This window comes from Anser cygnoides, chromosome 4 (genome assembly GCF_040182565.1).
Source record: "Anser cygnoides isolate HZ-2024a breed goose chromosome 4, Taihu_goose_T2T_genome, whole genome shotgun sequence".
NCBI lineage: Eukaryota > Metazoa > Chordata > Aves > Anseriformes > Anatidae > Anser > Anser cygnoides.
The window spans coordinates 13,632,112-13,742,147 of record NC_089876.1 but is presented as its reverse complement, the minus strand read 5'-3'; the positions used below and the strand labels follow the sequence as shown (position 1 = coordinate 13,742,147).

Genomic DNA, 110,036 nt, shown 5'->3' with positions numbered 1-110,036 from the left:
AAGCCTCTACATCCTAAGATCGTAACTCTTCCCCAAAAACAATGTATTAGAGATTTAGATTTACTGAAGCTTGTTATGACCTGATTTGATTACAAAAAAAAAAAAAAAAATATATATATATATATAAATGAGAATTAAAATTTATCCCTGTACAGTGAGGAGGGGGCAACCAGTCCCTGCTGCTGCTATTTCTAGAATGTTTTCATGATCTCCACGGCTGCACAGTAGATTGGCAGACTCAGCAGGTTAGCTCTTTAATGTCTGATATCCCTCTGTAGTAGAAGTGATAGATATTTCCTTGCCTTTGCAAACTATGTCCTTATGCAGCACTTGTTTTTGACTTTCTAGTGGTCGACATCTATATACAATGATTGGAGACAGAAAGAAACAAGAACAGACTACTGGGAAACTACAAAAAAAAGTCCATCTGCTCATCTTTTTGTCCAGTGAGCTTTATGGTCTTATGACTATCCACAAATTCTTTTTTTGCCTGGAGCCAACTGGCTTGAGTTCAGCTGAGCAAAATACATTTAGGCAATTGGGAAGGCATTAAAGTTGCCCTTTTGACTTCTTTGTAGAGATTATAACCTGAAGATTGTCACTAAACTTCTACCATTGATTAGCTTGGCCTTCCCAACACTCTTCAAAATAATTGTCCTTTTCTGTCCCTCAAACCTCAGGACTGATTTGCTTTTCTTTTGGAATGCAGCTTTATCTATAATGAGAAATGGAGCATGGAAATGTTAGTTCATCCCTGTCCAGTGCTTTGTAAATGTAAAGTATTTTTGGAAGCTGTGTGGTTCAATTGCTTATACTCTCCTCAGGCAAAGCAATCTAGCATTTGTTCTTCACAGCTTGCCCATAGTCTAGCATTCAAGAAACTCTTGCTCCCCTTCTGTTCCCACAGGGCAACTGGATGCCTTTACTGCCACTTCTGATCGAAGGTGCTCATTCAAGAACCCAATTTATGGAGAGTCCTGAATGCGGTTAGTGGAGTTGCTGTACTTTAATGCTCAGTGGGAACCCTGTCTTTACAGAATTGCTCCTTGCTTGTCATTTTCTTCTCCTATTGTTCACTGTTTTCATTTTGACTTACTCTTTTTTGAATGTGCATCACTTCTAGTGATTTGATTGATTTTAAATACCTAAGATTAGAATTCTTAGCATCTAGGATGCTTAATGCCTTAAGATGCAGTCTTCTAAAGTAACATAAAATAACTTAAGTAGAGTGGTATCATTGCAGCATATTGTACAAAATGCAGGTAGTTCTGTTTTTTGAAGTTCTTAGATCTCTTGCTGTGCAGCATCAGTAATCCTGTGCTAGTCAACATCCGTGTTGTCTGGGTGTAGCTAGTCTTGGTTTTCTTTTTGTTTTTCAGCTAGTAGAGCAGAAATTGTTCCTGTGGCAACCAGATCCTGCAGGGTTAATGCTATTTCTCAGAAGTTTCTACTGATACTGCTTTTTCTCATGGTTTTTCAAAGTATCTTCTCTGACATGGATTGTCAGTTTAAAAGAATGCAAAATGGGTTACCAGGATTGAAAAACTTGGCTGTTTTAAACCAGTGATAAAGCTCTAATCTTACAAATGTGTGATATATAGCATACATAAGATCTCAATGAGGTTTTCCTTTTATATTTCTTAATAGCAGGCAAGATTTACACATGTAAAACTCTTTCCACACAGAATGTAAAACGGGATTATGACGTGATAATAGAAGTACATTTTAAGTCAAGAATAACTTTCTGATATTAATTGGAAGAGTTACACAGTTTCACTTCATTCACAGAATTGCTCCATTTACTTCATTTCATTTGCTCCATCCCTAGAAAGCATTACTAGTAAGCATAGTACCTTGCTGTTTAGTAACATCTCTGTTTGTAGGACTGTTTTTCAGTACCGTGTTTAAAGCTTTATCATAAAAAATTTACTTACAGTGGAGAGCTGCTGTAGTCTAGGCACCTAATTCTAATAATTGATTACTTTCAAAAAGATGCAATTCATCCTTTCAGTAAAGGTAGCTGGCTCATTCATTACTTGTTTTGCAGGCTCTGCCTTATATTTCTTCATAATTTCACTTGTTATTTAGTCATTTGAAGTGAGTAGATGTTTTGTATCTCTCTTTGTCTTCAGACATTTAAATATCTTTGTCCATAAGAAACATATTTAGGAGATAAAAAACAACATGTGTGAAAACTGCCATAGGCAGTATTCAAAATTTAGGCTCATCTCTCATTTGGCTGTTTTTGAACACTTTGACCATTATTCTTTCCATTCATTTTAGAATTTCTTCTCATCGTATATTTAGATATTGCACAACTTTTTAAAAGTACTGACCTAAATCATCAAAAGCGACCACTGATTTCCCTTGCCTCAGACTTTGAGTGCTCAGATTCAGAGCTGATCTTGACTAGCTGGCTCCATTCCTCACGCTTTCTTGAAGCCTTTCAGTTTCCCTTCTAAAGAGAGAAATAGCCCAAAATCACTTGCTGCTTTTGGAAATTTCAGTCAGTGGAAATGAAATGAAAATGAAATCCTCTTAGAATGCTATCACAGCTACAAATTGAATGAAAGAGCCACAAAGACACAGACATTTGAATTTGCATGTACATTACAAAATGCCTGATTGCTTTTTTTTTTCTTTGTCCTGGACAAGTATTTGCAGACTGAAATACAGCAAGATCAATGCCACATGTAAAAACTTAAATGGCAGCTTTTGAAAAATTGCCCCATTAACCTGATGAGTTTCTAATTACAGTAAGATGTAAAAGCTTTTTTTCCTGTGCTATGTAGGATTTTGTCCTAACAGATTTTTTTAAAGATACCCTGCTGTTAAAATAATTTAGCTGCAGTGTTTGAGTATAATTTGTCCTATATTTCTTTTGCTTTCTCTGAGGAGTTATATAACTTTTCCATTTCTAATGACTTTTCCTAAATATAAATGTGATGTTATATTACGCACCTCCTTTGGCTCCAAACCAATTAATTTGAAGTGGTTCAAGGCCAAAGAGAAGTCTAGGATTGCATCCCAGCATTCCTGGTGAAAGTTTTGTTTATGCAGCTTTTGTTTTAAATAAATGGTTCAATGGTTAAGTCGATCTTCTGTTGAAATTAATCTTATATTTTAAGTTCATGTAATGCTCTAAATTAATAGAGGATCACTTGGGTATCTGTATGGCCTTGTGTAACTTAGATGCTTTTTAAAATCCATTTGTATAACAGCTAAAACATTTTCCTTTCCTAAATCAGATAACTTTAGCCATTTAAACCATAAGCAGGATTAACCTGGGAAGAGAGATCAGTAAAAGATCAACCTCATTTCACCCCTAAAGCAGTGCTTCCTTATAAGTGTTTCTCCTCACTGCTGTCTCCCCAAATTCTTCTGCCAGAGCTCTGCCTCCTCCTCATCGGACTGTCATCTTTCTGCCCAGCCTTGCAAGGCGGTGGGTCTGCTAGCTGCGAATAGCAAGGGGCCTGGAGAACAATTCATCTCTCGGCACTCATCTCTCCTGCTGTATTTTGGCACCTTATCTTCGCTAGGAGATGAATCTGCAGGTCTACAGGCAGGGTGACGAGGTACGCTACGCAACCTGCCTTGCAGCACTGTTTCTCCCTCCTGCTGCATTTGCAAGCTCAGAGTACGGATTCTTGGAGCAATGCTTGTGGCTTTTATTGCTTTCTACTTTATGGGGTATATCACTGATGTTTGCTTCACAGTGTGAGAAATGCTGCTCTTCAGAATATGTGTGCTTAGACCTTCCTCTGTCTCGGTGTTATTACAATGTGTGGACTATTTTCCCTCTGAGAAATCTCACTTAAATATCTTCATATGAATTTAGGATGATTAACATTAGGAAGCCAGGCTTGAAGAATTGTTTGACATTTAAAAATTTTCACAGCATTTAAGTGACTGCTTCTCAATTTTTCCTGGTCAAAGAAGAATTCAGTCTCCTCCTTTTCAGTGGTTTTTGGAAATAATAGATGCACTTTCTTCAACAACTTTATTTCCATTCAGCAATTCTGCATATCTGACAGTAACTCTGTAACTCTCAGAAACAGTTTTTTTTGTTGTTGTTGTTTTCTAGTGCTCTCTTCTGTTATCAAAAAAAGTATCACTTTCGTTCATGCATAGTTTCACAATCATAGAATGGCTTGGGTTGTTCTCATATCCATTTCAGCATGAATTTAGCAGGTCCAGAGTGGTTCATGCATAGGCCTGTCACATATAGAAATCAGAGAAAGAAATGCTAAAGAGGAAGGATGCATTTCATTATGTAAAAAGGTAAGATTTAGCTTCATTGCTCACCAGGTGTGGATTTACTGGGCAGGAAGAGGAACTGAAGGGGCTACGTAAACCTTAGCACAATCTGGTGAGGTCAACTCCTTGTTTGTATCGCACTAGTAGCCCTGCTGCTGGCTGTACCTGTTTGAATTTGCCATGCATTTCTTCAATCTTCTTTGTCACACCACTTAATCTGTTTCCCTATTGCTAGGAGTTTAATAAAATTTCTGAAGATGAATTGCTTTGTTAAAATGGACCTGCGGTGTATATGAATATGTTATTCTCCCTTTGGTATTTGCAAGTAACCTCAGATACCAAAGGGATGGACCACTTGAAGCTTTAGAGTAAGTAAACTGCTGGGACACCTGACAAACGATAGGTAGCACTTCTTTACTTCAGCAGTTTGTCCCTTTTCATGAATGCTTATGTTGCACAAGCAACTGCTGCATTGCACTGCATCAGCACTGTTCCTAATCCTGATTTGGAAACATTAACTGATAACTTGACAAAGCGTGACACATGGTATGTTCAAGTGTTTTCAGCTGCACTAACACAATAAATTGTAATGGCTCCAAAAGAGCCATTTCAGTTGATTGTGTCAATAAACTACAGCCCACAAAGAAAAAGACATGTGGCCAACCTGAATAAAGCACTGTCAAATCACAAATAATAGGTTAATGGTCCTCTTTTTTCCTCCTTTTTAGAAAAAATATTTTGCAGGGAAAAAAAAAAAAACACACTAATTTCTAGAGCTTTTGCCTCTGATGATTCAGAAGTCCAGCCCTATCTTAGAATCATAGAATAGTTTGGGTTGGAAGGGACCTTAAAGACCACCTAGTTCCAACCCCATGGTTCCTGCCCATGGCAGGGACACCTCCCACTAGATCAGGTTGCCCAAAGCCCCATCCAACCTGGCCTTGAACAGCTCCAGGGATCGGGCATCCACAGCTTCTCTGGGCAACCTGGGCCAGCGCCTCACCACCCTTTGAGTAAAGAATTTCCTCCTAGCCTCTAAACTAAATCTCCCACACTTTTATTTTAAAACTTGGCATGTGATCTGAGTTTAGGTCAAAATGCAGGGTGTCCTATGCACTTGGTCTTTCTCCTGCTTTTGTGTAACATAGGCCTACTGTTTTTTAAGGAAGATTTCTGTATTTATTTCCTGGACCAAGTGCCAGCAGACACAAGCTTAGCATTACTTCCTTTTTCCCCATTAAGTAGATCATTAGGAAGAACTACAGCTGCATGATGGTAGTACAAATTTTCTGCTTTCTTAGTAGGGCTGATGATACACACAGCGTATTCTTGCCTCACTGAGACTATTGGAGTAAGTTGAGTTTTGGAGTAAGTAAATCAGGGTCCAATCTGACTTAATGAGACTAGCCACCAGGTCATCAATTCTGTGCATTGGCTGCTTTTTCCATTGCCTATATACCAGTCAAAACCCATGAGGAGCAATCGTGTTTCCTCAGAGATCACTAACATTAGATAAAGATTGCAGTCCGTGACTCTTAAGTGCCTCAGCAAAGATGTGCGTTATTTGTTAAGCACCTGGAACTTGCTGCGTTACCCTTAGAAAACAGAGATAGGAGGACAGTCCTCTCCCAGAATTTACAGCCCACTGAATAACCATAGCAAAATGACCGACAGCATGAGTCCTGGCAGAAAGATGTGTGCTAATGTTGAAGATAATGTTACTTTCCAAATATTCTTTACATTAATACTTACTTTTCTGCATCCTTTAGACAGCAATTTCTGCCTAGGAAGCATGGTAGTTTTCTTAGAAGAAAAAAATGAGATAACTTACTAAAACCATTGGTAGCAAACTGTGGTTGGTTATTTAGGATCAGAAATGAAATCCTCTTAACTGCTTGTTTCAGATACCTAGCAAGTGGAGACACTTACTAACCACAGATATTGGTGTAATATACATACATCTTTTTTGTCTTATCATAGTATATGGGGTGAATTGCACCTAAAATGAAAGACAATAAGCTACTTGGAGTAGTATAATGTAGCAACAGTGCAGTATCTAGATGCTTAACAAAAATACTGTGTATGGATTTTTCTGTAAAACTGGAGAACAGGGTAAGACAATGCCTAGTTAGTTCACAAAGGGCAGATTACCATTACAGAAAAGCACAGTGCCAAAGAGAAGAATAACTTGCACCATGAATACGCTATCCAAAATGCGTTTCTCTACAAGACACTAAAGTGCCTTGTGAGTATGCTCAAATAACTAAAAAAAGCCTCACCAGTAAACTGGGGGATTCACCTCCATTCATCTTAATCTGGTAGTGATACTTTCTCAGGCACACACTAAATACCCAATGGCCCATTGCTTTTGACGCTCTTCAGCCAACAGAAGGGCTCGGCTATAAAATCACAGAAGCTGGAGTTGAAAGGACCTAGTCAGTCAACTTATTTAAATATTTGCCATGTTATTTTTGCTCCCTATAGTATACTGTCAAATGTAGTTCTGATATTCACTTGGACTTTGATGCCATTTGGATTCTGAATGACTTTGGCTTCACACACAAATGAATGGATTACGCTCATCCATCCGTGGGTTATTCATCTGTTCACTTCAAGAATATTTATTTGTAAGACAAGGGTATTGCCAAAATTAAATAAATAAAATGCTTCTTATTTTTAGGAAACCCCTTCATTTCCTCTTACAGGTGCAATTTTCTGTATAAATCGAGTAACTTTTTTTTTCCTACTTTTCATAAATCGTACTGGGATATTTTATGTTCCTCAAGTAAGACAAGCTTATTTTACACTTTACTTACTTAGAACAGAACACTGATGGGAGAAATAAATGAGATAGACAAGAAGATCCATAGTCAGAGATGTGATTTGCTTTATTCCACAGCTAAGAACAGAATCTGTGCCTCTTGCATCACAGACCATTGACCAAAAAGTAAATAAAAAAAAATCTGTAATGCATTTTGGATTGAATAACTGGAACAAACCACATAAGAAATCAGTAGGTATTAAGAGCTAATGACTGAATGCTGGCTATATCTGCCAGACACATGGGTCAAGATGCTCTGAACAACGCTACAAAAATTGGGCATCAAGAGGGACATAAATGCTGCTATCCTTATCATGCTCAGGGGCTAAATTCACTAGTTTGGAATCCTCTTCTTCTCTATTTGGTACACTCATCATCAGCAACAACAACAACAAAATCAGAACTGCTTGCTCAGTAATTGAGAGGCACAACAATCAATTTCTACCTCGAGAATGTTTTGTGTTGGTCTGGGAGTATTCTGTTCTATATTTGAAGTATGGTATTCCACTGAGAATGTTTTAAAAATAAGTAATAGCCTACGGTTCATTCTCATCTTCCAGTATGTTTGTTTCACTGCTGCAAAGGTAGTTAGCCAGACAGCAGGTTAACTAATTAGGCCGTACTTCCCAGAACTGCACTGACGACACTAGCATTGTCAATGACGTTTATGACAAAAACCAAATCCAGTGAAGGAAAATCCATTTTTTGTGCCCTCTGAGAAAGAAAGGCAAAACAAAAAAAATCAATCGTTTGCCAAACAGAAAAAAAAGAAGAAATTATAGTAACCACAGCATCTTTAAGGGAGAGGAAAAAAAGCATTGTTTTAAACTGTGAGATTGAGATTCATTTTGATAGCAATAGGATGTTGAACAGTCTTGAATACATTTCTTTCATTAACTCTACATCATAGTCACTGAAATTCTCCTATCCGGAGTGAAATCATGACTATTGTAAAGTCAGCAGACTTTCTCCAGTGACTGTAATTGAACTCAGATTTAATTTGTACTCTTAAAACCCAATGAAGAGCTTGTAAAAGAGATGAAAAAGGGTGTAGGTGTCTAATGTGATTTTCAGACAAATGGGCATACCATTCTCAGATTAAAAACAATACTCATCATAAAACAATAAAATTTGTAAGTTGAAAAAAAACCCAACAACCCACAACCAACACATCACAAGCACAGTTTTGCTATGCTCTGCATAGAAAAGCCTAAATTCCTATTAAAGACATGGCATTCTAACTTCACTCCTGAAATCTCTCTGGCATTGTCCATCTACCATCCCAGATCTCTGTGGACACCACATGAAGAAACAATCCCACAGATAGGGAGCCTCAAGATCCCGTGGTTCCACTGGGTGCACAGCTGCTCCTGCCAAACTGCAGGGAACGCCCCAGGCAGCAAGAGATGGCACACATCTTTGGAAATGTGCAAAATTAAAAAGCTGTTTGAAACTCACATGGTTTATATTCACAAGATCCTACCAACTGACATATGAAAACTTTTTTATGGGGGAGTTATGTTAAAGTGGACAGTGTAGAAAACGTATATAGACTCATTTGGAATTAGTGAGTCATGCAAGTAGCAGAATGGAGGAAATAAAGTTTTGAGGCAGCTGAGGCTCGTGTCTTTTATTGGTCTCAGCTCTGGACTGCTGACATTTGGTTCTGGCAGGAACTGCTGCTGAGGACTCGTAAATTTAAGTAAGGGAGCCTGCACCCCAGAAAATGGGCATATATACCGTAGCCACATTACAACCTTGCCCATTTTAGAATTAGATCCAGTCCAGCCACTGATGGCCAGTGTCTGGTGCTGTTAAATGTGAAAAAGAAAAGCCATGTCTCTAACACACCAGCTTGTAAGGTAAGAAAAGCTGTAAGCAGCAGGGCTTGACTTTCATCTGCAGTTCACATATGCCCCAGAACGGCTAAATATTTCTGGGGACGGACAGCTGAATCCCAAGCACAAACCTTTGGTCCCTGCCCCTTGTGGTACCAGGAAAAATCTTGTCCAAATGGTAGAATAAACCAACCCAGGGATGCAAGAAAATTTGAAATAAAAGCTTTCCTAGCTCTTGACTGCAATCTTGGAACATTTTGCTTCGAATCTGTGCTCGCTGGGAGCACAGAAGGGAAAAGAGAGGTTGCCCAAGCTACCACCTGTGAGAAGAGGTTGGTTTGTTCTGCAGCATGGAGCCAGCTCTCGGCTGAGCCCCCATCTCTGCCTCTCCTCCGGCAGGAGCTGCCCACCAGCCAAGCCACTTGTTGCATCGCCTACGGTGGCTTTCCCTCCGCACGCTGAAGTAAGGCACCTGCAGGGCTGCAAAATGAGCATGCTGGCTGCCTGGGGGTTAGAGGAGGCAGGCAGGCAGCGCAGTGAATATGAATCACTTTATTTATTTATTTTTAAACAGAAGAGATCATAAGATGTCCTCTTCACTGGGGCTGAAAAGCTCTGCAATATGCATTTACCTTGAAGTGACGCGAGCGTCCATTCCACTATCATTTATTTTAATTCCCCCCCCCCATTTGTAGGGAGGAAAATACATTTTTACCATCCTGTAAAGCACCTTTGTCCTCTCCCTGCGTGTACTAGGGGAGAAGAAGGCAAGGAAAAGAAAAAAGGAGACAGCTTAAGGACAAAGCCAACCGACCTGTGACAGAATAAATAAATAAATAAATAAATAAGGCAGCGCAGCCGGAGGGAAAGGGGCCGGACAGTCTCCGCCTCAGGGCCCGTGGCCGCCGTGAGGCGCAGGGCGGCGGCGCCCCTTGTCCCCTTCATCCCCATCTCCCCCCTTGTGCCCTTCATCCTCATCTCCTCCCTCGTCCCCTTCGTCCCCGTCTCCCCCACCGTCCCCGTCGCCCCCCTCGCCGCCCGCGGCCACCGCCCCGCACCGCGCGGCTCCGCCAGGGGAGGAGCGCTGAGGGCGGCGCGTTTCGGTCCCGTCCCGTCCCCCCGCCGCCTCCTTCTCCTCCTCCTCCTCCGCCTCGTCCTCCACCTGCTGCCGCTGCGCCAGTTGCCGGCTGGGGGGAGCCGCCTCACACCCCGCGGGGCCCCTTTGTGCTGCTCCGGAGCTGCCCCGGCTGCGCCAGGGCCCCGCAGCCTCTCTCTCTCGCTCTCTGCCCGCCGAGGGAGAGCCGCCGCCGAGCCGCCCGCTCCGCCATTGCAGCGCGGGGCCGCGGCGGAACGACGCCTCGCCGCCCGCCGAGGAAGGGCCGGCAGCCGCGGCGGTGAGCGGGGCGGACAGCCCGCCCGGCGGCTGTTGGGGGTCCCCTGTCCCCGTCCCTGTCCCTATCCGTCGTGAGGGGAGGCGGGAGGGCAGGGGCCGGGGCCGGGGCCAGCCCCGGAGCCCGGCCGAGCTGAGGGGCGATGCCGCACCGGGGCCGGGCGGGCAGCATCGCTGAGGGCAGGCTGACGTGCGGTGGCGTGTGGGTGCCTTTTTTATTAGTATTTCCTAACGTATCGAAAGCGTTGGTCGTCGTTTTTACTTCCCAGAACGCCTAATTTATTCAAGCCGCGGCTCAACCCGTAAATATATATACATATTTCTTTTAAATTTTACGTTTTGGGTTCTCCGGGGGCTGTGGAAGGGTCTGGTGCACCCTGACTTTCTGACAAATCGCTCTGGTTTGCGTTTCTGCGTGTGTGTGTGTGCGTGTCTGCTTGCAGAAAATCCTGCTTTCCTGGAAGAATGGTGAAACTGGGGAATAATTTCAGCGAGAAGAGCACAAAGCAGCCCCTTCTGGAGGATGGATTTGACACCATCCCCCTGATCACACCCCTGGATGTCAATCAGCTCCAGTTCCCACCTCCTGACAAGGTACAGTAGGCTTTAGTTTCCACCCTGGAGAATCACACCCAAATCTCGGGCAAACAACAAAAGAATAGGTTACGTGTAACGAGCGGCTTAGAAATGTCAAGAAATACGGGGTGTTTTAGGGAATGTCAGTTCCCTCTGGGGAAAAAAACCTGACAGCGAAGCTAATGAAAATCTAGTAGTGGTGATTTGCATTTATAAAGTAGTGGGAAATGTTAGCAATGAGCATATTTGGATTTCAGTGCTGCTGGATGAAATATACAAACAGGCAAATGCAAGCATCTGTCTGTTGTATTGCCATATCCCTTCTTACTCTGTGTCTTTCTTTTTAATATTTGGGAGGTACTATGCATGCTCTGTGAATGAGGTGAATTTTCTCATTTCAGAAGAAGCCCCCCTAATGGGGGGATAAAGCACTGCTTTGTCTCTCTGCAAGATGTACGTAGGCAGACTGGCCACAGAGAGAACTTCCATATTCCTTTTGTGCCTCAGCAGGAACTTCCTGCCTGCTAGCCTCAGACAACGTGAAGTAACGAAATGAGAACAGGCCACGGAGTTTCTCCTTAGCAACTTACTTGGTCCCAAACCTCCAAACAGAGGTGGTTTAGGTGCTCCATGGCTTCAAGAGGACAGTTTGAGGTGCAGCTTACAGGTTGGAAAGGAAGCATGTATCCTGCATTCCTTATCACATGGTTTGAATATTGGGGATTTAATTTTAAGGATTTAGGAAGATGATGTAGTAGCCCATAAATACATTTTATTAAATGTACTCACAATAAATGTTTCGGTAAGGGTTACTATGGGTGAGACATACAGATATTTTTTCAAATATTTCAGTATCCTGTTTTTCAGTATCATATTTCAGTAGGATATTTAGGTATTTTTCCACATATATCTGGTAAAGAAGCTTTGTGGCCTTTGAAAAATACAAAATTTAACTGGAAAATAGTAATATCTTCATGCCGATTTTTATTTTTTGGCAATTCTACTTCTAGGTAAACTGGTAGGTATACGTTCCTTATAGCTCAAAAAAACCCACATAATCTTATATTGCGGTAAAGCACTTCAGCTTTTTTAATATGTCTTGGTAGAGTATAGCTTGTAGGCAATACTAACAAATCTGTGACCTCAATTTTAATTCCTATCAACATCATTGTGTTGTGTGTGGTGATGACCAGTTGGCAGGCATAAACACAATAAGCCATAACAGCTGTTACAGAGCCTTAGGGCCCATTTTCTGTCCTTGGTTACATGGGTGTAAATCTTGTAACTGAGGACAAAATTGCACCCTAAGGCTTTAAAACAAGTTAAGTCTTACTGTGTCTGATACGCCTGCCAACTGGTGACTGGATATAACCGATTACTGAGACCAACATCCAGAGGAATTTGTTACGTTACTGCACCGTTAAGCAGAAATCTGAGTTAGGGACCTGTGTGATAATAGGTTTAACCTGAGCGGAGCCTCTGTGGCAAACCTGGGAGGTTCTGTGCCAGCCTGGATGCATCTACTAGAACCGTGCAGGACTCCTCTCACGGTTACAAGGTTTGCCTTGAACAAAAGCAAACATGCACCTGGGCTTGGAACTTACATAAAGGAATATTTGGTTGGCTCTTCTGCGCTTTCAACTGTCTATTGGTATGATAGCTTTCCTTTCCTTTTGCAAACACTGAGGAAAAATATACATGTTGATTCGTCCTACTGGCTTCCTTCTGTGGCTGTGGTTATTCATGTAAATGTGTCTTCACTGGTTGCTACAGACACAAAGGGAGTAGTAGAGCAACTGATGTGAAAAACAGCAAAAGTATTAAGTCAAGATTGACACATGGATCAAATTCTGAAGTATGAAGGTGCTCATATATAATGAACAGGAGTACATACTTCACGTATCTGTGCTTATTACTCACTTACAAGACTCCAGCATGGCAGCGAAGCATAACTTCTTGAATAATAGTGACTGTAGCGACGAGAATTTGATGGTTTTGACAGCTTCTAAATTAAATGGGTGAACTGATTTAAATTCATATTTAGGTATGTTAAACAAAAGAAGACATTATATAACCAAGCAGATAGAACTCTGTGTTCAGTGTCAGCTGGATGTGATTTGAATTGCCTGAGATTATGCAACATAAAGGGGGAAGAAAAGAAGTGTAATGTTAAAAGGACATTTCAGATGGTTTACTTCCATGATGCTGTTGGGCAGTTGCAAAGTTACATAGTTATAAGTATCTTATAGCTGAGAATAGTTTTAGAAACTATTTTTCCTATGTCCCACACATATCTACATATCACGTAAGTACTGCTGTAAAAGAATTCAGTAAGCTTTGTGGTACTGAGTCTAGCTACAGTTACTCATTCTAGATGCCATTTCAGGGAAGTGAGGAGAGGAGAACCCAAAGCTTTAATTTCGGTACCTGGCTACCTGTAAGTGTTACAATCTTAACAGCAGAACGTTGTAGTTTCCACTGATACCATGGGCTGCTCTAAAGATAGCGTCTGATTCTAAAAATCTGAAAGGGTCTCGATATTTATTCTTTGGAACAACAGAGATAATTGACCAAATCTTAATAGTACTGTCAGTATGATAAACTGCACCCTATTTCATGTGTGATACTTTGAAAAAAGATCCTGAGAAATTGTAGAAGACAAAAAGGAGGCAAATAGGTTAGGTTTGTGAAAATCCTGTACAATTAGAATGCCTAGGAGAGTACTAGAGACATGACTGACGTAATGAATATTTTAGGAATACAGGTAAGATGCTAAATTGTGTAGCTTGGGGCAATAGCTCGTAGCGAGGAATAAACTGAAATTAGAGAGCCTTGGGTGTATCAGGAAATCTCATTATCACATAAGGGTTTGTGTGCATCTTGCTGCTAATAACTCAAAAGTTACCTGAGATGTTAAAAATCACAGTGTGAAGAGCTTTTGTCTGGCACATACTGAGTTGCAGCTAGATGGGTCATCTCACCTTCAAACTGAAAATCCTGCCATCAGAGAACATGGCTAAAGAGCATGCCTCTCCAGAAGCAAATGGAGGTGGCTGTTTTCAGACTATACAAAGTGGGGAGTTTCACGATTTGGGTTTGAGCTAAGTAGATGCTTAAAAACTTAATCTTCCATAGAAGAATTAAAACTTAAATCTTCCATAGAAGAATTACACAAAATGGGGCAAGGGGAACAACAACAAAAATATTGTGCTAGATGTGCTTGTAAGCAGGTAAAAGAAGAATATTGAGTAAATAAGGTTCCTGTGATGAACCTTATTCTGGTGATGTGCTAGTAAGGTACTGTCTACATGGCTTTTTGATTTTTGATTTTATTTTTTATTTTCAAAGGTTGTGGTCAAAACGAAAACAGAATATGAACCTGATCGCAAGAAGGGAAAATTCCGTACTCCTAAAATAGCTGAGTTCACAATCAGCATCACTGAAGGGGTTTCAGAAAGATTTAAGGTAAGCAGTGCAATCTGAAGATGGTGGTGACTCAGTTTTGCTCCGAGATATGCTTAAAATCAATCGCTGATTGTAGCTGAGACTGGCTGGCTGTAACAGAGCAACCGTTAAGGGTAGAGCTGGAAATGAGAAAAGGAAATTCAGTGTTAAAATAGTTCAGTGTTTAGTGATTAGAAGCAAAAGCAAACCCTGCAGCACTATTGGTTCTAATCCCTCACTGGCAGACGCATTCAGAAGGCAATTCTCTCACAGGAAGCATTTCAGGACTTGGCTGGTGTGTGGCTGCACGCAGGTACCTCTCGTGGCATGGGCAGTCCCTGTTAGTGTCGAAGGGCAAGAACCACTAGAGTATATGTTTTCTTTTTGGCTTATTATTTTTCTCTGTAGCCAAACCATTCTCTTAAAAGCACTGTCATAGTTCATTATGTATTTTTTTATAGCTAAATGCATGACTTGGCACCTTAAGGACGTACACCAGAGCTCTTTTCTTGGTCCAATTGTATCATACAGCCTGGTGACGACTTACTGGAGGATGGCAGATCAGCAGGAATCTGACTCACATTTACTCGTTAGTGTCCACACCCTTATTACTCCCCTGAGTAGTCCCAGAGGAAAGCTGAGAGCTTAACTGATGTAAGGATTGAATTACCTATCCCCCTTCTCACTGGAGGGCAGGTTTTCTTGTGCTGTACAAGTAAAGCAAAGCAGGAAAGAGCACTTCAGCTCCTGCTTTCCTATCAGTTCCCTTAAAGAAGAAGACTAGTTTTCTAGTCCTGTTAACCTAGCATCTTACCTAAGGATGCCAAAGCATTTTTAAACAGCAGGCAACCACGCTGTTCGGTGCCCAGGTACAAATACGTTTGGAAAGCCTTAAGTTTAGTCTGAGGAACAATGCAGGGTTTCAGTAAAGGTGTCTATTTCCCTTGCTATTGCATTCATGTAACATCCCTTTGTGTCATGGGAGTTTTAGGGCATACCCAAAGATTCCAGTTCTGTAATTTGAAGCACAAAGCACAGAATTTGAAGAATAAAACACAGGAACTGTGCCTGACCAGTGGTTCTGAACCTGTCCAGGCCCAAGCCTTCCTTCAGAAGTATCTACAGCTCTCCCTGGAATCAAGTGCACTAAACAAACGGGCAAAGTGAAGGCTCAAGGAGGCATTAGGAGCTTTAGGCTACATTTGCAATGGAATTTTGCGGTGTTGCTGGAACAAACCTTTAAGCTCAGGTCACCTGGTAGGGTCTTCAGCTATACAGAGAAGCAGGAAGGTTCCCAGTGAGCTGTGTGAGGGGACAAGAAACCAGTTCTTCTGTTACCTGATTTGGAGCAAGGACATCCCATCCCTCAGGGAAAATGCTACATTTTGACTGATGTTCACTCTTTCTCCTCCTGACACCGTAGTGCTGCTCCTTGAAAGTAATCCCTGTCCTCTCAGGTGAGGGTGATGCATGCCGTGTTGTTGGCTAAGGTGCAGGTGGACAGCGCAGAACAATTAAGACACGTTTGGCTGTCTTGTGTGTTTCTTGTTCAGACTGAAGTGATCTGAAAATGCGTACTACTTTGTAGGAGTAAAGAGGGAAATGTGTTTAGCTTGAGCGTCCTGCTAGGACCTCGGTTCCAAGCAACTGAGCAGAACCACTACCTGGAGAGTTGCGCGCTTAGCCACTAGCTGTAGGGTCTAAGGGATTTCATTTCTGGAGCATTAAATTGTAGATAAGGAAGGGTTTTGAATACCTTAGTTGCATCTAAATGTTTTACACGTCTCTCTGTAGATCTGAGTTCTTTCTGTCTTTTTTGGGACTGTTGAACAAGAAAGACCTCAGTGAACATCAAATAAATAGCTTGTCATGCTGTTAGGTAGTCTTTTCTAATTTGTATAGCTGAGCAGTCAGAAGCCTGAGCTTTTTTATGTTGCATTTTTATATACCTTTGGATGGCGTGCTTAAAGTAAAATGTCTTTTAGATATTACTTTATGATGATCACTCTGGGATTAATCTCATACTACAGGGTTGCTAGGTTTTGCTGCTAGGTAACTACTGCATCAGAGAGAGGTTTCAGGAAGATTTGGTATCTCTTGGGAATTGCAGGATGATTCACACTGTGGCTGTAAGTCGGCTTTTAAAGGAGGGTGTGGGGGTTGATCAATTAGGAAAATTGTGGTTCAGGTAGTCGAAAACAAGAGTTTCATGCAGCACATTCAGAACCTAAAAATGTCCCTTAATCTCTGTATAAAAGTTGAAGGACTGAATTATGCTGCTTGCCTCATTTTAAAGAAGACTGACTGGTTCTCCAGCAGGGCTGAGTGTCATGTTCACCACTCCCAGTAGTAAATATTTCATGAATAATTGATGACGTGCCATAAATATGGAGATGAAAAGTACTGATTGCGTGAGGTTTTCTCCTGGGTCCTTATTAATTGTGAGCCATCATGTTAACTGCTGCTGTTGATTCTGAGAGAGCAAAAGGATATTTGTTTGAAAATTAAATATTTGCTATAATTATGAAATGCATTATTTAACTGGTGAGACGCTGACTTTGGCTTGTGTTCATGAAAAAAGCTTCAGATGCTGTTTTAATGACTTCAGTACTGTACATCACTCATGCATAAGTTTGCTACAAGACACAGCCCAAATCTTGTGCTAAAAATAAAAGCAGTCAGTCATATTTACTAATATTTCACATGTGTATTCCAAGATGTAGTCCTTAAGTAAGGACAAGGCAGATTGCATTTTTGGGATTCAGCAGTGCAGAACATCTAATGCTGTGCTTCTCGAGAAATTATATATTGTAACAAATGAAGCCACTCCAGCGTGTGCATATGTCATGTAGATCATTTGGTGTTTTAGCAGCCGGGTGAATATGCAATTACAAAATGTATTTTCTGCATTCAATCCACATTACCGCAGTTATTACAACAGAGCTGAGAATGTTTACAAAGAAAACTGCAAGTATAATTTTCCTGCTTGAAGTCACGTCCTGAATTCAAATCAGGATCTGTCATGAGATTGTGAATCTCCTGATTCTGAGAATCCTGTTGCTGTAATTTAGCTTTATGGCAGTAACCACTCGAAGGAAGATGGGACTTTCACCGGGGATTTTATTTTTCATCGAGAAATAAAAGTCTGTCTTTTGTTCCTTGAGCAGCGTAGAGTGATGTGGGGAGCTGGCCCTTCACATCTGGAAAGCCACTTTGAATGAGGCAGATTTTTCTCTCCTCAAGACTGTCTGCTATACAGCACAGAACAACATGGCTGGAAGTGTCATTTCAAAGGAGTCTTATGAATCAGCATGTAGGAGGAAGCAGGAGAAAATTGATGGTATCAGTTAGCCAAAGCCAAACCTTTGCCTCCAGTGATGGAGCCGTGTTTTTACAAACTCCACTTGTTTTTTTTAGTGAGATGTCTGTTCTGGCTCCCGTCGTTGAGAGTTGACAATTGACAGTTGTGCACAAGCACACCAATTTCAAAAATTGTCCAGTCTATCAAAGAATGAGATTTTTTTCTTTTCTGTCTTTGGGGAAACCTCAATAAAGAACATTCAGAAGTATTTTGAAAGCAAACCTTTCTGTTTCCCAATAAATTTCAAGCCCTTAAATAAACCCAGGCTGTGGTTTGCCTTAAGCCATTTGGTTCTGTACAAAGGCAAATCAATTCTTCAGACTCTATCCTTGACATCTGTACATACATCTAACTGCAGAGCCTGGAGCTTTTTTCTGTGGTAAGACCATATGGTGCAAGCCACGTACTATCAAGTAGCAAGCACAAGGTTATGGAAGAGGAATCGAGACTTCTCACAGTTTTACGTGCTTATTTTAAGATAGAAAAAATGTATTAGAAAAAGTATTCCATGATTGATCTGTCTTGAAGGGACATCTTTTCAAACATGTTTCTGCCTCAAGACTTTTTTACCTGCTGTTTTTCGTAATACAGATGATTCTTACTGCAAAACTGACTGGAGGCGTGGAAAATACTCCTTGTTGGTTTCTGTGGCTCTGCTTCCACTTAAAACTCTGCTAAATGCCTGAGATGTCAGCCGATTCCTGTGCAGGATAGCACTTCCCCAAGTAATTCTTGGTCTGTCACCTAGTGCTGGAAGGATGACAGGTGCTTGCTGCCATGTGTAGTTCTCTTTTCTTCAGCAGAACTACTCACACGATTAAAGAGTTGCTCACCGCTACAAGAGTTTGGCAGGCTCTGAATTTTTCCTTTTATTGCTTAAAGCAAGACAAATAAAGGAGGTTCTTCTTTCAGTGTAACTGCTGGTTTAAAACTATGGATGTAAATGCAGTGTATAGCAACTGTCTTTATTCCATTTCATTTTACTTCTGATAACTCCCTGATATAACATTGACAATCCTTCTGCTAAATTTTGGCTAAAAGGAATTTTTTGTATGGTCAGAGCTGGCAGATTTGAGTAAAGTGGATAATTCCTAGCAGCAGCTCCCCTGCTCTGAGTCAGGTGTCTTGTGCCATAATATCCCATTAGAAATCCTTTTCTTGGAGCAGAGCCTGGTGGCAGGGACACTGGTGACAGAAGATGCTTTGGGTCTCTCTGGATGCAACATTTACATCACAGAAAGGGCGTGTGATATTTTCTAGCCTTTCTCTTGGCCTCACTAATCCCTTCCAGGTTTGTATGGGAAGGTAACGGGATTCTCACGTCAGGGACACAGGATGTCTTGGACTGCTTCCTCAGCTCTTTTGGTAGCAAACAGATCCGTGGTGCCTGTGTGATGGAAGATGATGGGAACGCTGCCATGAGCAGTTGTGTTCAGCCACGATGCTGCTTAGGCTCAGGAGGCCACTGCCTTGTTAATCTGGTTTTGTCTAACAGTATCTCCCTCAGGTTTCATTAATCAACTCCCTTGCAGGCTGGCTCTGTTGCCTTGTGCTGTTGCTGTTAAGAAGCACTGGGTCTGTAGTTTCTTTTCAGTTTTCCCTTCATGAATCCGTCTGCCTTTCGTGCTGCTATTCTCAGTCACCTCCAGGTAAGCATCCGAGCCAGTTCTCTCTTCCTCTTCGCCTGTTTGAGAAGGAGTCTTTTGACTTCTCCTTTTTCTGTTCCAGTCTATCCCAAGGCTGTCATCCTCTTTGAGATAGATAGATCCCAGTCATACAGCTAACCATGACAGGTTATATTAGAAACACCCTTCTGCAGTGAGGCATCTGGCTGCCTTTCGTGTCACCAGTTGTGCTGTAGGTGAACGTATATCCCCATAACAAGTATGGGAAGCCATACCGTTTTCTTCAAACTGAATATTCTTTATTCCTTACACACATTGTTTCAAACACATCTTTTCAAATAAACTTCGAGGGACAGGCCCAGGTAACAGCAAAGAAAATCATTTTGGAAAAGCAAGAGTGTAAGGGGAAGCGGAGAGCTGGTGTTGGTGTTCTCTGACGTGCTGGTAGAGGGCATTGTGTGGCAGGAGATGCAGGGTTTTAGTGGAGAGAGGTGAAATGGAGGTCACGGCCATTTGCAGGGAAGTCAATGTGATGTTTTACGAATTTTAGTCTGTGGTATGTAGCCAGACGCAATCTATTGTAATTACAGTCTGCTTACCTAAAATTCTCTTGTAGTTTAAATTGGATAGCAATGATCTTAATTTCCTGTCCTAAATGGTTGCGCAGAGTTGCTGTATTTCATCTTAGGGGGCTCTGTTTCACTGGTGAGCAAAACACAGACTGTTTGTAAATCACTTGATATGAAGAGTGCTCTATAAATGTGTGTCTTTGCTCTTTTTGTTTGCTGCTAACATCAAGGATGTACCTAGCACTTTACAGACAAATGAGAAATGAAAGCTGTGTTCCCAAGCGGCTCCAAGTGAAATAGGTAAGGCGTAGATGTAGAATAGAGCTGAGATGTGACCAAGTGCTGGCGACTGAGCAGTGGAAGTCACTGCATGTGTTGTTAGTGCCACTTCCCATAATAACAGGAATGCTCCTAGGCTCCTTTCTGACAGGTGTGTGATGGAAGGAAAAGCGTGAAGGCAGGCAGTGCAGACAAGTGCGGAAAGAGTGGGTTCATGCAAGAATTTCTGCCAAGAAGGGGTTGCGTGAAGAGAAGTGTGGAGGTTAGGGCACGGGATAAAAAGATGGCACCAAGGCTTTAGTGGGATACAGGCAGAGCAAAAGGAGATGAGGCTAAGAGGGGCAACACAGGTAGAACTGTACATGCCTTGAAACATGTCTTGTAATGTGTTCAGGGAGGATGGGAGCCAGGAAGGGGTCTGAGGCAAAGCAGGCACAATTGGTGCAGTTGATGCATTTTGCTGTAACATTCTGGCTTGATTATAAAGGGAGCCCAATAAATGCTAGCAAAGGGAGGGAGGAGACTGCAGCAGCCAAGCAGAGATGAAAATACAGCTTGCAGTTTTACGCAGCTGCAGCAGAGCACGATGCACTGATTGGGAAGATTTAGCAGATCTTGATGGTAAGGCCTTATCACAGGCTGTTTGTGTGTTAGCGTAGTTGTCAGCTCTGGTGAGTTTCATTTGTTCAGCTAAATGCTCACAGAGTCTGAAGGTAGCGTGTAGTTTTTTGTGGTTTTGTTTGTTGTTTTTTTTTTTTTGCTGTGGGTACACTTAGTTCATTCATTAGTCATCGCTCATTTCGATTACTGTAATGGCTTCTGGCTAGACATTGTCCTTCTTCTGCTCTTCACTTGCAATCTATTCAAAAAGCTGCCACATACATAATATCTTGTCATCTTTTGTGTTCACTTAGTTCTGCTGCCAGTTCCCCTTAAAACTAACCTTAAAGGACACTCCTGGAATGAAAGCAAACCCACACTTCGGGTTCCTAGTTCAAAGAAGCAGTTGTTTGTGCTGGCTTCTAGCTGTTTCTTAAAAACTATTCTTAAAGCCTGTCATCCGTGTGGCGTGACAGACGCCTTGGTGTTCTGCTGGATCTACGTGGTAGTGAATGATCAGAGTAATTGAAAGCCTGCTGCTCCCACTGTACGAGGTCCTGCAGGCAGCCAGCTGCATGCCACAAGGAGAAGAGATTCAGGGATTCCCTGTAGGAAAAGGAGTGGTGCCTGCACACGGATTGCATCCTCTCCTACCTCGACTGGAAGGTGAGGGCAAGCTGCTGCTAGTGCCCCTGCAGGAAGAAGAAGGTAAGTTGGCCTTAGGTTGTAGCGAGTATGCAATTTTTCTGTGGAAGAAGGCAATAAGATGTTGGCTTTGGCCAAGCGTGTGGTTTACAGAGCAGCTTGTCGTCTTCTCTCTTTGCGTGCCTTGACTTTTGAAGGGCAGCTGGGAGGAGAGGGCTCAGAAGGTGAGGCAGGGAGGGAGGTACTGACAGGGCAAAGAGGCTGACTGGCTGAGGGTCAGGAGTGAAGCTGGGCATCTGACATCTAAGGACCGTCAGTGGTGGGTTATGAGAGGGAAGGAATATGGCTGTTAGAAGGACGAGAAGGATTTTCAGCTTATAAGAAAGAAGCAAAGTGGATAACCAGGTGATTGGGATCACCTTGGAATCCAGGGATGGATCTCTTTCCATCTGTCACTTGCACATGCAGCTGTCTTTTACCTAAATACAAGTGACTTGTATCCTGAAGGATGGTTGGAGAGGAGAGCTTCTCTTCTGCTAGGAAGGAGACAAGAGCTTACTTGATTAAGGATTTGCAAATGGAGTGTGATTGCAAATTATTGGAGATAATGAGAGTAAAAATTTACATGCTAATACCAAAATTAATAACGTTAGGAAGTACAGTATGTGAAAGGGAGAGGTTCTGGGAGAGTTATGAAGCAGGAGCCCTTAGAGCTCTTCCCAGGGGCTTGCTGTGTGGCCGTGGAAGATGCGTGGTGGACCTGACTCGCGCAGGCAGTGAGCACCCAGGCCCAGGTAGGTCCCTGGAGCAGGCAAAGGCTCGAGCCAGCCCTGAGGCTGCGGCTCTGGAACTGCCAGAATCCCCCAGCCTGCTCAGCGCTGGCCTTTTGGCCTCCTGCAGAAAACTTACTGACCTTCCCAAACACCTCCAGAGCCTTGGAGATTGTGCGATGATTGCGGGATTATAAATATGTTTAGATTGTCCAATATTTGATCTAAACTACAAAACAGCTTGTTAGCTTTGTGGTATGTTCCCAAGGCCTCATCTGTATGCCAGAATGGTTACCGCTGGGGAAAAATGTTAGGATTTTACTCTTTCCTGCTAATAGGATGGGCAGGGAATGTGATTGAAATGCTTTGAGATTTGAGAATACTTTTCAAATTGTTTTGAACTGTTTATTCCTGTCTGAGGAGGAGCTGAACGTGAGCTGAACCAACCCATAGCATAGCGGTTGTCCTGCTTGCTCTGTCCCATGTCCCAGACCTCTTCTCTTAGAGCAGACGTTCTTGAAGGCTTTGCAGAATATATCCTGAAGGGCATGGAAACCTCTGCAATAATCCTAGCTGGATTTTGTTTTCTCTCCCCACTTTCTAGAATCTCTTTTCCCTCTCTATCTTATTTTCTAAGGGAAAGAGCAGTGACCATCAGAGCAAATTGGACAGAGTTAGAGCCAGCGGATTGTAGGGGTGGAAGGTGAGCGACCCCAAACCTGGGGACTGGGCCATGAGGGTGCTGTAGAGCTGTTTGTCTGAGTAAGGATTGCTCCCTCCTTTGTGGTTCCTCATCTCCCCGTGCTGCCCAGCTGGGAAAAAGAAAGCCGTGGGCCCATGGCCCTTTGTGGAAACTGCCAGCTCAGGGGACAAAGGTCAGATTTTCTAGAGCTTGGAGTGCAAGGAGGATTCTTGGGGGAGAACAGAGGATAAGGCTTATTACAGCTGTGGGGAGGGAAAGACTGGAAGATGGGATGCAAAGTTTGGGCCAAGCCAGAGGGGTAAAGGACCGTGTATGTATCTGTGGGTGGGGTAGCTGGGGATACGCAGGAAGGAACTCAAGCAACTGGAGAAGAAAAAAGGGAAAGGCCTTAGCAGAAACACCCGAGACAGGCCAAGGTAGGACACGGCTTGGCTGGGCTGGGAGGTGTGAGGAGGAGAGGTGGTTGTTACTGACCTGGGCCACAGAAGATAACCAGAAGGGAAAATGCCCTTCCTTTGCATTCATCGGTGCCATCCTGAGACATGGGACACGTGAGCTGAAAATACGAGATTGGCAAGGCAGAGCTATCCATCCATGCTAACCTTTGTGTATGCAAACGAGTAACAAACCTGAGGAAGAGTAATTGGATTTGAAAATTGATGTCAATGTGAGGTTTTCAGAGGGTGATTAAGAATACGATTTCTTATTTTTTTTTTTTCCAACCCAGTGACTGTTCTGGGAAGCTGAAGGTGTTACTCTGAACCAGAAAGGTCCTTTGCTCTGATTTACATTTCTTCTGCTAATTTTCTTTTTGATCTGCAGTTCTCCCTGCTCCCTCCTCTGGTCATCTTTTTTTTTTTATTATTATTTTTTCTTATTTTTTCTCTATCAAGAATCCTTAGCTTCAGCAGCTCACTGCACTCCCCAGCCTTGTTCGAGCCAGGAAATTTAGCACTCGCTGTTGTGTGTCCATCGTGAAGTTAGCTTCCTAAGTCTCTAGAAGTTCATCTAAGTCCTTCAGCATCCCGGTCTTCTGCCACACACAGTTTGCAGTGTTGCAAATCCTATTAGTTCTGGGCTTTATCATAACGGGAGCGTGTGCTTGGTTGGTTTATTTCTCTGAGAGGCAAAGCTACATTTTTTTTTGGTTGCTTTCTGAAGTACCAGATTATTCTTGTTTGTGTGATCGACCCAAATGTCCCTACGTTTTCTTTTTAGGAGGTAGATGTAGCTGGTTTGCTTGTATTTCCTTAAAATTTAGATCATACTATATGGTGTTTTAATTGATTAATCATTAACTTTAAAAGTTTATTACTTTCTTATGCTGCAGGACATGCTGGCTTCTCTCTAACTTTCAAAAAAAAAAAAAAAAAAGCTCAACCACTCTCTTACTATTCTCCTCTTCCTGTAATCTCCAGGAGCTACTCATTTATGTGTCATTAGAAGGTTTAGAATAGTAAAAACCTGGGACATTCCCCCAGAGTTTAATCCTGGGAAAGATTAGCTTCATAGTGACACTGATTTCAGATTTAATTTAAGGCATTTCATATTTTTGCTCCAACACAGATTCGGGACCAGGGAGGCGCTTAGAGAGACAGTGAAAGTCAGTGCCATGCAACGCAGCCTGTGATGTGTAGATTCATAGGCTTCTCTGTGAGTGCTGTGAAACAGAAACATCTATAGCAGGTGCAACAGACTCTTCTCCTAACAAGAGGGGGCAGCCACTGCTTTCTCCTTGCCCTGCCGGAGTCACCTTTGGATCATTTGGATGACACCTGTGCTACCTTACTGTCATCTGACTCTATTCTTGGACAGGTACAGGGGAAACCAACACGCTCATCAGCTGACATAAACTAGGTTTACACTTACATCATCCAAATCCTGAAAAAGCATCAGACACAAGCCACCACCTCAATGTGTCCTTCTGGCCTCACGTGTACGCCGAAAAGAGAAGCAGCCCAAAAAGCCTTGCAGTATAGAGGCAATGGGGCACTGACCATACCATCGGCTTTTTTCAGGGAGAAGCAGGAGGTAGAAGCACACGTGTGTTATTTCTCAGTTTTCCCTCAATAATTAAGTAGCTGTTTTTATTCTCTGCTTGATTTTACTGCAAAGTGCACTCATCGCTAGCTTCTGCTGCCTGCGGTAACGAACAGCGATACGATGAGCAATGCATTACTAACGTGAGCATGTTTTGTTCTTCTTTGCAGGTAACTGTGCTGGTCCTTTTCGCCCTTGCGTTCTTAACATGTGTTGTATTTCTGGTAGTCTACAAGGTTTACAAGTATGATCATACCTGTCCAGAAGGATTCGTTTTCAAGGTAAGTGGTGTACGCACTACAGAAAAACAGGAGAGTGTGTGATGTTCCCTGTGCTGTTTTCTGCATAGCCTCCATTAAGTCATCCTGTGTTGTACAGAAATCTGTGGTTGTTTTCAGAGGTTAGTGTGCTTTTAGCTATGTTGCTTTCTGCTTAATTTATAATGGAGATTGTAACCATCACACAGTTTTCACATTCTTGGTATTTTTGCTAATGCTCTAAACCTTGAAAATGCATCAACAGTGCCAACACCGGTATCCTGCAGACCTCCTTTATCTGCAGCTGTTTGAGCAAAGCACTCATTTATCGGGTCATATGCCATTTATTGGTGTTGTGTGTTCCTCCAAATTCATTTGTCATAAGAAAGAAGAGAATGATAAATCTAAAAACCTGGAGAAAAAAAAACAGACACTGGAATATGTCAAAGACAGGCTGAAGTGATGGTCTCATTAAGAGTAGCAGAGTTACCTTAGGGTTATTTTTATAGAAAGAACTTCTTGTTCTAGAACAGTGACCTCCCAGCCCTACTGCCACAGGCCAAAAGTGGTGCCAAAAAAGGGAAAACACATTTATTGGAAAAAAATACCTGTACTAACTGAAAGGGAGGCAGAGGCTCACTTAATTCTTACAAGATGGCAGTGCTGGCTCTTCAGCTCTGACCTGGGCTGGAAGTCAGAAAGGTAGTATTGATTTCTCTCAGCTGTAAATTTAGCAGGGTTGAACGTGGCTGTAATTAGTTAAGAAAAGCAGCAGTGATGATGGCATTCTTCCCTCTAATTTTTTAAGGCTATTTAGTCTCCTAATGAATAAGAAGGGGACCTAATAGGATTTTCAAAATGACGTAAGAAAGAATGGCTGCTTCAGTGCTCCTGCCAGTCCTGTTCAGGACTTTTGATTCTGTCACTTCAGGCACATAAATACTTTAGAAGAATAGTCCAAAGGTATAATCAGTGGGTGCTGTTCTAGGTTAACTTAACTCCAACCATTCGTTTTCCTCTTGGTTCGAGGGCAAAAGATGCGGTGGTTAGAACAGCTGGCTGTAGCTCAGGAGATACAGCTCTTCGTTCTGCCGGTTTTCTTTCTGTGCTGTCTCAGACAAGTTCTGAAACCTCTCTATGCCCATGTCTCGAGGGGTGCTAGCCTTTTTTTCTAAGCTTTCTCTTGGCTTTTAGCAATTCGGAACACGGACTGTGTGTTCCTACAGAGCCTACTCTGATGTGATCCTTACTCGATGGGAATGGCCAGCTGTGTGCTCCTGTCATAATTCTAGTAACGGCCTGCTTCTTCTGCGTCCTTTCATACCATGCCATCCCTTCCTTCGAATTGCAGTGTTCTGGCTTCTTACCTGTTCTTTCCAGTGTCACAAGCACGTAAGAGGAGAACAGTTTCTGACCTGTATTTCAGTTGCACAGTGTGTGAAAAGAATCTGATTGGGTTTCTCTTCTTAGGACCCTGTGTTTGAAACACGTGTTAGGCAGAGCATCCCATGCCTGATGCTTTGGTTTTTGGGAGCAGCACATACACAGGGCTGCGTTGCTATTGCTCTTCCAGTGCTGGGATTTGTAGAGGTTGTTTCCTAGGTGCTTGATGGCATAATGCCAGAAGGCACAGCATCTTTGGTCATCTTAAGTTTTCTTTACAGGATAGCCATGTTACCAAATGGCACGAGGCCTGGAACTAGCAATGCAGACAGAAATTTATACTTGTTGCTTGTCCATCATCTTTTTTGGGAGAGTCTATAACATATCATGGCATAGCTTGGCACAGATGTCCTAAGAGAGATGAAGGAGAAGTCTCTGCCAGTTGTGTTCACCTTGTGACCAGTCTCTCTGTGGACTGACTTTGTGCTTCAGGTGAACTCAGCAATATTCTCTGGCCTGGATGTCACCAGGCTTTTGATGCTGATGTGATTTGCTTGTTAAGGGCAAATGTGTCCTGCCTCAGGAAGCCTGGTGCCATGGGAATCTCTGAATAAAGCCTGAGCGACTGCAGCCCTGAGTCAAATTCGCTCTTCTCTGCTTTGATGCTGTCATACACGGAGCAGTTCCAAAGGCTTCAGTGTTTTCAACCTTTTTGCTGTCCTACACATCCAGAGCTTGAAGGTGTAATTAAAAAGCCGCTCATTTTCCTCTGCATAGCAATCTTAAACAGCCTGAGCTGCAAATTTGTGCTTGCTGAAGCTGACGCAGGCACAGCCCTGTTGTGCAGATCGCTCCTCTGAAGCGCTCCTTGCTGGCTCATGGTGAGACTCACCGCAGCTCGTTTCCTGGAGGAATTTCTCCAGGGCTTCAGTGTGCTCCATACTGCATCTGTTACTCTTCAGCTTCCATTGCCAAGGCACCTGTGTTCTGTCAGACTCATGGACGGTACGAGAAAGTAATTTCCGTATATTAAAGATAACACCATCATCTATTAAGGTTGGGATTTCTGACCCAGCAAAGTTAATAGGACAGAGGATATTATTTTTAAGTGAAGCGTTGGTACCACTGGAGTCTTTGTGTCATGGGAACGAAAGGAGTCATCTTCATAGAGTCATGCACAGACTGGCAACCAGGATTTTCTCTGGCATCAAAGGCCTTAACCCGTAACTAACTTCTGAAATAGAAGGGTTATGACAGAAACCAGAGACTGACAACTCATGCTGGAGCATCCTGGTTTCTCCTCGTTGCCTTTCTTACTAGTTCTCTCACTTGGAAGCCAATGAGACAAAACAGCTAGAAATGTTCTGCGTAGGCTGAAGGTTACAGCAAGTGGCACGATGCGAATGGGCACCGCTTCCCACAGCTCAGGAGCTCCGGGTGCTGCCCTGCTTGCCTTGATGAGATGCTGAGCAGAGGGGTTATCCGTGGGCAGTACACAAGGAATAGCGAGTAAAAAGGGAGTTTTTGCTCGTCTTTTCCAGAAGCATGAAGTCCTGAGCAAAAATTCAGTCAGGATGGAAACTCTGCTGGGTATTTCTTTAGGCTCTTCTGTCAGCTGTTGTGCACTTGTGACTACAAAAAATAACATTACTGAGTCATTTTGGCCTGTTAAAAAGCTAATTGCTCCTTTAAGCAGTAAAAGATTCTGTGGCATTATTTTAGACTGGCAGTAATCTTGGCTTGTCTTCAGCACTAATAATTATATTGCATTTGCTTGAATTTCCTTGGCAGATTTAATTAGATCAATGGATTGTGTTCCTTCCCCCATTTTAAATATTTAGAACTGTCACTACATCCAGTGACTGGGTGAAATAATCACTACAAAGAGGTCTGTGTCTGAGTGCTTCTTAGTCATTTTAGCACATCAGAAGTCGTGTCAGTTATCCAAGCTTCATCTGGGATAATGCTTCCAGAAGATGGCACGGCTGATGCAGGTGAACACGCATACCAAGCAGCTCAGTTCCAGAGTTGTCCTCTGTGCTCTTCAAACTTCGGTCCCAGACTTGGGACTGACACTTGGATGAGGCTGGTGATTATGGCAGGGAAACCTCTGTGAGTTAAACAGTGCTGCCTGGCCACAAGTCTCTGCCTAGCTGGGGTTAAGCTCTGTCTGCTTTGTAGTGCTAGTTGCAATAAAGCTTTGGGGCAAGATTTGCCCTGGCTGCTGTGTGAAAAAGAAAACAAACCGAACCTGGCTGGATGTGGTAACTTTGCGTGCTGTTGTGTCTGACACACATCTAAGCGTCCATCGCATGAGCAGGTTAGAACTGATGAGCTGCTAACTCCCTGGGAGGACTGCTAGTCTCGTGATAGCAAGTCTTCCTTCAGCAGTCAAATCTGCCCCAAGATCACGTTCATCGGGGCCAAGCAAGTTCATAAGACTACCTGTAGGCCTCTTGTTCTGGCAGGTCTTGCTTTTTTCTTTCATACATTTTGATGCTTTATTCACCCCAACATTTTTAGGAGGCAGAATTTATTTTAAGCCAAGACTGTCTGCCGGATCTTTCCCCCAGCTATTTTGTGCTATATGGTTTAAAACATTGGAAACGGTTGCTAATGGTACACATTTATGCTGCTTTCTCCTCTTTTTTTTTTTTTTCTGACTAGGGCAAAAGAGTCAATCTCAAAGTAAATGTGTACATGTATGAGATAGCATCTGGTTGTGACAATGTTTTTGTGCTCAGAAATTTCCAATATTAAGTTTTTCTCGCCAAGTTCAGCACTGTTAAAATTGCTGTCCTGCAGTATTAGAAATTTGAGTCTTCATTGGTGGGAGAAGGAAGATCAAACAGCTTGTATCTTTTGAAAAGAGAGGAGAAACGATTAAACTTACTTTTCCTTGAGCTGATATGAGAGCTGCAGGTACTCACACGGTAGATTTTAGAGGGTCAGCTCGGTTGCACAGATGACTCCTGCAGCACTGAGGTATTGGTCAAGACTGCTTGGACTGGCAGAGGTGGCAAAGGACCTGTGGAGAGACCTCTGCCCTTCTGGAGCAAAACCTAGGGGTCAGCAGGATATGTCCCAATCATTTTTTTTCCTTCAGTGCAACTTGCTGCTTCATAGGCTTTTACCGCATCATCACAGGAGGTTTGCAAGATGTGCTGTACAGGAACATTCATTTGCTTTTTAAGATGACATCAGAGTTTGGATCCTACTTGGTATTTAACTAAGTCAGGTATTTAATTTTTGAAAGCTCTGAGCATCTTGCAGTTTCTGCGTAGTGCTCTTAAACTTCTGGGAAACTAAATAATGTAGTCCCACAGCTAATGATAGATTTTAAAAGCCTGATACTGACTGTATCTTTCTGAAAATGAAGAGTGAAGTATTAGAATCATAGACTCGTGTACATACACATCTGCACATTAATGGGGCTGCCCTCAATGTTTTCCCTTTGTGCATTGCTAGGCTGTAAAATTGGTCATGCCTTGGCGCCACTACATTTGTATTAATTTCTACCCCACAGATTGAAAACACACTACATTAAAGTGCCTGAAACACTGCAATGTGAGAATGCAGGTATCTGTAATTGTAGATCGACCAGGTGGGACTAGGTAGAGAAGAAAAAGGAAGAAAAGAGCTGGAGCAAGAGATTGAGTACTTTTAAAAATTAATTTTGCGCATGCATGTTTCTTAACTGTCAATTATTCTGGAAAACAGACACAGCTTTGTCTTTCTGGCAAATGCAGGTGTAGTCTAAGGATTACAGGGAGGACCATTCTGACTGCAGTACGATGACACTGTAGTAGTAATTGCTGCGTGTTGCACCTTGACTCGCACAAAGTAAAAGCTTGCTTAGACTGGAGGGAAAAGAAAATACTCTGCTATGTTCAGTGTGTGTGAGGTTGTATCTGTAATCTAAGTGATGGATTTTCTTTTCAGAATAATCAATGCATTCCAGCTGGGTTGGAAAACTACTACTCTGAACAAGACTCCAGTGCTCGAGGGAAATTTTACACAGTCATAAACCACTACAATCTGGCCAAACAAACCATCACGCGCTCAGTGTCCCCATGGATGACAGTACTGTCAGAAGAGAAATTATCTGAACAGGAGACTGAAGCCGCTGAGAAATCAGCTTAGTATGATAAGCTAATTATTAACACTATGTCATTTGAAGGTAACTAAGGGACTTTAAGGAACTTTTCATTAAATATAATTATGGATAATTTAGAGGTTACTCATGTTTATGGTGCAATTGCTTCTGTTTGCTGATACTGCTTTGCAAAAACAAAACAAAAACTTGCTGCAGAACATTCATGGGCGTAAAACAAGACGCATATCAGCATTGCTTTAGAGCTTTGACACCGTTTTCAATGTTAAAAAAAACAACTGTTAGATATGTTCTTGCAGTTTATTGGATACTGACAGATTTCTTCACTGGATTTTCAGGGCTTGGACCTTAAATCATGTGTTCTGTTGTCTGAACTGATACTTTATTTATTAATTTTTTATTGTTAGTCATTTTGCAAACTGAAACACCACAGCCATAACTAGAGTGATCTCTTGTTTAGCTGAGAGCTATATTTAGTATTTAGTTTTGGCTCAAGTAAAAGTGATAATCAGCACTGATACCAAGGGCATAATGTAATGACTTATATGGAGAAAGGAAAAAAAAAAAACCTGTCAGGTAGCATTTTTCTTACATTTTCTTTACTGTTATTTATTTGTAAGTGATAATGAAGTTCTCTGCAACAAGGCATGCTCAATGTTTTATTATTGCTGTCAACAGGATTTAACTGCATTTCCACTGTGGCTTTAGCAGCTTGGTAAGGATATGCACTGAAACACAAACTAGATAGACACTATGGAAAAACACAGACAATTCTAGTGATGGATGGTGAGGGTAGTGTAAAAAAGTAAATATACGGTTAAGGATGTTCAAAAGAGAAATGACACCTTTTGATCATACTTAAGAGGTAGAAAGCCTGTTCACAGTAGATGTAGTCCGCTATGTAATTTGTTGGATACAACGGGGGAGTAATATGTCTAAATTTTCTCTTTTATGACATTAACATTTTCCCTTTTTATAAATTAGAGCTTTCAGTTTATGTATGGTTTGCAGTTCAATGCTCTTTAAGACAAAAAGCATCACAAGTGAAACAGTAGCATCTTAAATAACACAACTGGCTGTCTGAAAGCTACATGTGAAACTGAGTGAAGAGTAGAACTGTTTATGTATGGCTTGGGATGGGAAAAGATGTAGAAGATCATAGTATTGTGGATGCACGTTAAAGTTCCATTGTAATTACAAACTTATCTATTCTTTGTGTGAAACCATGTTTTCATTTTTATTATAAATCTTAAATACATTACAAAAGAAGGCATCATTAATTTAACAGACAAGAGCGTGAAGCATCTGGGTAAGCAAGTAACCTTACTTAAATGCAACAACTTCTAGTGGACATGTCAAAAGTTCATTTTCTGTAGAGACCATACAAAACAAAGAAAAACCATCAACATCTGTAGCAGAACAAACATAGTCAGCTCCACTTTTACTCTTCTCCAGTAGAATTGCATTATCAACCACCTTTTTTTTTAACCAATACAGTAAAAATAACCATTATTTTTTAATTCTATAGATTTGATAGGAAGTATGCAAGTAATATCTGTAAAAGAATTTTTATTAAGTCATGGTATGTGGAATGCATAAAAAGCAATAAGTTATGTGCCAAATTTTTCTTCACGTTTCAAAACTACAGGTCACATACTCAGATACTCAAAACTACCATGTTTATATTTTCTAGTAGCCATATGCTTTATTGAATGTAATATGTAACTTTTGACATTTTCACTCTGTGCAGAGTAAAGAATGATACAGCTTGTTGCATATAATGTATAGGTATACACAAGTCAGAAGAGAGACAGCAAAACACATTTATCACCATATTTTTTACAGAGGCCATTCAGATTTTACAAGATAAAAAAGATCTCTTTCCCAAGACTGTCCTACATAGAAATGATTCATGATACATCTTCCTCCCCTTAACTATAGCACAATAAACAGCTTCAATGCACAAGTAAATACTGATGAGAAAGAACTAACTGCACTCATTACAGTGAACATTAAAAAAAATACCAAGCTGTAGGATGTAGGACACTGATTGCTTTGCAATTAAGTCAGGAGTCAAAAGCAGTTTTTCCCTCTGACTTAACAAGAGGAAGTTTATTGATTCTTAGCCACAGTTGGTTTTGAGACCCCTTTTTTGGATACCAAATTGCTCCCAATTTTAGTACTTTGAAGAGTTTGGCTTTAATATTGTCTGTCCTTTGGCTTTGTTCTGATGTCTCAGAAGCTCTGTTTCACTGCACAATCGGCATTGTTATTATCTCTGCACCCCCAAGTAAAGCTCTTTAGCTTTTTTTTTTTTTAATTATTATTAAATCATCTTGATCTCTAAAGTAGTTGTCAAGGATTAGAAGTAGAGGTCATACATCTGCAAAATGATCACTGTGTACTGAAGTGGTGTGATTAAATAAAAGCCTGAAACAGTATAGATGCTTTTGCACAACAACAATTTTCTCTTGACCCATTCTGCGCACTGAGAGCTGGACTTGACCAAGTATCATTGGCACAGGTGACTGACAATAACCACTTTTTATTTACTTTTCTATTTTTACCCCTTTAACTATGCTCCAGCTTGTACCTTTCTTACCAGCTCTTTCAAAGGTTTATGTGTGCAGGATTTAGTGTGGTTTCACATTTGATAAAATGAATGCTATCGTCTCCCTCTGTAGCAATGGACATATGCATGTGCTTATTTGTTGGAAAATATTTCCATCACAGCAGCACAAAAAATGCATAAAATATACAGGTATGTCATATACCCCCTTCCATAGGAAAAAAAATGTCAAAAGTTTTACAAAGCATGTAGACAATTTTATATTTTTAATTATCATACCAGTCCAGGAAAAGCAAGGAAAATGAACACATCACAAGGAAAAAGAGGATCCATACTCTAAATCCAGCATTGTTTTTGATGGCCTGTGAGGAAAAGATTATCTTGATTACTCTCACCAGTAAAAAGTACAGTACATATTTCAAAAAAAAGACAACCCACGATGACTGTTAGTGGCTTCAGAACAAAGAACAAAGCTGCCATTACTTTCAGGTGAATAAAAGTCAGGTTGGTTATACCACTTCAGATTTCTCACACTATAGCTTCTCACAAAATCTTGAAGTTGTTGATTTAAGAACATAAATCCAGATCCCAGACAGTAGAAAAACATCTGAAACGTGAAGAACTACGTCAAAGTGTACATGCTTAAAGGTTAAGTTCCAAAAGTGAAACTGTGATTAATCAGTCTAATATCACTCTAATAAATCTCTTGTGATTTAAAAAATAAATAAAAATCAACACAAAGAAACTGACAACAGCTATTTCTAGAGACTGCTTTAGGACTGTCTATTAAGTATTTCAACCTCAAAGCAACTAGAGCAAGGAACAACTACAGCAAAGTAGAGCAAATATTTTTCTAGGATTCTCCTTCCCAAAATTCAGACTGGCAGAAAGGAGGGATCCTGTTTTTCTCTCTCATTTTTTCAGATTTTTACATGGAATATAACTTTTCATGGGATATAAACATTAATGACAGTTACATTTTTTAATGACCTTTTTCTACTGTTTCTCAGTGTGGTTTGGGAAATTTAGTTCCACCTACAAATATGAAAACCAAAGCAAAAATAATGTAAGTTCATGCCATCTCATGAATACAAACTTTTTACTATGAACACTGGGACAATCTGTTGACCTGTCTGTACCCTTCCAGTGTCCTATTTAACGTCAAGTGCTTAAGAGTTACACATAGGCACGGTAACTGTATGCTAAGTGTTAATAAATCTATTGATTTAAGTCCTTAAAAAAAACACCACCACCAGCAACAACAAAAAAAAACAGCACCAAAACTGAAAAATCCCTCACATCTTCCCCACCATCTGCCATACCACCATACCTCTTGGACAGCTGCTGAAAATAATACTCCAAATCTTTCCTACTCTACTCCAAGAAATGTGGAAATAAGTTCCCAAAACAGAAATTTTAAGCACCTAAGTTATTTTTGCTAATGTATGTTTGATGCACTTTTCAGACTAGCTGAGCAGTAGCTAACTCAACCTTGAATTACATATTCAATGTGCTTTCAGGAGAAAAAAGAAAGAGCCAATTACTACAGAGGCTAATTTGGGAACTCAGTTTTTACTGAAATCGCAGCTCCTGAAGGAAAGCATCATCTCATTAGTAGGATAACGGGACAGATTTGTTTACTAGGTGCATGTGAGATGCCTTCAGCATAGTAAAGAGACTCTTCTGGTAATGCTTAGTGTTTAACTCCAGTTTCAACAATTGCAGAATTGTCTTTTACTCTGATTTTTTTTTTAATTAAAACCAAAACAAATAGAAAACCCCACAAAATTTCAGATGAGCTTAAGTGCATACCACGCAACCTTCATGTTTAAAAATAGGTAAGGCCAAGCAGATTTCTGCAGACTCATTTAGTTTCAGATCATGGTTGGCAAGACAAGCAGAGTGAAATGTGTAAATTAGCTAAGCGTATTCACAATTTTTTCGAAATCATGTCCTGATTCCCTAATACACACAGTATCATGCATTAACTTGTACATGCTGTTTAAAGCAACACTTGGGCAAAACTGAAATTCAGGAGAAAGGAATTAATTGAAAAACAGCTTAGACATTACCTCTCTTATGTCTTCATTGCCTTCTTTGATATTCTCCGTTGCACCCACAACTAATTGATGGATATTGTCAATATCAGTTTCCTGTTAAAAAAAATAATAATCGAGAAACATTGACAAAGTTTAGGAAAAAAAACCATCTGTAAGGATTTTGGAGACGAGCAGAACTCAAATATAAAATAAAATCTGGTATTGTTAACATCTTAGCTTTATTTATGCTTTCTTCAACGATGCAAAGGCATAGAGGCAATTAAGTTGCATTTTTTTAATGTGTTGTTATGAGCCTGAACCGAGGCCACTAAGATCAATAGGAAGTCTCCTGTTTACCCAACATCAAATCTGGCCTAATTTTTGCTGGCTCTTCTGGAAGAGGTGCTACCATTCACAGAAAATATGCTATTAAATAATACAGTTAATAGAGCACTAATTTTGAGACAGAGGGATCACTACAACACCCAGCACTCTCCATTCCCAGTATACACTGATACGTAATGGTAGTAATTACCATCTTGATTTTGCTTTTGGAAAAAAAACAAAAAAGAAAAAAAAACGAAACAAACTTTCCCTTCACATTTGTGCCAAAGTTCATTACTCTTATGTTTACATCTTGCACAGAACCAAGACCAAAACACCCCCAGGAAAACCTTCAAGCATTAAATTACACTAACCTGTTGCAAGACTTTTTCAGTGAATATCTCTTGCAATCTGGAGATTTCTACCACTTTTCCTTCAATTTGTCTTGGCAAAGAACAGAAATACTCCGTTAGAAACTTCTGCAAGCATTTCTCACTATTACAGCTTTAGATCCTCCAACCAGAGTAAAGCCTGGTTCAGCAGGCACGGCTCTTTGTTAGCAGTCTTATGTGGTGATAAGAGCTCTGAAAACTGTCTACACTACAGGAACACAACCCCGTGTAAACCCCTACAGTTCATTTCCAGATGTTAAACAGATCTGGGCATTCCTGTTTTGTCCCCCCCTCCACCACACCGTTACAATTCCTGCAGCAAGGTGCCCAGCAGCAAATTCATCGTGCGTGGATGTTATCCTGGTTACAGGACCAGCACATACAGCGACCTGTCAATAAATGGAAAATTGTACCTGACTTCATCAAACAGATTGTTCATTTCACCAACAAGCCGCTGGTTCTCCTGTTCAAACTGCAAGAGAGAAAAAAAAAAAAAAGTCTTGTTAGAGTTCACAGGCTTGGACTCGGTGAACTTTGCTCAGCCCCCAGCCCCAACAAAGCAACCTTCACTTTCCTTTACAAAGATCTCCAAGGATGACTACCATTAGCTTCAGTGAACAATATGAGCCTGCACATTTATCATTCATCATATTCATCATTAACATCATAGTGTTATCATTCTAACACTTGTCAATTATCCTCCCATTATGAATGAAACCCCAAAATAATCTGCAGATTTTGCTCGAGTTCTTTGCACTAAGGAAAAACATAGGGGATGAATTTTGTCCTTTTTATTTTAAAAATTTGAGTGGGGAAAGCTCTCATAGCATGTGACACCTTTACACCGCCATTTACTTTATTCATGTTCTACCCATGGCATAAAGTTAACAGCTTGCAGATTTTGCTGTAATATAAAATATTTTGATGTCTACTACTTCGTACTTTACCACTGCGTTGGCTTTATTCCAACCAGCCTCTTTCATTTAAAACTTCACTTTTGGCACTACATTTTTCAAATGCACGAGCACAAACACAAGACCTCATACAGGAGAACAAGCTTTGATTTTCTAGATATACTTCCCTGTCAGATCATTTGGGACTCAATGTGGAATGAGCTATGGTGCAGGAAGTACGGTGACAAGGTTTGCTTTAGACACACTGCTAGAACACAGCTGAGAAAGGCATCACATCATAACAGAGTTAGTTGGAAGCGCCATCGTAAGGACTGTATTTTAAACAGGACCCATTTACCACGTTCTGAGGTGGGATTTTCCAGGTGCCTAAATAAATGAGCTCGATCCTGCCACCTTGCCAGCCAGACACAGGAGCGAGCCCCGCGGTGTGCTGCTCCCTTCTCCCCACGCTCAGGTGTGGGCAATGCACTCAGATCGCTGCCGCCTGCCCCTGCCAAAAGGTTCCTGCTGGCAGGAACCAGAGTACCTCGTGCTGAAAGGGTCACAAGTCCCCTTCTGGCTGGAGGGAGGGGAAGGTTACTTGAGGTATTCTGCCAATTAATGCCCCACGACTAAAGCCTCAGTACCAGCCGGACATGCGTGGTATGGAAACAACTAACTCTCTGCACGTTCCTCACAAAGCTCGGAAAGCCCTGTCTCTGCCACTGCACGGAAGTAGCACCCAGGATACATTTATCCTGAAATTATTACCCGCTACGCGCCTCTGACAAGCCTCATTTCTAAATCCTGAGTGATACATGCGGCAGCCTGAATACCAGAAAACAGGATTAAAAATCCAAAGGATGTGACACTGGCACTGTGCAAGACAGCAAGCCCAGTTCTAATGCAGTTAATCTACTTATTTCAAACTAGCCTACATAACACTTCTGGATTTCAGTGTAATTCAATCAAGTTACAATTTCATTAGCAGTATACAGGCAGCATTCCTCTCAGTCACCTTGCAAGGTCTCATTATCCTTCTTGGGACAAAGCAGTGTGTTGTCAGAGATGAAAACAGCAGCAGAGCAGCACTGCTTACAGATCAGTCTCGGCTTCCAGTCTGTGCAGTAGTAATTGCTCACCATCTGAGCAAAGGCCCAACGCTTGAACTTGCAAGAAAATGTCGTGATGCCCAGAGAAGACAGTAAGTATTTGAAAGGAACTGTTATCTTTTGCAAAAAAATGAAGGAAGGAGGAGGGAAAATAATGTCTGAATCGCAGAGAATTAACAATAACGAAGAGGGTAGTGCTACATCACTGGAAGGCAAATGAGCCTTTACAGCAGTAATACTGAAGTAGCTAAAAATGAAGAACCTAAGATTTCAAGGGCATTTAAGCAACAATGCAGTTCATCATTAGGATGCAACATGAAAATTAGTGGCTAGTTCATACAGGTCACCTGACCCACAGCTTACTTCACAGAGCCAATCTGTAGGAGTAACTGAGTTAATATAATTAGACTGCTGTGTTTGGTGACACTGTATTATGACATCCTCCCTGCCCCAATCATTCCACCAGCACCTCTAGCCCGATTCCTTTAAGACCTTCCATGTACAGCTTATTCAACCCCTTGTACACGTTGTTCCACATGCTGATTTACACATCCTGTTAAATGATCCAAAATGCTCTAGTTTAAACTTCTGCCATATCAAAAACTTTCATAATACCTACACAGAGAAAGAAAAAACAAGCAAATGTACAAGAGTTGGACTCAATGGTCCTTACGGGTCCCCTCCAACTCCGGATGTTCTGATTCCACTTGGGGTGCAGTGGAAGGTCTAGGGGAGTCATGGAAGGATTTGTCATGCTCCTATCTCTCCCCAAGTACACACTCCTGTACACAAACCGCTGCTCGTCTGATTTCATGGGATGACATTTTCACTCCCTGACCACTTTTTTCCCCGGAGTTTTCTGCTAAATTAGTAAACTGAATCTCACCACAGGAGTACATGGCACAGCTGAACCAAGGGAGAGCAGACGGCAAGGAGCTGAGCAAGACTTCTAGACTGCCACAGAGTAACAGAAAAGGGGGGAAAAAAAAGAAAAAAGGCAAGCCACCTGTCATACCCATCACCTTCATCCCCTCCTTCTCACATCCCACACCCTCTCCGCTGTGTCCCACGCTTCGTGCTGTAACATTTTTCATCTCGCTTCAGTTCCACCAGGCCCTCAGAGAAGCACTACCTGACTCCTTACTGACAGCAAATTACATGTCGAGCTGCATGACCTAGGGGAACACGGTTACCATGTTAAAAACCAGAAATTTGTTGCCAGTCAGTGTGAAGTGACACCTGTTTTAACAGGATAACAGTTAATCTCTTAGAAAATGCTTTAGTCTTCTAGCAGGCAGTCTATATAATAATAATAATAATAATAATAATAAATGTTTTTCTGTTTCTTTTAAAATACATCTTTCTGTACTAGAGGTTCACTAGCTGCCTGGTTGGCAAGAACAGCTTTCTTTTCTTGGTTAAAGAACTGAAGAAAGTCCAAGATCCCCGATGCTATCATGCTCCATAACTTCCACTGTGGGGCCGAGTCCTCAGGGCAGGAGCCCAGTCCTGCAGGACAGGTGTGGGACAGCGAGGAGCACAGTGCACAGCTCCCTGAAGCCCCACGGCTGCCCACCCTCAAGATTCAATGGTTCTGCTAAATACAAAAGTACCAGTGTTACAGTGCACTGGAGTGTCGTCATCGCTACTGTCCGTGGCATCTCTACAGAGCAGAGCATTTGTTAAAATATGAATGCAGTGATACGTTCTTCACAGCAGCACGTGGCTATAGGTATCTCATCACTCCTTTACGCTGGCCCCTCTGTAGGTCTCTGATTTTAAGGGATTCATTTCAGAACAAAGCCAAGGAACAGGACAATAAAATGGATCCATGAGCTTTAGCACAGAGCCAACTGCACGGACATTAAGTGACTAAGTGGAGCCACCAAGCTGTAATTGGTTTTCTGACTTCTGTACGAATAAGTATTTCTCCACAAATATTCAGCATAAAAAAATTCCCTATTCTGCTGTCTTAGCAGAACTGAGATGATAATTAATTTAGGAGGCAAATTTTCAATAAAGAAACAGTGAATGCTTTTAATCCCTTACAAATAGCACAAATCCACTTGAGAAAGTACTATTTAAAAAACCCTTTGATATTTGAAATCCTCCACTGGCACAGATTGCTTTTTAAACTGCTAAATAGTCTTTGCAATTTGAAATCAGGGCTGAGGGACAGCACGGCTCCGACAGCAGCAAGACGTGGTGACAGAGCCAAGTGAACAAGAGGTGAGAACAGAAGGACACGTCGCCTATCGTGTGTCACAAAGGGATTAACATGATGTGAACATACAGCAAGCTCTAGCAATCTGTAGAGCTCAACGATTTATGGCTTGTTAAAGTAGCCTCTTTTATGACAATGAAATATTCTGCTACCAGGATATAAAGTGACTGCTTAAGATATTTCTCAAAGCCTAATGCATTGAAAGAATCACAGTTCTTTTTTGTTATCCCATAAGATAAATCATGAAATGTACTATACCTGAACTAAAGACAAAAAACAAGATAAAAAGTCAGAGGAAACTGTAGATTTTCACAGCAGAACCACATTTTCCCCACTCTACACAACCACAAGACATCTGCTCACAACAACTATGAAAACATTCATGTACCTGTGCTCAGAGTTATAGAGTGAGATTTACTGTGTAAATCACACAACAGCCTGCAACTGATGTAAAGATCTCTGCTTAGGGTAAAAAACTGAAATAAATTACTGCTATAACAACATGATAGTGCTTTAATTCATTATTTTATCCGCAGGAAGGATCACAGAACCATGAGCGAGAATTGTTCCGTATAATTTGACGCAACACGTTCCAATTTAAAATCAAAACAGCAGTTCCTTACACTTTAACCTACCCTCTTCTGAGAATCGCTAGTGTGTTTTTTTTTTTAGTAACTTAAATGGAGTCGGTCCACTCTTCACAAATCAAATGTTTAAAAAGTAGAAATTAACTTCTCTGTAACAGCAAACATAATGCAGAGGAGAAATAATTAGTCCTTTTAGTGGCTCAATTTCCTAAAGCTGTAAAGGTTCATTAAGTGTTCCTAAAGACCCTTAAATTCCTGCATTAAAAGCACAATAAAGTCATTAAGTATTGCATATTACTAGGAAGTATTTACTTAAGCATTGAATAAAATCAATGCACTTTCAAGTACTCAAATTACATCCTAGTTACACCTATAATTTACACCTTGGACCCAAATTTACATGAAAATTAGAATAATGGCTTCCAGTGGCATTAAAGTCCATTAGGAGTGAGGTTACACAGTATCCAGCTTCTACTAATAAAGGTCAACTCTTAGGTATAACTTTACTTGAAAATACACTGAAAGCAGTCTTGCTGTGGAATAGTGACTATGTACATCCTTAGCCTTTGCAAATTATAGCATTCCTAAATCCTAAAAAATTAAAAATTAAAAAAAAAAATTGTTTTAGGTCCACAGAGCAGAACAATGGCTTGCTCAGTTCTGAGCATCAACATTTTAGTAGCAAAGTTTACATTTGAAAACCTGTTGTGCACACATACATATATACAACTCCTGGTTTACACTGCAGCAACCCCAATGTATGCAATCCAATCCAACCGTAAAAAATTACCTGACAAGAAATTACCTCCATCAAGGTCATTAACTATAACTAGAATCAAGCAGCTTGCTTCCTACTTAACAACTTACTGGTGGAGAAAGAAAAAGCATCTACATTAACACTGTCATGAATGCTGACTCACTTCTTTTTTACGTCTTAATCAATGTATGCTCCTTCCAAGGTATAACGTGGAAGCAACCGATGCTTGTTAGCTTTCAGCAGAGGTGGAAATGTATTCTGTATTTCTTCATAACTGCCAGGATCAGAAATTCATGCTCAGTGTCAGAAGAATCATAGAAAAGCACAGCAAAAAATAATAATAATAAAAAGCATAGCATGGGAGAGGTCTGAAAGGACAAAGATTAATAATGCATTTTTTGTCTAATGGTTCTCCCCAGAAAGAGCTGGGAAAATGCCTCGCAATAAGCAGATCAGGACTGAAGGATTTCTGGGCTCCTGAATCTCCAAGTATTAAACATTGATTTTTGTGTTACTCTGGCTTGGAACCATTCCACCTCACCAGGCAATAAAAAGAACTTATTCCAGGGGAAAAAAAAAGTCCCAGGTTATCTCCGGGTTATCTTCCTTCACTCGATAACAGAAATAGAACAAAACTCACAGACCTGGACAACTCATGTAAGTCATGAGGTGTGCTGGGCCTTCCTCTAAAAAGGATAAAAGGATGCATTCATTCCCAAAGAAAGAAATGCATTCATTCCCAAAGAACCATGGCAAAGGATGTAACACATTTAAAACTTACTAGAGCGTGCCCACAAAATGCAGCCTAACATTTAGCAGTCAGTTACTAGCAAGCACCTTCAGAGTTGTCACCTCTGATGCTTGTTACCTCCTGATCCTCTGGAAGCTTACACCAAGGGGGCTAATAATATGGTGCCTGAACACAGAAAAATGAAGGTATGTGACAAATTCTGTTTAGAGAGAAAAAAGAAAGCAGGAATAAGCCTTCTGGTTTCAGACTGGTGCACAAGAACAATGTGATAGCATCAGGAGCAGCCTCTAAAGAGCCTTTTCTCTTTGACAAACCATACCGTAATTATGTGCAACTTACTCATCTCTGACGGGAAGTGATGCTTGCTCTGTTTGGGAACATCTCTAGTCATTGCCAAGGAAGCCTCAGATAATCGTGCTGCAGCAGCCCTGTGCTGCAGCACACCATGTTGAAAACTCTACAGCCACTGGCTACTTGTAAGGAAGTTTTACTTTCTTTATATGAAACAATACAGTGTGTGCTAATACAAAGAGAATTTGGAGCCACGTTCAAAACAAGAAATCATAGGAACATCAAAAAGCCTAACAGGTTGTCAGCAATCACGTCAAATTTTGTAGCGTATCAGTTCAATTGTGAACAGAATTGGAACAAACAATACAAAAAACTGCTGATAGTGGCGGAAATATAGCAAAGCTAAAAATACACGAGGTTCTGCTGTGTCTGAAAGCCTGTAGTTATTCCTTCTAATAAAATCAGTGTGATTTTGATCAACCTAAAAAAGAGGAATAAAATGAAATACAGCTATTTGTGTACTAGAAGTAGTCCAAGTCAAAAGCAGCCAGTCTCAAAATCTTTATTGTTCAGAAATTTTTTTAATGCATTCCTGATGCTGCCTTTACTTCCATTGTCTTCTAAGAAAGCATTTCATAATTATAACTTTTAAAAACAGAATTTCATTTTCAAAGGGCACTTCCAATTGCTGAAAAAATAGTTGGTATTAATGTCAAATATTTTGCAATTTTAAATATTAGCAGCTCCCAGAAGAACCAGGAAGCCATATATAAATGACATATCTTGTCGTGGCATTATCCTGCATAAAATGGAAGTTGTAAATGAACTTGGGTGAATCTGAACTTTCTTAGCACATGTGGATACAGCAGAAAATATAAAATGGACAATAACGGACTTACCATTTGTATTTCCTCAGGTGACAGTTCGTCTTCACCTTTTCCATCCCCCCATAATCCAAGGTTAGACTGAGCATCAGGCATATTCCTGTCTGTACAAGAACCACCAAAAGCTTGAGACAATGCAGGGCACTGAACAGTGAAGTAAACAGCATTTCTCATGATTTCAGAACTCCAATGAAATCGTTACATCTCATTTCCTACTAACCAAGATTCACCATATAGTTACAGCACAAGATTATACACCAATAACCTTTAACTCCTGAACTGGGACAGAGGTGTACACATATGTTTAATTTTGTGAACTATGAGAAATTGCACTAAAATATTGACAGCAAAACATGTAAAACAACTCACAACACACTAAGACTTGTTAGGGCAGAAAATACAATCACATTAGAATTGTAACAAGAACACACAATTTTCAAAATGACAGCCTGTACACAAGGCTATTATCTTCCAGTGAGATTTGACAGAACCACCAGCTCCTCATTCCTCAGAAAGAGCAGACTCTCAAAGACATTTTGAGCAAAGTTTGTAGGACAAATTTGGCTTCCTCACTCTGTTCAAACTGCATAATACAGCGCAAATCCTACAGCACTCAGTGCAAGGGGTCCTCCTGAACGTAACGGGAGCCAGATCTGAGCCCACAAACTAACCCTTCCACATCGTAGCTGCTCCATTGATTTCAGCAGCACTTTCCCTTTGATTAAAGCTAACCATCTGCATAAATCTTAGCAGGAGTTGGGCATAAAACATCTTGAATGGCTATTTCTAGGATATTTCCCTCTAGAAGATTTATTTTTAGGCTTAATTATATACTTCTAATTATAGACTAAGAAGTTAGAATAGGAAAGAAAAGAAACTGTACAGCAGGAACCTACTGTTTCTGAAGCTGTTCTAGCATCAGTGCTTAAAATCCTAATGATAACACTGCAAACTTGAGAAGGCCTCCTTCCCCACTGGCTGTGGCATTTTTACAAAACCCAAAATAGAGAGAGATTTGTACCAACCCTGAACAGATTCAAAGCTGAACTGCTTTGACTTATCACATGCAGATTGCAAATTAAAATACGCTAAGGTTTAGTTTTTACTTTTTCATAGATTTCAGGCTTCCTGAAAGACTTCAGACTTTATCCCAGTTGTTCATGTGTTGTTTTTGTTTTTAAGGCATTTATAAGTATTTTTATTTGCTTTACTATAATTTTCTAAACCTACATTATTTTCAATCGCATAAGCAGCACTGATGCATCATCATTAAGACCTTCTCTTGGGAAGCCCCTGAATGGGGTAGTCCTATTTAAGAACAAATATATTAAAAGTATTGTAAGAAGAAATTTTCCCCTTTTATTTTTCATTATAATATTTGTGAAAACTCTCGAAAAATAAATAAGAGTATTGTTGTGTGCGTCTCCTTTACAAATGTATATTTTCATTCCCACCAACCAACCAAAGATGACAATGACAAACCAAACAGTGACAATGTTATAAATGAGGGATATGGGTAAGGCATACAGTCTTTAAAATGAATAATTAAATAAATAAAATCTGCTCTTTCTTACAAGTAATAAGGAAGAAAAACAAGAGCATTTCTAAATATTATTTAGAAATAATTCAACTCAACATTTTCCACTGGATATCATTAGTATTTCCAATCTGTTTCACAGAGACACAAAATTATTTGTTTGGACAATCAATACATTTACATTATATCGAAATTAGAATGACATATTTACTGGATTCAAAGAAAAGAAGATAATTAGTTTATGGAGCTAAGAAATAAGATGTATTCCTATTTTATCCCAGAGGAACCAATTACTTTCAGACACTGTCAGCTTTGTTAAAAAACAGCACCTGTATCCAATGTGATTGCTAATAAGCACATATCCAAGCAAGAGGTAAGTGAGAAACATGCATTTCCCCAGAGTTACTCCTGTCACCATGGTACATTTCTGGCCACTACGAAAGTTATTCTGCAGCTTTTGTGGAGCTGGCATCTGTACTTTTCTACAATTCATCCAGCAAAAGCCAGACAAAGAAAAAAAAATGCTACCTACGTTTCAATTGCAGAAATAGATGTAATTAATGAATGATGGAAATACAAAGTAAAGATCAAATAATCTCAACCTTCATACTGACAGGAGGCAGCTGCTAAGCTAGTGGACCGGTTCAAAAGCTACTCATTATTTACATGTATTTCCATAAACTAAATGTCAGATTTGTAATATGCAAATAAGTACAGTCAGCATATTAAAGTAATCTCTAGAGAGACTATTTTCCTACCATGAAGCATGTCCAGTATAATGCCAATGTAAACAGGTGCTTTGTCTCAAAAGTAATCACATTTTGCTTTGGTATCTGCCAAAACACCAGACAAAACCAAGGTTGTGCTTCAGCACCCCACATAGGACATTCAGCTGTCTGCAATAATATTCAAGGTAAGGACAGCACCAAAACCTCTCTCAGAAGACTGTTACAGCTGCGATATTTAAGCAAGGAACCCAGACACTCTGATGACCTTTCATATTTCATAGATATAAATGGTTACCATGTTCTAAAACATCAACGTCCTGAGGATTAAAGAGTTTATTTCTCCACACAGTCATTTCTCCAATTTCTTAAAAATTTGAAGTTACTTGTAAAACAAACAAAAAAACAACCACAAAGGCTCTACGATTTAAACTGAGCTTTTGTTTACTAGTCATTTCATTCATGTTATTATGCTTCAACAACCACCTACCAGCGAAGTCACAAGGCTGATTTCTATAAACAGCAGCAACCAACTGAGCAACCAAATGAGGAACCTCATATTCTGTGCATCTAAACTACTTCAGACGGGTTTATTTTGATATACAACTTTCCTAGTGTTCTCAAAGACTAGTCAGCATCCTCTTGTAAGAACTGCATCACAAACCCCTATGTCTAGCTACTTTCCCGTACAAAATTAAAGCATGAACTAATAAGAGTGAAAATGGGAGTAATCAAAATTAATGTGCGGTAAACTAAGCTTCATTTCTGTTCATTGCAGTGGTTTGCTGCATCCAGGGAGAACAAAGAATGGTGTTTCCCGTGGCATGGCACAGTTTTCTGAGCTAAAAATTGTGATGCCACTTTATGTGGTGGGAGTGTACACTTTCAGAGATTGTGGAGACAAGAGCAAAGAGCTATGAAGATGCTACAAGGCTGCTGCTTTTCTGCTGGCACTGGCTCACAGCTGTGAAATACTGATAACGTGTTAAGGTGAAACTCATCTGTGTACCTCTGTGCTGCATCACTTAAGACATAAATATAAAAATGTAGTAAGCACTAGAAATGACACATAATCAAAACCTTTACTTCTTACAGTAAATTCAGTCTTCAGAAAAAAAAAATCGTATCAATAGGGCTGAAGAAGTACAAACTGGCTGGAAGATAAGCAATACCGTGTCAGAAAATGAAATGGTTTGCACTTTGCAAGGTAATTCAATATCAGAGTCTTCGTTCAGAAATGGAGTACCCACTTCACGTGAATCCAACCTTTGTACAACCCTCAAGTCACTACCCAGAGAAACTTCACTCTTTAAATAAATAAATAAAAAGCAATAACAGATTTGCAGAATAATGTAATGTTACATTTTGCCACAGTTTCTGCTTCCCTCCATGAATAATTTTAACACTGTAATCACACTGTGCCTCAGACTTCTCTAGACAGTACAAGCGGGAGAAATCACACCACAGAAAGCAATTCTGAAATCAGAGAAACAAGATTCCTCTTTAGGTATGAAATCTGACATTATTGCACAATGGTGGTACTTAGACACTCTGCAATGAAGGTCTGTAAGTGTACACACCCCATAACAGACCAAGGGACCATTCTGAGAAAAGGCTGAAAGAAGGGGCTTACATCTGCAGCCTCAGAAGCTGGTCACTAAGGAATTTGCAAGTTCTGTCAAGAACAGCACCAGCTGAAATGACCATGGGGTCAGAGTTGCTGCTTTAGACTTCTGGCTATTTCCTGTCAACTGAAATAGAAGGTGCAGTCCTTCCAGCAAGAAAATTCAAGGCTGTGGAGAACATCCCCAAACCTATTGTGTCTTTCCAGCCACTAAAATCCCCCCTGTGCACATATTCTGCCTTTGTGTTGATACTGTAGAGGTGTCCAACTGAAGGTCTCTGTGCTTAAAAACCAGAAAACACTCCTAGAAACTACTAGAAAGCCATCAAGCTACTTTCCTATTCCTTACCATCAGTGAAAAGGATGTGGAAAGATCAGGCAGGTCTCAGAAGACATGTAACTAGACGGATAGTGGAAAATTAATAAATTAAAAGGAGAGAGTTCACACAAAGTTTATTGAAGGGATGAAGAAATCCAGCAAGACATAAGACCTTTTAAGCTGGTTGAAAGAAACATGTCACGAAGCTGAAGATTTTGCTTCCCCAGTCCCACAACGTGCATCACACAAGCCTGATCAACTCAGGGAAAAAGAGAATAGAAAAAGTACATGTTCCAGGAAGAGGCCTTCTTGGAATAGGCCCTCGTAATGTCAAAGAAGTACTGTTGAATAGAAAGGGCTTGCTACAAAACAGAAATATAATTATGTTTTATTCTTACCTTTGCTTTCCTCAGAAGAAAGTTTTTCTTCAGAATCATCTAAAGGATTCTGTGAATTTTTTTCAGGAGAAAGAGGTGATTTGGAAATGTTGCTCTGCTCAGGTTCAAGTCTGGACCTAGAAGCATAAGATCCTATAATTTAACTGATATGATGGAACTGAATTTCTCTAAAACAAGAACAACCACAGATTACTCGCATTCATTGCACTTTAACCTGGTCTTGAAAACTTCACAATAGAGAGTTCCCAGTCTAGATACAAAATGTACTTAGCTACCTTTACTGAAATACTATTAGAAAAGCAAAGAAAGCACGAACAGTATTCCTGTATAATCTATATTCCATTATACATTACATGTTCAAAGTTGAGAAGAATTTTGAAGTGTAAAAACCAGACATTTTATTAAAGTTTCTTTCAAAAAATCTGGAGTATTGGAATATATAACATTTTGGTCATACTGAAATTTTTCAGTAGCAACAGCCAACTCACCTATTTAATTTTTTCAAGTAATATTTGCATGTTTATATTGTCAACTATCATAAGGGGAGAATAAGAAGATACAACAGAATCAACTTTTTTTCCTGAAACAAGTTTTTTTTAATTATTATTATTATTATTTAATTATCTATAAAGAATACTTTAACCTGTACGAGAGTGATCCTTACCGTGTCTGCCAAGAGACAGAACAGCCCATTTAGAAGCAAAGAAAAGAAAAACTGTATGTAATGGTCAGATACATATTCCCTGCTATGCGATTTCAATACAAAACCAATATAAAAAATGAGAAGCACGTTCAGTGGTTATTTCGGTACCTCAGTACTTGTCAAGTATTTTTCACTACGGCACCGAAAAAGTTTAAAATTAGTGGCTAAATATTTTTTCCAGTAAACTTTGTGGTTCACTGCTGTCAACAATGAATTCTGTAACCACTACACAATAGATAGTTAAATGCTTAGCAATTATGCTGATAGAGAAGCTAAAAAAAATAAAAAATAAAAAATAAAAAATAAAAAATAAAAAATAATGGGCTGAATCACCTGCTGTGCCACCTTCATCACTTCCTCCCCTCTCATATATAATCAACAGTTAATCTCATTATGATCTGCAATCTTCCCCCGCTGCTTAACAGAAGGTGTTGCATTTTGTGTGCTTTTCCTTCTTTGTATTGTGTCTAAATTCTAGCCAATAATTAGAAAATTCTGAGAAAAACAGAATATAATGCATTAGTCATCACTGACAGACTATGTTATTTAAACAAGAAAAAATAATAACAGGGAACATTTATTAGTTCTAAAAACTCTGCTACTGGGCTTTGTGTACATTTACACAAAAGAACTTTTCATTCTCCCCTCCTCCGAGTTCCAAATTTGCCTAATAACAAGGGAAAAAAAAAAAAAACCCAACAGACTTATCTGGATGGCCATGCCATTCAAATAATACTTCTGATACTAATAAAACACCAATCATACAATAATAAAAGTCAACTTGATTTGAATAACTGCATACATAATTCACAAGAAATTCTAATGGAAAATTAGTTTAATATTGGAAATGTAATATAAATACGAATACCTATAAACATAAAAACTGAAAATCCCAACCAAGTACCTTTACAGAAACATTTCATTCTATGGAATTAGTCCTATGTAATCGGCAGAATTTTTAAATCAAAAAATATGAATTAGTATATAAACACAACTTATATACAAAAATTATAACACGATTTTTGGAAGAACTTAGGATGTTTACCCATGTAAAAGTAAACATAATGACGTGTATTTTTACTGCAAACCTCTCGGAATTATCTAAGAAGTACATATTTTATGCTAAATTGCAGGAAAAAAGATCTGCACTAGGATTAATTTACTTTTAAATAAATGCATTCCTTTATTATTTGTTGTCCCTACTTACCACGGTATGCTAATGTATGAAAGTTTTCAATTAAAAATGAACAAAATGCCTGGAATTTGCTACTTAAAGAATGCCTAGTTCGTTTAAGGGACGGAGCGTATTCCTATTATCACAAAGTGCTGAAATCTACTGAAATCCTAGGGGAAATTACAAATCAACTAGTTGAAGGAGCATGAAAAAAGACAGTTTTTCTTCAAATCATCATAAAGATTGGTTTATGCCCTGTGATTTATTTAAATTGAATTTTAATTTTAATGATAATTTAGCCATTACCTCACATCTGCAATGCATACAGGCTCCAACTGATCAATGTCTGCTTTTTACTTCTTACGTCCATACAGAAGAGGCCAAGAAGTACTCCTCCCGTGTTTCACAAAAGGACTGCATCTTCTGGGTTATTTTTTAGGGCCTTATTGCTCAATTAAATAAGTGATATTCTAATTTCTGGAATAGCTTTTTTTTTTCATTGTTTCACGCTTAGTATAAAGCAGATTGACTTGCCTCATCTGTTCAGTCATCTGAGAAATCATGAACCTTGCATTTGACATGGAAACAACGATAAGAGTATATCAAGCTAAATAGCTGGTATTTGTTAGCCAACTGTATCATGGCAGGAACCATGCTAACTTTCTTTGAAGTTCCTTACTATGAACAGTATCAATAAGGTTATGTATTTTTGCCTGCTAAAAATATCACGCAGTATGTTTTTGTACGATTTTTTCACAAAGTTACAGGCCCTCAGTATTTTTGTAACTCCTATCTTACTTTTCTCACGTGACTTTCTAATAAATTTCACATCTGTTCTGGGGTACTTTGTTTACTTGTCGTTGGCTTATACTTCTATTTTTGTCTCAGGAGGATATATTTAAGTGAATCCAATCGTGTTTAATCATGCTGAATCACTCTGAACAACATATACTTATGGACTTCTGAAAACATCTCTTTAGTTTCAATGTAATAGATGATCAAGCTAAACACCAAACTGATAAAGCAGCATCAAGTCTCAGAAAGGTACTATACCTATTGATGTGTATATTCTAAAATTTGTTATTTTTATATTAAAATATGCATCATGGAACCTAAGGCTAGAATTCAAATAATGCGGATTTAGAAGACATGGAAAGCTTTTGATGTATTAAATAAATTGCAAACTTGTTAACTTGTGCATTTTAACTCATTCTTATATCTCAAGTATGCAGAAAAAAACTCCCCAGAAGGTATGGGGTTTGATACTTGGCAGGAAGGGGGGTGGGGGTTTAAGCCACAAAGTGAATCATCTTTAACTTCTCCCATTGATTTTCACCTCTAGGTTAGCAGCTTGAATGTATGCCATGACGATAGGAAGCAGAAGCTCCTTTGGTTCAATTCAGAAGTTACATACAAGATTTTGATTTTAAGCAGTTTTCTACTTGCTGTCAAACCCCACCATATCAAGCAGTATAACATAATCACTTGCTTTAGCAGAAAGGTAGTGGTCTAAAGAAGGAGGGAAAAAAAAAAGAGAGAATGGGAGAGAGAAGTAGAGAAGAGAACATCTCTTGTACCTAACCAGATGGTATCCTAAATAGCATCTTGAGACATATTATCAATGTGCAAAATTTAATTCTAAATTATTTTATGTAGAATATTACTTAATGGGACACGCAAAAATATTTTGTTGTACTTGTAGAAGTGCATTAGGTTTATTAACCCCCTTTTTACTAATTTGGTGCTTTCATCATTGACATATATGAATTGTACACAACATTGTATTGGCGTTTTGCCATTTTCAGAATTAACTTTACATGCCAGAAGTATAAAATGCACCTGCTGATAGTGGAAGTTCCTCATCCAGCTACAGATTTCAATCTAAACCAATCTCCTTCGAATCTAAACATGAATAATGATTTTGTTGAATAACCTACGAACGAAATGCAGAGTTAAACTATTTTTTTTTTTTGACAACGAGAGCTCACTACTCACAGTCTCTTCTTATCTATCACTCGTTTAACTCGGATGGCTCTTTGTTCAGAATACAGCTTACACACTCCTGTTCAAGATATCAGTAAATAAAACTTCAGGTTAGAAGAGCACGATATCTTTCTTGGAAAATACAGTTAAACATTCATTTTTAACCACTCAGTATTGTAGAAAAAATACTACATACTTTTTAAGTAATCTTCAATGAAGTCTAAGACTGCTGTTCTGTGCTCCTTCACCTGAGCAGACTGGACATCCTTGTGTGCTGAAATGCAAAAGAAAGATACAAGATCTTTTAACACTTTATTGAATTACACAAAAGTTTGCATGTTCAGTTCATAAACAAGTTATATCCAAGAGCCTATCAACATTTTATCTACGTTACATACAACTATTGTGAACATTGCTATATTTAAATATACATTCTGTAAACCAGCATATTATTACAAGAAAACAAAACTTCAAACCAACTTGCGTCACGTAATGTTTGTCATTCTTTATGTATGCCACTGAGTCATATTACATCAATTACATTTCTAAACAAGAATAGATGTCATCAAACTAAGCATTGCAAAACAGGTCTAGAGGTTTAACTTGCTTAACATGTTGAACTTCTAACGTTTTAAATTTCCCAGAGCACATGCTACATGGAAATCTTGGGGATCTATTGTGTCAAGCATCTTTTTAGTTCACATATTTCTTGTTTTTATACTATGAAGTTCCCATCCATGAATCACTTTTTGTGATTCTGAATAATGCTCCAAGTATGTTTAAAAGGCATTCCAAAGCAGATGAAAATCTTTGGTATACTGGTAAAACACATACATAGAGCAAGCCAACTTAAAAATGACAAAACAGAAATTCTCTCTTCAACTTACATGAAATAAGTTCTGTAAAAGTATAATTTCATACACTATTTGTCAAAATTACGTTACTTTACCAGGACTCTGTTCAATGGTAGTCCCATTAAGAAAAGCAAAATTGTTAATACTTGTCACAATGAAAATTATGTCTTTTCATATACTAGTAAATTATCTGTTTAAAACACATATGCATATACACACAATATTTTACAATTAAAATATATTCTGAACAATTGCTGAGTTGTTTTTTTTTTTTTGCTGAAGCACAAATTTTTGAGGGCTACATTCAACAACTCAAGAAAATGTCTGTAGTTAATGAAAATATTTAAAGAGTGTAATGATATAGATGTTATTACATTTTGTACAATGATGTCATTATCTCAAACATGGAAAGAGAATACCTGTAAAACCTTACAGGTGGACTACCTAGAAAGAGACAGCCATTGACTTTCATTAACTTTAGTGAGCCTTGGTTCAGTTTGGTTCAGGCCTCTACGCCCCAGTGCTAAATTACTACTAAACAGTAAGTATTTAAGACTTTTTTTTTTAAACACTTGCTAATTAGTGTACTTGAACAAATAAAATTTTATGCTATGGCTTATCCTTTCACTTATATTAAATAAAACCAAGCATGGTGATAATTGGTCAATAGGATTACAGAGATGCAAATAAACAGGGACAGTCTCTTTCCAAAAAGGATTTCAGATCTCTCAACACCATGTGATATTCAGCCTTTATCAATAACTAAGAAAGAATACTTAGAAGTTGCTCGGTTTACCTTCTGTTCTCAGCTGATGGATGGCATCTGCACATGTCCTCATAAATATCTGAGCATCTTGATCTATCTGATCACGTTCTGTATCTGTCATCCTCACATATTCAGACATAATATGGCTGAGAAACAAGACAAATCGTCACTTTTAAGAAATCCCCAACATAGCACCTGTAAGCACACATTTTGGACCTTCTTCCCACTCACCATCTCCCCAGAAGCTTTTTTGCAACACTGATTTACACATAAAAAGGAGATACAAACTATTTGTAAGACTAAAAAGTACAATATCCATCACTTCTATAAAGCTGAGAGGTATTTAGAACATTTTTTTGAAGTGGTAAAAGCTGCAGAAAGAACAACATATCCTATCATCTCCTATAGTACCAAGGAGGTAAAGTAAGGCAATACAATTAGAAAATAAATCATCACCCTCACTATTTATTCCAACAAAACAAAGAAACAAAAAAACCACCACCAAGTAAGACAAAAGAATAGTTCAAATACTGAAAGAAATACAAAAAAATTGGAACTTATTTCACTTAAATGTATGTTTTTATCTTAAATCCTGAACTTCATTTTAAAAAGTAGCTGTTAAGAAATCTGTGAATCCAAACCACACTAAAGAAGAATATCAGAAAATAATGTACATTTTATATCAAGTAGATTACAAGACTTATTAAAACATGTTCTCATTGTTTATTTCTATTTTAGATTATACATTATGTATTTAATATTTTCTAATAGGATTAATATATGCTTTTGTTACTAAATTAATAAAAATGGAGGTCAACCACAAAGGCCAAACAGCAGTGTGTTTTAGGCAGAGCTCTCCATTCTGACGTTAACTGGGTCCAGTATAATTAGAGCATTACTTCAGTACACTTGTAAGACTTTTTATCCTTTCCTGTCAGTAAAATATTAATACAACATAGATAACCACCAGGAAAAACATACTGAATGGAGACTTTAACAGTGGCTGCACAGGATGATAAGACTTTGCTACAGCACATTACCCAACGTTCATCTTGGGTTGCCTGATCAGTCACCACAGCCTATTTTGCCTTTAAACTAGAGAGAAAATTTTCAATAAATGCACACATTTTAACTTAAATTTTTATTTATATGTGAAATTTTTTCCTCTTGTCCAAGGTATGTATAACGCAACTGTATCAATGCAATTAAATGAGTAAAAAGAAGAAATCTTCAGTTTCCAAAGCTAGCCTAATACCCTAGAGATGTCCCTCATACTTCACCACAACAATGCCAAATCTTCCCTACGTCTGCTGCACTGCCTGCCACGGGAATGCCCTACAACCATTTCACATCTCCTTATCTCATTCTCCTCTATCACCTCTCATCACATGCAATCCCACCAGTTGCTTCTTGTATGTCGAAGTACTGGCAGTGTGGTTCTCCCACAGCTCCTCCACAAAGTTTGAAACTCGCTCTAATGTCCCCAGGTATCCCAAAACATCTTCGCCCTCACCCTGAGTGACAAGCTACATAAAAAAAAAAAAAAGGCATCACAAGGTTCACCTTGCTTGAAAATTGGTATCTGCTGACGGGCCAGCCTGTACCCAAGCACAAATTAGCCAGCAAACAGAAAGGCAAACTAATTACAAGCAATGTTCTTTATTTTCCTCTTGTTCGTTTCCAACACTATCACATATTTGACATATAAATAGTAGGGATTTTTTCCCTCTGATTAAAATCACTAAATATTATAAAATTATTTTGTATAATTTACAGAAGATTTACAGAAAAGCAGCCATGTACAATGTTTCCATTTGTATTTCAAGAGCTGATTTGCTCTCCTTTGCTCAGGACAGATGAGTTTCATATATTTATGGGAAAATCCCTACTGAAATTGTAATCGGTAGTCTAAACTGGACCTCTCATTTGCACTCTCTTAGAGAACAGCTTCTGAACAACGAAAAATCTGACATTGTTTCATTTTAGAGACAGCATTTCCACAGCCTGATTAAAATGACATATACTGATGGTTACAATGCAATGTAAAACAATTCACACCATTAAATATATTAGGACAGACTGCTTCTCTACTCCTTTTGCACAGCTTGCATGGAGTGTGGTACATGGAGTGTGGTACACCTAGGTTCTTGTACCCTGCCCAACTGTGTGGTATTTAATGAGTTCTATGCTTTCCACGCACTTTTTAACTTTACAGGGTAAAGATTACAAAATGCAAACAAGAATTTTCGTTTAAATCAGCGTTATAAATGAATATGAAAAAATTGCGCCAGGCATGTTTTGTTTTTACTAGTAGGGTAACTATTAGTTATCCTCAGTGCATCACTACGTTACTGACACCTTTGACGAGTTGTTCTGTTACCTTTCATAGCTGCCAATACAAAAACAGAGTAGGTCAAATTCCTACAGCAGTTTCACAGCTTCAAAGGCAGCAAAATGTGACAATCTAGATAAAGAATAAATAGAATATTTTCCTTTTTTTTTTTTTTTTTTTCCTCCTGTTTATAGCTTAGTGTCTGGCACCAGCACTTCTGAAGAAGATCTAGTCAAGCCACCCAGAGCCAAGGACACCTGAAACTCCAGCCTCCTTGGGAAGGCAAGAATGGAGTCACCCAATTGCATGGCATTATACCAAAACACATACAGCATCCACTGGTACTAACAGCGTACCTGAGCCCCACTGCACTCCTCAGGAAGTCTGCACATGCAGAAAATCCATCTAATCACCATCTTCTAACCTTACTGGAGAAAGAACCATTTCTTTAAAAGGAATAGGCCAAAGGGACACCCCCTCTCCCCAAAACAAACAAAAAAATCCCAAGCCACCTACATGTCAGAGATGCAAAGACTTGCTTCGAAGTACTACCAGTGGCAGTATCACTGGGCTGATACATCACGAAATCAGGAAAGGTCAAATGAACCATTTTTTTCAGAAGGAATCGCAAAAACTTGCCAAAGCATGAGGCACACACTGGCTAACGTATGCAGACAAAGAAGGGGAGAAGGGTGCACAATTCTTGTAGATTTTTATCCTCATCAACTGCAGAAAGTTTCACAGGAAATTTGGGTTGGAAAGCAACTTAAGAAGAGGGGTTAAGAGTGAGATAGAGACAGCGGCCATCAAGTAGGCAGACTTCAATAGTCTAAAAAAAAATTAGAAGATTTAATTTCAAAGAAAAAGGAAACCTAAGACTGAACAGAAAAGATTCCAGGTGAACTAGTAGTCTTCCTATGGAAATGACATTGGGACAATTTGCAGTTCTGTCCTTGATCGAAGGGAAGAACAGGCAATGCAGTAAGAGATGAACTATGCTATTTCAAGAGCTCTTCATTGAGTTCAAATACAATAAAGCAGAATACAGAAAGTACAAATTAGGTCTGATTGCTACTGGCAACTGTAAAGGAACACAGCACATAGGGATGCAATCAGAAAAGGGTCAAGTCTGGGATGAGACACTACTGACAAGGGATTGTCAATGATAAAAAGAGATTACTCCACAAATATTAATAACAGAAAGACCAAAGAATGTGTTGGCTTGCTACTCAGTAAAGAAATAAAACTATATGCAGACTATGAAGAAATGGCTTTTTCTGCATTAGCTTTCATCTCTGAAGTCAGTTGTAAACTGCAGTTACTACTACCTTTAGCTTACTGTTTCTAAATCATCTGGGCTCAATTTAGTACCTTCAACATTCAGAAAAAAAATCAAAGTTATTTGTTGTTATTTCATTAGTAATAGCAAGTGTCCAGTGGTATATTAATAACAGGATGCTGAGTGTGTACAGTGCCATAACAGGTCATGGCACGAGTGTTTCTGAAGGTGCAGTGCTTCTGAGCTAATGATGCAAGCAGAATTCAAAAAGTATACATTCCTCCTATCTGTATGCCAATGGTGTGCTCTTGAAGGGAACTAACTGGCTTCAAAAAAATCCCAGAGTGAATACACATCTGTATAGTTTGCAGAAGCAGGAGGCCAGACTCTGGAATAAAATGCATCAAATTAAAGGATGTATCTTTGCTGCCAGGAATTAGTGGAGGATAGATGAGTTCTAGGTAGATGAAAAGATGAAACTGTAGCATCTGTATTAAATAAATAAATAAATAAATAATAAAGGATTTATAGACCACTCAGCCTAGGAAAATAAAGGAACAAATGATCCATTTTCAACTGCTTAGAAAAGAACAAAAAGATAACTAATAGCCGTGATGTATCATGAGTAAGTCACATGCCATGTAATTACATTGGGAATGTAGCAACAGGTCTCATGGATGGATGAAGACCAACCACTGCCATATATCTTCTCTCTAGTCAGGCCTTTGTTACCATCCCACATGACATCCTCATAAGCTACCAGCAAATAAATAAGTTACAAGGAGCAAATACTGTATTAATGTGAAACTGTTTGGAAAGCTGAACGTGGAGTAGTTATACAGCAAACCAGGAGGAGGTACTGAGTTGTGTTCCACAGGGGCTGTCCTGCTTCTGACACTGTTAAATACTTACATAACAACTCAGTGAAATGGAGTACACATTTCCTAAATTTGCAGAGGCAAAGAAGTAAGCAAATTAAAACTGTTTTAACTGAACAAGACTCCAGTTCAAAACAATATTGCCAACGTGGAGAAATGACATGAGGAATTTGAATAAGGGATGGTCAGAGGCTCTTTGTTGCAGCAGGAACAATTACCTGAACACACAGAGCATGGGGAATAAGCGATTAGGAAACATTACTTCAGAAAGCCACGGGGATCATGCTGTATCATAAACTGAACGTAACAACATGTTATTGCATAAGAAGTGATCTATACTATGGGGTGCATAAGTGTAGTACAACCCATTGCAAATAAAAGGCGATCTGCTGTCCTGAGCTTTTGGAGTGTTGTTTCATTTCTGCACCTCACTGCAACACTAGCTGGGACAGCGTCCAAAGGAGAGGAAAAAGCACAACAAGGAGAACATGTGTGGAAACCCAAACGTAGACATCGACCAGAAAAGACTAAGGAGAAACCAGTGTATGTTAGTGGGGAACAAAATAAAAAAATCTAGTAGCACAGGTAAGGAAACAGAAACAAAGCGGAGGGAGGATACAGAAGGTCCACTGCAGGATATGTTTAAAAGTAAGGAAGGCAGAATGTTAGGAATGACCTCGCCATTCTCTTTTTGAATGCTATGCTCCATCCAATCTACCTTTACTATGATCCTGTTTTTCTGGAAAAGCATAGAGAACAGCCTATGGAGGCATTACACCAGCTTTTGGAATCAGTAACTCTGATGATGCCTAAAATATTTTCTGCTTACTCATTCAACGAAGACACCAAACCAAGCAGAAAAAAAGTTTCTGCTTGAAAAGCTTTTCCTGCAGCAATGCATTACAAAATAAAGAAGTGAGAAGCTGAAATCAACCAGTTCTAAAATACAGATGTGGACTATGTTTAATGGAAATGAACCTTACTTACCACCTGCAGTATTGTCTTACAGATATATACATACCCTACCGGATAAGTGTGTATGTATATGGTCATATGTATATGTATGCATATGTGCATATGTATATGTATGCATAACCTTAGCTGTAAGTACATCAAACATTTCTAAAAACATCTTCCCTTTGGGCACCCAGTACATTTTAAATTATTATTATTATTTTATTTAACTACTAAATTCAAGCAATATTTATTATGCTTTTTAATTTACTTCCCATTACCATCAAAAAGCTGTTCAACATAAATCCAAGGTAGAAACCTGTCCACTCCAATGACAAAACATCTCACAACAACATACTTAAAAGTCTGTGGGGAAACTTCAGCTACTAGAGCAGGCAGTATAGACACACCTCAATTAGTATCTCCAGTTCTGTAAAATATTGCTAAGAAAATCCAGAATGCTGTTAAGAAGAATTACTATTTCTAAAACGTGATATATGAACTTAGTAAAATCAGAACAGAAAATAAATCATTTGAAAATAATTCCCTAGATAACAAGAAAATACTATACGTTCCCCCATGAAGAGGATGCTAGACTTTCTCTTGAAGTCCTTATAGGCTACCTAAGCATTTTACTGTCTTAATGTAACAAAGGCTTGCTTCTTATAAAAACATAATTAAGTCAGCACAATAAAGCAGTTTGGCATTCTAGGGGAGCCTGTAAGAGACTATTTTTAGAATCCTTTAATGGTGACTTATTTTCTTTTATTAGCTACATCAAGGGAGCACTCTCCACAAAACCCAGGGCATGCATTCACCTATCTTCTATTAGTGGTCAAACATGTAACTGATTTATTGCCTTTTTGTTTTTTTTCAGCTTTACTAGGTAGATGAACGTTAGAGTAAGAGAAATAATTACTGGGCTCCGATATTACTTAAGGCAAAAATGCTTCTTTAATAATTTTTCAAAGCACATTAACTGCTGTAAACAACACATGAAACGTTCACACTTAACTGTACAGAAGGTCCACAGAAGCATGTAGTGAAGATGCATCAGAAGGCACCCATCCCACCTTTCCCATGGAAAAAGCACTGCTACTCAGAACCAACCTGCACATCACTGCCAGACTCTAAATATCTTTACAGTTGCAAAAGAGAGTAAATTATAAGTCAAATTAACCCAGACAAACAGGTGATTTCCCTTTCAAGTATGAGGTCTTCTACTGTCAAAATCCAGAATTATCTTAATTCTTTTCCAATGTCTCATTAAATTGAAACAGTAAGAATAACTACTGGTCTTTGAATATCTCAACCTAGAAAGATGTCTTGAAGAAAATGGAGACCACCAGAGGATCATTTCCAATTCCCAAGTGTTAATGTACTACAGCTAGTTCCTAGAAGCAGAAGTAACACAACCAAGTTGCCTTGGTGGTTCAGTGGTCTAAAATGTGAAGGAGCTTGTGAAGAAAGGCAAAGGCACAAGTTGTTCACAGACTAAGCATCAGACAATTTACCAAAGACTGAATAAAGGATCTCACACTGCAGAGTGAAGAAAGCAATGTGGGAGTGTATTACAGTAAATGTACAGAAAGGAAGAATACATAGAATACGTGGCAATAATACACTAAAAAGGGAAGGCAATTAACAGCCCTTATCTGAAAGGCATGATCACTGTTTGCTTAAAAAGAAAAAAATAAAGTCACCCACATCTTGTTAACATCTTCAGGAACAAAGAGTTTCTGCCTCCTCCTTTGCAGGATGAGTGATCACCTTGTTTTGTTGGAAACCATTTATGACTAAAGGGAGACAAAGGAAACAGCCATATACCCCTACATCTAATTCTACCCCTACATCTAATTTGTCACAGAACCGAAAAAGAACACGTAGTATTCAGTTATGTCAATATAAATGAGAAATTATTCCAATAAAATCAACAAAGCCTCATCAGAGCATCACTTTGAGAAGAATTTGGTATTCAGACTTCGCAGAGTTAGGAAAGGGTTTTGTTTAGTTTTGTTTTCCGTTCAGCTATCTCACTAAAGACAGCCATTTGCTGAATGTTACATTGCAAGGTAAGTCCTTAAAGATTGCAATTTAGCAGGGATAAATTTCTAATATTTAAATTTCTGGTGTTTACCATATTGGCTAATCAATCGAAAATTACTTCTGTGATGATCAAGTAAATTTGATAATAAACCTACTTGAAAAAAGCTGGTGAGGAAGTCCTTAAGATAAACCAGCTATTAACAAATATCCAAATACTGTTTGTCAATGCAGTTTTTAAGTACTGTCAGAGTATTTTTTCAACAGAAACTGATTAACTTTCAAATGTTCTGAGATGTCTTAGAGCATTACTTGATTGCTGAGTTTCACTTCCTTCCAAAGATGCTTCGAGAGTGACTGCAGTTAAAAATATGCAGTGATAGCTCAGTGACAGCTACTATTAGTAGGAGAGGTGGTGATGCAGTCTCCCACGATTTAGCTACCTTTCTTATAAGATACCCTGCCACTGAATGTGCTCACTGATCAGGATGCCCAAAGGGCTTCATTAGGTTTAAAATGTATAAACAGCAAGACGAATAATGAAGCCAGCAAGAAAATAGTTAAACTGATCAATAAGTTTGCTACTTTAAAATATATATACACATTTTTTATTCTAAGACAAGTCTCCAATGCCGAATAAAACAGCAGTATTTTCCCTTAAGATGTGTATTGTAGAGAAAGCCCAAGTTTTTATTTTATTGACAGAGATTTTAACAGTAGTACAACACATTTTTTAAGCAAAATGCCGAAAAAAACACGCATGCATTTGGAGAGAAGTTTGATGGAGGAGCTTCTGTACATACCCCTCTGTAAACCAAAGTCTTCCAATAGGCCAGTTTCCAAAACTGCATTCCACTCTAACTTGTGCTGCCAGTGGAGAATGATACCCAATCACTGGTACCCCTCACCAAAGCTCTCAGAAGTTCTGACCAGAAGAAAATCACGGTAGACAGGATACAATGTGAAACATGACAGAACAGAAAAATTCCCTATTACAGAGAGCTAAAAAACACTTGTAAGGGAAAGTAAACTAATCCTGATAAACAGGGGAGGATAAAGGTGTAATGGCTTAAAGTGCAGCTCAGACCACTGCATCAGTTGTTTAAGGTTTGCCTTTCAGGTTACAGCTAACAGACAATTCAAGAAGAAAAGAGGTGAACAAGCAATTAGTAATTCTCGAGCTTTTCAGACTCAGTTTATGTATTTCATTTAAATACTTAAAGTTTGATTAATTGGGTCTGGACCTTAGTTTCAATTAACTCTTCTTCCAGTTGTCTTCCTCATTGTTAAAAATCTTCCTCTAAAAATGAATTAAAGTTCTCTCCTCTGCAGGATATTTTATGTATGCCAAAAATAATAAAATAAAATAAAATAAAATAAAATAAAATAAAATAAAATAAAATAAAATAAAATAAAATCATTTACTGTAGAATTCATTCTGTAAAAGTAAGGTCAAAGAAGCAACCACGCTTCTGGATGTAACACATTATGAAGAAGTTCCACAAAGCTGAGTAACTCAACCACATAATTCAAAAGTCAATTTTCACTGACACATTCTACTACAGTTTACAAACAAATAGCGGAATTGACAAAACGCAGAGTATTCAAATTTGATTAACAGAATTAAGCCTCCTACATAAATTCCAGTTCGCCTTTTTGTATTAAATTCTTTACAAATTTTCAATATAATCTGTTATTAAAACTTCTGTCTTGAATGAATGAGGCGTTTAAGACTGAGACTGCCAGCATGGATGCTATGGTCCTCTTCATATTCACAAAGTAGAATAGCATGAGCAACCTAGTACTGAATCTGACAGCACTATTTGTTTTAAATTTGACCTTTAAGGACAGGATCAACTGCGATCAGATGAGATTCACATGATTATTGTAAAGTTTAAGAAAGGAAATGACAGTTCTTTTTCTCTCCTTAGTTAATGCCTAAGGCAGGGAAAAATCACTGTGCATTACCAAGATAACTGGTTAAAGGAGAGTCTACAAAAGATACATTATCAACTTTTAGATAGCAAAATATCTTGAACAAATTTTAACTCCTTTTTATCACCTCTATTTTATGCACACTATTGCTAATAAAACACAAATAGTACCCCAAAGTCATCTGCTACTGACAGTTTTTTCTCTCTGCAGTTATTTGCAGTTTCTCAGTTTATACACTCACATGGAGTTTTCACACAATAAGAAGCTATTTCTGTATTCAATTGGTAGCTCCACCTAGTGTTGTTCATTATCTATTCCAAAAGCAACTGAAAAGCAGAGAGCTAGACATAACACACAGATGTACATCACTTTCGCTCACTGCTTGGAAAAGCAGCTCCTTGTACGCCTTCCACATAGAACTGATTTGTGCAACACCCACACAAGAGCTTCATTTTCACCAGTACTGACTACGAATAGCTCTCATTGCCTTACATTTCTAAAACATGCCAAAATCTTCATTTTTGAGGCTTTCGGAGAAAGGCATTAGATCGATTTGGGACTCAGTATCTTCAACACACAGATGCCTTTACACTGTGTTTCCTCTACCTGAATTGCAGCAACAGTTTAGTTGTAGTCAGGGTTATGGCAGAATCACAGTGCAGACAGGGCTGATTCAATCCATGCAACTCTGCCATTACGTTGGAGAAATACAACACAGGAAATGGTGAAGCTTACAGAAGAACCTTCAAAAGGGAAGGTATTTCCTATTTCTGGAATGAAGTACTGTACAACCTATAATATGACTACTAAGTTTGCACGTAGAAAAATGTTTAGTTAAAAAGCAAGTTTTCCATTTCTCATATTATTTGATTATTTGTACTCAGTTCACCAAAATACGAGTTGCAGAAATGTTTAGATCTCAGGATAACTTGATTTACTAAGTCATTAAGCACGTGAAATCTGCAGATCACATGATAATTTTTTTTTTTCTTACTAGCGCCAATCTGTAAAACTTCCATTTTACTCTTCTACAAATCATACTAATAAAGCTATCAGCAAGTAAGCAGATCCAGCAAATCTGAATGTCTCCTAGTAGCTGAGAATTAAAACTTTATCTGCACAATAACTACCAGAACTTAAGCAAAAAGTTTTTGTCACAGAAAAGCAAAACCTCTGCTGCTGTCCTGACACCATGTTCTCAATGACATCCTTCATCTGAATTCACGTTCTAAAATCTGAAGAGTTCACATCACTCACCTCCAGGCCCTGCTGACACTACTGACTATATACTTGGAGATAACAAGGAGGTTTAACATCACAGAGTGAAAGGCATAACCTGGATGACTCAATCTAGTCTTCTGCTCTTTCGGGAACCACTGCAGAAACTTATTCTGCAGGTCCTTAAGAGGTGTTGGGCTCAGAGTGACAGTCTGCTTTGTTTCAGATCTTACCCTAAAAGCCAGAAGTCTTATTCAAGTTCTAAGCCTCGTTTTATTTAGGACCAGTCTCTTCTTGTGCCTGCATTCTTCTTCTTCTTCTTAAGTAGCTTACAGTATACCAAACAATAAGCAACCTACGTTTTGTTTTCAATCATTATGCCTATAGATTTTTTGGCAGTCTACTTTATAAATCTGAAAATAAATTAAAAAAAATAATCAGAACTATTTAAACAAAATACACACATACCTGTATGCATTAATGTAATCCTTTCTGTGTTGCAGAAGAAAATCTTTCAGCTTCCCAATATTGGAAATCTAAATGAACAGAAATCATATTAAACTCCACAGTTACATGAATCAATATTTTCATATGTTTAAAGTTCAGTAATTCCATTCCTCAAATATGAATTAGTAAAATTAATTTTGTAACAATTAGTTTTCACATTTTTCAAGCAGTCAGTACATAAAAATCATCTAAAGATCTGTTGTACAAAGGCAGAACTTAGAAAGGAATAGTAAAAATATATGTCTTGTGTACAAAAAGCATAAACTAAATATTAAATACTAGCAAACTGTAAACAAAATTACAATATTAAACACTAAAATATTAAGCATAACACTAAACATTACTAAACTTTTCAAAGTGATATGAACCAGCAACCAAGAAGCCAACGTATATCTCAGAAAATAAACTCATTTTAGATTATACAAGAAAATTTTTAACATTTTGCTGATGAAGAGCGATGCAAATACCCAAGTTCAGTTACGAGAACTTGTAGAGCAAGGTGCTGCCCCCTCCTTCCTATTTGTGCAGCAATACAGTGAGTGACCAGTTCGTACCTGAACCAAAGCATCTCTATCATGGCACGCTTTGCCAGGGAATTTATCCATAACAGATTTCTCTTTCTTCCCCCCCCCCCCCAGATTTTTCTGGATTTCTGTTTCTGGTTTTCCACTTGACCATGGACGCATTTTTGATGTAAATCCATTTGATCTTCTTTATAGAAGTCTTTAGAGAGATCGTTTGAAAAGATGAAAACACTCCTAAGATCTGAAAGAACTTTTGCAAACTTCAGCTGAATTTAAAAGATTTGGTGTAGCATAAGATGCTACTTATCTTAGAGAATGGAGGTGGTACAGAAAACCAGTTTTAAATCAGCCATGGAAATGAGATGACTACCAATATGACTTCCTTAGCAGGTCTTGAAGTAGACATGATGGGATGTGGGGAAGGGAAGAAATTATATGCATTACCAGTAGGTATTTTCAAGGTGGGAGGCGCAGGGGGAGCCTTTCTAAAGCATATTCTCAAATATTCGTTAATAATTCAGCTTTAAAAAGCATGCAAGGAATTTTACAAAGCAAATGTTGTTTTAGTTTACAAATAAAATAAATGTGGTTTACTCCATGTATCTGGGAAAAGGCATCAGAAGCCGTTCAAGTCTTAAAATCCTATTTTCATGCAAATGGTCCTTGTAATTAAACAAACAAAAAACCACAGAGAAAGAACACAGAATAGTTTGCACAAATAGAAGATTAATTCCCCCAATTATTTTTCACAAGATCAGCAACTCTTTGAAAAAAGAAGAAAAAATGTACTTAGACAGACCGCTGCGATTTGTACAGCTAAAATGCATTTTCCTGTGCAAATAGATGTGCATACTTTTCCCTGTTATCATTTGCTGTTTCCTTTTTACTATAACTCATGCTATCAGATAAGGATTTTCCCAATTTCCATGTTTTAAGTTTTCCATATGATTAACAGCACGAGAAATTTCATCTCAATTACAGCAAACGGAGTTCATTTATTATCTGCAGTAGATCCAAAGTTTCCTAGAGTGTGTTAGCACTGTCATAAGCAATAAGAAGAGAAACACTGAAATCACTCCTCAAGATCAACGAGGCACAAAAATTAAGCCAAACCATTCTACAGCTGTTCCTCCCCATCACCACCAGAACATATTTTTTGTATTCTGATCTCTTTCTCAGCTCTGACTTGGTACATCATGAACTTTGCTTAATAGGTAAATTGAGCTTGACTATAAAAGCAGAACATTTTAAAAAGTCATACAGTGTTTCAGTAGAACAATAATCCCTAATAGGCAGAAAGAAAGTGCTATGGGGCACAAAGAGTGGAAACGTGAAGTCTGAGACAAACTCCAGAACATTTACATTAATACGTGAACAAACATTAGACTAGAAAAGAGATTAGCAAAATTTTATAAGTAATAAATCTTAATATTATTGCAATAGCTACAATTTAGGGGTGATTAACAAGCAGAAAGAATCAGAATGACAAGCAAGAACACTGTCTTACAGTAATTAATTCATCTAGTCACAAAGAGCATTCTATTTAGGCTAAAATTGTCATCGTGTGTTTGAATTGCACTGACCCCACTTTGCCTCTCCTTCATTTGTAAGGCTATTTTCATGAATTTAGAATGACACCATTATGCCCATACTTGCATCGAGCTCTTAGTTCCCAAGATTTGCATCAGAAGTGAGACTTCTTGTTCTGCTTTCCCTCAAATCCTAACGGCATCTTCTGGGATCTTGCACTGAGGCTATTTCTCTTTTGCCTTATCTTATTGTGGACTACTGGCATAGTCGTGAATTCAATTTGTCTTTACAACATCAACAAAATAAAGCGATTTTTATGAAAAAGGTCTCACTAGCATTAAATAAAGGGAATGTGAATTTTATCTCTCACACACACACCTTTTTTTTTTTTTTTTTTTTTTTACAAGGTACAATGCTTATCTTCTACAGACACAAAATATCCATGATTATACAAATATAAATCTTGAAGATATCTCCAGGGTCATCAACTGGCATTTATTCTGGGGTTATCAGAGGCACACAATACACTCTTTACAGAGTTATCAAGCTCCATCCTAAGGGCAATAAAGCCTCTTCCTCTTCCAGCCGACTGCCTTTATGAGAATCTTACTGCTTTTACTATGAATAAGAACTGCCAAATTTTCAGGTTTCCTAATGACCAACTTCCACTCATCCGTTCTTGTTTCAAAACAGTCCTTTCCCTTAAGAGCTCTTCTTCCCTTATGAGTTTATTGTAAATTATCCTATCTCCCCAACACCTTCAGCCCAGACAAAGACCCCGATCTTTTAGTTTCTTCACACAAGGTAGCTCTGAAGTTGCTTAATTCGTAAGTTTTCTTTGCATTTGCTCCAATTTTTATCAATCCTCTTCCAAAGCAAATGACAAGAAGGGCACACGCTGGTGTTCATACTTTGTTATTCACCTGGAAATGTTTTTTGCGTTGTGGTTTTTTTTTTTTTTTTTTGCATTTTCCATAACCAATTTGCATTGGTTAGCTCAGAGCTTATTCTTTGGTTTGGTCCCTAAATGCACGTGGGATCTCTCTCTTCTCTCCACAACTCCGAAGTTCAGGCACACAGCACCTGCTGTAACGGAGCATGCTCCTTCTCCCTCTCCTTCCCCTCAGCATTTCCTCATCACTGCATTTTACCAAAATCTTACTTTTATTACCCAAAATGAGCACAGTGTTAAATATGATTAGTTTTAAAACTCAATCCCAGAGTAATTCAACCACTAACCTTTCTTTGGTGCAGCACTTCTTTCAACACAGAACTACTGCTTCTGTTACAGCCACATCTTATGCAGGTAATATTTTCTCTGCTAATCTCCTCTAGACCTATTAGCACTTTATCAGCCCCTTTACCATCAGACACCAGATCTTCTTAATAAAGGAAATATGATTTTCTTAAAGCATCAAGTTGGTTGGGCATATCCTATTTTTAGTGTGGCATGAAATCATACTCCATTTTATCTTACTTTCCATTTATCTTTTTCCACTTAAAGTCTTTTCTGAAGCCTGGAACACCTCTGCATCAGACTAAAAGCCCTGCTGATGCCACAGTCATTTTCCCTCTGCTGACTTAATTTTAGGCATTAAATTTTGCCCTCTGATCAAACGGTACCATCACCAGCTCAATGTATTTTCACCAAAAATAGCTGCCATCAGACTTGTGATTTCTCACATCTGCTGTGTCTGAACTCAGCCCAGGGATTACCTGATAACAGTGACTTGACTTCATTAACACGGAGATTTGGTACAAGTTTCCAACCCCATGCCCTGGTTCCCAATACCTACCTTGCTTTTACCCTGCTGGTCCGTGGCTCTTTCCATATTAATTCAGTCTGGAGACCACACCTAAGCTTTTCATAATCTATACTCCAGCTGCATGACAAATCCACTTTTTTTCCCTCATTCACTATTTATTTACACACTTAGAGTATTTTAACTTACAGGCTTTTTCATGCCATTAGTTAAGTCATTGTGAACTTTCTAAGCCTGAACTTTATCCTTACAAAGTCTTCCCTTCTGCAACAATTTCCTTGGCCAACCAGTCTCTCTTTCTGCCATGTCCCCTGCTCCTTATTGCCTCTGGGCTAATTTTATTTTATTTTATTTTTATTTTTGGTATCTTCTCAATCTTTCGAGTAGACACGGAACAATTTTAAATCCCACTTGTATTTTAGTGTAGCCATTTTTTTTCCCCATCCCGTTTACCCATCCATCATAATTGCAGCTTCCTATCTGCTGTACACGCCTGCTTTCAAAACAATTACCCCACCAGTCTACACAGCCTTCAAAAGGATAGATGAAAGCAATTTGAAGATGAAGCACAAACACATCTGAGTACTGGCCTCCCGTCATGGTTCTTGGAAATTAGCTTTCTTCCTCTCTGAAAGTCTGCAGCAGAGAAATAAACCTCTCCTTCAGCCTTGAAACAAAGAAATGGTTTTCTTTCTTTCCCCGGAGGGATAGGAGGGCTTAGAGAAATGCTCTTCGCAGTCGCAGCACTCTTGCACTACGTTAAGAGTAAAGTTATCTTACGGGGAAGAACGCTACTGAATTTCCAGATAACTGACACTTTTATGAGAATCCTGGGAAAAAATGCATTTCCTCCCAATATTGCCAACATCAGTTATAGTGTTACATTAACAGCATGTTCTCAAGCTGCTGTGCACCACCAGAATACCGAGGGTTACTTTCTTTTTGACAAAAACGACTGCTCCTACACTCCCAGAGTCTCCCTCATCCGTCCCCGTTCCCACCTTTACTCTGCACTCTGGCTGTCCCATGAGGGTCGGTACCACACAATGACAGACTGGAATGATTTTTCTTAAATTATTCTTCTGGAAATGGGGCTAATAATGTTTAAGACTAAATGCAAACAATCTCTTGCATTCGTTTTGACACCCAAATATCTTTATCACCGCAAGGGAGAGGAGAAGCAGGGTAGCACCAGTAGGGAACTTCCTAAAAGACGCAGCATCTGCCATGAAAGGCGGTGCACTTAATTGCAACTTAAGAAGCTTAAAATGATAACCCACACGCTCAGGTACAGAAGTCAGAGACTCCAGGTGTCACTTAACCCCCCAAGCAGGGTTCTGGCAATGGAAACCCAATGACTCTCTGCAGTGAACCAGCAACCATTATCCACTGGGTGGCAACACGAGGGCCAGCATCATGTAAGTAAAAAGCACTCTATAAAGTCACATTAAAGCCAGTAATGTAACTTTTTAAAGTCACTTTAGGTTCCAGTTTGTATTTTACCTTCATTTCAAAGTTCACCTTCATTGTACACTGCCTCTTTAACACATTTATCCGTGTTTTGTCTCCACTGTAGATTTTCAAATGACTTTTATTAAACCATAAAAGCAACTATTGCATATAACGCAGGTCCAGCACAAAAAGAAGCTGTGAATGGCTGCCATCTGCTACCACAGGTGGCATGCACAGCTCTATTTATACTTGGGGCCTTCACTAGGAAATGCTCAATGTTGTTCTGTTTAGAGATTTTTCTTACTATTTTAGAGCAGCTTGTATTTTTAAATAAGAAGATAAACAGCAAAGCATTCCCTGCAAAGCAGCGTCTTCAAAAGATGCATATGCTTTGAACAAAGACGCCGATTATGTTTCTTGCAGTATCTTAGCAATACATACAACATTTCTTTCCCCTCGCCACAAAGAATTGATCGCTCACGAAACAGTAGGTTCCAATTTGCATACGCTTAACCCACTGCAAGAAGCAGCAGCATTGTTTACGATTAAAATGATTGGGGTAGGTTCCCGTGACATATTGTAGGGAGAAGTCGACTGCGCTGAATAGTCATTTTCACTGAACAAACATAGCTTTTTATCAAGTTTACTTTGCTATCAGAACAACGCTCAACTATTTGCTACCATATAAAACCGACTGTTGCACTTTATACTGTGCTTCCACTCTGACTTTTGAAAAGATGTGCTTTGCTAAAGAAAGCTTTAAAAATACTTAAAACCGAAACAAAATGGAAAGACTGCAAAAGTTGTAAGAGACGCTGCATTTACTGTTGATTGATTCAGCAGCACCGATAAGCACAACTGATGAAACTCCCTTGTTAACTGTAAAAACAAACAAAAAATGTTCCAACAACAGGAGTTTTACGTTGAACTTTTCAGTATGTCCAAAAAGCCTGATCTTCAAATGTTTATCTAAATAGATTTCATTTATAGATTCATGAAAAGGTGGCTACATTCTACAACCCCCTCTGCAAAGTGCAAAAAAAGAGTAAAAAAAAAAAAAAATCTAGCTACCTATCATGTTTCCAGTTCTAAAAATACAGTCAACCTGCCTATTTCAGAAGAAATTAGGAATTTCAGTGAGATATTAGATGATGTTCAATCAAAAGAAGTACAGACTTAGTTCTAGTAGGAGATACAGCAATCAGCAGAAAAATATAAACTTTTTTTTAATCACACATAAAAACCCAAAAACTCAAAAAAGTGTCTAAAATATTAAAAAAAAAAAAAAAAAAGAGGAACTTTTCCATGCTTAGCGCAAATGTTTTCTGAAATCAGGAATGAAACCTAATCAACATTATAGATACCATAAAGAGAAAACTAATTTAAATTAAACAAAATTTAAAATTAAGAGCTTGGGCTCTTACCTAAACTATTGTAGTTGGGAAAGACTAGTTAGAAAGACACTGATAAAGAAATTTCTCCTACGGAGACTTTTTCCACTGCAGAAAACCTTTGATGAGATAGAAGTATGAACTTCTACACAAAAATTGCACGTGAAAGACCAGATTCCACTCTGTTTTTGTACACGTTATATTTTAAGCACTGTAAGCCCACTGAATTCACATCAGTTTCTGCAGGATTGTTGCCAAGGAATACATAGCATGTCCTTTAAAAAAAGGAAAAAAACCTGCATTCTGCGCTTCAGGAACTCGAACCTTCAGAAGACGGAGTGATGCAATTCCCTGTTATGATGTATCAAAGATTACACCAAGATACTCGGCTTCAGCTCTGAATTTCCTTGGCAGTGTGGAAACTGTTGGTTGAGAAGATTTTGATGGTAAGTTATTTCTAGCCCATTAGGTGGTGCTGTCCCACCGGAATGCACAGCAGAGGAGCACCGCACCGCCTCAAAATGCCAACTGGCCAGTTTTCAGATGATTTGTCTCTTGAGGGTATACATTTGGTTTAGGTTTCCACAGCAAACGTTAAAGTTTCTAAAATAGGTCACGCAGATCAATTGCTCTTGTAATCTGAAACCCAAAAGAGCAAATAATATCTAAACAATGGCATGGGGGTGGCCCTACACTCAAATGGGGTAGGAGAAAGCGAGGAGACAGTCAGCCTGGCTACCTCTAATCTCATGAAATTGTGACTTGGTTCAGTTTCTGCTTTCCATCAGCATATATGTTACAGCAGCGGCAACGGGCAGGGAAAAATTTTAATTGCGTTTTATTAGTAGTCTTTCATTCATAGCGAAGTAATGAACAGAACCAAGAATGGATATGCGTTGTATTAAAAAAAAAAAAAAAAGAAAAGTATGGCATGCGGGGTAAAAACATTCAAAATTAAATTAATTCAATTGCAGCCAAGAAAATGAAGTGTTTTGACTCTTCAAAGGTAAAGATGGCAAACAACAACAACAAAAAGAACAACAAAAAATTAAAGGATCAAATGTGTAACATTACCAGTATTTCTGTAATTAAATATAAAATTGGTGGGGGAGAATGATAGAGTTTTTAGGAATCATTACAAAAAAATTTACATTAGCCATCAGTTCACATTTTGACTACTCAACCTCTAATTACACTTCGGATGTGTACTTAATCATTTTGAGATATATATATATTTTATTCACTGTTAATTTTACAACCTGGAAATTTTGGTATAAATAACTCAGTATCAGCCTAAAAGCTTCAAATCTCATCTTACTGTGCTTTCTTTAAAACATAATCAATTTGTATGGGATATATGATTTGGGCAAGTAAACGATGGAGAGAGTGTTTTTGTGATTTTCTGGCACAATTGCAAACTATTTTTCTATTTTTCTTAAAGATTTTTCTAGTAGAAGTAAAGTACAATTAAGACCTAAGAGCATGAAAGCTCCAGTTCCCCACTGACCATAATAAAGACCGAAAATACCCAGTATTATCACTGGAGTTAGGTTTTATTGGGGGGTGGTGCTTTTTTTTTTTTTTTTTTTAAATGTGTATAGTGCCAAGAGCAAACTCCAACTATTTTACAGGTATTGATTTGGAAAAAAAAAAAAAAAAAAACCACTGAAATTATCATAATGCATATTGTGTTTTCTAACAAAGCATTTTAATGGTTTTATTCCAGGGATTTATAAACACAGGAAAAGTCTCAGTTTTATAGACAATTATCTTAGTTTCTAAGTTAATTTAGTTTCTAATTTTTAATTCTAAATCAGAAAACTGCAACACATGCAGAATTTAGATAAAGACATCTGTGTTAATTTTGTCACTGTTTTCTTACATCTTGTGGGAATAAACTTGTTTGATACCCACAGGTATAGAAGTGCATCAAAATAGTCTGAAAACTGCAGAGGGTCAACAGGAACATGAAGTGACCTTGAGAAAAAAAATAACAGACTTTCTAAAATGTAAAGTCACGCTAAATGTTTTTATTTAACCAGTCTTCATCTACTCTCTCTGTGGCAACACATACTTTCAATAAAAAAGCAACATCTGCCTTTAATAAAACTTACTATTTCCCTTTTTCTTGTTTATTGTCCAAGTCTAATCATAACTTTCTTTAGCATTTATATTTTTACACAATCATCCAAAACCTCATTGACTAAAATATAAACTCCACAACAATTGTGGGGAATGTTTTGGTTGAGAGATAAAAGTAAATTGGTCAAAATACATATTTGCAATAATTGGCCTTTACCATTGCTGTTCGAAACGCTCCACTCACAGCGCAGCAGTAACTGCATTCAACTTTGCTTGTGTCTGCGAGAGAGATTTTTCTCATCCCTCGTTCTCACAGGCTAAACTCATTTAATGTTACGTATTCCTGACTCAAATATGTTTTACGATATAAAAAGATTTCCAGTCCCATTTAATGCACACCCAGTAATGAAAGGTTACTCCATCTCAGCATCATTATGAAATTCAGAATTGACGTTTTTACAGCACAATTCATGGAGAATTCACGTGTTTAACTTCAGGACTAAACTCAATCAACTTCAGTGGAAGCCACGACGGGGTGCAGAGCCGGTGCACGCATAGCATCAGCTGGGCAGGCTCCTCTCTGCTCTTCTTGCAGGCCGACCCCGCTTCCACTTCTGCGTATTTTCTGCAGACACCAAAACACCTATACACTGATGCAGCACCGTACACAGCGCTTACCGCGTCTCAAACCCCTACCACTCTGTCCAACAGGATGCAGGGGGACCAGCTCCATTTTGTTTCAGTGTTTAAGTCTTTCTTCGTGGATTTTCATAACTGGCACAATACTGTTCTTAGTACAAAAATTCTTTCATTACATTTCAGCACCTTCATTTTTATTATGCTGGTGTAAGATCACTTCAGCGGTAGCTTTAGCACTTGTGTCAAATTATCATGTTCTTCCCCATTAAAACACAAAGAGGATGGGACCAAGAAAGTGTCAAGTCTGCAAAGAGAAGGTCATTGCACCTTTCATTGCACCTTGGCTAAAGGACATGTAGATCAAGCGCAACAGCAAATAAATAGAAACCTGGAAAGATGCTAATTCTGAACACATTAAGATTTCAATTCAAGTGCTCTATGGTATTGGCAGAAAAATTAAGACAAAGCATTTATTTTTATTTTTTCATGTAACAGAAAACCCCAAGACCTGGATCATCTGCCCTAAATTTTAGGAGCTTATTGGGCCGCCTGGTCACTGTAAGTCCGTTCATGGTTGATGAGGAGAGGCACACCGAAGGTGGCTATTCACATCAGAGGTAAATCTACACAAAAAGTTTCCTAATCAGGCAATCAGACCTCTTCCATGCCACCCCATTTCACATGGGCTGCTTCGTTGTGTTTTCTGACCGGGACAAACCAACCCAAAAAAAAAAAAAAACAAAACCCTCCTTCATCCCAGGGGAAAACAACAACTCTCCACTTATCCCAATAAAAACAAAAACAATTAGCAAAATAAAGGTGAGGGGGGGAAAATATCAATTAAAGGATTATAGTTTTAATAACTTTTACCATACGTGGATAAGAAGAGAGTAAGCCTGAAGAAAATTATCAAGTCTGCTAATACTACTCTGTTCCCTCCATCCACCCCCTCTTTATAGTAGTGTCTTATAAAATGATAACTAAGGCAAACTACAACAGGTTCTTAACTCCACAGCAGTGGCCAGAGGTTTAATGAAAGCTCAAGCTGGCTTGAAAGCACCACCAAGGGCTGAGGTGCCTTCCTCCATCCCCAGTCAAGAGTCTTCTACCCGAATTAGTGAAAGCCCAGCTGTAATGCCGGACAAAAGTCCCGTCCTTTAGACAACATCACTCTGCCATATTTCCATTCAGTTAGCAAATGAGCATCAGCCCCCCATGGTTAAAATATATAACGTGGCGTAAAAAAACATCTTTGGCCCCTTGCACCACAAAATGCTCTTCGTATTGGTTTTGATCTATCTAGTACAGGCCAACTGTTTTGGTGCCTGACGAAATAAGGATAGGAGGCATGGGGAGAATAATTTCTGCTTGAAAAAAAAGTTTACAGTAGGTAGTCACGTAGAAATTTCTCCCAGGAAAGTGCTTTCAGAATTCAGGATCGGTAAGCTTTAGCTGTAGTTAAAGGGAAATCAGTGTTATTTCACGTGTGAGTAACACCAACAGTTCAAAAGTATATTTCTTAAATCACTGAAAAGCAAAAACTCCTGACAAGAATTTAAGTTGTGAAGCAAGACATCTCTTCTCTCCCCTCTCAGCCATGAATCTTGGTAAGATTTTTTAAATGTCCGTTTCCTGTAATTTTTGTAATTTTAGAGTGTAATTATTTATGCATGTTTATGATGCCTTTGGGGTATCATTACAAATATTTTTTAAGCATTTAAACTTAGGAAAATACAATTAAATAATAGCTTCTCTTAAGGAGAGGCTGTCAGCCCCATTCTGAATAAACAATCACTTTTAAAAGCAATCTGAAGATTTAGATCCCCTGTAACCATAGAAATTAGTCTCAAGTTCATAAAAAATAGAGTAAAACAACAAAAATCAGAACACTACTATTGCAAATGAAAGTTGGTTTTCTGTTTTGTTGTGTTTTTTTGTTTGTTTGTTTTTAATTCAACAGACAGCTTTGTATGCAGTCATAAGATTTTACTTGATGGGCTACTTACAACTTAATCATATCTACATAACCAATTTAACAAAGAATCATAGAATCATTAAAGTTGGAAAGACCTTCAAAATAATCTCTATGTATTTTAATTTTACTCAAGATGCATGTAACTCAGAAAGATAAAAAGTTAAAGACTTGTAGATTTACATAGCTGAAGTTATATGTAAGAAACATTTTTAATGATAAAAGCAATCGTGAGAAACTTTTATGACACTGTGAGACTAATGAGAAGACAGCACTTTTTTTTTTTGTGATTTTTTCATACAACTTTGGGAACAGCAGAGAAGAAAAAACCACAAGCCGGGAAGCATTTTTAGATGTCAGCATTGCTGAAAAATGACATTACGTTCAGGAAAAAAAAAAAGCGTTTACTATAGGGTAAGAGTACTTATGAGGTTGAAAGAAACATTACAGCATGCCCACCCTGAAAAATAATGATAAATAAAAAAACCTCAAGAACCTCAAGGTTAAATAATTAAGTATTGATAGCTCAGTTAAGTAAGTAAAAGGAAAAGAAGTGGCCAGATTCACAGGTATGTTTCACAATATAACATCAAGACAAGAAATCGTAGTCCAAATCCTAGAAATTTTTTCACAGTGCAACAGATTGAAATAATTGCCTACAGGAACACCCAGAACTGACACATAAACCTATCAGAAGTTGTGAAAAATATACAGTAGAAGGAATCTTCTTCAAAAGAAATAACCAGAGTACTTCTCTTATACCTATACGGATTATGAAAAATTGTGTGGCACTTCTAGCTGTCATATTTTCTCCATATACTAGCTGCTTATGAGCCTACCTCAATCGTATCAATGGGAAATTATCAGACCATAGTAGAAAAAATAAATAAATAATTTCAGCCTTACTTACAACTAGAAAGCTAAACTCTAAACTCTATAATCGAAATTTCTGAACTGGTTCTTCTCTTATCTATTATACAATGAACAGATATATAACTGAAGAAGAGGAAGAAAGAAAATTAAGCTGCTTAAAAACCAGAAGTTTCTAAACATACAGTAACCATTCATAAGCACGGGAACAATTCTGAAGTCATCAGGACCCCTCTATCTACATGGCTTGACCCACTGCCTAGCTTGGCAATTTGAAAACCAGAAAGCCACTATGATACTTGCTGCTTAAAACTATAGTTTCCCATAATTTAAATCTTTATGTTGACTTAGAATTTTTCCCGCTGCCTGTGAAAAAGAAATGAGTTTCCAGAATGGCATTGCTGCTTGCCTGAGGGTCATCTAAAGGAGGAAGTGAACAACCAAACATGAAAGAGCAACAGTTACAGAAGTGTTCATTTTATAGAGTATTTTTTTGTTACCAATATGTAAAATTATGCCATCTACCCAAATGACTGGGTCTTGAATACGCCTATCAATTTAACCAGACTATAATCTGCAGTATTACTAGTTTTCTCCAAATACTTGTGCCCACAGATCCCTGTGCAGAACCTCATTTGAGCAAAACTGGCACCTGGCTTTTAATTCACAGCCAGAAACCAAAGTGTTACTTACAGCCACTTCAACTTTTATAGTCAAGAAAACAAAGGTAATGCAAATGACACGTTGCCAATATTTTAACAAGAGCTCACTCCAAAGAGCTCACGCTCTTTCCAACAGAGTGTATGTGACTTTTCCTGGCAAAGGGACTGTCTCCTGTCTTGCACAAAAGACTAAATTACACGCTCTTACTATTCTTTCCCCCTCCCTCTTTCACACACATGCACCATCCCAGGAAGAATTCTGAATTCTTCCAGCTGCACCCAGAGCCCGAGGACTCTGAACTCACTTCCACGTTCCTCTTACCAGCACCTCACAGACCTTTTCATAAAATCTCTCTTTACCTAGCAATGCTTACTAGCAACGACAGCAATATGTCAAAACTGCGTGCATTTAGGGCCTGCAGCACACCACCCCCCGCAATGCCTGCTCTTCCAAAATCTGTTATTAGTCAGCAGCAGAGGAAACTTGGATGCGACTGGGGTGAGCTAAGCAACTGTGTACATGATGCATGAACCGCTGCTAACGCAGCAGATGTGAGCTTCTGGTCTCCTCCTTTTCCCTCAGTCTGTAGAAGAGAATGATGTTGGAGACTCAGCCAAACTCAAGGCTCACAAAAGACGTAAGAAAACTTGCTTAAGATGAATGGGAAAGAAGAGACTCAAAGGAGCGAACTTTGCAAGGCCACACAACCACCCAGAAAGGCACTGGGAATGCAACAGTCCGCTCCCATCTCCTAGCTAACTCACCTGCTTACTGCCAGGCTGCCTCTCCCTGCAACGTGACTCAATTATGAAAGCATCCTGGCCACCTCTACAAGGCCTCAAGCTCACGGGAACCCACAGCTTAACATGGCCTGTAGCTTTTTGATGGTATCCATCTACCTGGGGGTAGGGAACAAAACCAAAAAAACACCCAGTGTACAAACAGGGAGAGAAAACAGAAATGAAACCCCACACACATACAAAGGCAAAAACTTAGCACAGAGGCAGAAGAAGAAAGAAAAGGCTTGGCTGACATAAACAGCATCTGCACTGAGGCCCAGTACAAGCGCTGAGGCAGCCAGCTGCAAAGGGCCTACATGAAGAGAGGGCTGTGGGCTACAGAGCTACCTTCATGGCTGCCTAAGAAAGGCAGCCCCCGTTCTGAAAATGTTATGTGACTACAAATACAGCCAGGGTTCTGGGTGCCCAGCCAGGTGAGACAGTTTTTGGAAACAAGATGGTGAGCCACGCGTTGAGGCATTTCATATTTATTGATAGATTCATGCTTACGAGCACTGTGCAGGTTATCCAGCACCTAGTCACGCTAAGAGACACAATCACCAAAGTAAACCACCACCACACCACCAAGCACATGTAAAAGCCGTCTACGACCTCACAGACAAAGCCATAAGAGTTACTAAAAAGGTCTTAGTAAGATTCAGCATCCATCACACAGTTTCATGGTGTCTTGACAAACTGTACGCAGTGAAGAAATCAGCTCTGCCCTGTATCTTTTGTCACAGCAACTAGATGGCCTGGCTTTTGATAAAGCATATAAATGCTTTGAGGGGGGAAGAGTAACAAAACAACCAGAAAATACTTGCGTTTCAGAGGATACAAATATGTAGAAATAAGAGTATCTATTGTACGATGGATACTGTTTCTTATACAATTTTAACTCTATCCTTGAGTAGCATGCTACTGTATTTTGCCACATCAGTCTTTCACAGCTCTTAGGCGATTTTTTTGTACAGCATTGCATGTCAAGGACAGAGGTGATACTGCATTAACACAACATGAATTTAACATAAGGAGAGTGGCCAATATAACAGGGTAAAGTGTTGCGCAGGCATATGACTGGGGTAGATGCAGTGGGGGCAGGCAAGCTCACTGGGGCCCAGAGATGAAAATTTAAACGTAGTGCTAAGCAGTTCTGAAAACTGAAGGATGGGAAGAATTGAAAAGAAGATGGAAGAGATTAAAGACAGCAGCAGAGGGCTGGGACTGAGGTAAAAAAAGAAAAAAAATCACAAGATATATTTTGGCTAACAGTTATTTTCAGTGCAAATAGGAGAGAGGCACTAGAGACAGAAAAGCTAGCATGAACTTGCAAGACTTTACTTAGGACCTTTATTTATTTTAGGACTTTTATTTAGGGTAATAAAGCAAAACCATAATCATGATCAGTTCATGATCAGTTTGGGGGTTTTGATTCTTCACCCATTAGAATGTAAAATATTCTCCTTACTATTTTCCTTGAAAACATGCAAAATAGCCTAAACAAAACACTGTATACTATATATATGCTAGCAGAGAGATTGCTAACATGACCTCCTGTTTTTAATAGCACCTTACTCCTCAGCAGATCAGCAGTAGAACCAGAGCACCCCAAAATTATTATTTTTCTTCCAAAGAAACATACACCAAATTCAGAAGTCTGAAACTCTAATATTATACCAATGGAAAAACATGTTGTTGAATGCCCTGTATAGCTGCATAACTGTACAGGGGAAGCTTAGATCCTGAACAGCCATGATGTTAAAAAATTTGAAGATAGTTTTTTCGTTCCGAATGTTCTTCAGTCCCCTTAATAACAATCCAAACATGATTTCTGCCATAAGCAGCACAAGTGTGTCTGACACGACTACAGCACTAATAAGCATAGAAGAGAGACCAAAAAAAAGATTAAAGAGAAAAAAACAACCAAAATCCAAAACAAACATAAAAGCTTGCCTAAATTGAAAGTTTTAATCAATGTAACTTCGTTTAGTTATATCTAGTATAAAACTAGCATAACCATGACTGTTTATCAAGTTCAGGTAACTCAGTGTAATTTAATTATTTATATTTAAGCTGGTTTGAGGAATTTGCGCTTGATAAAAAAGCATAGTTTTAACAATTTCATACAGCCTTTTATTGCTCAATTAGTAGCCTTTATTAATGATATGGAGTCAAAAAAGGAAAGAGTCCAAAAAGAAAAAGCAAGGACAAGAAAGGAAAAAAAAAGACAAAAAAATATAAATTACAGAGATTGCAGCTTCACGTAGACAGTTCTTTCCATATAATTTCTTTGCCTTATAAGACAAATTAGAAGGCAACTGAAAAGAATAAGCCTGCTTTTTACTGCAGAAACCATTGATATTTGTGAGCAACCAATTCACCCTTTCTGCAGTGAAAATCATCTTACCGATTAAATAAACAAGCAACTATTATTTCTGTGATATGTGCTGGTAGAAAAATCAGGAAACAAATACAGTAACAAAGGACTCAAATAGAGCGTGAAAAAAGAAAATACCAATAAGAAATCAGAGACACGAAAGTCGTGAGGGACAGATTTCAGCGGGACAGAGCTATGACGAAACACAACACACATGGCCAGAAATAAAAAGCACACTGTCAGAAAAATTCAATGCTGGAAATAGCAAACGATGACAAAAGAATGTTACTGCTTTTTAACTGAATGAAGCAGGACAGAGTGGGAAGACTCCTGAAGAGACAGTATTTTTGCCAAAGCCAAGTTTGGGGATTATAATAAATTCAATATTCTCTTTAGATTTAAAAATGATACTACATGAAAATCTATTTTTTAAATGCATTTACTTGAACGCTTGAGGCAGTTAAATAAAAGACATGCTCTCTGCCTGAATCTGACTGCCTGCATTCTCAGTTCACAGGATGTACATGCAATTTTAGGAACTGACTTAAATAATCTGGTTTGAAAACAGTCAACACAAAAATTTCCACTGAAGCACAAATGACAAATATTTTTGCTTATTAAATTCCCCCTTCCACTAAATTGAAGGAACAGTCTTTTCTTTAAGAAAATAACACTATTTTTTCTCTGACTTTACAAATATATAGTGCTTCATTACTCTAAATAAATAGTGCAATGGATAGCGCATGGCAGTAAATCTATTAGGCTGTTGAATGCGACTTCCTAAGTGCAATTCAGCAGTTTACTGCAACAGTCACAAACCAAACACACATGCTAACAAGCAGAGAGGTGGAATCATCCTACCCATACCTGATTTGGGCCAACTAGAGAGTTGATAAGGCCATCAAAAAAACTTGAGAGACTGTGCACCGTACAGTGAAGTGGTCATTTTCCCATTTTTACTGTACCACACTTTTTGTCTACTATGGCAGGCAATACTCTTTTACTAAAACAAAATACTAACTTTAGAATTTGGGAAAAAAGAATGAGTGTCACTGGATCTTGGAACTAAAATTACCTAGAACAGATTAAACAGTTCAAAAAAAGTATTCTCATTTCAGGTAACCTGCAGACTGAAAGACATTGCCTTACTTTGCTCTCAACATACTTCAGCTATCGGTCTGAAACACCTGAGTTTCTGAAACGTTGGAAGGGGGCACCAATAACAGATTCAGCATCGCTGATGTAGTTCTCTAACTCCTATGAAGATTTTTTTCAATAAATTAAAAAATCAGAAATTTATATTTAATATTAAATGCCCTTGCTTTCAATTACAAAAGCTGATGTTATATTGGACAAGCCTTAACAAAATTTCCAGCTGTACTGTTCATTTTTTATGACCATTATGGTAAGGAGGACAAAAAATGTGCTGATCCAAAGAGCTCACTGTTCCTAAGACAGTGTATGGTCCTATCTTACAGGATAAGCCTATAGTACAAATATGATCACACAACAGAGTATGACAGTCATCATTATAGAGATGATAGGTCATCTCAGCTCCTAATGCAGAGATAAGGAAGGGAGCAAACAACAGGTTCTCAGTGCTTTTGTAAATAGGATTTTGAAGGATTTTGATGAAGTACTGAAACCAAAGGCTGGACTTCTGCACTGCTTAGTGCATGACAGCCCTTCATATTTCTTGATGGAAGAAAAGAGGAGACTGATGTTATATACTGAAAGTTACTATATGATTCTTCATTGTATTTTATTTTTAAAATTGCTTTAAAATTATGGCTATGAAAATAATTGGATACCTTTCACGTTACCTTATCTGCTCATCTTTTTTTTGTAGTGTATAGTAGTTTTCTGGATGAAAGTATTAGAGAACTTTTCCCATGCTTATAAAATACACAGAAAAAAATACATTCAGAATAATCACATGCAATCTCTTAGGCCTCTCAGCTTTGCAGATATGTAACATTTCATTACATCAGTTGTTTCTTAAGTGTTACAAGGAAAGCCAATTAAACATCAAAAGATTCTTGCTTGCCACGCCAAACGTATTGCTCATTGGAACAGTATGTCTTATCCGCTAAGTAAGTGTTGACTTGGAAGTCACTGTGACCAGCATTCTTAGCAAATTATGGCAACTGCTACAAAAGACTGATTACTATTAAGTATCAGTAAGTTAAACTTAATGCATCAATTATCACAGCCATCATATGCCAAGAAATGCCATCCCAGCAAGAGCATGCTGCACAACTGTAAGTTAACAGCACAGCATTTATTCTGCCCTTAATTACCGCTTCTACACCGCTACCAGAGCCCTAGGAAATGTGCCATCGTAACAAGAAGTCTTGCACGCTACGGTTGGTTTATGCACAGCTCAGCGATTTCCTCTGCCAACTCCACACTCCTTCATTGCAAAAAAAAAAAAAAACACTGTCCAGGGGATGGTTGCACGTACACCGTCCTGCAGGGAATCAGAGGGTCACGTTGGCAGCACCACTGCACGGCTCAGCGAGTGCGGCACGGCACTTCTCAGCAGCACGCATGCTATGGTGTGGTCTGAGTAGTTTGTGGGCTTAATATCAAGAAATACCTAACCTTTGACTTGGCAGTCAGAAGGGTTACCTGTACCATCCAACACAACTGCGTGTGTACTCTTTAACACTACGTATATGGCTGATTGGAGAGTCTGTTTGCCCTAACTGAAATAAATTAATAAATTTGGATTAGAAACTATCTAGATTAGAAACTATCAAAAATAAAATTTTGATTAGAAACTATGACGAAAATCCACTTTTGGCTAATCAGTGCCAACTGCTGGCAAGATCACAGCCAGGTAGAATTGGGAGTTATTCTTCCAAAAGAGTAAAAACCAATGAAGCTGCTTTTTTGTTTTTGTTTTTATTTTTTAATCTGAACATTAAATACACTGATGTGAGCACAGAATGTAAATTATATAATTTGCTCCAATCCTTTCAGGGTCTCCTCGTAGCAACACTGAAGACTCAAAAGAGCTGGTTAGCCCAGTTTTCATTACAATTCAAATGATTTATCCAGTAAACTCTTGCAACTGTCATTTTATTAACTTCGCTGGGACAAAAATATAGCCGTAAACACAAAAGTAAAAACTTCATGATCTAGTGACTAGGTAGCAAAATAAATCCTTTAAAAACTGTCAAATGAAGCTAAAAATAAAATTAGATATAAATTCAAGTTTTAGACTGTGGTCAATTGAGGTCTAGACAAAACCCTATGTTTGTTCACTGCCTAGTCTCCAGTCTGCTCCAAGTTTGAAAAGGTAATTGAACTCAGTCTATAATTACTGGATTAGATACAGATGGGCTCTGTACATTTCAGGGGAGGAAAGAACTGTTTTGATTCATTTTATGATTGCCTGTAAGGTCAAACTTTTCAAAATGTACTTTCATCTGTTAAATGGTTTCTCAAAGTCCCAGGGGGACATCTTCAATAACTGATGTTTTAAGCAATTTGGGTCTATCAGATCCAGTCTTTGAATGTAATATGCCATCCATTTTCTAGAATTATAAATGTGCATGTAGGTTAATTGCTACAACTCTTACGTATTTTCAAAACTGAACCTTCTTGAAAAACTGTAAGTTTCACCCAACAACTGTTATGTATAAATACTCATATCATTATTTCTTTTTAGGGTAAAGAATATCTTTGAAGCAGGAATAAATAACACAAATTAGAAACATCCTTATTCATAATTCCGTCCCATTTGTCAGAAATTTCTGAGAATGCTCTCTCAGGACCCAATTCAACATGCAAATAGCCCCAGTGAATTCAGTTCACTTCTTACAAACCAAGAAGAGAGGCGTTTACCTTACTCAAGAGTCCCAGAAAGCACTTTAGAAGACTTCTCTTTTAGTATTATCTTATTTGAGTCTTCATCCTCACTCACAAGATAGAATGTGGGACAAACAATAAGCATTAAACTTTCACTAAGAATTTTTTGCAAAATCTTTTCTTCAATTAAACTGACCATAGCTCTGCAACCTATTTCAGTGCAAGACAGATTTCATCCTACATCTTCCCCTAACCCTCTGTCAGAGTTAGTATCGTCCCCATTACCAGCCCTTAAATAACACATACGTTAAGGTAATCTCCCTCTGTCACCAAGCGTGCTAATGAAACAGATTAGGAGCATGGCAAACTAACTCATGTCATTTCCATGATTAACATTTTATTCACATTATTTCAAAGCCTTCCACGTAAGGGACAAATCCTGAAGCCAGACCCAATCCCCACAAAAGCTTCAGCAGAAAGATATTTCATAATATAAGAACATTTACTAACTTGTCTGCCCTGACAGCAGGTTTTGCCCATCATGCAAAGACTGCAGAATTATCCCTGAACAAGGAAACTTCAGCCACTTTATTTAAAGAACTGATACAAATCAGTTTGTTCAAAACACTTCAATTTATAAAAAGCCTGCAAATAAATGATGATTTTTGTAGTAATAGCTCTTTTTTTAAAAAACATCAGTAAAAGCCACTTATAAACAAATCAAGAAACAGTCTTTGAAGTAAACTTCTGATTCTTGTTAGCATCAAAAACAAGCATGCAAATTTACTCAGATGATAAAATCCATGTAATATTTGTATTATCTTCCTTCCCATATCCCTAGTGGATGCTTTTAAATGTTATTTCTTTAAAACTGGATTAATATTCATACTAGAATTTTACAAAGTGCTTAATTCAATAAAAACAGATTTATATTTTAAGAGTTGTATAGAAAAGACTTCTTTCCATTCATTGTAAGAAAGGTTTTGTTCAGAAAAAACTTACATGCTTTATTTTCTCTACAAAATAAAATTATACCATGCATTTCAATGTGTTGTGTGAACCCACAAACCACTCCTAAAACTACTGCAAATTTCAGGACAGGGACAATAAATTGTGAAGCGTTGTATGGTAAAACAGTAAAGTCACAGCCAGACCACATCACTGTGCGTTCTATATGCCATAACAGAAAAAAATAAACATATAGAACCACGGAATGGTTTGGGTTGGAAGGGACATTAAAAAACATTCAGCTACAACCCCCTGCCACACACCTCCCACCAGACCAGGTTGCCCAAAGCCCCATCCAACCTGGCCTTGAGCACTTCCAAGGATGGGGCATCCCCAGCTTCTCTGGGCAACCTGTGCCAGTGCCTCACCACCCTCTGAGTAAAGAATTTCCTCCTTTTATGTAATCTAAGCCTTCCTTCTTTTAGTTTAAATCCATTCCCCCTTGTCCTATCACCCCACTCCCTGACAAAGAGTCCCTCCCCAGCTTTCTTGTAGCCCCCTTAGGTACTGGAAGGCTGCTCTAAAGTCTCCCCTGAGCCTTCTCCAGGCTGAACAACCCCAACTCCCTCAGCCTGTCTTCATAGGAGAGATGCTCCAGCCCCTTGGTCACCTTCACAGCCCTCCTCTGGAACGCAAGAAGTTACAGTAGGCCCCATTTTAGCCAAACTGATTAACTCTTCCCCCCGCCCCCCCACCCATGTTCATTTCCTTCACATTTTGATTGTCTCTCAGATGCATTTTTCCCTGTATTGTCTGTATGCTCTTTTATTGTATATAAAGTTTTTGAATATGATGTAGCAGAGTTCTTGTGAGCATTTCCCATCTACACTACAATGGATTCCATAATGAACTAAAAGTCTTAGAAATTGGAACAACATCATTAATACTAATATTTTCTTACAACAACCTAGTTGCACTCCCTTTATAATGCATCATTGTGTCTTTAAACAGACCAGAAAATGTACAAAACAAGGAAAGGAGATATCCAGCTCCTAGACATGAAACTGAGTCGAAAAAGACTACAGCAAGGTAGTACTATTATATCAAATAATACCTTACTTTAAGTTCATTTAACTGTCTTTGTATATCCAAACATTCTCTGAAATTTGTCAGGAAGAGATCAAAAAAAAACTTCATAAATGAAGTAATTTACTTTGCACTAAGTAACTTCTGTGGTAGATAATTTCATTAAGCGTCCTGGTAAGTCTAACACGGATATTTTATTTTAGAAATTCTTTAACACATTGTTTCCTGTAAGTTCATTTATAAATAAAAAAGAAGACAGAACACTCATACGTTCACACAGCCTAAGGTCAGACTGATCAGAGTCAGAGGTCACTGGAGCAGTAGTCTGGGATTTGGGAAACCAGTATCCAATTCTTTGCTTTGGTAAGAAGCAATGTCCCACATGTAAAAAGGAATTCCTGAGCCACCCCATGTATTAACTCCTGCATTACTCGGTGAGTACCGTATGTATTTTACAACGTGTGCACTTGACTTAGAGACTTCATGCGGTGCAGAATCTCCCCAATCAAGGGTCAGCTGAGCCACACCACAAGAACGTACTTTTTCCAGCAGTGTATCTTGGTTTTGGTTTTCTGTACAATCCATAGACAACCAGACTTCTTTTTTTCCTCTTGTGATTACATCTCCTAACAAAATAGAAGGAGGAAATTTCTCACCACAAAGAAGATTTTTCCAGACTTTAGATCATTTTTGTACCTCTTTGCTGAAAATAAATATATATATAATAGTTTTGAAAAGGTTTACAACAGATCTGGGCAAAACAATTTGTCATTTTAAGAGTGCTACACTCTCTTCCTTGACTTTGCAATTCCCTCCATATTTCATTAAACTTTTATCTTTTAAAAGTTTAAGTATCATTACTTCGGTATTGTCTCCTGTGTGCAATACTTCCTAGGAGCCAAACAGACCAAACTATGCCCTACAATAACCATGACCAGAATCAATAAACACCCCACTTACACATATAAGGGTAATATCAGGCCAAAGAATCTTTTCATAGATGTGATTTATTTATTTTATTTAAACCGAGTTGAATGAACTGTGCTTCAATTTAAGCCTAGATAAAAGAACCCTCTCCTTGGATAATACGGCAGAAACTACAGTATGCATCACACTGTCCAGCTGAAAGCTGAATTGACCCTAAGAAAAATATATACAACAAAGACAACTAAAGAAAGGGGAATTTTAAATTATTCAAAAATTTGTAGCTGTCACTTGGAAATGGGTATGCAACACAGTTCTGAAAGAAGAATATCCCAAGAACATGCACATCTGTTTAATATTACAAGCTAACTGTCAACATCCTAAGTGAAGTTTTAATTTAATATTTTTTCTTTCTTGATGTTTTACCTTTAGAGAATGCCTCATGAGAGTATCAGCTTTCTATAAGAAACTGTTAAATATAAAGAAATGTTATTGTAGCATGTTTATAAAATCATAGTTCGAGAACTTTTTATTTTTCTAAAGCCTGACCACAACTTAATTATCTGCAGGACATTCCAAGCTCACAATTGCAAGCTCCAGTTCCCAAGCAATTTTAAACAATATCTACTGTACAGGACACACAGTATTGCAAATACCACAACATGGTAATGTTTCCAAAAGTCAGCATTAGAGCCTTTAGACATGGTTTTTATTTTCAATAAATATTTGTTTCTCCACTAATCATTAAATCGTTTTCATCACCATTACATGTTTGTCTTTCACATCAGTTTGCTATCACCATTTATTTTTAATACGAGTGAACAAGTTATGAATAAGACAGATATCATGTATAGCATGTCTTGTGTTATACATAAAGTGTCACAAGACTAAGCAGTGTGTTCCTCTGCAGCTCTCACAATGTTTTTCTTCTTTTTCAGGAAAAAGCACAAGTTAAAAGGCTAAACTGGAGTTAAGGGCGGGGGGGGGGGGGGGGGGGGGGGGGGACAGAAGAGCATTAGCTCAGCCAAAAGCTCTTAAAGAAATTACAGCTTTCTTTTCAGAAAGAGAAACGAAAAGCCTGGGAATTTGAAATTGTTGCTGCTTTGTGAGAACATCCAAACCACCTGAAAATAGGCAAGAATAAAAAATCCACAATGCAGTTGTGTCTGTACTTTACCCACATCAATCTGAAAAAAAAAAAAAAAAAACAGCAGATGATACAATGCTTCCAGAACTCCTCAGAAGACCCCCAAAAGTACGCTTCTCCTTACAAACTCCTGTCTTCCTATTCCTTTAAATCAACTCTCCTCTTGCCTGGAGACTGTTTAGTACCCCAGGTCCAGCAGCGTGGTTACTTCTGGTCTTCTACAGTAAATATTGCTACCTTTCACCTGTACTAAGCGTTTGAGGACTTCATATTTTCACTCAAGGCTTTTCCATTCAAAAAATAATCAGTGAATGACCATATTAAAAATCTGATTAGAATATTACTCCATATTAGACGTGTAATCAACCTACCGGATCATCATTTTTAACATGTCAAAATACAAGACCTCTCCCTTATTTTCAGTCCCAGACCAACAAAACACTTAAGCTTGTCCTCACAGAACCTCTGCTGATGTTCACCTGAAGCCTATTTCCCACTTTCCACCCCACTGAGACATGGAAAAGTAAGAACCATCGGTCAGTCCCAGCTTGTACTGCAGAAATTAAATATTCAGTTCAGAATCGGTAAAATTAAGTCCACATTCAAAGCGGTTTAAAAGTCAACCAAAAAAGGAAATACCCGCTGAGAAATGTCAAGCAGGCAATCTATTAATAGTAGAAAAGCAACGACTGAAAGGGATTTGGGTTACATTTAACTATCTGGGTCTTGTTTATTTCTTTCAAATGCTGGACAATACCTACGGAAGTGGAACAGATTTAACCTTCAGCAGATGCCGTACACCCACCACTCTCGCTGCTCTCAGCCCAAAGGGAACACACCGAGCCAGAAGGAAAGGATGAAGAGGGGCAAGCACACACCTCAAGGCTGGCAGCCAGTCACCAAAAATTGTCACTTCTGGCAGACAAAAAGCTTTGCCACACCACCCCGAAGCCAGGAAACATGTTTTCAATAAAGTATTCATAATTTACAATTCTAAACAGTTATATTAAACTGAAGTATTTCAGACATTAAAGAACGTTTTTCCCACAAACTGTTGCCAACAGTTCGTATCTCCAATTTTCACCCTTTAATTGCTTTCACGGAAACTATCATACCAGGTTTAATATCTGCCAGCCTGAAAAGTATTTTCACGCTTAGTGGTCTGACATTTCAAAGACAGAGCATATAATTTCAAGAATCTTTTACTGGTAATTTTTATCTTTTTATCTATGGTGGAACAACAACTAAAACGACTTTATTCCCTTATTATCAAAAAATCACAAGGGATTTGACAAAACAAGCCCAAATTAGCAAAACCAGAAGAGTCTCAGCACAACTAGTTGACGGCAATGACTAGTTATCAATTCGTTTGAAGTTGCGAACTCTTTAAGCTTTGAAATACCTGTTCCCTAAGAAGGTTTGAACATCCTTTTTTATTATTGTTATTTCAACAGTATGAAGCATAGCACCCTAAATCGTCTCCCCATTTTATTATTTCAATGTATTTGAGAGCTCAAAGCAATTACTATCTGTGATGGCTCAGAAATTCTGTTAGCTAATTGTCACAGAGGAGAAAACTGTTTAGTCTGAGTCTAGATTTACTGGAAATTACCAGAAGTAGTACTCTGAGACAAAAGAAATGCCCCTCTCTATGTAACTTTACAAGCTATTTCTATCCTCTCATGTTTGATAGTCCCTTCTCTAACTTGTATCAGACTATTTGCTTCTTGCTAAGCCTGCTGACTCCCTGCTGTTGTCCTTGCTATCATCCCATTTTATCACTCCAGCTTTCTGGATCCCACAGACCTACCACCCTGTCCCTGTCCCACCATTTTCCTTCTTCAGATGCCATGCAAACGTAAGCTATGTTTGAGAAAGGAAGGGGGCGACGTATGTTAAACCTCAGATTTCCTCCAATTCCATACAAAAAACGAACTTCCACTGAGTTTATCCTTATTTTTAGCAAGGCAACAAACCAACAGCTCACAGGAGGTGTCAACTTAATGGACAACCGTACCCTTAAAGGAGTTCATAGTGACCAGCTACATCAAATAATTCCTCCAGCAACTGCAAGCCAGGAAGGAACTTCCCACAACCAAGCCGGCCATGGAAGGATGGCAGGAGAGGATGAAGACAAGGGGCCCTTTGCCCTCAAAACATGAACTGCAGCCCTGGGGTCCTCTTGGACTCCTCAGCACCACGTGAGGTCCAGTTAACCGAAACAAAGCTAATGGGCAACTAAGGAAAGCTGTCTCCCAAGCCAGCTTTCAACCCTGCTGTTCAGTCTACATTCAGAAAACAATTCCCATGGAGTTAAGAATGAATTTAAAAGAAAACAAACAAAGGGAGGAGAGGACAACAGACATTTGTACAGACATTTCAGAACTTCCCAAAATATAAGAGTTCAGAACTCCTCCCCAAAGGCTGACCTATATCCTCACCACTGTTACTGATGTAAGTTTTGCTGAAACCAGAAGCATCACATGGGGAACATTAGTGATCTGGCATTTAATCCTACTGCATAAAACAAGGGCAGCATTTCATTCCTCTCCAAAAATGTTTTTTTTAAAAAATCTTTCTTCTGCTGTTTCCTTAATTTGCTTTTTATGTTTCTAACCTCCTAATTAAAGATATTAACTGCTTTGCCTTCCACCTCTCAGGCTACATTTCTTCTCTAACACGAATGAGAGGTAAAAACAATAAACCTTCATAATAAGGAACTATCATTAACCATCATTTGCAGGGAAGAAGAGATAAATCTGAAATATTAGAAAACAGCATTCTCTATCTTCCCATCTGAAAAAGCATAATTTAAGACTTATGTTTTCTGCCTAGCAAATGAGGGAGGAAAACCTGGGTGCAAGTAAACGAGCACAAAACGCAGCCCCACCGGTGAACTTTGAGGAGAAAAGTGGCCGTTCGGCACGGCACGAGGGAGACGTCAGAAGGAATTCCGATGACCTCAGCTATGGGCCCAATTTATTAGAACTTACCTCTCATTAAAAGCTAAAAAGTGAACTGAAATATTGCTTGCTGTCCAAACTTTGGCACAGTCATTAATTTGCAATAAAGACTGTAATTGGTTATACCGTAAGCAATATATATTTCCCTTGCATCCAAATATTCTCTCACGGGAGTTATTCTTATGTAAGCGTTAGAGCCAAAACGATCGTATAAACTAACCTGAGTAAAGCAGGTTAGAAATTTTCAGTCTGCTTTGTGTAAAACCCCCTGAGTTAAAGCATACCATCCTAACCATTGCTGGCCATCTCCCTCAGAGCGCTGCTTAGGGTCAGCCACTGCAGTATATCGGGATAATTCGCTCCATGGCCATGCAGTCTTTGGCTCGCTGGCTGTGCGCTGTTACGGACTTTAACGGCACCGACCTCAGCTACAGAGGTTTTTGGGATTAGGCTCCATTCAGGTCTATTCTAGACCTGGCAAAGGCATGTCCCATCCTATAAAAAGTTAATGTAGCAAGCAGGTTATTTTATTTTAACCGGTATTTCCAAGTGAAAAGAAATATAAACGCTTAACATAAAGAAGTTAACTGGAAGTTGGCAGGTGGTCTTGATAAATACAATGTTGTTGGGTTATTATAAATGTTTGTATAACTGAAAAAAAATCTGAGCAATTAATACTGAAATTGTGGTTTCCCTGGCAAGAGAACAAAGCAGGCCAGATTTTCACTTGAGTCTCCTTTTTCACACACAAACTGAAATTAAGTAGTGATAAAGCTGGTGTTGTCTGCGTGTTAGTTGCTCTGTCCCAGGCTAGTAGACTCCACCCCCCCTTTTTTTTTCCTCCTCTCTTTTTAGTATTTTGAGTATTTCTTGATCTTTTAAAAATTTAGAAGTAATTCTTTGTTTTGTAACTACTGACCCAAGGCTGACTCAGAACGGGCAACGCAGTAACTTTCATATTCTAGTGAGAAGTTTAGCACTCGGCACTGGCATTTTGGCACACATTTTACTTTTGGACCAGCATACAATCCCTACTTTTCCCCGCCAGACCCCTCTGGAAGGGAAGGGAGAGTGTCACAACCACAGCAGCGGTGGGTGGCTGAGGCCAAGCACCAAGGCCACCAGCCTACCGCCAAGGCCGGCGCACACCCATGGGAGGCTGCGGAAAATCCTTCGGACCTCCCAGTCCTTATGCACTTTAACCGGGCACATTACAGAGCTATGGGGTCCTGCACTTTATTCTTGATCCTTCATCAAATGTTTCAGAATAGTCTGACAGGGATCAGAAGGTAAATATGTTTAAAACCATTCACTTTCAACTGTGCTGTGTCAATAATTCTGTTGTGCTATTCAAGGTGGTGCAACACTGTCAGTTTGGGAGTCCAGCTCCTCATTTGGGCATTCTCCATGCTTTTTTAGGCTTCATTAATGCCATGCAAAGATTCAGCCACTGTAAACGTCATATACAAGTATGCCTGCTCCTTTCTTTCGTCCTACAAGGATGCTCTAAATGCCAGGTTGTGAAAGATGTGCAGCGAGATCCCATGTTTGGGCCCAACGACAAATCAGTTCTCCCCCCCTACTAATAGGGATGTTAGTTTGAATTATCCTGTGGGCTAATCCGATGAGATACACTGGAATTACATAGGTATGCATGAAAATGCTGTTTTACTCAAAGTATATAGAATTTATACATCGCATATAGAGTTTAAACAGTAACATCAAAAACCAACAACAGAACTACAAAACAAACTGCAACAACTGGAGCTTATCTGTAGTCAGAACAGTATACTATGAAAGTCAGGCCACCTCATAATTAGAAAGTTTGTTCAAAATTTATATTCAAAGTCATTTGTTCTGGCTTTCACAAGAACTAGTTCTGGAGGCAAGTTTTATGTGGGGATTTTTCCTTCTCATTAAATATATGTACAGAGCAACCAAACACACTCTTAATGTGAATGCTGGCCTACCGTACCCATTTAAGAAAAAAAAAAAAAATCAGTTAATCATCCTATAGAATCCATACACACAAGTTATATGAAGAACAGATGTCGTAGCCTTGTGAATCTGGCATCCTTATGTGTTCAACAGCTTCAAACACAGACATTTGATCATTCTGAAATTTTGCATTTAAAGACTTACAAACATTTAACCTTTCAATTTTCCATTCTCAAGGATATGTTTTCAGATATGTCTGGTATTGCTTTTGAAGAATTTGTGCTCTAGCACTTCAGTTTTTGGCTTTTTTTTTTTTTTTACAAACACCTTAAAAAAGATCATCTCCCTAGCACAACAACAACAAATAAGTAATTTATAGTTATAATCAAGCCTATCATGAAATTCTGCTTGACCGTTACTTTTATTTCTGTTAATAGGCCATATCAGCCCTGATTCCATTTCTATAACACATATTGAACAGTGAGCAGTGATTAAAGTTCTCATTCCTTCCACATTTTCAAATAAGTAGGAAGCATACTTGACATGTCTTCCTAATAGCTCAAAAACTTTTATTGCCATAAAAAAAGGGAAAAGGAAAGGCTTAAGTAGTAAGATTTCCCAAGACTGCTCTAAAATAAAAGTTCAAGCGCCAAACACCTTCCAAAACTGATAATCATTTAAAATACACAAAACAACAAGTATAAGGCCACAGTAAAGCTGTGAACAAGTGTTTTATAAACTGGGCCTATGTTATATTTTTTCTGGATAATTTGTCATTCAATGCTTAATTCAAACACAATTTATTTTTTTTAATGCTAATATGTCTTGTCCTTAAAATTCTTCCATCGCTTAGCAAATAGCTCAGCTTGATGCCAAATCTGATACGAAGTCACTGTGTAAGCATGTAAAAGTGTGATTAAAAATCTTTAATATCTCTATATACTGCACTTTAAATAGTTATGTCACAATAAAAGTTTAAGGACAGAAAAAAATTTTGCTTTTGTTTTAGTTGGCCCAAAAGCACTAATACACACAATATAAATTCTAACAGTCTTCTATAAATTTCAAGCATTGAAGAGTTCACCACTGTATCATGGTTTTCTTGAAGGGAATCATTCAAGTCAGTTCCTCTCTTGGTCCCAGACAATCGGTGAACAGGGGGAGAGATTCCAACAACATGCACTACACACGCAGCTTTTGTCATCTTTCACTGCGTGTAAGACAATCAAATGCTTGAAAAATGCAGCTGACGGATGAAAAAAATCCACATACACAAAAAAGCCAGAAATAGGTCAGTGCTGGGGCAAAGAAAATCTTTTTAGAAGTTTGTGGCCATATCAGTCTTTTTCATTTAGAAGAGCACTCCTAGCCAAACTGATCAGTTTTGTCCTAAGTTTGACAATGTCACCAGTCACAGCAGTCTCTACAACAAACATCACACAATCCTTCGGCTGTGCTGCTGCCACCCTGCACAAAGCCAGGCAAGGCACCCCAACCGTGGCACAGAAGGAAGCGTGGCTGTGTGGACTCTGCAGAAATATTTTGCCACTTCCATACCTGCATGTCAAACAGGTCTTCCACTATTGCTCAGCCAAATAAGGCACAATGAAAGTGCTGCCAAGGTGTAAATTATTCAGGGTCTCCATTGCTATCCTACCTATGTATTCTGATTGATATCCTCCAGGGCAAGTTTTAAAGACAACCGTAGTTAACAGCTTGATATGTTTCTTGGGTTAAAAAACAAACAGAACAAAAAAGTACAAGGGGAAGAATTCACTGGCTCTGTGTGTGTGTTTAAAATAGAAATATATTAAAGAATTAATGCATCTATCAAGGATTACAATTGCAAGGTAAGTTGCATGGTTTTTGCAGAAGCATCTCAATTTTTAATTGCTAGGCAAATTAAAAATTGCTATGACAAAGTATTTGAAAAGAGGCTTTGACACGTGTAATCAAATCAAATTGTATTTAACTGAAGCAAGCAACTGAAATCATTTATTTCACTACAAAGCTTACTGTTTCTAGGCGCAGTTTCTATGTTTTGTTCACACATTTAAATCAGACCTTCTTTAAGAAGACCTAAAGAAATGTTATAAAGACTTCTCTGGTCCAGCAGGTGTCTGGCTCTGCTGCCACCAATGCAATTGAGCTACAGGAGCAGAAACAGGACGAGCCTGATCTATTTCACTCCGACACATTTATCGACACATTCACAGCATTCCTGCTCATATCTGCTTCAGCAAGGCCTTGCCTTTTTCTCCGAAGCCACTGTTTACGTTAGTACCATAATGAAACCCATTCTCGCCATCAGACCTATTGGTCAGCTCATCCATGGTGGTGGCACTAGCCGTTTACTTCACTTGGTTTAAGAAAAATAAGGTAGGAGGAAAAAGACGTACATCTAGCATGTCTACACAGCACAGGACTATAGCTGGACAATGAGAAGAGCATGACTGTGAAACGCTTCAGCAAGGTATCCAAACACTGGCTAGTGTCAGACCCTTAGAGGATAACAACCGTCTCTCAGCATCAGTCCAAGCGATGGTGTTCTGAAGAGTAGATTTAAAATTTGTAGCTGCATTGATGATGCAGATAAACGCCAGTATGACGCCTCATGACTAAACTTCAATTATTTTAGAATTCCAGGAATTTATGAATTTACACATACTATGTTAAAAATTATAAAGGTTGCCCTGTCCTGGGATAAGATTGAAGGAGTCTGATCTAACACCACAGAATTAAGTTAAAATCAGAAGCTGCGGAAGGGGGAAGGTGGGCAGGGGAGAAAAAAGCAGATCTTATGGTCAAAGATCTTGAATGTAGCTTTACAGACTGGTCTTATCACCACAGATAGATCCCTAAGACAGCAATCACAGTTGACAAGGCACTTATATGAACTTTTCATGGACAGTTAATAATTATGTGGTCAATTAACAGGTACCTCATTTGACATCCTCTGCTTAGGCCTCAAAGCAACCACTGAACTACTGTAGAACAGCTGGTGTCAAGTGCTGCAAAACACATTGGCCTTTAAGTGCTTTCTCTGAGAAACTGGAAAAGTGCAATGGAAACGGCAATTTGACATTAATCCCTGTGTTTGAAACTAGGCTGTTTATAAGGGAGAAGACGTTAGGACAAAGGTTACTTGTCACTCTTTGCTCAGTACTGAACTTGCACATTTTGGTAGGGCTGTGCTCCCCTTGCAAAACATGGTCAGTGCCTTACTAAAGGTGTTCTCCAAACCCTGCTCTCATCCCAGACTTTCTTCCCCCTCCCTTTCACCCGGTACAGAGGCAAAGGTTAGGCACCAAATTTGCTCTGCAGCACTGCTGACGGACGCTATTCCTGCTCCGCCACTCCTGCGATCTCAGCGCTTGTCCCACGCCGTGCGGCGTCCCGGTGCTCTTGTCACCTGCAGCTCACCAGCAGCCGGCACCTGACAGCCGCACGACGGAGGGCGCAAACGCAGGACGACAAAACGGGCGGCCCTGTGTCGCCAACACCCGCCGTCGCCTCGGCTCCGGGCGCCATCTCCTACGTGGCAGCCGCCGTGGGCAGCGCCCCGGGGGGAAGGCGGCGCCGCCCCGGCAGGAAGGCGAGCCCCCGGGGGCGACGGGCGGGCTCCGAGCCCGCCGCCGGGCTCCCAGCCCACATCCGTCCGGGAAGGCGGGCGGTCTGCGGGCACTCGGGGCTCGCTCGCCCCGGCTCCCCGGGGAGGGCTGCCCGGCCCCGGTTGCTGCTGCTGCTGCCGCCGCCGTCCCCCCTTCTCCTCCGCCCCGGTGCCCGCACTCACCACCTCTCGTGCCCGGCCGGTGAAGTCGCTCTTGGAGCGGGCTGCGCCGCGCTTGAGCAGCTCATCCCTGGCGCTGTCCCCGGCTGCCACCCCCAGCGCCTTATTGCGGGTTTTCACCGTTTTCACGCTGGCCTTGAAGAGCAGGGTGATGTCCACCGCCATGGCGGCCGGTGCCGCCGCGCAGCCTTCCCCGCGCAACGCGGCCCCGCGCGACGCGTTCCGCCGCCCGCCCGCCCCCGGGGCCGGTCCCGGAGCCTGTGAGGGAGCGTGGGGCCGGCTGTGGGGCTGGTCGTGGGGCTGGCTGCGCGGCTGGCTGCCGGGACCCTCCGCTGAGCCCGCCGGCCCTACGAGGTGTTTCACGCCCCGGCCTGGGCTGCCATGGAGGCCGGGCTGTGTGAGGGAGGCCTCGGCTGAGAGAAGCCGCGGCCAGGGACGGGCTCCGCCGCCCGGCTCCGGCTCTCGGCGTCCTGGGCGGCTCAGCCAGCAGCTCAGGGGGCTCAGCCAGCAGCCCGGGGCTCGACCAGCTCTTCCCAGAATTTGGGGAGCTGCCGTGCTGTTCTGTCTTCACGGGTTCACCCAGGGGAAGCTGGAAGAAGCATGTGTCTGCGTGTGTACTGGATTGTCGGGGGCAGTGCTGTAGGAGACTTCGGCGCTGCTGCCTCCTATCATATAGCAAAAGTTTGCGGAATAAAACTTAAATTGCAATGAAACTAATGGCGTCTGGGCCGCCGAGCTCTGGTGGCATGGCAGGTGTCACCAGGTGGTGCTGTTATACAGAGCCATCCAGGCTTTCAGCCTCAGAACTTAGACACGGAAAGACAGGTTAATTAGAGCTGATCAATGTGTTTTAGCAGGTTTGTAGCAGGATCGGGGATTAGTGCAGGAGTGACATTTCCAGAGGAAACGGCCATACATGTATAGGTATATTGATTATTTATTCTTGAACTTTAGAGATAGAACAGTCTCCTTACACCTGGAGTGCGTGACCTGGAACGTGATTCCCTCCTCACCAGGAGGCTGACTGTCAAGGTTCCTGAGACCTGCTGCCATCTAACACTGGGACAGTATCACGCTGGTACCTGAAAGACATACCACACAGGGAATTACAGTAATAGAATCATACAATCATAAAGGTTGGAAAAGTCCTCCAAGATCATCTGGTCCAACGACCACCAATATCACCCACTAAACCATGTCCCTAAGCACCACATACAACCCTTCCTTGAATGCCCCCAGGGACAGTGACTCCACCACCTCCCTGGGCAACCTGTTTCAATGCCTGACTGCTCTTTCTGAGAAGAAATGTCTCCTAATTTCAAACCTGAACCTCCCCTGGCACAACTTGAGGCTGTTCCCTCTAATCCTAACACTAGTTATCTGTGAGAACAGGCTGACCCTCAGCTCCCCACACCTTCCTTTCAGGGAGTTGTAGAGAGCAGTAAGGTCTCCCCTGGTCTCCCCTAAGCCTCCTCTTCTCCAGACTAAACAACCCCAGTTCCCTCAGCTCTTCCTCATAGGACTCGTGTTCCATGCCCCTCACCAGCTTAGTAGCCCTTCTCTGGACCTGTTCCAGTACCTCAATGTCCTTCTTGTAGTGAGGGGCCCAAAGCTGAACATAGTACTTGAGGTGCGGCCTCACCAAAGCAGAGTACAGGGGGATGACCACCTCCCTGGTCCTGCTGGCTACACTATTCCTGATACAAGGCAGGATGCCGTTGGCCTTCTTGGCCACCTGGGCACACTGCTGGCTGTTCAGGCGAGCATTGATCAACACCCCCAAATTCTTTTCCTCTGCACAGCTTTCCAGCCACTCTGCCCCAAGCCTGTAGCACTGCATGGGGTTCTTCTGACCAAAGTTCAGGACCCAACACCTAGCCATGTTGAACCCCATCCCATTGGCCTCTGCCCATCAACATGTCCTGTCCAGGTCCCTCTGCAGGGCCTTCCTACCCTCTGGCAGATCAACACTTCCCCCCAGTTTGGTGTCATCTGCAAATTTACTGAGGGTGCACTCAATTCCCTCCTCCAAATCATCAATAAAGATATTAAAGAGGATGGGCCCCAACACCGACCCCTGGGGAACACCACTTATGAATACACATTTATTGGTCATTTAACTGAATCTGAAGAAAGCTTTATGAAATAGCCTTTGCTATGATTTCTGTTGAGGCAATTTCATTACCGTGTTCTGTGCAGGAGACAAGCTACTTGCAGGGAAATTGTATGACACAGCAGGGAAAACTTCTGACCAAATAACCAGTGATGGTGACGTATATATGCCATATAATGCTTTGGGGTCCAGCAGACACTGTAGTTTTTAACTGTGCTCTCACTGACCAAGAGCAAGCTGTCTGAAACAGTCTCCAAAGAAGAAAATTTCAAAATCTTGCCTCTCTCCAGCAGACTGAAGCTTAATCCAACTGTTTTTCGTATCCATTCTAGAGTATCAGACTTTCTTCCATTGATAATTACTACCTTGCTTTTCAGTTCACTTCAATCTTAGCAATCGAGGCTCCTTTATAGTTTTGTTGTGATTAGGATCCATTCATACTCTGTCATCATTGCTCTATTCTAAATCATGGTTGTTGTTTTTTTTTTTTTGTTTGTTTGTTTTTATGGTATGGATAGATATTTCTAATTATCCAAACATATGGTGTTAAGTCACTGTCCTCGGTGCTGGATTTGCCGTGAAATAAATTTAAGGTATTAGCAAGTGGACAGCTAAGGAAACTAGGGTTTTCATTCCAGGAAAGCCAGCAGTATTTGATTGGACCTCAACCCCCATGCCTCTGCTCTTTCTAGATGTAGTTCAGATGGAAGGGATCTACAGGGATCACACAGTCCAACTGCCTGACCACTTCAGGGCTAACAAAAAGAGAAGGCATATTATTTAGGGTATTCTCTAAAGGCCTCTTGAACACTGACAGGCATTGCGCATACACCACCTCCCTACCAAGCCTGTTCCAGTGTTTGACCACCCTCATGGTAAAGAAATGTTTCTTACCTTCCAGCCCGGACCTCCCCTGGCACAGCTCGTTGCCGTTGCCTCCTGTTCTGTAATCGGGTAACATGGGGCAGTGATCAGCACATCCTTCTCGCCTTCCTCTCCTCAGGAAGTTGTGGAGAGCAGTGGGGTCTCCTCCGAGCCGCCTTTTCTCCAGACCAGACAACCCAAGTGTCCTCCCCGCTCCACACAGTACATGCCTTCCTATGTACCTATGTACCTATGTCCAACATTACTCCATCCCAGCTGCAGAACTTGGCATTCGCCTTAGCTGAATGTCATGCCATTGATGATGGATACCTGTTAGAGCAGTTTTCATATGCTGTGATTCTGCCATCCTTAGGGTAACTATGCCTCACACCACAAACACATTACTTCATAGACACTTGCATAGGTAACTTTGTGCCAGTAGAAATAAGACATTCACAACATGGGCCAGAGTAATATGTTCCTGAAAATGTAGGTGACAAAATTAACCTCCCTGGTTTTGTGCATATTTCACTATAGAGCTTGTTCTTACATCTAATGAAGTTAACATTTACACTCCTTTGAAGTATTCCCATTTAAGTGGATGTTGGAAAAGAGTCTATACATTTTTGCTATTTAGGTGTTGTTGCTATTTCACATTTAAACTGAAGGAATATGAATGCTATTTTGAAATTTTGAACTTCATCTTATGTTCCTGGTTTTAGAAACAACAGCTTACCAGTGCCTATATCAGGTTATAGTTTACTCATTTTCGAAAGAAATTTAGGTACTTAAAAATAACTGGAATACTCTGTCTTTGGATGAAAAAAAAAAAAAAAGAAAGAAAGAAAAAAAGAAACTTCAATACATTAAAACAAAATAAATTTTAACAGACTTACTATAGTTCACCTCCCAACTTTGCAAAGATTTATACACATACTGAACCACAGTGATTACTGTGAATACTCCCACTGAGGTCAGTGGAGACACACAAGGCGCATACAGTTAAGCACATAAAGCTTTTATCAGATCAGGACCTTGGCTTAAAATTCTTTGGGAACATGATTGTGTCTTTATTTCTACTTTTATCTATTTATTTGTGCTTTGTGTCCACAAATAACAGTATGTGTGTGACCAGTAGTTACTGAAAACCACCCCAAAACAGAAATAGGAGAATTGCACAACCAATTGTGAACCTCAATGCTCTTAAATTATTCAGGCACAAGGAAATAAGCAGAGACACATTTTAAAAGAAACACAGTATTAAAATTCCATATGGCTGATCTCATCTGTCAGAAATGGACTGAACAGTTCATCTGGTACAGAAAAAAGTTAAAACACCTTTTCAATGTGAAAGAAGGTTGCTCAAATGGTCTAACTCATTAGGTATATAATACCCAGGCCTCTGCTGTAGAGATAAATAGATAGCTTTGAAGATTTCAATTACTTTCAAATCAGTTGCTAAGAAGTGGTGCCCGGAGCTTTTATTTGAACTTGATCCTAGCTTCCTGTATACAGTAACTGCATCTACTCAGTAGTTATTTGCACTTCCACAACCACCTTGTTTTGAAAGTTTAAAGCTTACTTTGGAGCAGATAGGTTTCAATAGTATATGCTGGAGCTTCCTGTAATTGCTAATAGACTAACCTTGAAATTTAAGATTTTAAGGTTGGAGTAAAATTCCAAAACACGCACAAAGGGCTACAGTGCCACCATAAGCAACACAGGTAAATCTGTAGGAACGGATGCACTGTGCACTCAGTCATGCTTCAGCAGACATATGTCTGGAACAGGAGGAATTAGGAGTTTGCAAAATACTACAGTTTTATTTGCAGTGTGAGGACAGTATGCTGATCATCAGGTTTCAGCGTGTATCTGTTTAAATGCCAGTAAAATAACCTGGGCAACCCCACCAGTGGAAAGGAGGCCAAGGCTCCCCTGCAGTTATCAATTAAAATGCCCGTTAAACAGGAGCTGGTGGGGTTCATCCCCACTCAGAGACAGGTAACTCCTCAATTAGTAAGTTCTGCCTGTGTGAGAAATAAAAAAATGGGACAAAGCTCCTGAACTCTATCCCTTACAATGCACTCCAGTTACAGAGGTCCTAATTTGGAACAGACAATAGAAAACTCTATGCTGTCCATTTTATACATTTCATATTTTTTCTGGCATAAAAACAGTAACTTTCTTTCTGTGATGGCAGTGTTACAAACTAAACAAGATATCAAAAGGAAGGCAATTTGCTTACAGTGCACATCTGTAATCGAGACAAATCGAGAGGGGAGAAGCTGTATTTGATGATTGTTTAAACTTTCAAGCCAATAGCATGCATGCTTATTGGCTAAGCATCAAAGTAAATATAATAAATTTGTGGATGTGTGAAGAAATCTTTTCTTGGTATTTAAAAGTAGGATTGGGAGACAGTACAACCTGTACAAAGAAAGTATGCTGACTGTATACAATGGTGCAAAGTTCTGTGGAAAGAATGGATATGAACTGCAGGGTTATTCACGAGTTTTAATGTCTCTGGAAACAAATACTGACTGCCCCAAACCAATTCCATTGGCAGTAACATGAAGGTTCTGTTATTCCTCTTGAAACTAGACCATCACATCAAAATTCACACACTCAAAAAAAAAAAAAAAAAGAAAAATAACCAAGCATCGTTGAAAGTATACTTTTTTTTCTTAAAATATATCAGAATATATGATGTCTAACAACACAAATTCAGGAAAAAAATGTTAACTTAATTTTTGTATTGTTTAAAGGCATATTTAGTTCCTAGTGATATCATATATAAAAAACATTTTTTAGTTGTAATTTAACTCCTAACATAGTATATTCTATCCGAACTACATCATCAAATGATAGGTGTATGTATGTGTGTGCTTGATGCAATTAAGCTTGAAGTATGGAGATGGTAAAGAGCTGGCTTTTGCATGCAGAAGGAATGCTCAGGAGGGCCAATTCTTCCTTACGTAAATTAAAATACTGTCACTGCCTTAGAACATTGTATGTAAAAAGCAAATTAAATTCTAAGTGAAGAAAATTGTAGGTCTTCACCAGAAAAAAAAAAAAAAAAAACTTATAGACAAGGTGTCAATAAAAAAGAACAACTTGGGTTATATACTTCACAGAATCACAGAATGGTTGAGGTTGGAAGGGACCTCTAGAGGTCATCTGGTCCAACTCCCCTTCTCAAGCAGGGCCACCTGCAGCCAGTTGCCCAAAACCATGATACATGTTACCATACTTAACCTATGCACCTAAATAAATGTTATTTTCCAAAGCAGACAACTTCAGAAGGTAGGATATTCAGTTCAGTGCTCACAACTGAAGTTGTAAACTTGTAGATCCATTCTCATTCCCCAAAGCTTTTGATTTTATAGTACAGTGTATATTGTTTTATTGGTGTCATTATTACTCCTGCTTCTTGACTGATTCTGATCATCAGCAGTAGCTACAGCAGATGTATTTCTGTAACTAACAACTCTAGTCACTCCTGGTGTTTTAAGCAGATTATCATCTAACTTGGACAGTTAGTGGATCCAAAGCAATGATAGCTAAAAAGAAACCTAGAACCAAGGTCAGGTCCAGATAGGTTGGATTCCCCAAAGGTAATTAGGAACCTAGCTTCTAATAAGATCTGAATCCCATTCATGTTTTTTTTTATGTATAACTTATTTTCAGTGACTTTCAGGTGCCAGGACTCAACAGTGGCCCTGCCCAGGCTCCTCTAGGGCCTTCCCCCATGCTGCTGATGGCCCAAAACCTTATTTCAACCTCCCAGGACCACCATTCCACAGTGGCACTGAAGGATGCTATCCTAGCCTGGCCTTGGCTTGTCCCTGTCCCCAGAAAGGTGTCTGATGCCCTGGGCTGGGGGTCCCCCTGGCCACCCTGCTCCCTCACCCTGGGACAGTGGGACAGGCTCCGGCTGGTGAGGCCCCACCCTGCAGGCCGTGGTGTCCACTTGGCTCCCCATCCCTAAGGGAGCAGCTGGACCTGGCTCTGCCATGACAACTGGGCATCTAAATCTCATCATTATGGCTGCCATAATTAAAACAAATAAAGCAAGTAATACCTACAGCAATTATTTACCACAACCAGCACCTATGCTTGGAAGAAGTCAATAGAAACACTACGTTCTTTGTCTTAAATTTTGCTGTAGAGATTTTAGTTTGTTCCAAACCTCTGGGAGCCGTACTCTTGCATAGGAATATATGGCCTGTCTCCTTTGAGAACCTTCCATACCCTCACAGATTCTTGCAAACTGTATGGTTTCTTCTATGAAGCTCTGTAAGAAAAATAATAAAGCTGGCACTTAAACAAAGAAGTTCAGTCTACTGAATTCTGTATGACACTACTGCAGAGACTCACAAAGTCACACTGTTCTTACTTAGTTTTTCAAAAATATCAGTCAACATTCATCTAAGAAGTTGAAAAAACTCAGCCTCTACAATTAGGAACAAAGCAATGTGTTGTCTACCAGGCGAAAAGAAAGAGCAATAAAAAAGATTTGTTTAACATTGATAAATATATGATAACAACAGGCATTGTCTCTCTTGTGCTTGGATAATCGTAAAAGATGATGAAACAGCTGGATTACCTTTTAATTTTCCTCAGTGAACTGAACTTTGAGAGCAGTCACTAAAATATTAGTAAGATAATACAGGAAGGCTTGCACTGTCACTACCCCAAGCTATTATTTTTATGTGCCTTGAAAATGTTGTATTTGGTTCCCCAAGGGTAGCGTGCATGTAAAACCATAACGCATTTTTGAGGAAAACATTTCATGCATGAAAAATGTATTCAGATCTTCCAAAACTACTGGTTTTGGAAATCCTGAAAAAAATAGTTAAGCATATACTCAGAGTAATTCTATGTACAAGAATCTTGTACATAGAATCATCTCTTTGTTGTTAGCCCTGCAACGCTGGCAGACTTCCATATTCTATAGTTTGTTATACTGCTATCTGGAGAGCCTTTCCTTGGAGAAATGATGGCAGTAGGAAGAACAGGAATTTAAGAATGAGAAAAGAAACATAATGAGCTTAGAGGTCAGTTGAAAATGGAAGAGATGTAGATAAGATCTACACCAAGCAATTCAAATCTTACAATAAATACAAGTTGGGAACAAAAATTAATGGGAAAAAAAAAAAACACTGGGGACCGAAGGTTCTGGATCAGGGCATAGACAACTGCAGGTAGCTGAAGAGAGGATTTTAAGAACTGCGAAAACACACATGGCGATAACCCACGATAACCCACTTGAGACTGAGTGAGCCCTTTGAACACGCTCTGTATGGCACTGATGAATGTAAGAGGCAGCTTTGGCTAAGCCCAGGAATGTCCGGATGTTTTAGGTACAGCTTGGTTTAGTGCATAGTACATTCACAAACTAGTTTGCTGCTCGTAATCTTCCCTGAGTAGACAAACCCTTCCAAACTGATCAGCAGGAAACACAAAGGAATCTTAGCACAAGTATAATTTAATGTAGGTAGGGAAGAGAATGAATATTCCCAACAACTGCATATGTGGCTGTCAACCTGTGTTGCCTCAGAAATGGGATACCACAAATACACAACAGATTTTCAACAACACTGTCCACCATATTGGACTCAAGGGGATTTGGCTTGAAAATATATATGCAATAAATATTGTGTATGTGGGATGCTCATATTGTCCCACAGGCTCTGAGTTACTGGCAGTGAGCAGAACTAGAAGTATAAATGCAAGAGATCCTTTCGAAATTTCACATGAAAAATAATGTTGATATGCACTGTGAAAAAAGTCAGAGAGAGGCTGAAATGTTTCAGGAGCTATCCTACTATGAAGGATGAAAAGTGGCACAGATACAGGAGATCCCCATAGTACAATCCAAATTCAAATTATTTGTCATGATTCATGGATTTAGCAGTTAAATCAACCTAGCTACTTCCTAAAATTCTAACCCCTTTATAAAAATGGAGAAGAAAAAATATGCTATAAAATATTAGGATGAACTTGAAACAAAGTACAGTTCTTCCACTGATTTCGTGTTAGTAACACGCATAAGTGTTGGTGGGTGGCCCTTACAAGAGGATGGGTAGAACAAAAGTGACAATAGGGTAGAAAAATAAAACTGCCGGAAAAACTTTTTTAAAGAACTATTTACACAGAGGAGAGACAAGGAAAGGGAAAGACTGAAGCTGTTTACAGACAATGGCATAAGCTAGACAATTTTGAAATATAGACCAATTATATTAAATTTTCTCATAAGAAACTCAAATCCTGGTGCATACATAATGAACCATGATGACTGGATGGGCTTGAATTTACGCTGAGTGCTTTAAAAGTAAGAGTAAAAATCAAACTAGGATTTCCATTCTGTTTCATTTGATGCAATGACCAACCGATAAGTCAGACAAACAATACCTTTGCCTGAGTGCTCCCCATGTTTATAGGGTCAGAAATAACAGCGAGCCCGATTAAAGACATTTCCGTCGTTGGGATTTGAATCAGGCCCAGCATACGTCACTAGAGATCCTGCAAAGTCTTTGCCAGAACCACGAAGGACTGGAGTCATTCCATAGCTCTGTTCTGACATTTCTGAGGTTGGGCAATGCCTCACTATCTGCTAAATATCATGCAGATTAGCAGTACAGCGGCTTGTCACACTGGCTTTCACAATAAATAAAGCACCAGTAAAGATAACAAATTAATCGACACTGCAGTCAACCAAACTTTTCATGGCCCATTTACACAAAGCACTAGCGTAACTTGTAAGCACAAGGGAAGGGTGAGAACAGCTTAAGGACCAAAGGGTAGAAAGACACTGTAACAGCCCCAGCTTATGTTGGTTTATTCTGTCAGTAAACAGACCCCAAATTAAACCAGCATAAATGAACCAGGCAGACTAGCCTTATGGAGAATGATTTTACTCTCATTTATTTCAGCTCAGTTTAGTGGCTCCACGAAGCCAGAGAAGAGGCACAGAAAACACAACGTCTGACTCTACTCTTGCTCATCTTGTTAGGACTTAAATTTGATATAAATAGGTGTCAGAGCACCATGACATCTTTACAGCCTTCATAGCAGCTGGCTCCAAGGAGGCTAGTATGTCCACAGTGTACTGGATTCAGTGTCCCTGAATGTTTTATGCCTGGGTATAATCATACATACCCCCTTGGCCTTTCAGCTTAGACCTGTACAAAGGCATTATTATTGCTATACAGAATTTATCTTACCTGTTAGGGTCTTAGACACAACTTGTACTTTTCATGTTGTTGACTGAGAGTCAGCATCCGGGCTGTTCTGGTTGTCTGTCTTTTCCAAATAATTAATGGCAAGTTTATAGCAGAAATTCTTCTTGTTAGCGCCTAAGGGGAAGAGAAGGAAAGAATTCAGACTCTTTAACTATCTTTTAAAGTCGGTACACAGTCTCAGCTCATTCTCTAGGCACCTCTAGAGCCCGTAGTCCTCTTGGCAAAGTGGGCCACTCTTTCTAAGGGACATGTGGTGGGCGAGATGCATCTATCTCCTAGCAGTGCCTATCTTCACAGTCTAGTTTAGCGTAGACTTTCTGCTTAGACAAGGCATCTAGTTTTGAGGCAGCTGGTTTTAGGTAACATGAATGCTATCTTTCTGGTCATGGTACTTCACGTGATAAAACTGGAATACACCAAAATAAATTGATACAATACTTACTTGAGAACACTGGAGGGAGCTCACAGAAAGAGACAAGAAGAAAAGGTGGCAAGAAAGAAAAGATGTTCTAGTTATGCGAGAATTTACATTAGTATCTACACTTATAGGTTGTCTGTCATTTCAATCCATGTACAAGTGTAGTAAAGAGGTATTTTTGTTAATACTAAATGCTAGTAATTTTTATTGTATTTGTATCCTGGCGTCATTGTAACTTTCTATTTTGAACATGTATATTTAGAAAACACCCATAATGGGCGTTTTCTTTTTCATTTAAATTGATGTTTATGTGGGTTCTCTTGTTTCTGTTCACTTGGCTTCATTCTCTGCAGTCTGATATTTAATCTAAAATGGGGGGAGAGAGACTTTGGCAAACTGTAGTTATACATCCCTTAGGAAAATACCATCATCTTCAGTGAACACAATATAATGAGGAGGTGTCCTATTACATAATTGAGGAGGCATTGTCTTTTATATGCATTCTGGTTCACTTTTCACACTAAATTAATCTTAATAAGCATCTGCTTTGAGTAAAGAAAGTTTTGTGATATTTCAACCATGACCTCTCTGGAAGTCCAAATGATTTCACTTTACATTTCAGACTGGAGCATTCTTTTGAAACATTTCCCTTTACTATATGATAATCAGTGTGCTAACATGAGCTGATTAATCCCATCAGTCTAACACTGATACCACAGTTTTTGTGCCCTTTCACCAATAACCTGGTGGCTGCAAAATCACTGGCTTCTTAAATGAATCCAGGGCAATCCTACAGATTATGTTATATGGGAGGTCAAACTTGATGATCACAGTGGTCCCCTCTGGCTTTATAATCTATGAATCTGTAACTCAAACTGGAAGAAATACAAATAACTGCGCAATAGAAGTAACTGAAGAAATAAAACCAGCTACTTTTAAGATAGAGTTTGATGTATTTATGAAAAGGACTACATGAGCTGGCTGCCTGCAATAGCTGGAGCATGGATTTGGTGGCCCTGCAGTCCACTTCCACATCTATTTTACTGCTTCAGCTGCTCATCAGCTTGCTCTCATTTTTAGTATTTATTTTAAAACAGTTTTTGATACAGTAACTAGGATAACAAATTAAAGATGGATTTTAGCTTTTTAAAGAAAGGCTCTCTTTCATTTCAGATGACAGACTGAATTGAGGCCTATGAATAATGCTTGTGTTGACCTGCCAGAATATGTCTTAGCAGCGACGAATTCTCAAATACCCAGGCTGAGCTTATTCATTTTGAATTCAATGAGAAGGAAGGCAATACAGCCCAGTGCTTAATCAGGCTGCATTTTAACATCAGTGATCGTATACTGTGCTTTTAAAAAAATAAATAAATAAAAAGATTTTGGAAAAGCTACATTTGATTTTGTGTGACTTTTGCTATATAGTTGATTTGCTTAAAATTATGCTACCCTACTGCATGTATTAAAGAAAATGTTCAAAATTTGCTGCAAAGTTGCACAGTTCTCTTCTGCCCCAGTGGTTTGCAAGACTTAACAGAGCTGTAGCTCAGAGAAGAGTTGGACTGGATGAATATGGGAAATGGAGACATTTCCAAGAAAAGTAGGAAGTGGGTTTGGTAATTTATTCAGTAGCACCCGGAAGATCTGGTCCAATTAAAATCATTGGTAAAATTTATACTGGCTCAGAGGGAGTAAATAGAGGACTAGCTATTTTTAAAACAAGCTTCTTTCCTACTCTGGAGATATGTCTCAGATGACACAAAAAGAGATTCCAGTTCCTGTTTGTCATTACCAGTTTCACTGCAATTGTTAATAGGGTTGAGACTGGAAAAAGGATTGTACACCATCATGCCTTGGCCAAAATTCATCTCCAGTAACTGTATTGAACCATCTTAATGTCTTCCTGTGGTTTCCATTATTGATCATGTTGCTAGGTTTTATTGCCCTTGCTGTGTTTTCCTCCAGATGTACTGCCTTTTGCTGGCAAGTGACTAGTTCCCGATAAACTTTTGCTAC

General features: G+C 39.3%; 2 protein-coding genes across 3 annotated transcripts; one reads left to right on the top strand and one right to left on the bottom strand.

Annotated features, from left to right (window-relative positions):
- The first annotated feature begins 10,030 nt into the window (after positions 1–10,030).
- On the top strand, positions 10,031–33,003 carry NSG1 (neuronal vesicle trafficking associated 1). Its single transcript, XM_048048383.2, has 5 exons — positions 10,031–10,310; positions 10,750–10,900; positions 14,231–14,347; positions 25,089–25,199; positions 30,501–33,003. The coding sequence occupies exons 2-5, from the start codon at positions 10,772–10,774 to the stop codon at positions 30,699–30,701; spliced, it is 558 nt and encodes a 185-aa protein (XP_047904340.1). The 5' UTR covers positions 10,031–10,310; positions 10,750–10,771; the 3' UTR covers positions 30,702–33,003.
- STX18 (syntaxin 18) lies at positions 31,613–97,962 on the bottom strand. Of its 2 annotated transcripts, none has more exons than XM_048048360.2 (11): positions 97,382–97,962; positions 64,686–64,753; positions 53,609–53,724; positions 52,155–52,232; positions 51,971–52,037; positions 48,099–48,214; positions 43,511–43,599; positions 36,410–36,468; positions 35,979–36,048; positions 35,314–35,394; positions 31,613–33,848 (listed from the first exon to the last, which is right to left on the bottom strand). In XM_048048360.2, the coding sequence occupies exons 1-11, from the start codon at positions 97,541–97,543 to the stop codon at positions 33,660–33,662; spliced, it is 1,095 nt and encodes a 364-aa protein (XP_047904317.1). In that variant the 5' UTR covers positions 97,544–97,962; the 3' UTR covers positions 31,613–33,659. The 2 variants fall into 2 exon arrangements, with proteins under 2 accessions (XP_047904317.1, XP_047904322.1); XM_048048365.2 differs by having other exon boundaries at positions 31,613–33,603; positions 97,382–97,941.
- Between the last annotated feature and the right edge of the window lie 12,074 nt (positions 97,963–110,036).

Bases quoted from the DNA above. Each gene is read 5' to 3' on its own strand.
- STX18 (XM_048048360.2), bottom strand. From the start codon at position 97,543: ATGGCGGTGGACATCACCCTGCTCTTCAAGGCCAGCGTGAAAACGGTG. The intron at 48,215-51,970 runs GTGAGTAGTGAG...TTATGCTTCTAG, and splicing joins GTGATAGATAAGAAGAGACT to GTCCAGACTTGAACCTGAGC. The intron at 36,469-43,510 runs GTAAGTCCGTTA...TCTCTCTTGCAG, and splicing joins CACCTGAGGAAATACAAATG to TTTGAACAGGAGAACCAGCG.
- NSG1 (XM_048048383.2), top strand. From the start codon at position 10,772: ATGGTGAAACTGGGGAATAATTTCAGCGAGAAGAGCACAAAGCAGCCC. The intron at 10,901-14,230 runs GTACAGTAGGCT...TTATTTTCAAAG, and splicing joins AGTTCCCACCTCCTGACAAG to GTTGTGGTCAAAACGAAAAC. The intron at 14,348-25,088 runs GTAAGCAGTGCA...TCTTCTTTGCAG, and splicing joins GGGTTTCAGAAAGATTTAAG to GTAACTGTGCTGGTCCTTTT.